Source organism: Zalophus californianus, chromosome 6 (genome assembly GCF_009762305.2).
Source record: "Zalophus californianus isolate mZalCal1 chromosome 6, mZalCal1.pri.v2, whole genome shotgun sequence".
In the NCBI taxonomy this organism is placed as follows: domain Eukaryota; kingdom Metazoa; phylum Chordata; class Mammalia; order Carnivora; family Otariidae; genus Zalophus; species Zalophus californianus.
The window spans coordinates 57,634,532-57,778,710 of NC_045600.1; the positions used below are offsets into that span (position 1 = coordinate 57,634,532).

Here is a 144,179-nt window from a genome sequence, read left to right on the forward strand (position 1 = left end):
ATAGCATACAAGTGAAGGTTAGTATAGTAAAGCACAAAACTGGGAGGCTCAGCATCTATTATACTGTAAGCTCTGATGTTAATGCTACATAAGCAGACTCTCCCTTGAGCTTCAGTTTCCTCATCGGGAAAATGAGGGATTGGACTTGGTTATCTAAAACTCTGATTCTTCCCTAAAAGTTTTAACTGTTGACCTAACAGCTCAGAGACATACACAAGATCCTCTTTGAACAAATGTATTAAATAAAATATTTTCAAAACATAGCTTACTAAACTATATGAGATTTACATAGCTAAAACTGTTTCCCCATTTCCCCCACTACCCTAGGAATAAAGATAGGGAGTCGGTGGGGTGGGTCTTGGGAAGGACAGTGTGCTTATGGCTAAACAAGGATTCAGAAACTAACTTGCCAGGGGCTATGGCATGCATCAGACGGGATCTTTTTGAAGCCAGTAACAAAATGGCGCAAATAGAATAACACACAAGCAGGGGTGAATAATAATATCCAACCATCAAAGTACTCTATACCAATGCTTCCTAACTTTTATCATGCCCTGACATCTACAGAAAATATTGTACAGCATACTGGCATAAACTGGAAAAAAACTGTACAGAGTGGAAAATCATTGTTTTGTTTATTATATAATTGATGAGACAAAATGCAGATTAGGGGAAATACTAAATTTGTATAGAACTTTCAAATAAAATCTTGTCGAATGTTTTAACTGATAACCTCTTCAAATTTTTAATATTTCCACCAATGAGAAACACCCCATAAATAGGTGATAATTTTTAAACTTTTTTTCACAACCATTCAAAAATTTATGCTGCTGAAATTATACTTAAGTCTAATAGCGGGGCACCTGGGTGGCTCCATCAGTTAAGCATCTGCCTTCAGCTCAGGTCATGGTCTCAGGGTCCTGGGATCCAGCCTCGTGTCCGGCTCCCCACTCAGGAGAGTGTGCTTCTCCCTCTCCCGCTGTCCCTCCCCTCACGTGTGCTCTCTCAAATAACTAAAATCTTAAAAAAAAAAAGTAACAGCTCTGAGCAAAATGGTAAATGTAATGTGATTTCTTATGTGAATTAATTTCAAATTCAAGTGATTTTTTTCATTAAGGTATTTCAAAATAATGACGAAGCTCTAATTTGCAGTCTCCCACAAGTAACCCTGCTGCTAGTACTAAGCCACCACTGAGGGCACTCATCAGCCGCCAACAGACAGAAATACCTGATTTATATGAAGGCAGTTAGAAGCCTGCAGGGAGCCCTCCTCCTGCCCCTCAGGTCCAAGCCCCTCACAGCCAACCAGCTACATCTGGGGTTTCACACCCGGCTTCCTACCTGCTCCTCGGACACCTGGGACACACTTCTCTCACAGCTTCACAGACACTCCTTGCCCGTGATGGACAATGGAGCCTGTGCATCTCACAGGCAAGTAGTGAGTGCCCACGGCTGTTCTGTGTGCAGGGCACACTGTCAGACCGGGCTCCACTCTAGCTGTGCTCCAAGAAGAAAATGAAAGCATCAGGAGGCACCCAGCCAGGGCTCCTAGCCACCCCAGAACTCAGCCTGGAAGGGCATCACTCTGGTACAATCTACAAGCTAACCTGGGCTGCTGGTTGTAAAAAGAAAATGGAAGGTACATGGTGAATAAATTTTCACTTGAGCCATCCTTCCTTTCTGAAAAATTAAAAAAATGAGGGCAATATAATTCCAAGTGTTGACAAGGAAGAGGGAAACACTGACAGTTGGAACTTGTTAAAGAGCAAATTTGCAACATCTTGTAAAGTTGAAGTTGCATCTGCCCTATAACCCAGCAATGTCACTTCTAGATGTATTCTCTAACACCGTATCTTTGATCTTTTTTGTTCTCACAGCCCTAAAAATCCTAAAGAAGTTTTGAAAAACTCCTTCGCACATTTTTAAGTTAAACATATAAAGCTGGTCATAATCATAGTATATATAAATGTTAGCTATAATTAAGATGAACTATAAACATCACTTTTAAAAATGTATATAACGGGATCTAAATACCCTAAGTCATTCAGTACCTACTTCCACCCATCCATTTAAAAACTGCAATAAGCTATTGATCATTTGAAAATTTTACATCATTCATATTCCTCCTTAAACTCACATATTGTGTCAGTTATCAATTTATTGCCTCAGCTCTCAATGCACTGTTCAATATATACTCTCCAATAACGGAACTCCTTTAAGTAGTGCACCTTTAAAGTCGCACACTGTTACCTTTTTTTAGTAAAGGCCATGGGGGGCATGTTAGCAAGTCTTTCACTGATTGCTTATTTTCTGTAACAAACATACACAATTTAAAATGTAAATTTTTTTTTTTTTTTACAGATTTTATTTATTTGTCAGAGAGAGAGAGAGCACAAGCAGGGGGAGTGGCAGGCAGAGAGGGAAGCAGGCTCTCCACTCACCAGGGAGCCAGATGGGGGACTCGATCCCAAGACCCTGGGATCATGACCCAAGCCAAAGGCAGACGCTTAACCAACTGAGCCACGCAGGTATCCCTGTTAATTTTTTATTTTAGAAAGCTGTGTTAAAATTTTTTCTCCTACATTTAGTTTTTATACATGATAATTGATAAATAATTGATCAAAAATATGTCATTTGTCATGACCCTGAATCAATAGGAAAATACATTACCTTCAGAACATCTGTACAATCTAATAGAACATTTAATACATTTTAGAAAGGTTTTCACAAAAGATGGTTAAAAGAAAAGTTTGTGTTGAAAAGAATGGACTTTAGGGGCACCTGGTTGGCCCAGTCAGTTGAGTGTCCAACCCTTGGTTTCAGCTCAGGTCATGATCTCAGGGTATAGAGATTGCGCCCTGCATCAGGCTCCACTCTCAGCACAGAGTCTGCCTGAGATTCGATATTCTCCCTCTGCCCCACCTACCATGCACTCTCAAATAAATTAAAAAAAAGAATGGGCTTTAATAAAAAATACCCACTTTAGTGAAATTTTCTGTGAAAACACTGAATTAGCTAGGAAATATAATGACTGACATATATTGAATGATTGTGTGCCAACCAGTATTTTAACCACTTCACTAGAAAGTACGCTATTTAATCCTCACAGCAACCGTGTAGTACCTATCACCCCCATTCCACATATGAGGAAATGGAGGCACAGAAAGGCTAAGAATCCTGTCCAACATCATAAAACTAGTCAGTGGTAGAGCAAAATTTAAACCCAGGTGACAAGACCCCAATATTATATGACTCCTACCACTCAAATACTACAACTATACTATTATTTGATGGATAATAAAGTTTTTCAACTTAGTTTTTCAAATACATTGACATTAAATTTTTAAGTCCATACTCTCCATATATCAGTATTCTTGCTATATTTCTTGAATTGTGTTAACTGCCCTTGGTATATTTCAGCAGGTGTGTGTGTATCACCAATTCTGTTGAATCACAAAGCAACAGAAAATTCATGCAGGAGGTATAGGAATTTATGTCTAGCATGTACAAAGTGTGTGTGTGTGTGTGTGTGTGTGAAAAGACACTGAAAATGTAAATGTAAACATATAGTCTGTGTGTAATTTTATTTCTCTCTTCTTTTTAAGAAGAAAAATTGTACAGTTAGTATATGGTTAGCCTTCCTACTAGCAAGAGACAGGCAGGATAAATATAAAATTAAAGTAGTCACTACCTTGTAATTATTTGTGGAAGCTAAGAACTTTACTTACCTGGGAATATGAATATATATATATTCATATTTATATATATACACACATTATCTTAGCTATCTATGTTAGTGGACCAAAAAATGTAGAAAATTTTTTAAAAGCTAATCAAGTTGTAGTTTTTTGTTAACACATTATTAGTTGACTGACTCGATCATGTTTTCTACTAAATTAGTAAAATCAACAGACTATTTTGACATCTTGCAGTCCAAGCGATCATCAAATTAACAGATCCAAATTTTTCAGACTAATTTCTTCAGATTAATGTTGTTAAAATGTCCATACTACCCAAAGTGATCTACGGACTCAGTGCAATTCCTAATCAAAATTCCAATGGCATTTTCCATAGAAATAGAAAAAAAATCCTAAAATTTCTATGGAACCACAAAAGACTCCAAACAGCCACAGGAATCTTGAGAAAGAACAAAGCTGGAAGCATCACACTTCCTAACTTCAAACTATATTACCAAGCTATAATAATCAAATTTGTATGGTATTGGCATACAAATAAACACATATTCCAATGGAATAGGATAAAGAACCCAGAAATAAACACATCCATATATGGTCTATTAATTTTCCTCAAAGGCACCAAGAATATTACAGTGGGGAAAGGACAGTCTCTTCAATAAATGGTGCTGGGAAAACTGGATATTCACATGCAAATGAGTAAAACTGGGCCTCTATCTTATACCATACATACAAATCAACTCAAAATGGACTAATGAACATAAACCTGAAATTATAAAACTCCTAGAAGAAAACAGTGGGGGTAAGTTCCTTCACACTGGTCCTGCAGTATTTTAGATCTGACACCAAAACAAAGGCAACAAAAGTAAAACTACATCAAAGAAGCTTGTGCACAGCAAAGGAAACCATCAACAAAATGAAAGGGCAACTTATGGAATGAGAGAAAATATCTGCAAACCAGCAATCTATTAAGAGGTTAATATCCACAATATACAAGGAACTCCTACAACTCACTAGCAAAAAAACAAATAACCCAATTAAAAAATGGGCAGAGGATCTGAATAGACATTTCTTCAAAGAAGACATCTAAGTAGCTAACAAACACATGAAAAGATGCTCAACATCACTAATCAGGGAAACGCAAATCAAAACCACAATGGGATACCACTTCATACCTGTTATCCATTATCAAAAAAGAGATTTGTTAAATGCTGGTGAAGATATAGGTAACAGGGAACTTTGTACACTGTTGGTGGGAATGTAAACTGGTATAGCCACTATGGAAAAATAACATGGAAGTTCCTCAAAATATTAAAAGCAGAACTACTATATGATCTAGCAACCCCACTTCATGGTATATACCCAAAGGAAATGAAATCAGTAGCTTGAAGAGATACTTGCACTCCAATGTTCATTGCAGCATTACTTACAACAGCCAAGACACTGTAACATGGAAACTAAGTGTCCATCAACAGATGAATAAATAAATAAATTGTGGTATATATACAATGGAATATTTTTCAGCCCTAAAAAATAAGGCAAGCTTCCCATTTGCAACAACTTGGATGGACCTGGAGGGCATTATGCCAATTGAAATAAGTGGAAAACAGAAACAGTAGAATGGTCATTGCCAAGGGCTAGGGGATGGAAAAATGGGAAGAGGCTGCTTATAAGGTATAAACTTTCAGGAGGAATAAGGTCTGAGGATCTAATATACAACATGGTGAGCAGAGTTCATATTGTATTGAAGGGGCGCCTGGGTGGCTGTCAGTTGAGCTAGACGTCTAACTCTTGATTTCCAATCAGATCATGCTCTCAGAGTCGGGAGATCTGAGTCCACCTCAGGCTCTGCTCTCAGCAGGGAGTCTACTTGAGGATTCTCACTCCCTTCTCCTTCTGCCCCTCGCCTGCACGCACTCTCTCTAATAAAATCTTTTTTAAAAATACTGTATTTGACCTTTTACGAAGATGGCGCCGAAGGCTAAGAAGGAAGCCCCTGCCCCTCCCAAAGCCGAAGCCAAAGCAAAGGCTTTGAAGGCCAAGAAAGCGGTGCTGAAAGGCGTCCAGTCACAAAAAAAAGAAAATCCGCACGTCACCTACGTTCCGACGACCCAAGACACTGCGTCTGCGGAGGCAGCCCAAATATCCTCGAAAGAGCGCCCCCAGGAGAAACAAGCTTGATCACTATGCCATCATCAAGTTCCCCCTGACCACTGAGTCAGCCATGAAAAAAATAGAAGACAACAACACACTTGTGTTCATTGTGGATGTCAAGGCCAATAAGCACCAGATCAAACAGGCTGTGAAGAAGCTCTACGACATTGACGTGGCCAAGGTCAACACCTTGATCAGGCCTGATGGAGAGAAGAAGGCATATGTTCGACTGGCTCCTGACTATGATGCTTTGGATGTTGCCAACAAAATTGGAATCATCTAAACTGAGTCCAGCTGGCTAAATCTAAATTAAATTTTTTTCACCAAAAAAAAATAAAATAAAATAAAATACTGTATTTGATAACTGAAATTTGCTAAAAAAGTAGAACTTAAAAGAGTTCTCAAACACAAAAAAGTAAATAGGTAAGGTGAAGGATGTGTTAATCAAGTTGATGGTGGGAATACTTTTCATGATGTATACATTTATCAAATTGTCACACTGTACACTTTCAATATATTACAAGTATTTGTCATTTATAACTCAACAAAGCTGAACAGCAACTAAAAATCTACTCCATACAATCTTGTCCATTATTGACAAGAAGGCTATTATCAGTCTATTATTTGCTTCTAGGTAATATGTCTTTCTCACTGGTTGCTTTTAGAATTGTACACATATTCCCAAGGATATGTCTAGATGTAGGAATACTTTTATTACTCTGCTTTGGACTTACTCTGTCTTTGATCAATTCAGGGAAATTCTCAGCTATTTCTTTGAATGTGGACCCTCATCCTGTCTCTTCCTCTGGGACTCAAACAAGGCTCCTACTAGACGTTTCATTCTGTCCTCCAAGTCCCTCAACCTCTCATATTTCCACCTCTATCACTGCACTACATTCTGGTAATTTCATCACTTTAGGTAGGCCCAATCTGCTGTTAATCATCCCTTGAGTTTGTTTTTCTAATGACTTTTTTCATTTCTAGGCATTTTATTTGATTCTCTACAATTACCTCTTGGCCCTTTTGATATGCTCCTGTTCTGTCTTTGAGGCTTTTATTCATTCTTTTCTCTCTTGTGTTATTTTGAAATATACTTTAAAATCACAAATTATTCTTTTGCTCATGTATTTGGCTTGCTAATTTTCCTGTCTGTTGTGTCTGCTGGTTTTCCCTCAGTGGCACACTTACTTTTTATTGTGAGCTCAATTTATTGTGAGCTCAAAAGCGTGGGCCTGCACAAGTCATGGCTAGTGTAAGTATCCCTACAGTGAAGCTTCTGTCAAGTCTTTTAAAGATTTTATATGCAGTTTGTAGTGCTCTTTTAAGAGTCCTAGCTTTGTGTAGGAGCCTCTATACCCATTTAGACATTGAAACATCAGTCCTTAGGATTTATATCTGATCCATGGCATCAGTGCAAGCCTTTCTCAAGTTTTAAAATCCCATCCCCCCTCCCCCCGGGATATTTCCTCTTTCTACGCTCTTAGATCTTTCTTAACTAAACACACCCTCAAATCATTTAATATTTACTAAACTGATAATGCCTACAGGCACATTTAGTGTATGACATCCACAATAGAACAAAGTTATCCAAAAACTGCTGCTTAGTCTAATTTGGATACTGAACATCTTTTATATAAATCCTCAATTTGTTCTAGCAACCACATCATATTATGCTGCATACATACGAGGCTCCATTCACTTAAAATCCATGGTTCCTTGACATAGGAACTAATGCCAAAACAATTTCTGACATCTAAAAATGCTTCACATTTATCCTGCATGAATTTTGTTTTTTACATTTTACACACAAAGGTGAAGTCAGTACTATACAGAAATTTGGAAACCTTAAAAACAAACAAACAAACACCTAGCTTTCTAAGAGGGGTAAGACTGTTCCTGTGTGTGATAGACCCTATTATTTCTGCCTGTCCAGCAATCCATACAGAACCCTTATTCTAAAAGAAAATTTAGCGACTGCCTTCGGCTCGGGTCATGTCCTGGAGTCCCGGGATCGAGTCCTATGTCGGACTCCCTGCTCAGCGGGGAGTCTGCTTCTCCCTCTGACCCTCTTCCCTCTCGTGCTCTCTATCTCTCTTTCTCTCTCTCAAATAAATAAATAAAATCTTTAAAAAAAAAAAAGAAAAAAGAAAATTTATTCCATTGGGGCGCCTGGGTGCTCAGTTGGTTAAGTGTCTGCCTTTGGCTCAGGTCATGATTCCAGGGTCCTGGGATTGAGCCCCATCGGGCTCTCCACTCAGCAGGGAGCCTGCTTCTCCTTCTCCCTCTGCCTACCTCTCTGCCTACTTGTGCTCTCTGTTGAATAAATAAATAAAATCTTTTAAAAAAATTTATTCCATGTAATTCAGATGGGGATTATCCTGCCCAACCACAGGCAAGAGCTCCTGATCCCATGCCCCAGCTACAAGGGACTGGTTTGGAAATGGGATTTACTCCAAGCCAGAAAAGTAAGAGCCGTCTCTAGGAATTTTGTTGGCAATTTCAAAATAAGGCCTCTTTCCCTTCCTGAGATTTTAAACACTAAATATGCCATCCATGTAAATCTAAGATGCTGCAACTATATGGACAGATAATGTATCTGGGAATGAAACTGAAAGAGAAAACTGGAGCTAAGAGATTAGAAGAAAAAGACCAAGTTTTGATGATATAATTTAAGCCACTGGATATAACTGTGAAATTCCTAGTTACACAAACGGTATTATTCCATTGATTTTCTCTAACTGGGTTCAGCTGCTTTTCTGTATTGCCAGCAAGGCACATAATACAATGTAGTAAGCTTAACTTACTACAGTTATCAAAGAGTTCCCATATTCCACCAAAAAACCCACCATCTCTTTTGTAGCGCTCATATCAAATTCTGTCACAGTAGCTGCTACTTGGGGGAAAAAATTGGTTATTTTGTAAAGGTTATAAGGCTAGATGCTTTTTTAAATAGATTCATGGTAAACCCTAAAACCATATCTGTAGAAGCAGAATAATCATCAACTACTTTCTTCTGTTTTAAGTCAAAAGAGGTCTCCTGCATCCTAGGGCAAACAAAAGTTTCACTTGACTGGAATGCTCTGCCATCACTATTCTGTTTCTCTTCTTCCTTTCACTTTCCAAATTTCCAACTTTAAAAAAGCAATCTATTTCCCCTAAAATCTGGCTTCTAAACACTAAGTGTAATGATGATTTTACAGTCCTCAATCTACATAATACCTGATCCAAGCAATTCACTTCATGAATCCCCTCTGTTTCACCTTCTCTCCTAAGGCAGAGGTAAGAATGGAGAGGGAGTAGGAATACCTCACAGGAAGTGTTCCAGAGAACATCTGCGGAATGCTGGCAGGAAGTGTTCCAATTACAAGTGCATGATTGCCTTGTTCAAGAATATTTAATCTTCTGTCCTTTGGCACGGAAGAAAAGTTCCAAGTAAACAACTAAAAACAACCAATTTCTCAACAGAAGTATTGTAAGACTCGGACGCCTGGGTGGCTCAGTCGTTAAGCGTCTGCCTTCGGCTCAGGTCATGATCCCAGGGTCCTGGGATCGAGCCCCGCATCGGGCTCCCTGCTCGGCGGGAAGCCTGCTTCTCCCTCTCCCACTTCCCCCTGCTTGTGTTCCCTCTCTCGCTGTCTCTCTCTCTGTCAAATAAATAAAATCTTAAAAAAAAAAAATTATAAGACTTATTAGCTATACTTAGCTTTCCTTTCATAATCCATATTAATGTGGGAGAAGACTAATAATAGAATACAAACCCGAGGAAACAGGTTAAGAAGGTTAAGGAAACATTCTAAAGATATTAAATTGAGTCTAAATACAATATTCCTAAATAAATTTCAACATTCCCCACTAAGAACAATAAATATCTTGCAAATTAAGAGAAAAGCAAGCCAGAAAGAAAACTGTACAAGATGCTAGTGAATGAACTAAGAAGATCCAAACTCTGAAAAATTACCATTTAGACAATATCCTGGTTTTCTTTAAAATATAAATCAATTAAAATATAATCAATGTTGACTTTCAAGAGTGTATTAATTTATTGCTTTTGGTCATTCATGTCTACTTGCAAGAAAGAGGGCACATTCTTAGTAAGATAATAGAATGGGAAAAATCCATATAAAGCATTAGTTTTGAGCCTCAAGGCTATTGAGAAAAGTAAAAAACTAACTAATGGAGTCATATTTATGGAAAACTAGCTGATTTTATTATTATTATCAATACCAAACAAGTCTTTAAAGTCAGTTAAAATTTATTTAATTAAGCATAAAGTAACTTTCACATTTGTCTACAACCATAGTAAATACAGTTCTGGGCAAAAAGACACAGCCTTTGGAGTTTAAAACATCCCCAACTGCAAGATTACATATAAAACTCCCATTATTGTTTATGTGATAGTGGATTTGTTAATCAAATTAAAATAATTATACTATCTAGAATAAAATAAAATGGAAATAATTTACTCATAAGTTTCATATTTAAATCATCTTTATTTACAAAATACTATCCTGAGAATTATAATTCCATTAAGCTTCAATTTGAGCAAAAGTGTAATTACTTAAGTAACAGCAGTTACTTAAACTGAAAATGAGACAGAAGTCAAAATTATTTTTGAAGAGAGATCAAAAATATTATCAAGTTTCTTGTTGTGGTTCTGGATGCTCAGTAGTAGGCTCATTTGAAGGTGGAATCAACCCTGATGGGAACTCACTTCTACCCTCAGGATGTGGGGGTGGGGGAAAAAATCCAGCTCTTGGGGGGAAGTAATGAGGAAAACCTCTCGGTGCATAGACATTTCTCACTGTTCAAAGAGATTGGTAAAAGACATTTTTTAACTTTAAGTACCTGTACTGCAATTCTAATAAATGATTAGCTTATAACTTACAATACCTATCTTTACATTCAAAAATTGACACTCAAATAATTATTTGATCTAACAAATGAATTTTTACAACATTGAGAAAAAACATACTCTCTTCAGCTGCACACAATTAAAGGGAACATCATTAATTTTAGGACACAATTTTCATCCTATGAAAACCTAACATCTGAACACTTTTTAAAAAGAATTATTTCAAAATACATAATAAAACTTTCTTAAAAGTTTTCATGTCATATAATTTTCACCAGACTTAAAATTCTGATCAGTAATTCCCAATTCTAATTTTATATTATCCTAAAACATTTAGTTATATTAAGGACTATCTTGAAATTCCCCAAAATTCATTTTATTTCACCTTAAATAGAGGAGAAATGAGGGAAGAAATACCACATCAGGCATATACTAGCCTTTCTCCTAGTGTTTGGTTAACTATGTATTTATTCTACAGAAACATACAGTTCTAAAGTTCTAAAGTTCTATCTATAGATATAAAAGCAGAAAACTCTTTTTTTCTTATGTGAGGCTATGAAAGAATTTCAATAAATTCAACAACTGGTCCAAACATGATAAAAATATTTTAGGTTCTAAATAAGTAGGACTGCATAGGAACTACTTACGAAAAAAAAACTTGTAAAAATACTTCAGCCAGTAATTTTAATGCTAAAATATAGGCAGTAATTATTTTTACTAACTGATGCAGTAACCAGTTTCTAATCAAATAAGATATAAATAATTTTGGTCTTAATGTAAGACTGCTGCAAAAAGCCAATGATTTTCCTGATTACCGAAATACAGAAATAATTCCGTATCATTGGGAAGAATCATGTGGAAGCCTCATTACAGTCTACTAATGGCTGGCTGCCTTCCCAATTTGGAAGAGTAATGGTATACTCACAAGTGAGAAAAACTTACTATATGAATAGGAAGTAGAATTATATCTTTGATTTACTCTACAGAACACATACTAAGTTTAAAAAAACAAAAACAAAAAACATACTTGCAAATGGAGGATGTGGTGGGCCAGGGAAATCCCTTGGTGGAAAATAATCTCGGGGAGCTCCATACATGCTTCCTGGAGGAGGTGGAGGAAAAGGAGGACCTCTTCTCATGAATGGGCCCCTTGTATCCATTGGAAACAATGGAGCCCTGATTGGAATAAGAGGTGGAGGAATGAAGCCAGGGCCCGTTGCTTCACTTTCGGCGGGGAAAGATGAATCAGGCACATTTAAATTCTGTAACAAATTGACATAAAGTGGTCACTAAAACAACAGCAAAATTTGCAATAATCTTCCTAAAAATCTTAGGTTTAGAAGAAAGCACCTAGGCAGAAAGCAGTCTATGATAGTCTTAATAGTCTCCTGAGAAAGATTCCGTTTTCTACATCAGACAGAGTTTTGCAATCACAAATATTAACTCAAAAGAAAACAGCTTTAACCAAAACAGAGTAATACTCTGGCTAAAGATAAAACACAAGAATAGTCCAAGAGTACCAAAACATACATATTTTTATCAAGCATGTACTGAAAACAATATGTTTATGTTTATATTTTCAACATACATAAAATAAAGTGACTAAAAGCAAAAACTGTAAACATAGTAACAAAAATATACTTTAAAACATTCAAATAAAAATTCAAGGGGGAAAATCCAAATTCTTGTTTAACTTTAGTAAACGAACTCAAGCCTCTAGTCTATAAGTTGTACTTTATCATAGTGTACAATCCAGAAAAGAAACAGCTATAAGGCATACAGGAAGTATATATCTTTGTCAAAATGGGAGGAGCAGCTTTATTTCAAGAACTACATTGCTAGCTAAATTTCTCTTCTAGTAAACCAAGAGAATGGAAAGTTCCTGAAGGCATGGATAAAATTCCACTTTCAATACTTACACCAAGGTCGTCTTTTTTATCATTTCTACTGGATTCCATTTCTGAAGACATTGGACCATCTAAACATAAAAGTTAAACCATGAAAAATACATGACTGATCACTCTATTCCTAGAATATCTCCCGATCACAAAGGATTGTTGTTATTTCCCCATTCCCCGTTAGCATATAAACCAGCCTGATACCAGCATCCTGCATTGTGGCCACAAGAAAGCTTTAGGTCACTGGAAATTCTGGCACACTCAAAGTTCTGCAAAGGCATGTGGCAATGATTTCCGTGGCTTGGTCCTAGGCAACCCTGCTAAAGAGCATCATTAGGAGACTTCTGGAAGGCGGCACCCCTCACCCTTTTCCTTCTTCCCTTCCTTTCTTTTCGCCCTCCCACCCTTCTTCCCTCCTCCTCCTTCCACCCTACTTTCCTAATTCCTCCATCAGGTAACATATACTAGCATTTGAATTTAGCTGTTGTTCAAAATAAATGTTCCTGGACTTTGTTACCACCAAGAACTGCTCAGTCCATGAGAAGGTAAATTCAAACAACCCTCTCTCTGACCACAACTACCTATCCTTGCCTAGCCTTCTCATTTAGTTATTCTCACTACACCTGTTCTTGTCACTGAAGCTTCCAGTCTCTCTCTTCATCTTCTTCAGTTTCCTCTTTTCTTCATGTCCTCCCCCAGTTAACTGACTTCAAAGTCCATCACTGCAACCAGTCATCGATGTCCTTACCCAACTGGCCATATTTCTACATGTGCTTGACAACATTCTAGCCCTATATTAATCCAACTCTCCACTTCCACTCTGCCTATTCCTGAACCACTCAGCACTTCTGCAGGTAAAATAAATCACAGATTTGTATAGACAGGGTCCACTCCAAGCTGATGGATTTCCAGCCATACTTGCAGCAGCTCAATGACTAACCGTTCTGCATCTTCCAAACCACATTTCTCCTCAGGAATTTTAAAGCTCCATTCTCTTCAAACCTACTACACCAGTCACTTAGAAACCTCCCTTAACTTTTTTGGGCGCCTGGGTGGCTCAGTTGGTTAAGCGACTGCCTTCGGCTCAGGTCATGATCCTGGAGTCCCTGGATCGAGTCCCGCATCGGGCTCCCTGCTCGGCAGGGAGTCTGCTTCTCCCTCTGACCCTCCCCCATCTCATGTGCTTTCTCTCTCTCTCATTCTCTCTCTCAAATAAAATAATCTTAAAAAAAAAAAGAAAAAGAAACCTCCCTTAACTTTTTGTAATCAAGCAAACAAATGTATCAACTATATTCCTCTGATCTTTCCTCCTATTATCATGGAAAAGGATCCTTCTAGACGATCTATGATCCTGGTTCTGTGCTCTGAATCCCTCCCCTGTAGCTTCCTAAGAAATCTTCCTCTTTCTGTTGCCTCCCTCCTCCCTTTCTGCTAGACCCATTCTATTAGCAAGTCTCTCCCAACTACTATTTAAAAATGATACAGAAAAAGAAAATTTCCCTACAGCTACCCCTCTCTTCTGTAACCAATAATTGTTCTCTATATACTGTTCGGAATTCCTCTCATTTTGTCCTCGTTTTACTGCAATTGATTTGCAACATCTACCACTCTATCAAAATTATTTTCCCCAACATCAAAAAAGTATCAGGAATGCTGAGCTCCTATTCACCACTGAAATACAGCAACTACCGTAATGCCTGTCATATGGTAAACACTATGAGTCCTTATTTTACATTATTTCTCACCGTTGTTGACCACTCTTTCCCTCTTTAAATCCTCTCAGCCTTCAATTCTTGTGATGGTACCCTTCTCTATCTTTCCTTATGCTAGCTGCTCCTTCTCAGTCTCTTTGGTGGGCTCCACTACCTCTGACCATCCTTAAATGATGGTCTCCACGGAGTTCCACCTTGGCCCTATTCTCCTTTCATTCTCTCTTTGAGAAATGCCATCCACTCCTACAGCTTTAATTTGGTGTATACTAACTAATGACTTCCAGATGTGTAATTCAGATCTAGTTATTTCCCTTACTAGGACTTCGAAGTCTGAACTGCCTCTCTGAATATTCATGCAGGTGTATCACAGGTGATGCTAATTTTGCAAGTTCACAACGTAACTTATAATCTTTCCTGTCAAATTTGCTGCTGCTCCTTGCTCTTTGTCTCAGAACGATGAATGGCCCAGATGCCACAGCCGGGAACCTAGGCATCAGCCAAGACTCCTTCCCCCACACTCCCACATGCTTTCAAATTCTAAATCCTCCCAATTCTCTTTTCTCTATGTTCGCTCACATCTCTGGATCATCCCCTCTGCTAAATCACCACCCTCACTCATGTAGATTCCTGATACAGACTCCTAAGAAGTTACCCTGCCTCCAATCTTAACTGCTCCCTACAATCTATTCACCATAATGCAACCACACTAATTCCTCTAAAATGCAGATCTGATTATATCATTTCTCTAATGTGTTCCCATTACCCTGTAAATAAGGTCCAAGTTTTGAACAGGTTTGCAAGGCCCTGAGAACTCTATGCACTGCTTAAACTCTTCACTACTTGTTTCAATATTCCCTGACTCACACTCATGTGGCAGCTATAATTTATTAGGACTTCTTACATCTTAATCTTTAAAGATGCTATTCTCTTCTCCTAGAACATTATTCCTCCCATCATTTTAGTCCAGCTAATTCTGGACCTTTAAATCTCAGCTTATACATGCTCTAGGAAAATTTTGACTACCCCACACTCAAAACCCCAATACCTCATCTTGGTAAGTGCCCCATATGGTTCCATAACATTTTGTACTCATTACTTTTGTCACTATGTAGTACAACTGCATATAGGTCTTTATTAGACCTCAAGTTATAAGGAATGCTGAGCTCCTATTCACCACTGAAATACAGCAACTACCATAATGCCTGTCATATGGTAAGCTTTCTATAGACATTTAGTGCATCAACTGATAGATCCACTACCCTCTCAATTTCAATAATGAATATTGATCAAGACCACAGCTCTGGAGTCAGACAAGCATGGGTTCAAGTCCTGCCTCTGATACTTCCTACCTGAGATACTGAGCACCTTTTTGAGCCTTGATTTCTTCATCTATAAAATGAGGATAATAGTGTCTATTTCATAAGTTCATTGTGAAGATTAAATAATTCACTTTCATTCAATAAATGTTTATAAGCACTAGAGCTAGTCAATGTGTTTTAACCAGATCTCTGACCATTCTCCTCCATGTAACACATACTGACAAACCAATAAAAATGTATTACATTTATACAGAACTTTTCTGTTTACAAAATACTTCAGCACACATTAATTAATTTAACCCTCGTAAGACTTTGTCAAGTGATTAATATCTCAGCTTTACAGCCATTATTCATCAATGACTTGTGTTGTCTCTTTTGTTTTTACTTAATGCTGTTCATCATCACTTGGCACAGACCCTCATCTCTCAACCAATTTTTCAAATTCCCTCAAAAGTAGCTCAAATGCCACTTCCTTCATGGAGTTTTCCCTGACCCTTCAACTAGATGACAGTTCGTTCTGTGAACACAGTATATTTTCTAATGGAACTTAACTATTCTGATCAGTATTAATTAAAAATATATATTTTTCTCCACATTTAATTATTAACTTCTTACAGGCAGAAACTATACCTTATGATAATTATATTCTCTGCCATGTCATGGAGGGCATCTTCTAAACAGCAGACACTTAAAAATTATCTAATTAATTGGAATTGTTCAATAACAACAAAAAAGGATATGTAAAAAATTTTAAATAGCATTAGTTTAAAAACAGATATTCAATCATATATATACTTTCACTACATTAAGCTTGAATTAATGGGGGGAAACAATTTCAAAATCCAAAGGTTAGAACTTAATTATAACTAATTATAATTAATCCAGGCCATAGATCTCCTTCTTTGATTATTCAAAAAAAATTGATTTTCTAAAATAATAAATATTTCAACCAGATAATGTCCACCCCCCCTGCAAATATATACCCTGTCCTGAAGAAACAGTTTACCAATAAATTTATTTTAAGTTTCTACTTACTTTTAATCTTTTTAATGTTATACACTTCTGAATGATACACTGGATATATATATTTTCCAACTTCAGTGGGTTGCTGTGAGGTGGTTTGAGGAAAAGAGTGCCTGATAGATAGTAGGTTGCTCAATAAATGTTAGTTAAATCTATCTGAGTATGTAATGTTTAAATAAGGTACTTGGTTAAAGCAGCAACAAAGCATGCACCCAAATTATTTTTCTGGTGGATTTTCATTATGTCCATTCACACTAGCTTAACTTCCTGATTACTAAATAGGATATATGTAAGTGGGCTGGAAAAATTTTAAAAAATTAATCATGGAACAGAGTAAAATCTGCCATCACAGCTAAATATAGTAAACCCATTACAATAATGCCCACATCAACCATTAACACGTATGAACATGCCACAGATACTTACAATATAACAAGAAACATAAAACTAGAAAGTTTTCAGGAAAGATTTTGGCATTAAGAGCTACCAGAGATATCAGCTATTAGTCCTTTTTTCAGCTTCCAGTTCTTTAGTGTGCCACCATTATTAAAAAACATATACATACACAAAGTATTTCTTACCCACTTTATCCAAAGACGGCATATTAAAATTTCTGAGTTCTGCTGGCCCGGATAGTCTGCCAGAATTAGAATAAAATCGGTCTTGCCTTTGTGGAGGAAAAGCTGGATCAGGATATGCTTGGCCTAGAAAACAAGTGTGTAAAATATTTTCATTAGTATAAAAATAAATCACCTTTGGGGCGCCTGGGTGGCTCAGTCGTTAGGCGTCTGCCTCCAGCTCAGGTCATGATCCCAGGGTCCTGGGATCAAGCCCCACATCAGGCTCCCTGCTCAGCGGGAGACCTGCTTCTCCCTCTCCCACTCCCCCTGCTTGTGTTCCCTCTCTCGCTGTGTCTCTCTCTGCCAGATAAATAAATAGAAGCTTTAAAAAATAAATAAATAAATAAATAAATCACGTTTATTTAAGTTTAATATATTGAACATAGACATTTCTCTTGCTTCCTAAAAAACTGACCCATATTCTTGGTAGACAATAGTAAATAATTTGAGGAAAACTATTTATTTACTAAAGACAATAACTTTTGTAGTAAACACAAGTATAACATGCTACTCTGGATTTGGAATTTTCCAATTCAATGAAGGAAGTAAATACATCAACCTATCAAAACCAATATTGAGAAAACAGCTCCTAGCAAAGAAAGAAAAAAAGGAGTACGCTGTAAGCGTATCAGGAAATATAGCAGACCAAACAAGGATAAAAGAAATAGTCACCAAAGCAGATACCATTCAGAGGTCATCAAGGATCAAATTTTCAGTAACGTCAATATTTTGGAATTTAGCACACCTCCAAAACTTAAGGGGAAGAACTCTCACTCAACAGATGAACAGAAGGGTCACAATGCACAGATTAACGACACCTGGACAGACACAAATCCGGGCACAGACTCTGACTCTGGTGCTTCCACAGCCACCCTTCGTTTTCCCCAGAGGTCACTTATGATGACAAAATTGTCATTCCTGGGTCCTTGTAGAACTCATCATTCTTGAAAAAATATAGGTGGTCTATCTCATCTTTGACAGGTGATGGCAGATTTTGACAGATTAGGTATGCATATGCCCAAATCCAAAAATAAGAGGAAAGTCAAAGGGGGTGAACTATGACTCTTTCTTACCCATACAGATATGGAAAAACAGCTGCAAACCACCTTCCATGACTGTCCTAAGCAGTGGTTCATAAGGTGAACTCCACACAATGTTGGATAGGTCATTCCTCATCTGACTCTGCCACATGGGACCGTACTGACACACCTCTCCCACACAAAGCCAAGGAAACCACTCAGCATCAACCAGAGTTAATGGAGAGAATTATATTTAATGAGCTCCCAAGGGCCAAGGGATGTGAATCGGGAGAGAAAAATCTGGATGGACAGTTTCAGGCTCATTTCCTCCCTCTTTCAGAATCTTAGCAAAAAGCTGTCTCAATGGGTCTGAATTATTAGCCCAATGAAAGAAAAGGCCAATACCAACCACTGAGATCTAAACTAAGTTTTCCCTTTCTACTTCAAACATGGGATTAATTAAATGGCAGAGCTGGGCAAGGGGATAAAATGGGGAAGCCTGAAAACTTCCAACTCTTCTTAATCAAGTCTCAAGATACCATACTATATCATTATTTTGCTTCTAAAATACATCCACACAGTATCAGCAACCTCAGAAATACAAAATTAAAAAAAAAATACAAAATTTTGCTACAAGCTTGCTATTTTATAAATCATATACCCATAGTGCTCTCCAATGGCCAAAATAATTTATTCTTCAAGTCTACCAGGGCCTGTTGTATACATGACACTACTGATATAAAGTTGGTTTTGATATAGTCCACACTTTTATAGTCTATGGTGACAGAATTAAATACAATGTGACCAATGCCTTAATAAAGACTTACACAAATTATGAGTGGTGGCCTACTGAATTCTAATTGGAGGAATCAGAAATGGTGGTGTTATGGAGGACGTAAAGCTTGCCCTGAGAGAAAAGGAAGGATGAACAAGTAAACAAGGGTATTCTGGTCAAACTCAGATACACATATACACGCAATGTAATAATATAAAGTGATGTGGAAGGCATATGACCAATGAGACTGAAATATAGAAAATAAAGAAAAATGGTTCCTTGCTTGCTTTAATACCTTTGTTTTCTACCACCCTTATAAGAGAAGAAATGATTAAAAAGAAAGAATGGGAGAAGGAAAAAGATCAGGAAAAAAATGAATAAAGGCTGCAAATAAGTATACACAACATTCTGAGGTAGTTTCATAAACTAAGAATTAGAATAAAATCCAAGATGCCTGGGTTAAACAAAAATGTTGTTTATCTATTTTCATTCCATAATAAAACTTGGACTGTAATAGCTCCCCGAGTACTTCTTTTAATATTGGATTCTATCACATAACAGAAACAAAGAGAATTATAAAGATGGATAAAGAAATAGAATTTTTTTAGGTTTAATACTGGCTAGTAATAAAGTACAATAAACATCTTCATTCACAACATTATGAAATAGTTTATTCTAATAATTAAGGAATTTAAATGAAATGAAAAAGCAAAACTTCTAGAAAGTAGATGAAAGCAGCATTGATATGGATAGGTTAGGAGTCTGGAATAAAGAGACCAATGGTATAGAGAGAATGTCTAAGAAACAGATGTATGTAAATATGGACACTTAATTTAAGATAAAGTGGTATTTCAAACTGATGAACCAATATATTGTATCAAAATAACTGTCTATTCAATGAAAAAAAAAAACTCCTCATACTAAACACTAAAACAGAAATAAAATATAGATCTAAAACTTAAAACAAAATTTTAAGTTTTTAGAAGAAAACAGAGTATCATTTTGATCTAGGAACAGGTCTTAAACAAAACAAAAATTCTATAAAAAAAAAACATAGATTAACTTACCTATAATAAAATTTGAAACTTATATATAACAATAACATACATAATAACAAACCGAGAAAATATCTGCAAAAGACAAGATTAACATCCAAAATATACTAAGAATTCCTACTGGGGCTCCTGGGTGGCACATTCAGTTGAGCATCTGACTCTTGGTTTTGGCTCAGGTCATGATCTCAGGGTTGTGAGATCAAGCCTCACACCGGGCTCCACATTCAGCGAGGAGTCTGCTTACCCCTCTCCCTCCCCCTCTGCCCCTCACGCCACATTCTCTCTCTCTCTCTCTCTTCCTCTAATAAATAAATAAATAAAATCTTAAGAAAAAAAGAATTCCTATTAAGCAAGAAATAAAATGGGTCAGGCAATTTACAGTAAATACAGATAATACAAATTACCAATAAACATGAAAAGATACTCAAGCTCACTAATCAAAGAACTATATATAAAAATAAGATTAAAATTTTAACTCTTATCACTGGAGATATTCAAAAAAGTTTTACATCAAGTACTGGAGAAATAACTACTCGCAAATATTTCATGCACAGCCACTCTCTTGAGGACAACGTGGCAGTATCTATTAAAGTAAAAAATATGCTTATCCTATTACTCAGCAATTTCATTTCTTGGACTCATCTCTAAAGAACATGTATGCAAGGGGTATTAACTACAGCACTGTTAGTAATAGTGAAACACTGGAAATACCCTAAATGCTCATCAAAGGACAGTGGATAAATATACTGTGGTATATTTATATACAGAATTACTATATAGCAATTAAGGTAATAAACTTTATATTAAAATGGAAAGAACTCAAGAACATATGCTGATTAAAAAACTTGATAAAAAAGAAAAATAATATATACAAATTTTTATTCATATATGGATCTAAGTTTACACACACTGAACTCATGAGTAGTCACCTTTGTGAAAGAAAGCTCCTAACAGCCCCAGGAAAGGAAATAGAATAAACTTCAACTAATACATATATAGTGTGCTATTTTTCCTTTCTTTTTTCATTTTAAGATTTTTATTTATTTGCCAGTGAGAGAGAGAGAGGGCGCTCACAAGCAGGGGGGAGCAGCAAGCAGAGGGAGAAGCAACTCCCTGCTGAGCAAGGAGTCTAATTCGAGACTAAATCCCAGGACCCTGAGATCATAACCTGAGCCAAAGACAGACACTTAACCAACTGAGCCACCCAGGCATCCCTTTTTTTTTTCTTTTTATGTTTTATTTACACATTCTCTCACACACATACACAAACACACACACACACGCGCGCGCAAGCACACCCAAAGCAAGTATTAACATGTAAATTCTGGGACGAAATAGATAAGATTTTACTACGTTATCTTTGTTTTTGTTTCTTCTTCTGTAAAATGGGAATAATATTCCTAAGAGTGTTAGAATGATTAATAAAAAGCACTTAACATAATAACTGGCACAATGTAAACACCCCAAAGTAACTGAAGAATAAATTAAACTTTTAGTTTATAAACCATAATAAAATATAATACTGACTGGTCTCATTCAAATTTATCTAGATCCTTGCTGAACCATCTGTCTAGTTGTTCTACCAACTGTTCAAAGAGGTGCCGAAGTCTTCAACTACAGCTGCATTTATGTTTCTCCTTTTAGTTCTATCACTTTCTGCTTCACATACTTTGTAGCTCTGTGGCTTGCTGTACACACATTTAGGTTTGCTATGTCTTCTTGATCTCTCTTATCATTATTTTCTTTGCTTTAAGTTTACTTTATCCCATAGTAATATCAGCCACTCCTGCTTTCTTTTGATTAATGTTTGCACAGTGTATCTTCTTCCATCCGTTCACTTTCAACCTATCTACCTACACTATGATATTTGAATGACTTCTGTAAAAATAGTAGAGTCAGGTTGGTTTTGTAATCCATTCTGCCAATCTGTTTTTTAACTATTGATATTAGACAATTTACATTTAATGTAATTAATAATTACTGATGTAATTATTAATAATGGAATTAATAAAAATATTAGGGTTCAAGTCCGCCATTTTTTTTGTTTTCTATTTGTTCCCTGTGTTTATTTTTCTTTTTTCTTTTTCCTGCTTTCCTATGGGTTACTTGGACAGTTTTCAGAATTCCATTTTGATTTATCTGATCTATAGTGTTTTTTTTTTTAATTTAAATATTTTTATTGGGGAGCTTAGGTGGCTTAGTAGGTTAAGCATCTGCCTTCGGCTCGGGTCATGGTCCCAGGGTCCTGGGATCGAGCCCCACATCGGGCTCCCTGCTCCACGGGAAGCCTGCTTCTCCCTCTCCCACTCCCCCTGCTTGTGTTCCCTCTCTCGCTGTGTCTCTCTCTGTCAAATAAATTAATAAAATCTTCTAAAAATAAATAAAAAATTTTATTTATTTATTTGAGAGAGACAGAAATAGCGAGAGAGAGCACAAGTGGGAAGGAGGGGGAGAAGCAGACTCCCCACCGAGCAGGGAGCCCGATGCAGGACTCGTTCCCAGGACCCTGGGATCATGACCTGAGCCAAAGGCAGACACTTAACCTACTGAGCCACCTAAGCGCCCTGATCTATAGTGTTTTTGAATATATCTCTTTAAATAGATTTTTTGGTGGCTGTTCTAAGCATTACATAATTTATCACAACTTACTGGTGCCAATATTCACCAATTCAAGTAAATTGTAGTTGACCTGAAACAAGAAATCTCCCAGTAAGTTCTTAAAAACAGAAAAAGGTGTGCTCATCAATTGAGTTTAGAAAAGACCGCTGTAAATAGTCTTTGGTTTTACTAACATTACATATTATGTTATTTGGTCTACCAACTAGATTGAAAATTATCTAGCAAATCTGAAACATTACTACCTGGCTACATTTTATATTATTTGGCTAAACAAATTACATAAATCACTTAGTTTGTCTCTCTCACTGTATAAAAGGACTGAGGTCCAAAGATGAAATAACTTTCAAAAATCACACAAAAAGATAAAAAAGTGAAGACTGGAAACCAGATTTTTTTTTTTTTTAAGTAATCTCTACAACCAACATGGGTCTTGAGCTCACAACCCCAAGATCAAGAGTCACACACACTACCACCTGAGCCAGCCAGGTGCTCCTTTTTTTTTTTAAGAAAAAATACAGATTTTTTCATTGCCAGTCTAAATGCTTTTTTACCTAAACCATTCCTGACCTACAATATGTAATCTAAGTTTTAAGTACATAGAAGAATGTTAGATGAACAGATGCATGGCACTGCACACTACTCAAATCAATTTTGTGTACAAACTGCACTGAAGCAGAATCAGTCTTATCCTAATGTGGTAGCCAAATCTGTATATTAACCTTTAATAATCACTAATACTTCACACAGAATTTTGAAAGAAAAGATAATTAAAACATGTATTGGGCTATAAGAAGACAAACTGCAGCTAAAAATAATGACAATAAAACATTAATTATAGTAATTGAAGAAAGTTTTTTTTTAACAAACCCTCAAAGCAATAAAAATGTCTGGAATAAAATACAAAGGAAAAAGACAAGGTATAGGATATTTTTTCTGACTATGTAAAGCAAGAAAGTTTTTCCCCCCTTCAAAGTATTTAACAGTGAAAAAACAAATGATTCCTTAGAATTACAGAATCATTTAAGATTACTTTTGCTTACTCATCTTAAGTCAATAAAAAATTTATGCCAAATATCTGAAATTTACAAAATATCCTTAACAGGACTAAGTTACAGAAAATCTCAGATAACTACAGAATCTATATTCCTCAGAAATGTAGTTATTTTAGTCGTCATCTTTTAACATGAGTGTTTTTTAATTAAAATATTTTAAAATTAAAGAAAAATCTTAAAGACACAGTTATTACTAGAAAGCAGGACACTTCATGAATCCTGATAATTCAACATAATAGAAAATGGGGGGTGTATCAATTTGGAGTATTGTAATCTGTTTTATGGAAATCCGTATTTTAGAGCTGAGAAACAGTGATGGGCGAAATGAAATGCTCAAGATTATATAAAAAGTTAATAGCAATAAGATAAAAACCTAGGTCTCCTCGTTCCTTATACCAATTAGCTAATTTTAACACAAAATAAAAGAACCAACCTGGAAACCTGTTCAGTGACTACTGAGAAAGGATAGCAATATACCAAGGGCAAATGTAGAATATTTTTGTAATTTTACTCTGGTGGGAACAGGGCTAATAACTAAGTGTATTTCTCAGCATTACTCCAATTCAAGCTAGAGTCTCCGGGGTCATTTAGCCCCACTCATCCAATAAAGTTTAGTAGTCCCTGAAATTCCTTGCTGTGCCTGTACAATTATCCTATTTCACTGAGATCAGAATTCACACAGGCAATCCCTGTGTTATCCTAAATAGATCAGGTACATTATTTGGAGACACTTTCTATAAAATGGATACATATCTCCCCTATGAAGACATTAATTAAGAAGCTCACAATTTTGAATTTTGAGTTAGACTTAGAAAATAACACAGATACCAGGTTCCATTTCCAGAATGGCAGAGTGAGCTCCTAATAGACTCATTCTCCCACATATAATAACTCCTAACAATTTACAAAAAAAAAAAGTACCTGAAGCATAGCTACTACAGAATAAAGTACAGAGATTCCTCAAAAAATTAAAAGTAGAACTGTCATATGATCTAGCAATTCCACTTCTGGGTATTTATCCAGAGGAAACAAAAACATGATCTCACAGAGATATCTGCACCTCCATGTTCACTACAGTGTTATTTACAATAGTCAAGATATGGAAACAATCTAAGAGCCATCAATAGATGAATGAATAAAGAAAATGTGCTATAGGGACACCTGGGTGGCTCAGTCATTAAGCGTCTGCCTTAAGCTCAGGTCATGATCCCAGGGTTCTGGGATCGAGTCCCGCATCGGGCTCCTTGCTCGGCGGGGAGCTTGCTTCTCCCTCTACTGTTCTGCCTGCCACTCCCCCTGCTTGTGCTCTCTCTCTCTCTCTCTCTCAATCTCTCTGTACAAATACTGTACAATCTCACTTATATATGGAATCTACAAAAACAAAAAACAAACTCTGGAAAAAAAAGAGATCAGATTTGTAGTGACCAGAGGTAGGGAGAGGGAGAACTAAATGAAGATGGTCAAAAGATACAAATTTCCAGTTATAAGATAAATAAGTACTAAGGATATAACGTATGACATGATGACTGTAGCTAACATTGCTGTATGACACAAAGGAAAGTTAAGAGAAATCTTAAGAATTCTCATGACAAGGAAAATATATATATATATATATATATTTTTTTTTTGGTACTTAGATGATGGATGTTAACTAAACTTACTGTGATAATCATTTCACAGTATATATATATGGCAAATCATTATGCTGTAGACCTTAAACTTATACAGTGATGTTTATAGATTATAGCCCAATAAAACTGGAAAAACATTAAAAATTTAAAAATAATAAAATAAAATAACTACCTGAAGGCTCTGAAGCATGAACAAAAATAGATTTGGTAAAAGGGTGAGAACTTGGAAGAAGGTACCACTATGGGGTGAGTTTTCCATTTTTTATAGTTTAGCCTGAAGGCAGACCATAGTCAAGCTACAGCACAGAGGAGTCCAAGCTCATAGAAATCGTGGCTTGAAAAACCAAAGGACAGAGCCCAGGAGAGCCAAAGAAGTGAGCCTAAGATTCTGAGATTTTTGCCCAACTCAATGGCTGACCCCTGAACCACAAATGTGTGAAGTAAGCTTAAAGCATTTTCAGCTAAGGCTAAAAACTGAATGATATTTGGACTGCTGTCTAGTGAGAAAAAAAATCTAACTTTGAGTTCCTCAGAGAAATACAGTAAAATCCAGAATCCCCATAATGTCTAGGATACAATCCAAATTACTCTGTATAACAAGGCGACCCAATTTGAAGGGAAAAGACAATCAACAAAGGCCATCCTCAAAATGACCCTAATGTTAGAATGATCATACAAGGTCTTAGAGCACCTGCGTGGCTCAGTCAGTTAAGCATCCGACTCTTGATTTCGGCTCAGATCATGACCTCAAGGTTGTGAGGCCAAGCCCTGTCAGACCCTGCACTCAGCCGAGACCGTGCTTGGGATTCTCTCTCTCTCTCATTCTCCCTCTGATCCCCCCCAACTCCATGCTCGTGGACTTTCTAATAAATAAATAAATCTTAAAAAAAAAAAAAAAAAAAGAGGGCACCTGGGTGGCACAGTTGGTTAAGCGACTGCCTTCGGCTCAGGTCATGATCCTGGAGTCCCGGGATCGAGTCCCACATCGGGCTCCCTGCTCGGCAGGGAGTCTGCTTCTCCCTCTGACCCTCTCCCCTCTCATGTGCGCTCTCTCTCTCATTCTCTCTCAAATAAATAAATCTTTAAAAAAAATAAAATTTAAAATTTAAAAATAAAAAAAAAAAGAATGATCAATCAAGGTCCTTAAAGCAACTATTAAAAAACTATACTCAGGGGCGCCTGGGTGGCTCACTCAGTTAAACGTCTGACTCTTGGTTTCCATTCAGGTTATGATCTTGGGGTCCTGGGATCGAGCCCTGAGTCAGGCTCCCCGCTCGGTGTGGAGATGGCTTGGGATTCTCTCTCTCTCCTTCTCCTCTGCCCCTCCCCCACTCACACATGGTCTCTCTCACTCTAAAAATAAATATTTAAAAAAAAAAACATACTCAATGAGATTTAGAAAATGCTTATAATGAATAAAAAGAAATCTCAGGAGAGAGCAAAAGTATAAAAAAATGAAAATTCTAGAACTGAAAAATATAGTATCCAAAATAAAACTTTTACTGAATGGGCTTAATATTAATAGCAGAATGGAGATGACAGAAGGAAGAGTCAGTAAATTTAAAGAAAGATGAATAGAAATTATTCAACCAAAAGAATAAAAAAAAATTGGAAACAAAATGAAAAGATTCAGCAATCTATGAAATAGTATCGAAAGGTCTAAAATTATAGGTTTCGGGCAATTTTTAAAGAACATGTAAAATATTTCCTAATTTTATGAATGAACAATAACAAAGTCATTACTGTCTGAGTTCTAGTCTCTCCTATTTGCCTAGCTGTTTTGTTTTGTTTTTTTAAAGATTTTATTTATTTATTTGACAGAGAGAGACATAGCAAGAGAGGGATCACAAGCAGGGGGAGTGGGAGAGGGAGAAGCAGGCTTCCTGCGGAGCAGGGAGCCCGATGCGGGGCTCAATCCCAGGACCCTGGGACCATGACCTGAGCCAAAGGCAGACACTTAACGACTGAGCCACGCAGGTGCCCTAGATTAATGGTTTTTAAATGTAGCTGCTGCTCAGAACCTCCAAGGGAGTTTTTTTAGAAATACAGGCTTTATTCCAATATTCACATTCAGAAGGCCTGATCTGTGGTGGGACCCAGATGTATCTGCATTTTCCTTTAAGTTTCCTAAGTTATTTCTGAAGATGAGCCAACTTTGAGCCACTACACTAGATTTTCCTGAAGAGCTATGCAGTGCATGTGACAGGGACTCTTGGTACTAATAGCTTGTAAATTCTCAAAGGAAAGTTCTGTATGTAGAGATATGATATCCACCAAAATCCTGTAACCAAGTCCTTTGAGAAAGGAGCTGTGGTTTATCATTTTTATCACAGCAAAACTTTTTAATGAATATTAAAGGATTGAAAAGAAGATGTTCTATGCTACCCCCTAAAAGATTCTTAAGTATGTACATCACAGCAAATAGATCTCCAAATATAAAAAAAATTCTCAGCTTTGTCAGAATTATTTGGGTAGTCATTCATTCAACAAATATTTGCTGAGGGGCGCCTGGATGGCTCAGTTGGTTAAGCGACTGCCTTCGGCTCAGGTCATGATCCTAGAGTCCAGGGATCGAGTCCCACATCGGGGTCCCTGCTCAGCAGGGAGTCTGCTTCTCCCTCTGACCCTCCCCCCTCTCATGCTATCTCATTCTCTCTCTCAAATAAATAAATAAAAAATCTTTAAAACAAAACAACAAATATTTGCTGAGCAAATACTACATGCCTAGCATTGTGTTAGGTGCTGAGGCTATAGCAGTGAACAAAGTGACACAACTCTCTGTCTTCATGAAGCTGATATTTAGTGATGGCAAATAAAGCAAAACCACAGTATAGGCAGCCACCATATCTTAGAACATACACACACAACTATAGCAAGGGCTGATTCTTGGAATTAAAGTTCTTTTACTATAATATTCTTACCCTCTCCAACTCCTCAGGAAGGAATCGGAAATAGTATTTTTTTTTAAATGTAACTAATGTAAACAAAGCAGGCGTAGCTCACTTCACATAACAGTGTCCCTGAAACACTATGCCTAAATAAAGTTTAGCAAACCAAATAATTTTATTTATTTTTTTAAAGGGAAAGCCTTCTTTTTTTTTTTTTAAGATTTTATTTATTCATTTCAGACACAGAGATACAGAGAGAGAGAGAGAGAGCATGGGCAGAGAAGCAGAGGGAGAGCGAGAAGTGGGCTCCACGCTGAGCCAGGAGCCTGATGTGGGGCTCGATCCCAGGACCCTGGGATCATGACCTGAGCCAAAGGCAGACGCTTAACCGTCTGAGCCACCCAGGCGCCCCGCAAACCAAATAATTTTAAATACATTCCTTGGGAAAGTAAGAGCTATTAGGAAAATAGCAGTTATCGCCTTCCTTTGGGATATTCTGCTATGACTCTTCTAGTAAATATATTTATTTTAGCAGTTAATCTAAGACATTTTGTTCAATGAGAAAAGACAATTTCAAGAAGGTGAACAGTATAATTGCAGAGAAGTGAAGGAATTTTTATATTTATGTTTATGAACATATGCCCAAAAAACAAAACAAAACAAAAAGTACAACATGCACCTTTTAAAAGATATAAAACTAAATTCTTAGAAAGGTATGCTAAGATGATGATGGAGATTTTTTTCACTTTCCTAATTACACATTTCTCCATTGTTTGGATTTTTTTTTTTTAAGATTTATTTATTTATTTGACAGAGAGAGTGGGTAGGAGGGGCAGACGGAAAGAGGGGGAGAATCTTAGACTTTGTGCTGAGCGCAGAGCCTGATACAGGGCTCAATCCCACAACCCTGAGATCACGACCTAAGCCCAAACCAAAAATCTGATGCTTAACTGACTGCACCACCCAGGTGCCCCACAATTGTTTGGATTTTCTAAAATAAACATGTATTACTTCTATGAGCAACAAAAATAATAAAGATATTCCATGGGAGGGTTTGAGGGGAGCAAAGCAGATTTCTGTAACATGAACAATTACCCCTAATTTTAATGTTTGGAGATTTATGTTACTGTTGTTTTCTAATATATATCATGGTTTTTCTTCAGACAGGACATACATGTGTTCCTCTTTTCTTCCATTCCTCTATGTTGCACAGACTGGTTGCCTTTCAAATATAAATAATTATATTCTTTCCATACCTGATGGAGGGATCATCATCCTACGATCCTGTTCCCATGGAGGTGAAAGGGACCCAGTGTCAGAAAGTGCTCTGTGAGCATCAGCTAACCTATCACAGCTTGATTCTCCTCTTTCATTGGTATTCTGATGGTCCAGAGGATTCCCTGGGCCTCTTGAGCCTAATTAAAGAAAAAAATACAATTCTGTTTTACCTAAAAAAGTATTATAAGACCTATCATCAAATGAAATCCAGGCAGCTTTTAAAAAGTGAGAACAATCAGATTCCAACAGTTTCCCTAAGACACATTAGACTACAATTCTATCCTACCAAAGCCTAGGACAAAGTCTAGGACAATGAAGAAATAATAGTTTGGCCATGTATATAAACAAACAACTGCCTATTAAACTCATTTATAAATGTTATCATCATCATTCATACATAAAATCAGTGGCTAAACTGTGAATTATAAACACTAAGTCTGAAAAACAGGAGTATAAAGTAAATTGCAAAGTAAAGATTTCTATACCAGATGGAATAAAATAATTCTAAAATGAGGTTTTTGTTGCTTACACTAATATGACAATAGTCAAAGAGTGCATGATTCTTTTAAAACAGCCATCTTAGGCGGTATATTTCAATAATTCTATAACTACTCACAGTATTTTTTAGAACTCTTTTAGAAATATACTCAGATTAACTTAAGAGCCACTCAAGAAATTACATCTCAATGTTGAAACAGGACTCTGACTTCTGTCCAAAAATAATTTTAACCAGTCTGATTACAAACTTTATACCCACCAGATAAATGTGGCTTTAAAGGGCTTTTAGCAATTTCTGAATATCAAATTCACCTTCAAAAAGAGCTCACAACTCTGAAGGCAAGTCTAAAACAAGAGTTTCAAAAACAACAGCACTGTTGGGATAAACACTTTGAACAAGGTAACACTCATATGGATAAGGAAATCAGCATGCTTACATTTATAAAAGAAGATCATCATTATAAAGTTCCCTTCTATGATCACAAAAAGGACAGTACCTCAATTAATAACATATTCAATTAAAATGGAAAAAGTAAATATAAAATTTTTTTAAAAATTAAATAACAAAATATGTTAATACTTCATTTATCTGTCACTGAGGGGAGAATAAGGTCTTCTCAAAATTATATTGCCCAGAAAACAAAAGCTTTTTCCTTTCAAGGAATAACTTTTATTAAAAAAAAAAACTTAATAGAAATCTTTCTAAAATGTCTCCCACATTTCAGTATACTTCTAACAGACTAAAACCAATATGATGTTTTCTTGGTAACCTGTTCAAATCAGTATAAGAATCCTTTTATATATATATAAATATACAGTAATCTTTAAAAAGTTTTTCTATCTACTCCCTTTGTAGAGTCAGGAGGTAAACTGACTTTTATATTCAGAAGGTCAACTATCTCTTTTCCTTATAGTTGTATAGTCTATTAATTTCTCCCAATCTTTCCTTCTAGCTTGTTCATCCTTCTAATAAGTTCATTAGAAGAAAAAGGCTGGGAAAGCAGAAAATTAAATTGGTAAAAAATGTGCCAAGAGTCAATTAGGCTGAGTTCATCTAGAGTGAAGCACAGATCTTTAAAGGAGATGAAGGCCTTCTCTTGATTGCTTCCTTTCAGAGAACCAAAGCACAGGCCAACTGACTACCAGGTGAAAAATTACAAACTTGAAAATGCTAAATGTTAAAATTTTCATTCAGACCAAAAGTTACATGAAATTTACTCTAAAAAGAAATTATTTTCCTTATACTCCATCTTACTTGAACATATATATCTCACCCAAACTTTCAAATTTAAAAAGATAATAAAAGGAAAGAAAAGGGCACTCATCATGCTTCTTTGGTGAGTCACAGGAACTTTTACTTGAAAGCAACTCTTTTAAGACCTACTGATAACTTACCTAAAACTTCTGTAGCTTTTCTAACAAACAGCAAAACGCCCTTGCAAATAATCTAAACATATCATTTCTTGAAAGTAATTAAAAAGGAGAGGAAAGTAATTTAAATAGGAGAGGAGAAATCAAAGGTAATTTTTACTCTTATTCCCAAATATTCAATTGACTACAAGCAATCCTTGACTTATGTTATTCAACTTCCAGTGATTCACATTTGCAGTTTAGCCAATTATACCCTTATTTCTAGGGCACTATTTTTCAGACTGCTGGCTGCAACCCATCGTGGTGCATGAAATTAATTTACTCTTAATCAGCAATTTTTTTAATGAAATGGAATAGAAATGAAGAGAAAATAGCAGAAAGCATCAAAAATAGTAAGGGTAGTACTATTTCATTAAATGGTTTCCATTACATTTATGTTGGTGTATAACAGGACATGATATAAAATATATTTCTTACTGTTCAGATCAAGGTGAAAAATCAGGGGAAAAGGAATTTCAGGGCACTCATAGCACACATGTGAATTTCAAAATTAGTCCCCTTCCTAAAGTGCTCAAGGCAAAGCTCTCCCAGGGCTCCAAGTGTCAGTCTGCAACTCACTCTTTCCCTAGCAGTTTTCAGTTCAAAGCCAACACAAGCAAAGATATCTGAAATGTCTCCAGGCTGTGGGCCCAATCAGCAGTGGGACTGGGAGGTAGGAGAGATCAGCGCTAAGTATATCAAACTGAGAATAAGGAAAGAATATGTAAATAGGAAATGGGCAAAGGGAGAATATCCCATAACCATAAAGTAGAAAATTCATTTTCTCATTCTTTGAAGGTAATACCAAAGAAAGAGCTACAAAAATATTTAAAATAATGGCACTGCAACAGGGAAGTACAGCCTCTGTGAGAGACTATTTTGATAAGTAGTATCCATTTCAATATATGAGCTTTGATAAGTTGGGTTTAGTTTGGTGTTTGGATTTAGTCTCATTACTTTCTCTTCCTACCTTAGATTTACTTTTGATAAATTGGGTTTAGTTTGGTATTTTGATTTAGTCTCATTACTTTCTCTTCCTACCTTAGATTCAATATGCTAAAATCACTAATAAAAGGGGGAGGAATGGGATCACAACATTGAAGGATACTATCAGCTCTTGGACTTAGGGCTAAAAACCTAAGACTTTTGATTTGGGAATAAACAGTGCTCTCTGTATCTCTGCATTTTGCCACAATTCAAGGGAAAATTTTAAAGCAACTTGACAAAGTGAACAAAGTATGGTAAAAGATCAAAAGAGGAAAACTCCAGGTACACAGGTAACACCATGGTTAGTGCTGATGAAGTAAATGCAAAAAGACCAAGAGCTACTGCACAGGCTTGAAATAGCTGCTGAAATTCTCAAAAACCCATTCAGGGTAACAAAGCAGACAATCTTGAGTCAATTTCTCAAAGTATTAACAAATCATTTAGGTCTCCTTTAAGGCTCTCATCAAAACTGCCTACAAGATAGTACTTCTGAATTACTCTACTCTAAAAAAAAGGTTCTTTCTTTTACTTTGATTTTCTACAATAAAAAAATCATGATGATGAAGTAAAAAAATTTTGTAAATTCTCCATTTTAATAATGTTTCATTAAAATACAATTTTTTAAATTTTTTTAAAGATTTTATTTATTTGAGAGAGAGAAAGGGAGAGAGAGAGAGAGCACATGAGAGGGGGTAGGGTCAGAGGGAGAAGCAGACTCCCTGCTGAGCAGGGAGCCCGATGTGGGACTCCATCCCGGGACTCCAGGATCATGACCTGAGCCGAAGGCAGTCGCTTAACCAACTGAGCCACCCAGGCGCCCTAAGATACAATTTTATTCTAGGTTAGATTGTATTTTATGCATTCTTTATATAGTGCTGTATTATATAGTATAATATATAGTTTTTAAGAAGTCAAAATGGTTTAAAGAGATATACATCAAGTGCTTGATCAAAATGTAACCTATTATAATCCTGTTTCTAAGAGAAAAGTACATTAAAATTAGATACCACAGAGCTCCTTTTCCAAACAAAAGCAACCCATAATAAGTGCAAGGAATGCCTGTATTTTCCAAAGGTTTATTTTAAAGATCATTTTAAAGATAAGTTGAGATGAAAATATAAAATAAGGAAGAAATCTAGAGTAATAAAGATGTTTAAACAATATACCTCTTCCTCCTCCCCCTGGAAGCAAAGGTGAGAGTCTGAGTGGACCCTCCAACAAAGTTGGAGGGGAGAGAAAAGCTCTCGTTTCAGATGAAGGTCGACCCAATGGTGAGGGACCATATGGGGAATGCTCTGGAATAATTAAAACAGCATGTTTAAATTCATAGTTTCAATTAGCTACACTATAGATTAGAATTCCATTTCAACAATTTCCATCAGGTCACCCTATTGCCAATTTAAGTTTAATCCACATCCTGAATACTAACTATGCCTTGGATTTTGCTAATATGGGATAGAATTAAATATGGAACCCTGTGTTTTTAAAGTCTGTCTACCAAATGGATACTGTAGTCAATAAAAACATTATCCTCTTGGTAACTAACACACTTAAATAACCATACAATATTAATAAGCAAAGAATAATGGTGATATTTTAGAGGTATAAAAGGATTTGGGGGCTATGAAGTTTGTTTGCTTTTGCTTTTAATGGCAGTATGCTTCCAGATAGTTCAGCTGGTGAGGGTTGTAATATAAAAGGGCTCAGTTTAAATAAGAGCCAGATAGTCTGTGTTGGGCCATGAATTATTTGAGGAAAGCTCAGATTTTGATAAGTAGAAATGCAAAATCCTCTAAAGCATCAGAAATTACTTTTGATTCATTGCCACTGAAAATTCAGATTACATTTATTCAGCAAATAAATCACTTTATAAACCATATAACCAAGAGCCCTATCATTTTACAAACCTCACCACTCCCAAGTAATGATTATACTTCCAAAGATCAAAAATCAACAACATCAAAAAACAAGCTTAAGTACCACCAAAATAACTTTTTAAACATGTTAAATTTTATTATGTAGCTTATATAATAGTCAAATGCAGTTACAAAAAAAGATCAAAGCATTATTTAGTCTTTCTGAAACTTCTGCATTAGGTTCAGAAGAGAATTCCTTCTGTATAATTCCCACCACTCCAAACTTTATTACTATTTGAAATTAATAATAATCTATTTTGTTAAATGTAAAAATACTTTCATTTTAATGAAATTAGACTCTCAAAAGTGATTTTTATACCTTCAAAAGTTATTAAAATGGGATTCCACCTATATAAAGATAGCTTTTGTTTCACTGCCTTAGATGCTTAATTCCAATTCAACCAAAAATTATTTTGAAAAATTTAAACTATTTGGAACAGTATGAGATCATTAAAAATGTTAACTCATTAATGAGTGGACAAGAATATTAAATACATCTTCCAAAGAACTGGTCCTCTCTTGGAGGTAATTAAAGCAATGAAAGCTCAGATTATTGTTTTCCCACCTTAAATTGATACTTTTAAATAATTAAAAACAACTGTTATAATTCTTGTTTTTATAACTCAAGCAAATTCCGAAGAATAGTGGATATGTAAACAGTCACAACATTATTCCATTTAAGCACTCCTTATTCATTCTCCCCCAAAATAATTATTGAGTACCTTACTACGTGCCAAGTACTTTGCTTTTCAAGGAGTTCAATGTACTAAATAGACATCATCTTACAAAGGCCCACTGAGAAATGGAGGCAGCAATTATTTATATTTTTGCTAGGGAAACAAAACTCAGAAACTTGGGAGATTGTGATAGAACTCAGATTAGAATCCTGGCTCCAAAATCTAAAATATTTATAAATAATGGTATTAATTTACACTAATATAAAAGGTATGTGCAATATATACATATATATATATGTATTTTAAAGGAGGGTTTAAAAAAAAAGACTACCTCTGCCAAATGCTGTATTTGGAACATCAAGTGCATAAGGATCTTTTTCTAAAAGTTCAAATTTAAACTCTGTTTCAGTTAATCTGCAAATAAAGAACAAACATCTCTAAGTTACTCATCCAAGAAAAGCACCCACATTTCAAGAAAAATGCCACTACCAAGTATAAGGTACTCTTCACTACCTCAATATCTACATAGAAGAAACAGATCTTTAAAATTATTCTTACGAGTAATATATGTAATTGTCAAATAACTATATTGTACTCCTGAAACTAATAGAACACTGTGTGTTAACTAGACTGGAATTAAAATTAAAAAAAGAAACCAAAATAAACAAACATTCTGACCAAAACACCTTTCTATTGTTCTGTTTTCAAAACTAAATTACAGTGAATACTATTATCACAGAACCCAAATTTTAGAAATAGCAGGGCCTTCCAAGGTCAATCAGTTCAAATCTATCACTTTACAACCAAGGAAACAGGGCTAAAAGTTTACATGATTTATTCAAAATGAAAGTGCAGGATTAAACACAGGGCTCCTAGCTCTGAGTCATGTCTGCTTTCCATTATAATGTTACCCACGATTCCAATCATAACATAAAATAAGAATCCAGTGAACTCATACTATTTTACTCCTAAACCTTTTATCTGAAAAATGTGACATTTTAAAAGAAATCTTATTTCTAGTTTTTGATCATCGGATCTGAAATAAAACATAATAAAACATTTAATCATGGAGTTTTAATTTCAGAGTAGAAAAGATCAGCAAAAAGACTAAACTAATATTGGACAATGTTAATAATACATTCTGGCAAGAAATTTTAACACCTGGGAAGACTATTATAATCCTCCTAGAAAAGTATTTACTCTTCCTTTTGATTATACATTGTAAACTTTTATTCTCCCTTTCATTTTATTATTGTAAGGCACTGTCGTCAAATACAAGAAAACCAGAGAATGAGAGAAACAATAAACATTTATTCTACCCATTCATCTACTAAAAGATGCCACTACTCTGAGAATTACTACATGAAAGATTTGTCCTTTCTCTTTCCATCCCTTGTAATCGCCTTCTTCCTACTCTGGTTTAAAAAAAAATTTTTTTAAGTTATGCTTTTTACAGAAGAACATATGAACAGTTTACTTCTGTTAAAATAACTTCTCTAAGACAAGTGTTTCAAACAAAAAAAATCTAGTAACTCATAGTAAAACTAATAAATATTTCACCACCAGATATGCTGGATCCATGCAAGTTTTATTTATCCCTATAAAAGTACTACATAATAAATAACAATTAAAAATAAAGTACTAACTAAAGCTTTAAAGTGTTCCCACAAAGATACTTACTTTTGTCTATTGTGAGCATTTTCTTTCCTCAAATCATTAAGATTTCTTTCAGCAGTCCGAGCTGCCAACTTAAAGAAAATAATACATTTTTTATCTTTTTTTGAAAATACATATTAAAAATAACACATACAAACGTAAAATGAGAGATAAGTATTCATAAATATCACAATCACTTAAGTATCCATTTCAGAAACTCATCGTAAAAATTTTTTAATTTAGGGTATTGTTTAAAAGGGTATGAGTTTCCTATAACCAGAAGACATGAGTCTCAAGGCTGGAGTCTGATCACGTACTTGCCAATGAATGCTGTTATCTAGATGTGAAGTTAAGGATTAGCACTATTTCCTGCTGTCAATATCCAAACAACATGACAAAAGCAATGTAAGAGGACCCGAGCTTAGGGTGATGGGAATGGAGACACAGAATCATTAGGCATGGATACACTGGCTATAATATCACAGATAGCCGTCTCTGGAGAGAAATCACTATCTGCAATGAAACCATAAAGGTCTGTAACAGTTTCACAGCACGCACAATAGGCCATTTTTTAAAATGGCTGAATATAATCAAAGCATGCAGCATGTCTGTTAAGTGCACAGCACTGTAAAAATCAATTCCTATAGTCTTTTACATTTGTTTAGTGAAATTTTTATTTAATAAAAGGTTAGAAAATCACAAAATAAACTTACACTTATAAAAAATACCAAGAACATGTAATATTCCTAAGTAGTTTGTGGGCAAAGGTTAAACGTGTATGGAATACCGTATGCATGTTTTCCCATTCTGTGAACTTTCCAGTTAAGAAGTAGCAGTGTCTGGAACATCAGACCTGGCCAAACTAATGCAATCCACTTGGGCAAATGTATTTATCATACAAAGGTAGGCAACTTCACTCAGTCTATAACCACAACTTTTTACAGGTAAAAAGAACTATCTATCAAATGTATTCACTTAAAATTATGAACTACACATTAAAACTGACATTAACTGGCCAAAGAATAAAGTATGTTAAATATTCACACACACATACACAAAAAAACATAGCTTAACCATATTTTAGCATTCATTATCAAAAAGATTCCATGTATAAATCATTTTCTAACATAACCATATAATCAATTTTATACTAACAAAAAAGAATATTACACATAACAATTTTAGTTAATAAAATACCAATTCATTTAATAACGCAGAACCAAAATTGCTTCTAAATGTTTTCTACACATTTAGTATAACCTATTTACTCTTAATTATAAAGCAAAAACAATGCAAAGTTAATAAGTCAAAAGTAAATTCTACTATGATTATAGTGCTATCAATATGAAAGACATATCTACAAAAAATATAAATATAAATGCACCCATGCTAAATGATTACAAGCTTTTGAAAAGCTTACACTTCAAAGATTAGGTAAAACTGTACTTTCAATGAATGACCACACTGTAGTCAGATATTAAATACTTACAATATGCAAAAAAGCATTCTATTAAGTACAGGTATTAAAGGAAAAGAAACAGTCCCTATCTTAAGCAGCTTAAATCTGTGGTAAGGACAACTATAAATGACCATAGTACTTGCCATAGAACACATAAAAACAAAGTATTATGTGAATTCAAAAGAAGAAAAGATTAAATCTAATGGGATGGAGCAAAGAAATGCTGAAAGGAAAAAGTAACATCTAAAGTTGTGAAATTATTTATAACAGTAAAAAAGTAGAAACAAAGGAAACATTTATCAAATGGGAAAGGTTTATATAAATTATAAAATATTCAGGGGCGCCTGCGTGGCTCAGTCGGTTAATCGTCTGCCTTCAGCTCAGGTCATGATCCCGGAGTCCTGGGATGGAGCCCCACATCGGGCTCCCTGTTCAGCAGGGAGTCTGCTTCTCCCTCTGCCCTTTACCCTGCCTGTGCTCTCTCTCACTCTCTCTCAAATAAATAAAAATCTTTAAAAAAAATTATAAAATATTCATAGAAAAATATCTACAATATATTAAATAAAGCAGGACATAAAAGTTATATATAGCATGTTTTCAGTTTTTAAAACATACATGTGATTTATGTCTAAATATATTTTTTTAGGTATAGAATAAATGAAAGTGATATGTTGATTACTTCTTTGTACATCTTTTCTATATAGTCTGAACTTTTTATTCACTAAGTATACATAATTTTTATAAAATCTAAAAAAAAATCATTTTGAGGGGTGTCTGGGTGGCTCCGTTGGTTAAACTTCTGCCTTTGGCTCAGGGCATGATCCCAGGGTCCTGGGACGGAGCCCTAGATCGGGCTCCCTGCTCAGTGGGGAGTCTGCTTCCTCCTCTCCCTCTTTCCCTCCCCTTGTTCATATGTGCACTCTCTCTCTCTCTCGCAAATAAATAAATAAAATATTTTTTAAAAATCTTCATTTTGAGACATAAAGGATATTTTTTCCATTTTTGCATTCCCCCGCAGAGGGAGTGGCAGGCAGAGGGAGACGGAGCAGACTCCCTGCTGAGCAGAGAGCCTGACGTGGGGCTCAATTCCAGGACCCTGGGATCATGACCTGAGCCAAAGGCAGACGCTTAACTGACTGAGCCACCCAGGTGCCCCCTTTTTGCATGTTTTAACATAAAGTCAATGTCATTATTTACTAAACAAGAAATGCAATGTACAGTAACAGAAAAAGCTCAGACTTGGAATCAAAAAGTCAGAATTTCAATCTCTACTCTTCACTCTTTGATTATGTGACCTTGGGCTGTTTCCTCATCTGTAATATTTGAATTATAATACCTATTTTATAGTTATTATGTGGATTGAATGAGCAAAATGCCTTTAAGTATAGTGTCTAGAATACAAGAGACTAACAAACATCAGTTCTTCTTATCTTTAAAAAATAATCTGTTCTTAGTATTCAGAAAGTAGTGGGGAGTGGTGGAAAAGATTAAATTCATCTCCAAGCCCAGCTTAATTCAATAACAAATCTTCACTTGAGCCCTCAACACAAAATCTGAGAAACGGGAAAAGCCCGGAAATTCAACATGTCTAATTCTCAACCTATGCTGGAATCTCCACTCCAAGAAATACCCACATCTAAGAACTATCTCCCAAGCTTCAGTACAACAGTGTAATAATAGTTAACATGTACTGAGTGCTTACTATGTGTCAGGCTCCTGGCTAAGAGCCTTACATGAGTTATCTTACTTACTCATCATAGTAACTCTATGAAATAGGTACTATTGATATATCTATCTTTCCTTACAGGTAAGGAAACAACAGATGTTGTTGTTACAGGTGATGGAACCAGGATACCAACCATGACAGGCTGACTCCAGACTCCATGTGTTCATCCACTGTGCAAACTGTCTCCCCTTGAAGACTCCTAGGGACAAGTCCTACAAACACCAGCTATATTACAACAGCTCTACATATTAGACAGACCATTCCTACAATTAGTAGAACCTATATCCTTATCATTTCCTTACACAGTCCTCCTCTGGAGCACTGACAAGCCGTTTCTCACAATGATCTTTTTCTTGATGTGTATCAAGTAATTCAACACTGAGAATCAGATACCCAAACTGTGTAACTTTTACAACCAGAAGAGGCTTTCAATATCACTTAGTTCAATCTGTTGTTTTTACAGATGAGCAAACAGGCCCAGTAATTTTAAGTAACTTGTCCACATAATCAGTGATAATCCAGGGTCCTCAAACAATTAATCCATGAACATTACATCACCTCCCCCAGAGAATATAAGCTCCTTGCAAAGTAAAAGCAAAGAGGAAAACACCAGATTTTGTGAATAACTGTGTTATAACAAAGTATTTAGTTCATAAAGAACTTAATTTCACCACTAGTAAAATGAAAAGAAAATGATTTTATTTAATACTAACCTAATTTGCAGTATGAAAGTATACCTTTTAAACTGCTCATTTAAATTAGGAAAAAGAACAACATGACAAAGAGAATTTAAAACTCACCCAATTATCATGTGCTTTTCTCTCATGGGAAATAATCTGAAAAAGAAATTCATTAAAATACTACTGGTTTTCTTGGGGTGCCTGGGTGGCTCAGTCGGTTAAGCGACTGCCTTAGGCTCAGGTCATGATCCTGGAGTCCCAGGATCGAATCCCGCATCGGGCTCCCTGTTCGGCAGGGAGTCTGCTTCTCCCTCTGACCCTCCCCCCTCTCATGTGCTCTCTCTCTCTCTCTCTCTCATTCTCTCTCTCTCAAATAAATAAAATCTTAAAAAATAAAATAAAATAAAATACTACTGGTTTTCTTAAATAAAAAATTTCACATCTACCACTATGATTTTAGTACACAACTCATAAACTCAAAAATAACTCAAGCATCTCTGAAAAGTAACATTTTTAAAGCAAATTTTCATATACACATGATTTATTATATTATTCTTATAACAAAAACTGAATGAAATTTGTCTAGTAAATTTCTGTTTTATGCAATAATCAACTACAATGAGTTATCAACTAAGAGATAATTAGCCCAAGTGAATATGAGACCCCCAATGCAGATATACATTTATTTATTTATTCAATCCACATTCCCAAAGAAGCAGGAGACATGGCAATTTTAAACAAGGTCTCTTATTCCAGAACTTTGGCTCCCTATAAATGTCCCATAGACATGTGCAAAACCTCAAGAGAAGTGTACAACTATCAAGTAACTATCTATACTCCTATATCAAAATAGAGATAAACAATTCAAACAAATCATAATTGTTTTAATTTACACACACACACACACACACACACACACACACACACACACACATACCTGCCCTTGATAAGAATGAATGGTTCTCGCCAATTCTTCTTCAAGATCTTTGGCTCGCTTTCTAAAAGGAACAATCATTCTACTATTAACATATACCAAGAAATGAGAGAATACACTGTATCTACTGAAAATAGAAATTAAAATACCTAGAGTGCTTTGTTTAATATAAAAAATAACTACAGAACTCTACACATTAATCAGCTTTAAGAGGTTCTAAAGCAGTATATTTTTCTTGATATAATTTTAACATTAATTGTTATTTAAGAGTACTATTACTTGGGTTTACCTAAACCAAAGGCCATGCAAGGATTTATATGATATATTGGTTTGTCTTTATTTTTAAGAAGCATGAACTTGGAAGACTTATTCAGATGCCTGTAATCCTAACAGAATTCTAGGAAATTAACCAACTGTGTGAAATAAAATGTTACTTACTACCTTTACACAACTAGTAAGATAATTTCTTCTTTTGGATAAAATCCAAGCTTACTCTTCCTAATACAAAATGAAATATCAGAACTGTTTGGGACACTGCTAAATCTTGCCCCTTATCTTCTCTAGGTTTTCTTTTATTTCCATGGAACTAATGACAAATGAACCAAGGAAAAAACTAGACATATAAACACTTCTTCAGACCTTTAGCTGTGGCTCACTCTTTTTGAGGCATACTTCTCAAATTCCTTAATATTGTATACATTCTTCCCCATTTGAACCAAAGAGGAAAGACCTTGAAATTAACAGCTATTCATAAATTTCTTCACATTAACATAAAATAGGATTTCCCATGTTCAAATACAACTAATGTGAGAGATTCAAAATCATACACACTGAAAGGAAAACATTTTTTCCTTCTTACATTTTCTGTGTAATTGCATAATAGCAAGATATCCAAATGAAAAATAATCAGAAAAATGTTGGGTTTATTTTTTTTGGTTGCTTTATTATTTTTTCTGATATTAGGTTTTTGGATACCCTTCCCACCTCAAAAAGAAAGGAGTAAAATATGTTCAGTACCTGTAGGTCTCCAGCTCTTCAGCTGCATGACTGATCTTTTCATCTGCTTTGGAAAGTTTCTCCTCTTTCTCTAATCGGTAATTTTCCTCTACTGTTAATTTCCTTAAAACAAAAAGTGTTGTTGTTTTTCTACAGTATGTCATAAGATAATCATATATATCTTTTTAATTATATGGCAACTGGTGTTTCCCATAAAACAATTTGCATAACACCACTAAAAACATCACATGCAAGAAAAAAAGTACCTGCGGTAAATATTCCTGGTGTGGAACTTAATATTATAAACTGAAATTATAAACCATCTTGTCTAATATAGTACTACTAATATAAAAGTTTTAAGAGTTTTCTATAAGACTTTATCATAAAAATAAGACCAAAGGTAAATATTAGTAGAAACTATGACTATATATTATTTATTAAGACTTCTCATATAAAGCAACGTTACATTTATTAGACAAGAAGTCATCAAGTAATGAACTGTATTTCAATCATTTTTAAATTGGTTGTTAAGTCATTAACATAGTAATTAAGCTTCCAGGACAGTTCACATACACCAAAAAAAACAAAAACAAAACAAAACCCAACTTATAAAGAACCCAAAGTAAATAAAAGTAGTAGTAACACTCCTTCTTACTACTTCTAGTTCTCTTAGTAACAATAGCTAACTTAGTGAGCCATTAGTATGTGCAAGAAATTGTTTTTAGACTTTTACATGTATTATTATCCTATTTAATTATCATAATAGCTCTACAAGAAGAGAAAGGAAGCACGGAGAAACTAAATAAGTGAACCTAGGCATAGAGCTAGCAAGTAGTGACTCCATTATACTATATTACTCATTGTTTCACATGGTATCATCAGTAACACTGGTCCTTCAAGAAATACTTATTGAACACCACAGGAAAAGACATTTGGAGTCCTAAATGTGAATGTCTCCCCTTCTTCATGAACTTGGGGGAGGCACATGACAAATTACTGAAGAAATTCTACAGGGCAGGACTAAATGTTTTATATTCCACAAACTACATTACCAGTTGCTAAGAAAGCACTTGCTAGGTCAATCGTTTCATAGGTGTTAGAAGAAAATAAAAATCATCTCTTCAGAAGAAGTATGAAAGTATAATGGGCTTGGAGATAGAAGGAGGTGTATTTTTACAGAATCTAGATTAAAAACGGCCAGAATTTCTTTGACACCTCTGCTGCTAAGAAGTAGTCTATGAACCTTCCCCTTGAAGGCTCATTAATGATGGAAATTGCACTATAAAAGAAGCCTGATGATTTGACCAAAAAACAATTACATCTTACTTCACATATTTAAAGCAACTTATCAGGGCATCTGTGCGGCTCAGCCGGTTAAGCATCAATTATGGCTCAGGTCATGATCTCAGGGTTGTGAAATCGAGCCCCACATCAGGCTCTGCGCTAGGCATGGAACCTGCTTAAGATTCTCTCCCTCTCCCTCTGCACCCTCCTGCATGCTCATGTGCTCTCTCTCTCTCTCTAAAAATAAGTAAAATAAAAATCTGAAAAAAAAATAGATTCTCTCTCTCCCTGCCCCTCAACCTCTAAAAAAATAAAAAATAAAATAATAAAATAATAATAATTATAAGGCAACATATCAAGCTTCTATGTTATACTATTTCACTTCTCTCCAATATTAAATCTGGAAAAGTGCTAGTAATGTAATATACCTCATGGACACCATCAAACTAGCATCTAGAAAATGAATGAATCTAAATCATACTGGTATGCAGGCAAAATTAATTTAACATTTTACTAACACTATCAACTCTCTATATTCTACTCTAAAGAACAACCAGTGGCACAATTCACTGAATTTGAGTAATGAATATTTTAATTTAAATGTAAGAATGGAATATACAGTATTTTGGGAATTGAAAATATTTCAGATTAATGAATGAAATCACAATGTCAACAACATACACAGAGCCAAGATTCTACTAAGCTTCCCACCCGTGCTCTGAATATCTACAGAGAACACCTTTTCTTTTTGAAATTTTAAACATTCCTCATCGAAATTCTATAATTAACCAATCAATCAAGTTCAAAAGATACACTCAAAAGTATTCCTTTTACCTCAACTAATCCCCTTTATGCCCAAATTTTACTCACAATATCTTTCATCCTAACCTAAAATGAAGGGTCGTCCATTCCTATGTTTACTGATGAAACCCATGAGCTGTCCACTCTGTAGCTCTTCCATTTAGTCAAGTGTATTTCTCTTTCATAACCTGAGCAGTCCCAAGTGGCCCAAAGGTCCATGATGAACAGCAAGTTTTTAATTTTTGAATGGACCCCAAAGAATGATTAAAGTATATAGCTTGGCAATGACAGAGCTTAACAAATCCCCCAGCATCCTGATGGTAATGTAATGTTGGTATTTTCTACCAGTTTCCAAATACATAAAAAAGAATCTCATTCCCATTAGTTATGTTTTCTAAAGTCACCACAAATCTTAAATTAGCAAATACTGAACCAGTGCTCTTAAGGGAAGCAGAATTAGGTTTCTGTATGCTCTGGTGACAGCATTTTCATCTACCAGTCAATACATAACCCTGTTTTATGTGTGTTGGTTTAAACACACCTTATTTAACATCTATTGTTGGTTTATTAATAATGAACTCATGGCCAACAGCATTATAACTCATGTCCGAACACAGGTTATCTTTTGAAAAAAGCACAAAAACATGGCAACTACATATAATGCAAAAAGGACACCTGTTTACAAAATAAGAGCTGAAATACAAAAGCATACTGGGAACGTGCACATTGGGCAATTCACATTTTTTGCCGTTCTGTGCATGTCTAAGAATGACCACTACAGCTCCGTGAGTACTGGTTTGGGGTTAAAAGTAAGTTTTCTCAAGTAGGTAAATTTGCAAATACAGACACTACGAATGACGAAGATCGGCTGTAATAACTTTCATTAAAGGGGCTTGAAATTACATTAATTAAATCAAGTTATATTTTATTTCCTTTTATGATGAAAAATATGTCCTACAGAGGTATTTGAAAATCTGGAATCTCCAGATAGGTATCTTAACAGTCTTCTGTGTTTCTATGCATTTAGGCATCAGTACACACACACACAGTACACACACATCAGTATACACAGAATCTTTCACTCTAATATATAAAGGTACTAACATACTTATTCATATATTCAACAAATGTTTATTGAATAACTACCATGTGCCAGACAGAATATTAGGAACCAGAAATACAGAAGAAAAGAGAATTCTCTCATGGAGTTTACATTTAATGTTGGGAAGATTAAAAAAAAAAGACATTCATCAGAGGACTATAAGGGCTATAAAGAAAAATAAAGCAACACAAGGGGATAGGGAATTGCAGGTATTATCTTAGTTAGGGTAACCAGAGTAAGATTCTTTGAAGCAACATTTGAACCTAGACCCAAATGAAATGAAGGATTTAACCTTATACAGGGGAATACCAGTCCAAGGCAGAAAGAGCAAGTGCAAAAGGCCCTGAGGTATAGATGTGCTCAGCATGCTACAGATCATCGAGAAAGGCCAGTGTGCTGGAGGGTAATGAAGGAAAAAGAAAATGAATAAGCTAAAATTAAAGGCATAACCAGGAAAAAGGAAAAAAAAAAAAAAAAAGAGGTAGCCAAAGGTCAGATCTTACAGAGTCTTGTAGGCCATATAAAAGCTGTGGACTAAATTCTAAGTGTTACATGAAGGCACTTGGAGTTTGCAAACAAGACAGCGACAATACCCATAATTTATGTTTTAGAAGGGTCATGCCACTGGAGACAACTGTGCAGGAAGTTAAGTGGAAAAAAACTACTCATAAGGCTACTGCAATAAACCAGGCACTAACTGATGATGGTTTAGATGAGACTCATAGTAGGGGAGGCATGAAAAATGGTCAGATTCAGAAGAAAAAGTGTTTCAAGATCAAATAACTTCCTTAAAAATGAACTGATGAAATATTACCCAATCATAAATTGAGTACTTTGAATATCACATAAGCTGAATATGCACTATTTTTAAGCTATTTTACTTGCCATACAGTGAAGTTATCAATGTAATTTTTATTACCTGTGAAGTGTCATTTCATTTTCTTGATACAATTCGGTCATTACTTTAAGTTTCTGCTGAAGCTTTTGATTCTCACTTTCAAATTGTATATTTTCTGACTGCAAAGATGCTTGTTCAGTCTGGAGATTTTTAATACACTCTATAGAAAATTTTTAAAAATCACAAAGGAGTAAACATTTTGAGATGCACATTAATATTTCATAAAGATTAAAATTACCAAAAATAATAAATTATTAATAAATGAAATTCTTTCCAACAGAAAATGTGTATTTTGTTCACCTAAATGCTCTTTAATATTTTAAGTAAAGAACTAGATAAACTGTTACAACTTTTTTATTACTCCAAGATTTCCCAAAACCTTCAATATTCTAATTCCAGCATCTACTTTTCAGTTAGGGTGCCAAAAACCAGTAGAATTCTTATGATGGTTATGGAGATGAGAGTTCTGAAGGGAAATATTTTAGTTCAACATTTCCTGTGGGCGCCTAAGTGGCTCGGTTGGTTAAGTGTCTGCCTTTGGCTGGGATCAAGTCCCCTATCAGGCTACTTGCTCAGTAGGGAGCCTGCTTCTCCCTCTGCCCTCCCGCCCCTGCTCAGGCTAGTGCCGCTACCAGCGCACTGTCACAAAAAAAAATAAAATCTTTAAAAAAAAAAAAATTCCCTGTGAAACTACTTCCACATGATGAACAATTCCTATTTTTATCTAGTAAAAAGTTTACAGGTTAATACTTAACTTCTAGCCAGCCCTCCTTTTAAAGCAAAATTGAGATATATGTTATAAGTCAGGCCAGAAATTTCGACCTTCTGGTAAGAAATGGTACAAAATCATCCTAGCTTAATCCAGATCAAGACTGGAGAGAAAAATATCAGTTTTAACTTGTTTCAAATGCTAACCCACCTAAAAGAATTATCTATAAAACAAAAATTAACAATTCTAAGTAATTATGAGTGCTAGATAATTAGTGCATTGTTATTAAAAACCATTTATCGTCCAACATCATAACTCCACCTTTGACCTCCTCTAAGACTGAGGTGCCATCTCCCAAAACATGTATATAAATCATAACCACAAATCTTTTTTATTAAGTAGGCTCCACACCCAATGGGGGGCTTGCACTCATGACCCTGAGATTAAGAGTCGCATGGTCTACCTCTACCGACTAAGCTAGCCAGGCGCCCCCACCACAAATCTTAATGAAAGGCAAAACTTATTCTGTGTAGAGGGCAGTTTCAAAAATCACAAAATCATACTAACAAGCATTAAAATTTTAGTAATCATATGTAATGGCATTCTAATTACTCTAAAGGTATATAATTATTCATCTATTAATTAATCATATATATCAAAAGGAAAGTTTAAAGTAAATATGCTAACATCAAATGATTTTAATGTGCATACCTGTCCTTCCACAAAAATTTTTAAATCTACATCAGAAGAAATCTGCTGACCTAGGCTTTAAGCCAATGCCAAGAACAGTCATTTAACAGACATTAATGCCAGATATCATCTCTGGTAAAACTGGATGATAGGGATGATCTTTTAAAAGTTAACAGTTTTAATTTGCTACTTTTTAACATCTAAAACCATATCACACATATAACACTGAAATTCAAAGATAAGTATGGTTTTACATGTTTTTCTTAAATAATTTCATTGTTTTTATTTCATATGAATATGGAGGAAACTGATAATAAGGCTTTACCAGCAACAAAAAACTCAGTACTAATTTTTCACAAATCAGAAACAAAAGTAAAAGTTAAAAAAACAATCGAATTGGGCCTTTGCATAATTGATTCAGTTAACAGTACCATTCCGGATAAGGAGATATAACCTACCTATAAGCTCTTCTTTTGTCTTATCTACTTCAGATAATTGAATGTAAATTTGGTTTCTTTCTCCTTCCAGGGTTTTTAAAGAAGCATTTAACTTCAGAGAATGGAAGAAGGAAAAAAGCAACATTAATCAGTTATACCAAAAAAGGAAAAACAAAAAATCTCAATATACTATCCCAACCTTTTGAAGTTCTTTTATCACTCTGCTGAAATTATCACCTAGAATGCATTAACCAACAATGCAGCTTCCATCTTGAAAAGTTATCAGTAGTTGTAAATATCAGAACAGAGAGAGATGACTGATCCCTAAAAAGTGGGTATTTTCATTCTATTTACTTTCAACACAGAAGTTTTAATTAAAGCAAGCTTCAAAGTACATTACCAAGACTTCACATAGTTCAGTAAAGATCAAGATAACCACTACTACAATGGAAAAGAAAAGGGATAAAGTAGAAGAAATTGAACCTAGCATTTACTTCTCAAATTAGGATATGGGGCAACAGGAATAGGAAAATACTGAGACCAGAGGAAGAAGAATGTTCAAAGTCAGAAATATGAGAGAAAATACACTAAATATTTTTAATATATTCTTTATCCAAAAACATTAGTCCAGACCTTAAAAATTTGTATTCTGATAAATTCTAAAAATTAACAATATGAATTTCTAAAGTTATTATAAAAAAGAAAAAAGCAATTGATAAAGAAAATGCTGATCACTTCTGAAAATGTGCATCGCTTCTATGGTGGTAACTATAAAATGGACTTTTAAAATAATTACTAAGGACCTATAGGTTTAATCCAAGTTCTATTTCCTTCTCTATAGTCTTTATATTTATGTAGTAATGCAAACCTTAGCAGCATGAATCAGCTTCTTCAAAGCTCCTTTTGGTTGATTATCTATAGTAAAAAAAAAGAAGAAGAGAAAAAACCAATAAATTGGGAAAACAGTGCCACGCCACAACAGACATCCAAATGATTTTTTTAGTTCATGCAACTAGAGCCTTATAATCCCTCTTCTTGCTTTAATAAAGAATTTGATATAAGGCAGGATGGCCTTGGACATGCTCCCAAGAAGCTAAACAATAAAGCACTGGAAGTAGCATAATTTCATTTAACGAGGTTCTTCAACACTCACTCCAAGAACAAATTTATAATAAGAATCTGGTATTCACCTAAATACAGTCCATGGTCTCGACTGTTCTTAGAATCTTTCAGCATACAAAATGTAACTGGAATTATACTCCAAACTGAAATAACATTAAACAAGCATGCATTTTCTCATTACAAAAGGAATTGCTTCTTGTAAGATAAAGCAGAAGTGAAAAAGTACAAACAGAACAAATGTGTTCACTTTAGGGATGTAGTTTTCTTCCAGTACACTAATGCTATCACCAAAGAAATTTACAAAAAAAATCATATCTTCTGCTCCTTAATAAATTTGCTCATTATGCAGGGGGTAGAAGGAGAAAAAAGAAACAAGATACAAAGTCAGAAGAGCTGCGGGGAAACTAATAAAAGATACACAAAACACTTCTGTACTCTCTTTGCAACTTCCAATGAATCTATAATTATGTCAACAAAAAATACCTTTTTCAAGTCAAAGGAACTGGTTTGAAAATACAGTGAGCGGCTATAGTGAACCTAACTCATGCCTGACTTTCCAGACTGCAACCAGCAGTGGTAATAACAATTTGGGATGGACAGGATTAAAGTACTGAGCCATCTAATTTAAACAAACAACAACTAAAACAGTATCCTAAGATATTCATCTATATAACACTCATTTTTTAAACTACCCACACATCCATCTGATTAACTGACATGACAGGGAAAAACAGGCATTGAAATTATTATGATGCAATGTGAAAATTGCTGTAACAAAGATGGACAATATAGAAAAAGAACAGGGAAGAAAGAAGCTGTAAATCTGTCTGAGGAGTTGGGAGAAAAATTTACTGAAAAGGCAGTATTCCAACTGAAGCTTAACAATAAGAGATGGCGAGAGAGGGACAAAGTATTAGAGACAGATGAAGAAGATGTGCCAAAGCAGAATTGCATAAAGAACATGGTGCACACAGGGGCGCCTCGGTGGCTCAGATGGTTAAGCATCTGCCTTCAGCTAGGGTCATGATCCCAGGGTCCTGGGATGGAGCCCCACATCGGGCTCCCTGCTCAACGGGGAGCCTGCTTCTCCCTCTCCCTCTGCTCTTCCCCCTGCTTGTGCTCTCTCGCTCTCCCTGTCAAATAAATAAATAAAATCTTAAAAAAAAAAAAAAGAAAAAAGAACATGGTGCACACAAAAAACAAATAATCCAATCAAGAAATAGGCAGAAGATATAAACAGGTATTTCTCCAAAGAAAACACACAAATGGCCAACAGACACATGAAAACATGCTCAACATCACTCAGCATCAGGGAAATACAAATCAAAACCATAATGAGATACCACCTCACACCAGACAGAATGGCTAAATTTAATAAGTCAGGAAACCAAGGAGGCGGAGAAAGGGGAACCCTCCTACACTGTTGGTGGGAATGCAAGCTGGTGTAGCCACTCTGGAAAATAGTACGGAGGTTCCTCAAAAAGTTGAAAACAGAGCTACCCTACGACCCAGCAATTGCACTACTAGGTATTTACCCCAAAGATACAAATGTAGTGATCTGAAGGGGCACCTGCACCCCAATGTTTATAGCAGCAATGTCCACAATACCCAAAATATGGAAAGAGCCCATATGTCCGTCAAAGATGAATGGATAAAGAAGATGTGCTGTCAGACATAAAAAAATGAAATCTTGCTATTTGCAACAACATGGATGAAACTAGAGGGTATTATGCTAAGCAAAACAAGTCAATCAGAGAAAGACAATTATATGATCTCATTGATATGTGGAATTTAAGAAACAAAACAGAGGATCATAGGGGAAGAGAGTATAAAATAAAATAAGACAAAACCAGAGAGGGAGACAAACTATAAGAGACTCTTAATCACAGGAAACAAACTGAGAGTTGGAGGGGAGGGAGGTGGGGAATGGTGTAACTGGGTGATGGACACTAAGGAGGGCATGTGAAGTGATGAGCACTAGGTAGTATATAAGACTGATGAATCACTGACCTCTACCTCTGCAACTAATAATACATTATATGTTAATTAACTGAATTTAAATTAAAAAAAAGAAAAGAAAACTTGAGAGCCAAAAAAAAAAAAAAAAAGACCATGGTGCACATAGGGAACTAAAAGAAAATACAACAGGCTCATCATTTTTAGCAAAAGAGGATGAATCATGACTTAATAATACCCAACTGCATACCATTTTCTGATTCACTCATTTCCAACTCCAAGTTATCATCGTTTGTTATGTCTTCTCCCAGCACAGCAGCCCAATCTTTCATCTTTATCAAGCGTTCAGTAAGAGACTTGACATTTAGCAAAAAAGGGAGAAAAGAGAAAGAGGGTAATGCCTTTTGCTAATTTACAACTTCTGAATGTGCAGTCACAGTTTAAAAATCAATCTACATAGATAACAGTACATGAGCTCTTATTCACCAGCTGATACTAAGATATGTAAATACTCTGAAAAGCTATAACATTTATTGACTATTAAACTCTACAAGTTAAAAACCAAAGGGGTTTTTATTCCTGTTTATTCCTAAATCAAATACAATACTTGATAATGGCCCATTTTTGCTAAATACATCACATGACTATAGAGTAACAAAACATTTTCTTATAGGACATTCTTCACATGCCACAAATAAGAGTGGCCATTAACATGAGAGTAAATTTTGTGTGAGGTCAAACAAATCTGCAAGTGAGACACATGATATATAAAAAGATCACAGACTTTACAGATCTGATTTTTTCAAATAAATGATTAGGTGAGGAGTTCAATTGAGATAAAGAAAAAAAATTATAGAACAGAATCTGAATTGGTACATTAGAGGTTTTCCAACAGTACTTTTTGAATTTTCTCAAATAAAGGAAGATTTTCTAGCACTATAGGTAGTAAAATGACTGTGCCATGCATTTCTGTGGAAGGACCCACCTAAAAACCCATTCTGCTCTATAATTTCTACCCTTCAATCTCTTCCCTCTTGAGAGTTCCAGGGATAAACAACATGGCTTACAGCTTTGACTGAGCTTGAGATTAGCATCTCATTCTTGTTCTGTTTAGGAAGAATCCCAAATTCTTTAGTAGGGTAAGATTAGGGAAAAAAATAAAGCAATATCCCAAATTATGAATACAACTCCTAAAGCTAGAATCTTAAAAACATTCTTAGTGGGGGTGGGGGAATACATAATAACATAACATAATAAAATAAAATTTAAAAAAAAATTCTTAGTAACAACATAAAGAGCATAAATATCTAGGTTTCAAGATGGCAACCTCCACTTCACTGCATAGATTACAGAATATTAGTTTTACATCTTATTACTTGATACTCACACCTGAGTATCTGTCTGCAGCTTGAAAGCATAAGATTTAAAAGAACAGGAAAGAAAAAGGGCTAGAATGAGGCAAATAAGGAGTAGGAAAAAATGGAACAAATCCTACAATAATATCAATTATTATATTCTTATTAGAGTCAAGTTTCAGTTAGACTTATTTTTTGAAAAGTATTCATCTACATGAAAGTACATACACCAACTAATCTAGGTATTACAGACATCCAGCCAATACATATAACTTCATCTGTCCAATTTCTAAAATTCTTTCCAACATCTTATCAATAGAAACAGATGGCAGTCTAAAGACAAAGGTAAAATCCACTATTCTTTTTCTTTCTTCGTTAAATACCTAGGGTAAAATACAGAGCAAAGAAGAAAAAGGACACACAGAATAATGATTTATATAGATCATATATATTAATAATATATATCAATAATACACATTAATATATTATATATTACATAATATATAATTAGTATACACTATTACATAATATATAATATATGTTACAAATCTGTGAGTGTTCAAGGAGCATTTGGGAGCAAGAATGACAATACTGGTACAAATTAAAATGAATGCCAAAGAAGTACACATGCTCAAATTTGACCAAATAATTATAAAAATAAAAGTCACTAAGACAAAAATTTTCAAATTTCAGAATTAGTACAAAATTCCAGCTGACTCAGTCACTAAAACCAGGGGGGCCACTTACCTTGATATGATTTTCTTTATCACACAGAACTTGTTCTGCATACACTTTGGAGTCTTCAAATGTTATTTTCTGTTTATTAAGTTGACTCACTTGTTCTTTCCATTCTTCAGCATCTTGTAAAAGCTAAAATTCAAACCCCACCAAAACAAAAAAGCAACTCATTATTTTTCATACTTATATGTAAAGAAATTTTTTTATATATTTAGATGTATCATTAATAGATATTATACAACACAATGTGTTGCTAAGAAGTAAAGTGGGGAGGGATGAAAGAAGGAAAGAAAGGAATGAAGGGCAGGCTCCTGTTTTCAAAGAATTTTCAAGAAGGATAATGCAAAATAAAAGACACTTAAAACTTAAACACTGTTCAACTGGTTTACATAATAAACTTAGAGCAAATAAAAGGCTTTTTGAGACATATATATATGTCAGATTTGGTCATTTCTTACCATCCCTTAAGTCCTGTTTTTTTTTTAAATCATGTGCTGTTTTGTAGTTAAGATAACTAAACTTCCAGAGATACCACTAAACTGGAATAGATCAAATTCTGCATAAAGTCTTTTACTGTATATACTTTTACAGGAAATACTTTTTGAACATGACGCAAAAGGTAAGGACTGTTATAAAACAGACTTGATTACATAACACTTAAAAGCTTCACAAATCAAAAAATAACACAAAATCCAAAAACAAACAAGTAACTAGAAAGGAATTCTTATACATATGTTACAAAAGATTAATAACCTTAACATGCAAAAATCTCTTAGAAGTCAGTAAGAAAAACAGGAAAAAAATGAATGAGCAACCAATTCACAAAAGAAATGGGCCATATAAATATGAAAGAAAAGTCCAAATTTATTAAATCTTTAAAACTCAATTCTATCAAACAGTAATTATTGGATTTCTCTGCAAAACTAAGGCTTCATAAGCATATTTCCTAGCACAAGAAAACTAAACTTTTTCTACGCGTATATAACAGAATTAAGAGGACACCAACAGATTAAAAACAAATGAGGACTGAAGACAAAAATCTGAATTTTGTGATTAGATGGACTCTAGAGAGTTACTAAAGAAACTGGATACCCAGGGGCAGCTGGGTGGCTCAGTAGGTTAGGCATCTGCCTTCAGCTAGGATCATAATCCCAGAGTCCTGGGATGGAGTCCCACATAGGGCTGCCTGCTCAGCAGGGAGTCTGCTTCTCCCTCTCCATCTACCCCCTCACCCCCGCTCGTGCTCACTTTCTCTCATTCATTCTCTCTCAAATAAATAAAAATCTAAAAAAAAAAAAAAAAAGAAGAAGAAGAAATTGCATACCCAGCAGTCTTTAAGAAGTCAGGGAAGGAGTGTATTAGAACATGGCATCAGTGAATATAGAATAGTTGATTTCAAGAACTTTAGTTATTAAAAAGGAGTTAGATGAAAGCAGGTGTAAAGAGTAAGACAATCTAGGGGTGCCTGGGCGGCAGAGCTGGATAAGCGTATGACTCTTGATTTTGGCTCAGGTCATGAACTCAGGGTTGCAGACCAAGGTCTGTGTCAGGTTCCATGCTCAGCATGGAGTCTGCTTAAGTTTCTCTCTCCCTGTCCCTCTGCCACTCCCCACCCCTCTCTCTCAAATAAATAATCTTAAAAAAAAAGAGGAAGACAATCTAGGTAAAATTTTTTCAAGATAGAAAAGGCCAGTTTTTATTTCAACAGAGCAATTTAACACAAGGTTTACCACCACTTTCTCCTGCAGTCTATTAAATGAGAGTAAATCTACTAAGAGACTTAGGAAAAGGAAAAAACGCAGCAGCATAAACCCACAAGAAAAAAGAAAATAGGCGATAAGGAAAAAGGTAATTCTAGATGTGGAAAGTAGAGGGGCACCTGGGTGGCTCAGTCAGTTGAGCATCTGACTCTTGATTTCGGCTCAGGTCCTGATCTCAGGGTCTTAGGACTGAGTCCCATGTCAGGCTCTGCACTGGGCGTCCTGCTTAAGATTCTCTCCCTCTCCCTTCTCACTCTCCCTCCTGCCAACTCACTCTCTCTGGGGGGAAAAAAAAGTAGAAAGAGAAAGAAGTATAGTAAAAGATTTAGCAGACCATCAAAGCTGAAATTTACTCAGAAGATGGGAAAGTCCAAATGCAGGTTGATTTCATACAACCCAAAATGCTCATAATTTGGAGGCACTAACACTAGGGGTATAAGTGGGATTGAAAAGAGGAGGACTACCTGAAAGTACGTATAAAAAAAATTAGAAAGTCCCTCATGTTCTCCCTGCACATACATATATATATACATTCTTACTCTCCATCCATCTCTCCCACCCACCCTCATCTTTCACATGCATGCACACACACATATTTACACACATATACACATCTGGCAAAAGCCCAGAAAGTTATTCTCTGGAGAAGTGGAAAATGAAACTCTGGGATACCTGGCCCACATGAAAGTGTGAGTAAAATATTGAAAACATAAAAGTATTAAGTGAAAGATGACTTACTGAATAGTGACAAACCAACAAGCCTTACCTCTCTGTTTATCTCACTGTTGGCAAATGGGCTTCTACCTCTCAAATAGAAACTGAGGAGGTATCATCCCTGTAGAAAATGATCTTCAGATACCAACAATTGGGGATCATCCAGTGAAACACCCTAGGCAAATTACCCTACAGAAGAACCTCCCAATAACACACACAGAGCTTCCACTTAGACATGGAGAGTTTCACTATTAAATGAACAGACTGTGGGCACCTGGGTGGTTCAGCTGGTTGAGCGTCTGCTCGGGTCATGATCCCAGGGTCCTGGGACTGAGTCAGCGTTGGGCTCCCTGCTCAGCAGGGACCTGCTTTTCCCTCTCCTCCCTGCTCGTGCTCTCTCTCGCTATCTCTCTCTCTCAAATAAATAAATAAAATCTTTTAAAAAAATAAATAAGCAGATTGCAGTGAATCACCTAATACCTGACTTTAAAAAGAAACTCTTCAATAAAAGACATAGACCAAAACAGAAAATAGAGGAAACAAGACAACTCAGGGAACTGAAACATAACACTTCAAAAAGAAAAAAGAAAAAATATCTTCAGCAAGATAAGAACATGGCATCCATATATAAAGAAGAGGAATAAGCAAAACAAAACAAAAAAATACTTAAAATTGAAAAATATAGAAGAATAAGTCAATAAAACTCCCATATAAACAAGGAAATCAAAGAGGACATCTTCAAATAATTACTGTATAATCATATAAAAATCCCCAGAAAAGCATGTAGCAATTTCCCAGAACTGAATCAAGAGCAAGAGTTTCCAGACTAAGAGTTCCAGACATTCCAACAAATGTATGAAAAAAGACCTTGCATCATCATGATACTTTGGAGAACTAGAAACAATGAAAGATATTAAAAGGTTCCAGGGAGGAAAAGAGCAGATCACAAAAACAGATCCAGTAATCCAAGTAGCATTTGACTTCTCAAAAGCAATACTGGAAAACAAACACCACGGATCAATAATGTCAAAATTTCAAGAAAAAAAAAATTTAAACCCAGAAGATATCCAAACAAAATGTCAGTAACTTTGAGAGAAGAAGACATTCTCAAGAAGATGCAAATTTTTTTAAAAGTTAGCTTCTATACCTTTTTCTCAAGAAGCTAATCAAGAGAACTAACCACAAAAGAGCAAGTCTTGGATACAGGAAATAGAAGATCCAACACAGGAGAAAGACAAGGGGAAAGATGGGAATGAAGTGAAATCTCAGGACAACAGAAGCATTAACAGACCCAGAGAATAACTTTCTATCACATCAGGAGGATGGAAGACCCCAGGAAGAATTGCTTTAAAAAAAAAAAAAAAAAAAAATCAGTTGATTAACAAAGCATTTGAATGCATAAACAAGATATTTAAATCTCCAGAAAACAGCATTTGAATGCATAAATAAGATACTGAGCATCTCCAGAAGAACATATAGACAGGTATCCAGGAAACAAAACAATTACTAACCCTAGAGCAAAGAAAATGTTGGGTAAAACAGAACATGTAGTCAGAGCGCATCGTGTGGATCAGCTGTAACACTTAAAGAACTGTAAATAATGTAATCAATAAAAAATTTTCCCATGGAAAAATTTTAACTATACTGGGAGAATAGTGGGACAGAAAACATATTTGCGTGTCTGAGACTGTCTAATATATATGAAGAAGGAAGAGGGTAAAAGCTAAATCTTCATTGATCTACCACCAGAACTATCTTTAGGTCCCAGACCCATAGCTTCAAGACAATTCTCATGCATATTCTCTGTCCTCCTTCAGTCTGGCTTTGAGGAGTTGGTACTAAACGCTATCTGCTGTGATTACTAAAATTTGCCCTGGATTACTCTAACTACTGAAGGAACAAGGTGCCAGGAGTATACACTTTGCACCCTATACAAAAGAGACACCAAAGGGTATATGGGATTGTCCTGCTCTCCTGTTTTCCAGGAAAAGCCTAACCTTGCCCCTAGCATGGGTCAGTCTTGAGTATGCCCAAACATTTATAATTACATATTCACAGTTTAAAAGTCCCTATAGAGTACAAACCTGTTTCTGGCTTTCCTGAAGTTGGGAATTTTCACTCAAAGCATCTTTTATAGCTATCTTAAGTCGCTCTTCATTCATTTGAAATATTTTAAAGGTTGTTTTGGCCTAAATAAAACACAACATATCAAGCTTATAAGAATTAATTTAATACAATAGCTCTTTTTTACACATACTCCCTAAAACATGGAATTAAAGTCAAAAACATGCCAATATTAATAGGAAAGGCAGTGTAGGGATAGAAAAAAGGCTAGTCTACAATCAGGGTCCAGTCATGGCTCTGCCATGAACTTGCCATGTGGCCTGGGATAAAGGATTTAACTACTTGTAATCTTTTACGTACTATGTAGCAAATTTTGTTAACTTTTTATTATCTGCCTCTCTCTTACTAGAATTTAAACTAGATGAGAGCTTTCCTATTTTTTCTACTAATGTTAAGTGCCAAGCACTTTCAACAATGACCAGTACATAGGAAGAACTCAATAAATACCTGTCCAACAAAAAAATGAACCTTCCTGAAGCACCTTCTACAAAGGAACTATATCTAAGACCCCAGTATCTCAAATTCTAGTATTATATCTTCTTCTTTAAACATAAAACAGTAAAATTAAAGTGATTTTCAAAAGCAACAGACCTTCTAGGCTAATTCAACTTACTTCAGCCACTTGTGATTTAAGAGATTTTGATTCATCTTCTAGGGACTGTATCCTTTTTGAAATATCCACCATCTGGAAAGACAGCATCAATCAATAAACGAGTATTTATTTACTAAATTTCTCCAGCTTCCAAGATACCCCATACCTTAGATATATCGTTAACCTAATACATCTACTCAAAAAAAATGAGGATTCTAAGAAAACTTGTCAGCCATAAAAGAGATTTTATATGAAAGTTAGGCAATAATATTTCATCTCATCTTTAATATTTCATAATATTTAAGTTATATAGGCTCAAGATAAGTCCACTGACATCATATCTTACTAAATAATCACACACATCTAGATCTTCCCTACAACAGATTTTAAAATAAATGCCAAAGCAAAGTTAAAATGTTCTCAAAATACCTTTTGAGTAATTAAAAAAAAATCCACCATGTATGTGATTATTCAACTTTATTTATGTGAGCCACTTTATAGTACATATAGAAAATATAAGAATGTGCAAGAAACTTAACATGGTAATGATAACCTCTAACATGTAAAAAAAAGCTAGTGGGGGCGCCTGGGTGGCTCAGTTGGTTAAGCAACTGCCTTCGGCTCAGGTCATGATCCTGGAGTCCCGGGATCGAGTCCCGCATCGGGCTCCCTGCTCAGCAGTGAGCCTGCTTCTCCCTCAGACCCTCCCCCCTCTCATGCTCTCCCTATCTCATTCTCTCTCTCAAATAAATAAATAAAATCCTAAAAAAAAAACTTAAAAAAAAAAAGCTAGTGGATCTCGAAAATTTTACTCTCTACTTAACAGCCTTCTGTATTTTGGGGATTTTTTTTAGAATGCATATAATACTTTAATTGATACCAATATATATATATATATATATATTTTTTTTTTTTTTTAAGTGGGCTCCATGCCCAGCACAAAGCCCAACACAGGGCTTGAACACATGACCGAGATTGAGATCTGAGATGAAGAGTTGGACACTTAACCAAATGAGCCACCAGGCACCCCAATACCTACTAATATTTTAAAAATCAGTAACTTTCTTTTCCTACAGTCTCCTCATTTATGTAAAAACCTTACCAATTCATCTTGTTCGGAATGTTTAGATTTCTCTTCTTCTAATTGGTTTTTCAGAAAAAGTATTTCATCCTCCAGTTCAGATTTAGACTTGTTCAGATTTTCATAGACTGCCTAAAAGAGGAAGCCAACATTATAAGACAGGCATAGAACTTTTTGGTTATGATAAATCAGACAAGTATAATCAAACACATATACTGTAAATCAAATAAATTTAGTTTACATATTTGTTCATTTTTATACCATTTAAATAATAGCAATGCTAGCAGGGGTCAGCAAACTTTTTCTATAAAAAGCCAGAGAGTAAATATTTTAGGCTTGCAGGCCATGCAGTCGCTGTCCCAACTACTCCTATGTAGTAAGAATGCAAAGACATGTAAATGAATGAGCATGGCTGTGTTCCAATAAAATTTTATTTACAAAAACAGGTGGAGAAACCAAACAATCTGATTAAAAATGGGCATGTATGTCTTCCAAAGAAGACATACAGATGGCCAACAGACACATGTAAAGACCCTCAACATCATTCATCATCAGGGAAATGCAAATCAAAACCACAATGAAGTGTCATCTCACACCTGTCAAAATGGCTAAAATAAAAAAGCCAATAAATAACAAGTGTTGGCAAGGATATGGAGAAAAAAGGAAACCTCGTGCACTGTTGCTGGGAATGTAAATTGGTACAGCCACTGTGGAAAACAGAATACTGTATGATCCAATGATTCCACTACTTTTCATTAAAAAAAAAAAACAAAACCTAATTCAAAAAGATATATATACACCTATGTTTACTGCAGCATTATTTACAATAACTAAATAAAATAGGGCAGCCACGTAACTGTCCATCGATAGATGAATGGATAAAGAAGATGAGGTATATACACACAATGGAATATTACGTAGCCATAAAAAAATGATGAGATCTTGCCATTTGTGACAATGTGGATGGACCTAAAGGGTATTATGCTAAGTGAAATAAGTCAGACTGAGAAAGACAAACACCAAATGATTTCACTCATAAAAAAACAAAACAAATAAACAAACAAAAAGCAGAATCAGACCTATAAATTCAGGGAATAAACTGATGGTTGCCACAGGAAAGATGGTGGGGGGATGGGCAAAATGAGTGAAGGTGAGTGGGAGATCAGGCTTCCAATGATGGAATAAGTCATGGAAATAAGAGGTCCAGCCTAGGAAATACAGTCAATGAGACTGTAATAGCATTGTATGATGAGACAGACTGTAGCTATACTTGTGGTGAGCACAGCATGGAGATGCTGAATCACTATGTCGTACACCTGAAACTAATCTAACATTTGTATCAACCATACTTAAATAAAAAAAATTAAAAAAAAAAACAACAGGTGGAGAGCCCAGAATATAGTTTGCCAACCTCTGCTTTAGAGCATTATAAAGGAAAAAATGAGAAATAAGTCTGATTTAATAAAATTAAAGACATAATAAAAACTAAATTCAAAAAATAATGAAGATTGCTTCAGAATAATGTTCTGCATTGAATTATTTTCTGGGACCTTTTTAATTTTAAATGATTAGTTATTGAATTATTCCAATTGGATTTTAAATACTGTAATAAACATACCTCTGATATTTGTGATCCTTCAACAAACTTGTTAAAAAAAAAATAAACCAAAAAATTCAAAGAATTTAATGGAAACCAAAATAAAAAAAGAACAAGTACATACTATATTATAGTGGCTAAAAACTTGTTTATATGTATTTCTCCAACCTTGGTGATTTCATTATATGAACTCCCTGACGTGAATCAAAATTACTGTACTGTTTTGATTTTATCTACTGATTCAACAATCAAATTTTTTTAATTCTATCATATATAGTTTATATTATGTTTACCAAGCTTAAAAATAAACACTACATGTTTTCTAAAATTATAAAAATCAGAGGGAAAACTTCCAAACTGTTCATTTAAATTTTACTGCTAGATCATATAAATTCAATTCCTTAAGAATAAATTGGTGTGTTTTATTTTATCCACAATATTACCAAACTTGAATAAATGCTTTTTCTGTCCAGTTTAGGCTCTTCTATTAGCAAGCTAAATGCCTTCTACAATTCTTTCTTGTTTAATCAAACTAATAAGTTACTACTGGAACAGGAGATAAAAAAGAAGGTCAGTAAATAAAACAATTTCAACAAATTCTTGAGGATATTAATAGGTAACAAATAAAAAAAGAAAAGATTAAGAAATTTGCTCCATTTGGAATTCAATTTATAACTTCCTTTGGACTCTACTAGGAAATTTTGAAACATAATCTATAGATTTTTTTTAAATTTCTATTTTAATTCCAGTTAGTTAACATCCAGTGTTATATACATAGACTTTCTGATGGTTACAGACATCAGTGATTGATAACAGCCGAGCTGGACTGTCTGAACCCATACACCAAAAAAAAGTACAAAGTCCATTGTTTTCTACTTTAGTACTACTATGCTTCTGACAACACTTCCATCTCTAAAGAGTAACAAATAGCATTTACCCTAATCTATTGTAGCTTAGCTAATGACAAATTTTTATTATTTCCCTTACTACTAGCCAAATCATACATGGCTCAGGAGAACTGACTAGACATATCTCTTCCAAACCCTGCATTCAGTGACATCATGTTGGTACCTTGAAATTGAGAGTATTTACCCAACAGAACCAAGCAAATGCTACAAATAAGGACTCCTGCTTTTCAGAGAGCCAGCTGTTAAACCTTTACCAGCACACTGCTGCTTACAATATGAATCTTTGGTCTAATTCTAGTCAGCTCCTAATAACAATGGGGATGAAGTAAAGGCACGTACTGCCACAATTTACATAATTTATTCCTGCCAACTATTCCTAAATTTATGAAAATGAATCCTATTCTTCCTTTCTAGAGCAAACGGAATCAAGAAAAGGAATGGTTACTTAATACATTTAATTCCTAAGAATGAAAAATAAAGAGCTTCTATATGGCCCTAGGTTCCAGTAAACTGAATATGTTAGCAAGGAGATCTCAAATTTTTAAGATATTTTATGCTACCTAATGTTCCATTTCCTATAATTAACTTTTTCTTTAAGTTTTAACATCTAGCAGTGCTCTTTCACATTTCCTTTAAAATAGTTTTCAGGAGATACATTTTTCTTAAAGTTTATGTTATTTAGTAAGAAACTTACCCCCAACTTTTATAATTATATTATTTGTTTTTACCTCCAAACTTTGTGTTTCTGTTGACTTCTCAAAACTGGCATCCTTTAAAGATGATTCTAAGCCTTCACACTGAAAGAAAGCAACACTGTAAGGAAAAACTCTACAAATTTTATTCTAAATTTATCTGGAGAGGTGTCTAAGACACAAACAAAATCCACTTCCACATGTATGCTTAATTTACTTCAATATACTTAGCTTTAAGTTCTTCAAATATGAACACTGTAATAGAGCCAGGGCAGCTAACATACCACAACCCCCATCTTGAGTAACAAATGGCAGAACTTCACCCTTAAGACTAAGAGAACTGTCCTAAGTCAGCCTATTCATTAAAGAGAAATTAATACAAACTGGCCATCAGAAATTTTCACTTGTAATTCAAATCATATAACAAAGCAAGCAGGCAATATAATATCTTTAAACGTGCAAAACAAAGAATATGAAACATACAATGCTGTAAGATTTGGCAAAATAAACTTATTTCAATGCTTTAAAAAAAAGTGATTAAATGGAAGACTAGGCTATTTGGACAAACCTTCTCACCAGAACAAGAAGAGATGGACAAAAACATACAGAAAAATAGGGTACACATTTGAAGGCTTCAGAGCTATCCATAGAGAATTTGTGATAGAAGAGGGAATCCTCAGAGAAGCAAGACCAGCATTTGACATTTCCTTCTTCCTGTCCAAAAGCAGAGGATGATAGGCCAAAAACTGAGCAGAAACTAATACCAACCCACAGTAGCTACCTTATAAGAAAGTCTAAACCAGAAACAGACCAATCCCTTGAAATAAAGCCAAACTTCCAAACATTTTAATCTGTAATTAAAGTAATCTACGATTTCTGATGTCTCAGCCTAGCTGCCTATGAGAAGCAACAGTAAATCCTCACTGGAGAAAGATAAAATCACTCACAGCTTCAAATTTTTCTCTTATATAACCTGGCATTGATGAACACAAGATCTAAGAACCAAGAAAAAAAAATAAGCAAGAGAAACAGACTCTTGAAGGACACAAATAATAGATTTTCAGTCAGAGGGCGCCTGGGTGGCACAGGTGGTTAAGCCCCCAACTCTTAGATTTGGCTCAGGTCATGATCTCAGAGTTGTGAGATCGAGCTCCGCATCAGGTTCTGCACTCAGCATGAAATCGGCTTAAGATTCTCTCTCCCTTTCCCTCTGTCCCTCCCCACTGTGCTCACTCTCTCTCTCCCCCTCAAACTTACACCCAGAGAGAGACTGAGCAAGCAAGGGGAGCGGCAGGCAGAGGGAGGAGCAGGCTCCCCACTGAGCAGGGAGCCCAACGTGGGGCTCGATCCCAGGGCCCCTGGGATCATGACCTGAGCTGAAGGCAGATGCTTAACCAACTGAGCCACCGAGGCATCCCTGATTTAAAATTTACATGGAATAGCAAAGTCCCAAGATCACCAAGACAATCTTTAAGAACAAACATGGAGTTTTACACTGTAGCTATGAAGAATTGTTATAAAAATACAATAGATTAAAATAGCATGAAATTGGCACAAGAATTTCAAGAAAAAGACCAACAGAACAGAAGATATCATAGAAAGACTCAGATATATATGGCCACTTGATTTAAGATGACACTACAAAACAAAGGAAAAGATGGGTCTTTTCAATAAATGGTACTGGCTAATTCAATATTCATATGAAAAACATTGAAACTTAACTTCCAAATCATACCATCACAGATTCAATTCCAGATGAATTAAAGACTAATTACATTTGGGCTAAACTGTTTTCCCCAAAATTTATATGTTAAAGGCCCAGTACCTCACAATGTGACTGTATTTGAAGAGAGGCCCTTTAAAGAGATGATTAAGATGAGGCCTTTAGGGTGAGCCCTAATCTATCTAATCAGACTGGTGTCCCTATAAGAACAGGAAACACTGGGCACCTGCGTGGCTCAGTCAGTTAAGCCTCTGCCTTTGGCTCAGGTCATGATCCCAGGGTGCTGGGATCCAGCCCCGCATCAGGCTCCCTGCTCAGCGGGGAGCCTGCTTCTCCCTCTCCCTCTGCTGCTCCCCCTGCTTGTTTTCTGTCTCTCTCTCTCAAATAAATAAATAAAATTTTAAAAAAAGTCGGGGGAGGAAATATAGACAGACAAAGACACCAGAAATGAACACCTGCACAGAGGTAAGACCATGTGAGGTACGGGCAAGAAGGCGATTACGTGCAGGCTAAGGAGAGGAGCCTCATAAGAAACCAAACCTGCCAACACTTTGATCCAGAACTGTGAAAAAAATTAATTTCTGTTGGATAAGCCAGCTGGCCTGTGGTATTTTGTTATGGCAGTCCTAGCAAACTTATACAAAGACTAAATGAGAAAAGTAAAACAAAGTTTCTAAAAAGTAGCACAACGGAGTATTTCCATATCCATGAGTAGTCAAAAATTTTTAAATAAGAAACAAAAAGCAGTCATCAAAAGACAAGATTGACAAATCAGACTGTGTTAAAATTAAGAACTTCTGCTTACTGTTTGAAATAAAAAGGCAAACCACACAGTGGAGGAAAATATTTGCAGGACATATATCTGACAAAGGACTCATATTCAAATACAGAAAATATTCTACATATCAAAAAGGAAAAAGAGAGATAGCCACACCTTTTCAAATATGAAAAAAACAACAAACAAACCTCGAGCAGGGAACTTCACAAAAAGGATATCCAACATGACCAATAAATACTTGAAAAAGTGCTCAACCTCATTATCAGTGAAATACAGATTGAAACCACTGAGACACCACTAAATACATGTACCACAATGGTTAAAATTAGTAAGATTGGTAATATAAAGAGCAACTGAACGCTCACACTTTACAAAGCATTAATAATCTCAAACTTACACTGAAGTATCTGCATTGAAAAGTATTAAGTCCTCTGACTCTAACATGAATGTTAACATTTTCAAAAGTATCTTACCTCTTTTTGAACAATGCTAAATTTTTCAAGTAGTTTACATTTTTCATCAATTAGTGTAGAAAGTTCTACAGCAAGCTTGTTCTCTCTCCCTGAAAAGAAAGTTCATATCATCATCATATGTAAATTGTTTTAAGTTTCAAAATTATAAACAATAATGATGAGATCTAGAATAGAAAAAAGAGCTTACCCACATAAAGCCGGCTTCTAACCTGAAACAAATTTTTAACAAAAATTACATTAAAACAAATATATGTTCAAGTAAATCTAATTTATTTAACTTCTACCAACTGAAAAAATAACTGGTTTCTTATTGCCTTAGTATGAATATATATTAACTGAAAGTGTTCTTTTTTCAAAAGGAAAGAAATGCTACATATTAAAGTCTCTCTACTGAAGAGTCACATTATGTATTAGCATATTAAAGGCTCTTAAATAACTCTACCTTAAAGACAACTGTTTCATTTCATTTATCCCACTGTTCTTCAAATATACTTGACCCTAAAACTATTTCAGGAAGCCCTTAGTATCCTCTCCCCCAGTGATAACATCCAAAATAACACGGTTTGAGAAAATGTTACCATAGGGCCATGGATTGAACTGACTACAAAATCTTTTTCTTCTTTAATCTCTTTCTCTCTCAAAAAATGAAGGAAAAATCCCATTTGTAAAGGTGAACAGGCTTAGAAGACTTAAATCATCTACGGAAGATATATAGGGATAAAATGTTAAAAATTTTTTTTTAAAGTTTTAAAGTCAAAGTACAGTAGAATCGGTACTGATGAGGACTAACTTAGTGAAGTGAATCATCACATTGACGACCTATCTCAAAAGGTAATAACCTATAAAAAATTGAAAAACAAAAGTTAAGAAATATGGAAGGCAGAGGTAGAAGGGGCAGGATCTAAAAACACAGTCCCAAAAAGAGAAAAACAAAATGTAATATGCAGAAGGTATCTCCTGGGATTAAAAAAAGATGAAAGATCTCATATTAAAAGATTCCAAGGAATTCTAAAAAGAATTCTAAAAAGACAAGTAAGGGTTTAAAGTATTAAAAGGAAGTAAGGGTTTAAAGTATTAAAAGGACAGAACTTGAACTTAGGACCTAGAATGTTTGTATCAAACAAATTACGATTCCAATGTGGGAGCTTAATTCAAATATCCTCAAGCACTCAAAATAAAGTCTCAAAAAGTTTGCCATACAAAGATCTACACTAAAAACAATTTCGAAAGAAGCATTCAAATAACGGGAAGAAGTAAATCCAGGAGACCCTTCAAGAGATGTGTCAATTAAGAGTAACCAAATATCAGGGCGCCTGGGTGGCTGTCGTTAAGGGCCTGCCTTCGGCTCAGGTCAGGATCCCAGGGTCCTGGGATCGAGTCCCACATCGGGCTCCCTGCTCAGCGGTGAGCCTGCTTCTCCCTCTCCCACTCCCCCTGCTTGTGTTCCCTCTCTCGCTGTCTCTCTCTGTCAAATAAATAAAATCTTAAAAAAAAAAAAAAAAAAAAGAGTAACCAAATATCTTAGTAATATTTTTTGTGGTCCAAAGGGATAGGGACAGGGTAGAGGAGAAAGCTAAAAACAAAGAAAAGAAAAGGAGAAAGGGGAGCCTGGGTGGCTCAGTTGATTAAACATCCGACTCTTGATTTTAACCCAGGTCATGATCTCAGGGTCATGGGATGGAGCCCCACGGTCAGGCTCCTTGCTCAGTGTGAAGTCTGCTTCTCCCTCTCCCTCTGCCCTTCCCCCTGCTCATGCATGCTCTCTCTCTCTAATAAATAAATATCATCTTTTTTTTAAAGATTTTATTAATTTATCTGAGAGAGCAGAAGCAGAGGGAATGCAGGCAGAAGGAGAAGAAGAAGCAGGCTCCCCACTTAGCAGAGAGCCCGCTGTGGGGGTCAACTCCAGGACCCTGGGATCATGACCTGAGCCAAAGGCAGACACTTAACCAACTGAGCCACCAGGTGCCCCAATAAATAAAATCTTAAAAAAATAAAAAAAGAAGAAATATGTCTGGGTTGGAAAGTGAAAGAAATCAAGGGATGTGAGAGTATGCTAAGGTTCTTGTCTTCATTGCAGGAAGATTTACTTACCAATGCAAAAAGAATTTAAAAGAAACATAAAGTGGAATAAATAAACTAAGCGAAAGAAACTGGTCCAAATACATCAATAAACATAATATATATAGATAGACTAAACTCAATAGGGAAAAAAAACAGAGATTTTCAGATTAGATATAAAAGAAATTTACATAGGATGCACATTAAATAGAAGACCATAGAAAGGCTGAAAAGCAGAAGATGGAAAAAGGCCCATCAAACATCACCCAAAAGAAAGTTGATATGGCTATAACAAGAGATAAAAGAAACCATAAGATAGAAGTATCACAAACGTTAAAGAGGATCACCAGATATTGATAAAAAGTTCAATCCACCAAGAAGAGATATAGCAATTCTAAACATATATACACCTAATAAAATATGCTCAAAATATGTAAAGCAAGAATTGATGGAACTACAAAAAGAAACTGATAAATCTATCATGAGAGTGAAATTCAGGCAAATTCTCTTCCTTTTTGATAGAGGAGAGAAATAAACAAAAAAGAGCAAGAACATAACACATGAACACCAATTAGATCAGCAAGCTTGATCTAGTTGATGGATACAGAATGATATACATACATCTGCTTTCAACAATAAACAATGGAATAGAATAAAGAAAAGATCTACATGCATGTATAACTCTAATATGTGGCATGGCAGATGGGTAGGAAAATGATTATATTCAAGATGGATCAAGAACTGAAGTGTTGAAAACAGTATTTTGAAATAATTTCTGTTCATCAGAAAACATCTTAAAGAACATGAAAAGATGTTTCATACTGGTACATTGATTTGGGACATTTGGGTTATTTCCAGGTTTTTTTTCTATTACAAATAGTGCTGCTGTGTATAATCTTATCTATCCTGAATACAACTTTTTTGCCTGGCATGAGGTAGGGATTCAGTGTATTTTTAACCCCAAGGTATAAACTGTAGTATATTCTTACAATGTAATATTCTAAAGCAATCAAAATGGAAAAAAAACATACCCTCATCTAAAAACATGGATGAGGGCGCCTGGGTGGCTCAGTTGGTTAAGCGACTGCCTTCGGCCCAGGTCATGATCCCGGAGTCCCGGGATCGAGTCCCACATCGGGCTCCCTGCTCAGTAAGGGAGCCTGCTTCTCCCTCTGACCCTCCCCCCTCTCATGTACTCTCTCTCTCTCATTCTCTCTCTCTCAAATAAACTTTAAAAAAATAAATAAATAAATAAATAAAATAAAAAAATAAAAACATGGATGAATCTTAGTAATAGAGGATAAACTAAAAAAATTCAAAAATATGACTTATGGCATGATACCAAACAAAATTAAATACTATACTTCTGAGGAATATATGTAGATATGACAAAAAAAATTTTTCAAGGCATATGAATAATCAACACAGAATCCAGAACAGGGTTACCTCTAGTACAAGGAAGAAAGGGGAAAAGGGGATGCAGTTAGGGAATATCACCTAAATATAAGTGACAGTCAATGGTTTGGCTTGCAGAGTGAGTAGTACATTCAGAGATGTTTAGTATACCGTTTACACAGATCACGGGGCACCTGGGTGGCTTAGTCGGTTAAGCGGCTGCCTTCAGCACAGGTCATGATACCAGAGTCCTAGGATCCAGCCCTGCATCAGGCCCCCTCTCCTTCTGCCCCTCCCCCCTCATAATCTCTCTCTCTCTCTCTCTCTCTCTCTCTTGCTCTCGATCTCAAATAGATAAATAAAATCTTTTTAAAAATAAACAGATCAAAATAAATAAGATATAAATGTAGGGTTTTAATATTAGTGTAGAATACTTCTACAAAGAAAGTCTTTAAAATTTTTCCACTTAAAAAAATTCCTCTGAATCCATAGTCAGCTTCTAGTAGCCACATATTAACGTGAGAAACGCACTTAACAATAAGCTAACTTGGGGTGCCTGGGTGGCTCAGTCGTTAAGCGTCTGCCTTCAGCTCAGGTCACGATCTCATGGGATCGAGCCCCACATCGGGCTCCCAGCCTGCTTCTCCCTCTCCCGCTCCCCCTGCTTGTGTTCCCCCTCACTGTGTCTCTCTCTGTCAAATAAATAAAATCTTAAAACAAACAAACAAACAATAAGCTAAGTTGTTTCCTTAAAATAAAAGATCTGGTTCTCATATTAGCTGTTCAACCTTAAGACACATGAATATTCTCTTAGTATTGGTTACTTACCGATTGAAAACTTCTCCACAAAAACAAGAGAACAACAAAAAATCCAATAACACCTGCACATATCACCAATTCCCATGGGAAACCATAGGGATTAGGACCTCTCATATCTTCAGGCAAGGCTGCCACAACCTTCAAGACAAAGAAAATTAACTTTTCAAAAATGCACGTTTGATAAAAAGTGATTACAAACTGATATACATGGAATGTTTGTGTCCCCCCCAAAATTCATATGTAGCAACCTAATCACCAGAGTGATGGTATCTGGAAGTAGGGCTTTGGGGAGGTGATCATGAACTCAGAGCCTTTGTGCATGGAATCAGTGCCCTCAGAAGAGGCCACAGAGACTTCCCTGGACCTTTCCACCATGTGAGGTAATAAGGCGAAGAATGAACCAGTGTGCCTTCACAGACACAGGATCTGCAGCCCCTTGATCTTGGCCTTCTCAGCCTCCAGAACTGAGAACAATGTTACCTGTTTAATCCACCCAGTCTGTGGTGTTTTTATTATAGCAGCCCTCAGAAACTAAGACACAAACATAAGTACAAGTTTATGTGTAAACACTATTAACACCCTTTCCATGAAATGGGCTACCAGACTACCAAACAGAAGGTATCACAGTATATTTTTCTGGCAAGTGATGAAAAATAACATTATGGTATAATGCAGTGACTTGCAAACTGGAGACCTACAGAGACACCTCAGAGCTTCTGAGAGTAAGCAGAGAGAAGGCCAAAGAAAGAATCTGAGCTCAGGTCCTCTAACACTGAGATCAACCAGTTTAGGTTTTATGTGTAGAGTATACTGGATTCCATTTATGATTTCCCCACAGTGGGGGAAAAAATAGATCTGCAGCTTAAAAAAAAAAAAAAAGTTTGAAAACCACCGATGAAGCTTTGGATTTGGACTCTGAATGCCTCTACCCTACTTCTGTGGCTCCGTTCTCTTATCTGTCTTGGGAATAATGCTGTTTCAACATGCAGGGCAGGTACTTGGTAAAGGTAACTATTTCTATTAATCCTTCGAAGACCATGATCCTGTAACCATGGCCTTTCCACACTACTCCTCTCCCTAACAGGTCTTTGGCACAAAACAGCTTAAGGCTTTTACAGTCCCCCCTGTATTTCATCTTTCCCTGGGTCAGTTCATTATTCATCCTCACCCAATGGGGTTATTCTTTTGTTACCAGGCCCCAGATACTACTCAATCACAGAAAGAAGAATGGTAGGGGAAAAAAGAAAAATGCCCTTTTAAGAAAAACCTTAAGTCTAATCAGGTTTGATTCTTTCCAGGGTTCAACCCAAAACCTGTATGACCAATCTTCCCTTTTTAGGCCCTTTCTATCTAGAAAAACACCCTTTAATGTCTATTCTCCTCTCCAAAGTCTGTTTCATTACTCTGATCCATATAAGTACTCCTTCCAAATTGCTTTCTATACTTCATTAACCTGTATTAAATAAATCTGATTATACCTATTCTAAAAAAAAAAAAAAAAATACCCCTTTACTCTGATCTCTGCCTCTCCCTACATTACCCCAGTTACCAATTCACAAGAAATGTGTATTTAAAAAAAAAAAACTTCCAACCCAGAAGTTTACAGAAGAATTAATGCCAATCATTCTCAAACTCTGCCAAAAAAAAAAGGAGGGAACTCTTCCTAATTCATTCTATGAGGCCAGTATTACCTTGATATGACAGCCAAACAAATATATCACACAAGAAAAGAAAACATGTCAATATATGATATAAATGCAAAAGTCCTCAACCAAATACTGGCAAACCAAATATAGCAGCATATAAAAAGAATTATATACCATGACCAAGTGGAATTTATCCCAGGAATACAAGGTTGGTTCAACATACAAAAATAAATCAATGTTATATACCATATTAGTAGGAAAAGAAACATCACATGATCATCTCAATAAACACAGAAAAGACATTTAACAAGATCAAAACCCTTTATGATCAAAACATTCAATAAACTAGGACTGAAGGGAACTTTCTCAACCTGTTAAGGGGCACCTACGAAAAACCAACAGCTAACATCACACTTAGTGGTGAAAGATTGAAAGCTTTCACCTTAAAATCAGGAACAAGATAAGGATATCCACTCTCTCCATATTCATTCAACATTGTACTGGAGGTTCTGGCCAGGGCAGTTAGACAAGAAAAAATAAAAGGCACCTATACTGGAAAGGAAAAAATAAAACTATCTCCATTTGAAGATGACATAATTTTACATACAGAAAAGCCTAAATAGGCCTAAAATTCTAAAATAAGAATTCTAAATAAGAAATTATTAGCGCTAATAAACAAGCTCAGCAAAGCTGCAGAATACAAAATCAATACAGAAAAAATCAGTTCTATTTCTATACAATAACAATGAGCAATGTGAAAATGAAATTAAGAAAACATTTCCATCGGGGTGCCTGGGTGGCTCAGTCAGTTAAGCATCCAACTCTTGATTTTGGCTCGGATCATGATCTCATCAGGGCCCTGAGATCAAGCCCCACATGGGGCTTTCCACACCGGGTGTGGGGCGCCTGCTTAAGATTCTCTCTCTCCTTCTCCCTCTGCCACCCCTCCTCCCTCTCTCTCTGAAAAAAGAAAGAAAGAAGAAAGAAAGAAGAAAGAAAGAAAGAAAGAAAGAAAGAAAGAAAGAAAGAAAGAAAGAAAGAAAGAAAGAAAGAAAGAAAGAAAGAAAGAAAGAAAGAAAAAGAAAGAAAGAAAACATTTCCATTTACAAGGCATCAAAAAGAATAAAAGACTTAGGAATAAGTTTAACAAAATAAGTGCAAACCTTACACTCGGAAAACTACAAAACATTGTTGAAATAAATTTAAGTTCTAAACAAATGGAAAGATGTCCCATGTTTATAGATTGGAAGACTTAATATTGTCAAGATGGCAATACTCCCCCAAAGTGATCTACAGAATCAATGCACTCCCTATCAATATTCCAACTGCCTCTTTTGCAAAAATGAACAGGCTGATCCCAAAATTCATGGAAAAATGCAAGGTATAGCATTTCCTTCTCTATAGCTATATAGCCATAGAGAGACAGACAGACAGACAAGGAAGGAAGCAAGCAAGCAAGCAAGCTTGGACTACTCATACTTTCCTATCTCAAAGCTTACAGCAAAGCTATCATAATCAATACAGTTTAGTAATGGCCTAAGGATAGGCAAATGAACAACGGAATAGAAATGAGTATCCAGAAAGGAACTTAAATTTATAGTAAATTGATTTTGAACAGCAGTACCAAAACAAATCAATGGAGAAAGAATAATCTTTTCAACAAATGTTACTGGGACAAGTGGATCCCCACATGAAAAGGAATGAATCTGAACTCATACCATACTCATACCATATATAAAAATTAATTAAAAAATGGATTACAGACCCTAAGGTAAGAGCTAAAACTCTTAAAAGAAATCATAGTTGTAAAACTTTGTGACCTTATTTTTAGCAATGGTTTCTTAGATATGACACCAAAAGCACAAACGACCAAAGAAAAAAATAGTTTTCATCAAAACTGAAAATCTTCATACTTCAAAGGTCACCATCAAGACAGTGAAAAGACAACCCACAGAATGAGAGAAAATATTTGCAAACCATATATCTGGTAAGGGTCTAATATCCTGAATATATAAAAGAACTCTTATGACTTCAACAATAAAAAGACAAATAATCCAATTTTTTAAATGAGCAAAACAAATGAATAGATATTTCTCCAAGGAAGATACACAAATGGTGAATAAGCAAGCATATTGTACAGATGCTCAACATCATTAAAATTACAGGAATGGAAATCAAAACCACAATGGGATACCACTTTGCATTCACTAAGGTGGCTAATAAAAAAAAAAAAAGTGTTGGAGAGGATATGGAAAATTTAACCCTCTTGAATTGCCGGTGGGGATGTAAAATGCTGCAACCTCTGTGGAAAACAATTTGGCAACTCCTCAAAAAGTTAAACATATGGTAAATATGACCCAGTAATTCCACTCCTAGGAATATATCCAAGAGAACTGAAAACATTCACAAAAAACTTACACACGAATGTCCATAGCAGTATTACTCATAACAGCCAAAAGAGTGAAAACAATGCAAATGTCCATTAACTATGAATGGATATTCAAAATGTGGTATATCCATACAACGGAATATTTTTCAGACATAAAAAGGAATGAAGTACTATTACTTGGGGTGAATCATGAAAGCATACTAAGTAAAAGAAGCCTTAGACAAACAGCCACATATCACATGATTCCATTTACATGAAATATCTGGAATTGAAAAATTCATAGAGACAGAAAGTAGACTACTAGTTGTCAAGGGATGGAGAGACGGGAAAATTGGGAATAACTGCTAATAAGTACAGAGTTTCTTTTTGGGGTGACGGAAATGTTCTGGACTTGCAATGGCTGCACAACATAGTGAATATCCAAAGAAAAATAACTGAATTGGAGACTAAAAAGGGATGAATCTTATGTGAATTATGGTTTAATAAAAAATAAATTAATCTTTCAAACTAAAAAAAAAAATTTAAAGCAGAACAGTCTTGTGCCATCCTAGCCCCCAGACCCATTTGGTGAGCACTGTGGTTTTTAGCAAAGAAATCATCCAGGTAAAGATACATTTATAGGACTAGAAACAGTTCTGCAAAATCTGGCTACCCCTCTCCATGTGTCTCTTCATTCACAGTCCTATAAAAACTAAGTTTTGATTATTGCAGTTTTTAGCGAAGGAAAGTAAATATGTACAATCTAAAATCCTCTCTTGTTCCACAATATGCTTCTCTTCCTATAAACCCTATCTCTGTGAATGAATAGGTTGCCATAGCCAGAAACCTGGCAGTCATTCTGGATTCCTTCACATCCAATCAGTGAAATCCTACCCATTTTAGCTCTTAGCTACTAAATATCTTCCCCATCCAGCACCCTCTTCTTTACCCCTAACTTGACTACTCTGTCATCCCTCCCCTACACCATTTCTAGTTTTGTTTTCCTTACATCTAACCTACATGCTACCATCAGGAAGCTATTTAAACCAAAAGTCTAACTACTGAAATTCTTCAAATGCTCTCCAGCACCTACATCGACTGGAATCTACTTATGTCTCCAACAAGTATCATTGTGCACGTCATTCCTCCAACAAGTATCATTGTGCACGTCATTCCCCGAGCCTACTTTGTATTCTAGTAAAACAGTTCCGAGTTCCCTTCACACACAGTGCTGTTTCATGTCCCCTCTGCTTAAACTATTCCATTAGCTTGAAAAGGCTTTCCTAAACACTCAAGAAAATATAATCTCTCCCACCCTTCAATTTCCCTAGCACTTTTTGTGTATGCTTTGGTAAGCAGTTCATCAGTTTCTACTTTGTACTATTTTTTTGTCTTCTCTCCCTTAACAGACAGCATGATACCAGTGGCCCAAACTCAGTCCATTTAAATTCTCACAGAATTGTCATACACACACACACAATCACTAGATGCACTTGGTTGAATGATTGAATACCATGACAACAGTACTTTTTAATTTAGGTAACAAGAAAACAATCCTCATAACTGACCCAATATTTTAAAAGACTTTTTGATTTTTAATGCACACATTTTAAAGCACGGGGATATAAATACCCCTAAACGTGTCAACAAAGACACATAAATACTTAAGAGAAAAAAATCTATGCAACCTGTTATAAACTGACCTTAAAAAAAAACTAGACATCTTGAGCGCTGGGAGTTCAGTATCTCCAGATTTTACACCAGCACGATCTTTTTACATTAACACACAGAAAGAAGAGAAGAAAAATCTCACTTATGATAAAGTATCTCCAAAGAGCATTCTTTATTACAAGAAAATGCAGAATTACAATCCCAACTCCCCGTCCAGGCTTAGGTGTCCTTTCAAGACAACGAGAAGTTTCATCACTAAAAAGAATTCATTTCCGAGGATCAGTCCTCAAGTTTCTCAACAGTCGGGAGAACCACGTGTCATTGACCCCTGTTCAAAACGAATAACATGACGGAAAAGCTAATTCGTTTCAGGAATCCGAAACATTTAACACACCTTTGCAAAATCCCGCTAGGCAAACGCTCTCTTCACCTTCCGGATCTCTAGGTCCCCTTCCACCACACACAAACACACACACACACACACACACAAACCACCCAAGCAGCCTACGAACGTGGCTACTGCCTCGGACAGAGGCCGGAGCCCGACAGCAGATGAGGACTGGCTTCAGGACCTCTAACCACGGCCGCTCAGACCGCAAAGCCAAAGTCTGCTGCTTCCTTCCCCAGGAGGCTCCTGCGACCCCTGGGCCAACTAACCCTGATCGCGCCTGAACTCACCCTGCGTAGCTTTTCCAGAACCAGCCCCAAGTACGACTGAGGGGCCGTCCTGGGCCCCTCCATGGCGCCAAGGCTGCCTCAACTGAAGTGGCCGAAGCCAGGGCCTGGCGGAGCCACAACAATCAGTAGAGAACACACCGCGTTCGGTCCGGAACCCAAACCTGCACCCGGCAACCGGAGCAGACCACTGCGGAGCCGGCTGCGGGGGGTTGCTGGAGGGAACGGCACCGACAGGCCTCACCGACAGGCCTCAAGGGTCCAATGATGCCCACCCGGAGAGCCTCGCCCCTAGTTATGCTCTACGTCCTGAAGATCCGAAGGTCCAAGCCCGTCCCGCACGAACCTGCGACCTGCCCTCTCCTCACCGCCCACCCCCCGATTTGGTTTCGGCCAGGCCTCGGCTGGGAGGCGGGGACGCGGGGACGCGGTAACTTTCCCCTCCTTCTTCGCGCGACGTGTCCTTGCCTCGCGTTCTTAAAGGGGCCGGCGCTCTACTTGGGGAAGCCAACCACCCTTGGAAGTCGACGGGCTCGAGGCAGAGACAGTGGAATTGGGCCTCAGGCTCTGCGCTGTGGTGTGGGCCGCACAGCCCAGAAGACTAGGGCAGTGGCTCAGGGCCCCCTCACTTCGGGTGGCCGCGGTAGCGGCGAGGCTCGTCTTGGAGGCCCCCTGGGCGTGGAGCCCCGCGGGGTGAGTGCGGCACGGCCCCTCGACCCACGGGTGGACACCAGCTCACGCACCGGCCCCCAGCGCTTTTCTCTCGCAGTCAAGAGTTTATCTGCACCCCACTGAAGCCCAGCGTACCCCGGGGGACGCTGCCAGCTCAAGGAAACCGGCCGCCGCCTTCATTCCAGTCAGAAAATGGCCTGCAGGGCCTGTGCGTCCTGCCAACCGCGTCCGGACTTTGGACTCTGGACAGGAAGGGGTCGCGGGTCAGCCGTGGTTTGGGCAAAGCTTAACCTCTCCCAAGCAAGAGAACATCGATCGGGTCTCCTCCGCCCAGAGGAGGCTTGCAGGGATTTACTCGCTTCTACCTGTTACCTGGACACTTGCTAGGCAGAGCTGCCTTAAATTCCACGAGTTCCTAGTTAGCCAAACGCTAAAGCAAACCCCGGTGGACCTTGGCTTGAGCGACTGGTGTTCTCCCCTGAGAAGGGGAGCTAAAACTAGCACCTTGCTGTCTAAATTTAGGACCCTATTTTTAGGTCTGCTGAATAAAGTATGGAGTGCTGGATTTGTTCCTGGGAGACTTTTAGCTGACATAGGTGTAAAGGATAACCCGGAAGGCTTCCTTGCCAGTAGTAATAATCCGCAACAAACTCGGCCTGCTACAAGTCCTCAGTGAAGCAACACAAAAAGGAGCAAATACTTCTTCCTAAACAAATCACCCAAGAGAACTCAATAGTTGAACAAAATCTTAAATCCTTAGGAAATTTCCCTAATGTAAGCTGGCAGCAACAGAACAACTGTGCCAAAAAGAATCAAAAAATGGCCCAAGTTCACAACAGTTGATTTTTAGGACCAAAATGGGGCCTAGTTGTTTAAAACTCTAAAGTGCTCTCTTTTGCCACATCAGCCTGCAGTTTCCAGGACCTATCAGTATCAAAACGTAGCAGAAATTGCTTAATATTTCTTCAATTTTAAGGTATTACACAACATTCCTATATGTTGGACAGTGTGTATTGAAATTATATTATGTGAATACCTTATTAAAGTCAAAACAGAAGCATAACCAAAATTTTATATTTAAAATTTCAGAGAATCATAGAACAGTATATATCAATTAGAGGATTGTATTGGTAAAAAATTCTTCAATGTCTGAACATTTTCAGAAAACGCTAGAATCATTTTCAGCTTTCAGGACTTATTTATAACCTAAAACATTTTTTTTAATCCTTTTGCCTAAGGCAGTCTGTGCCCTTTTCCAATTTTTCAATAATTACCATTCCAAATATTAAAAACATAGATTAAATACAAAATAATAAATGAAAATTTTTAAAAATCTAAAAGATTCCCCCATAAAAACACAGTAAAACTTCAACTCAGTGCCAAATTCAAACCTAATTTCTCTTCTGTACACTTACTAGTCATATAGAAACTTACCTCTTCCTCTAGATCGTTCAGTTCCATTTTTTTAAAAAGTTCATGTTAAAATATCTTAACATGTAAATAAAGTTCTACTAAGCACCTCATATCCTTGAGAAAGATTTCAGATTCTCATACATCTGATACACTCCTGTTTCCACACAGATTGTGATCCTGTTTTGACACTTGTGCAGTAAAGGGGTGCTGTAGGTGGAGTTGTGACTACCAACACAGAATCCAATTTCATGGCCGTCACTCCTGATTAAATATGTTTTTTTTCTAAAATATCATATATATTACTACCCTCATAAAAATCTACAATTGAAAAGAGACATCCTGAATTTGATAACTGATAAAAATTGAATGTTATATTCTATAGTCAATTCATATATCTTTTACCATGTAAAAGATATTCAAAGATTGTTCTCAAGTAGATATGGGATTTTGCTGTCTTATATAGACCTGCTTTAAGGGAAATGGAGAACAAATGCTCTTAGTGACAGCTACTAGGAGGCATCAAAGAACACTGGAAACATGCTAACCAGTAAACCTTGTCCACAACCTAGAAACTGATTTCCCTTATGAAGGGCCCTGTTGCAAAGCTGTAGGTACTAGTTACGCCCATTTAATTAAACAATGTCATGGGCTATAGGATCTAGTCCTTTGGAAGAAAACCAAACATGCTGAGCCACACTTTCATTCTCTGTACTAGTGATGTAAGAGTTGTTCTCAGAACATATTGAATCAGGAGTTACCTGTTGAACAAGAGCTGGTAATTTCCTTTGTTAATTCCATATATAAATGAAGCATTCTAATTAAGAATAGATAAATGTTAGAACTCAAAGAGCTTCTTCAATTATAAAGTAGATAAAAAGTAGTATTAATTCCTATTTCTTAAACAATTCAAAGAAAGTATGTTGTATAAAAATCTAACTGAAATTACTAGCAAATAGAAAAAATTACCTGAAACATTTAGGCAGAAGAAAAGGAAACCTTTTCACCTAAATTTAACTGGAAAATTGCTCAGATTTTCCATTTACTGCAGCTATTCAAAGCTATATTATGGGAGCTTAGTAGATGCACTAAGATTTTAAAATTCTAGGTCTGACAGGAATTCTTCAGAACATTTAGTCCAAACATTATGAACTTAAAGCCCTATAGAGGCCATACAGATGAACTAAATGCAGGGAGATGAAGAATTCATGTCTATTCAATACAAGTACTATTCCTTGAGCTTCTTGGTTGCCATATGAAAATGGGAGACTATATATTACAGTCTTCTACTTTTTCGAGAGAACCCAGAAATTCAGATCTTTGTTATGAACTCACCTTTTAAATGTTGGTAACCGGTTCTTAATTTTTTAAACAATGCACAAGTCAATTTTGACCAGCAGCCTGTCATCTAGTCTCAGCTTTTGATATTAGAGTTTTAAACCTGAAACTGCCCTCCAGAATAAGTAACTTTCCAAGGTCACAAGATAATTACCATAAATTTAAATTCAATATTCCCATGTCTAAAAAATTTCAACCAAAATGGTTAAAGTAAAATGTGTTTGACCGTATTTACTGAGTCCACAAAAATAAACATACTTCATAGCCTTTATTAAATAAGCACTTTATATGAGAGGTGAATGTGGCATACTGATTAATAAATTATTATTTTTTTTAAATTTAGTAACTTCACTAGTATAATTTGTGGGGGAAGGGTTGACAGGGGAGGGATGTGTCAGTAGGACATACCAGTATACAACTAATTCCATGGGGAGTTGAAAGTTTTATTATGACTTTATAATCATCATTCTTACTGGTTTTTATTTTCTCCTATGATGGAGCAGATTTCTAAGTAAAGTTTTTTTGGGTTTTTTTTTTGTCTTAAGGCTTTTATTTTTTTTTAATTTTTATTGTTATGTTAATCACCATACATTACATCATTAGTTTTTGATATAGTGTTTTAATCAGTGTCTTTAAGAACAAATCATACAGGGTAAGTTAATCACTTCTCTGGGCTTATTTGCCAGGTAATATCAACTCTCTAGAACCTTAGCAAAGAAATAAAGTGAAGAGGAAGTCTCTGAAAGCAAAATGATATATATTATGAAGCCCAGTTTTCACAGACTCTTATCACAGTCACCACCATCTACCTGGTCACCCAAGCTAGAAACCTGGTAAGTTATCCACACTCTTCTATCTTCCTCTCTATGCTACATTCAATCAATCATTAAATCCAATGAATTCTATCTGCAAAAGATCTGTCTAGTTTGTCCTTCCAATCATTTTAACAACCACCATCAGCTATTAGACCAAAGGTTAAAAAAGGTGGCTAGGGGGCCAAACTTGATCCACAGAACATTTTGTCTGACCTGTATGGTATTTCTTTTTAATCTGAATATTTGCCGGCATTCAAAATCAAGAGATTTCACACAAAATATCCAGATTTCCAACTTTTCTTGAAATATCAAAAGATCTGGCAAAACCAGGCTAAAGGTAAATAGTAGCTACATCCTTTGGAGAAAGCATACACACTCTGTTGGTTACAATTCTCATCTTTACCTATGCTTCATTCATTTCATTTGAGTTTATATACCCTGATTTAGACCTTCACCATTTATTTCCTAAACTAATGCAATAACTTCTTGACCAGACCTGCCTTTGGTCTTTACCTGTTAAATCCTTATTTGATAATATTGACAGACAGACTTTATAAATGAAACTTTTTCATTTTACTCCCTGCTTAAAATTCTTCACTAGCACCCCATTATCTACAAGATAGAGTTCAACTTCCTATTATAACATTCGAAGCTATTCTTGATTCAATCCCTGTATAATCTTCATTATCATCCTATATTCAGTCAAACTGAATTGGTTATAGTTCACCAAAAATGCCTTGATCTCTCCCACTTCTTTACTTTTAAAAATGGTCTCTCCTCCACCTAGAATTCCGATCCTTTCTTTGTCTGGCCAACTCCTCCTCTTCCTTCAAGGTAAGTATGATCTCCTCTGAGACACTTTCCCAGGCCCCTCTTCCCCACCATCTCTACCTACCACTTCCAGTCAGTCTTCTAGGGCATCAGTAAGCTGATCAGTCTATTAGTAGCATCCTATGGCTATTACAGCACTGTATTATAACTACTGCTTTTTTTTTACCTGTGTCCTCCAACTAGAGTAAGCTCCTTAAAGCAGCCACTGGTAAATTTCATCTTAAAATGTAAGAAGATAAAAGTGCTTCTTCAATTATTTATATGTTAGCAGTAGATGAGAAAAGGAAATAACATTTGTAAAAGGCCTTCTATGTAAAGCACTATAGCTAAGTCCTTGGCAATATCTCATTTACAATAAATGAGATAGGATTTAATAGGATTTACAATAAAAAGTGGACAGATTTTGGAATTTTAGCTATGACTTGGTTAAATTTTGAGATATTAGTTGCTTTTGTAGGATTCTCACAATACACCATTTTGAGATCACAGCTGTCATTCAGATACTAATAAGATGTGCTTAAGATTCATTTTGGCTCATATCATTTCAAAGTTAACTCATTTAGCCTACTTTTCCCTGATATGAAAAAAAGGGAAGAAAACAGGAAAAAAAAAATGCTGAAGATCAACAAAACTTAAGGAAAGGTTAAAAAAAAAAAATCCTTCAGCGGCACCTGGATGGCTCAGATGGTTAAGTGTCTGCCTTCAGTTCAGGTCACGATCCCAGGATCCTGGGATCAAGCCCCACATCAGGCTCCTGACTCAGCAGGGAGTCTGCTTCTCCCCCTCCCTCTGCCTCTCCCCCTGCTCATGCTCTTGCTCTCTCTAAAGCTGTGTCTCGAATGAATAAATAAAATCTTTTTAAAAAAATCCTTAACAATATCCATGCAACAAAATGTTCATGTAAGAGAAATCGTACAGGCAAGATTTTATGGAAAGAGAAACATTATGTAACATTTGCATAGGGAGGATTCACTCAAACATCATTTTCAACTATTCCTATATTTAGAAAAGTAGGTAAAATTATTGCAAAAGATTTAAAAGGTCAACTTACCCTTTCTGTAAGAACTATAATTGATGAACATGCAGAATTCAAGAAATCACAAATGTCAATTTGAAATAAATATTTCAGAATCTGATACTCAGAAGCATCTTCTGTCAATGTATAAATAAAAATAAGTTAACAGTGTGATGTAACTTTTGAATCTAATTTCTTCCTTAATTGCTGCATTAGAAAACAAATAACTTTTTTTTTTACCTTCTTGAGAAGACAAAAAGTAATCAGTTGAAACTGTTTGACTATTTGGCAGGGTATTTTCCACAGATCTGTCTATTTCCGCCTGAGTAGATCCTTCAGTACCTAGTGATGTTTTTGATTTTTCATCATTATTTTTAGAAGATGGAGTTTTGAAATGTACTTCTTTATGAATTCTCCTGGGTGACTCTATTTTAGAAGCCATATCTGCAAATAAAATTAGAAATGTTCGGGTTTTTTTTTAAAGATTTATTTATTTATTTTAAAGAGAGAGAGAAAGAGCACATGTGTGCACTGGGGGAAAGGCAGAGGGAGGGAATCTTCAAGCAGACTCCCTCCTGAGCGGGGAGCCCCACACAGGGCTCCACATGGGGCACCATGTAGGGCTCAATCCCACAATCCATGAGATCATGACCTGAGCAGAAACCAAGAGTTGGACACAACCAAATGAACCACCCAGGCACCCCTGGAGTTCATTTAATACTTGCTTTGTTGTGGGCTTCCCTTTTGTTTTCTAGGCAGGCCATTCTTTGAATTTTTGTGGTTATTGTGATACTTTTTTATGGAAAGAATCCACTAAAAAATAAATTGCAGCCTGCATTAGTTCCTACTGCTAATGTAATAAATTACCACACATTTAGTGACTTAAACAATACAGATATATTCTCTTAGAGTTCTGGAGATCAAAAGTCCCAAAACCAAGGTGTTGGCAAGGCTGTGTTCCTTCTGTAGACTCTAGAGGAGAATCTATTTCCTTGCCTTTTCTGCCTTCTGGAGGCCACCTACATCCCTTAGCTCATGGCCCCTTCTTTCATTTTCAAAGATAACACTGCAGCATCTTTTAACCTCTCCCTTACTCTGACCCTCCTTCCTTCCACCTTTAACAAAATGGGCCCACAAGGATACTCTCTCCATCTCAGGATGTTTAATTTAATCATATCTGCAGGTCCTTTTTGCCATGTCAAGTAACATAGTCACAGGGTCTGGGAATTAAGACATGAACATCTTTGAATGGCCATTATTCAGTCTACACAATGCCTTTTCTTTATTCTTTTACCAAGGAAGAATTTTTAAAACTGTATACAATTCTATTCTCTACATTGCCTTTTTGTCCTAAAAACTATTTTAAAAAAACTAACATAGGGCGCCTGGGTGGCTCAGTCGGTTAAGCGACTGCCTTTGGCTCAGGTCATGATCCTGGAGTCCCAGGATGGAGTCCCACATTGGGCTCCCTGCTCAGCGGGGAGTCTGCTTCTCCCTCTGACCTTCTTCCCTCTCATGCTCTCTCTCTACCATTCTCTCTCTCTCTCTTTCTCTCTCAATAAATAAAAATCTTTGTAAAAAAAACTAACATAGGGGCGCCTGGGTGGCTCAGTTGGTTAAGCGACTGCCTTCGGCTCAGGTCATGATCCTGGAGTCCCGGGATCGAGTCCCGCATCAGGCTCCCTGCTCAGTGGGGAGTCTGCTTCTCCCTCTGACCCTCTCCCCTCTCGTGCTCTCTCTCTCAAATAAATAAATAAATTAAATTAAAAAAAAAAACTAACATAACTGTCAACAACTCTGTTGTGCTATATAAGCCTATGACTAAGAGCAAGACATTAAATAGCTCTCTACAGGATTTCATTCCTCTTAGAAACATTTATTACCCAAGAAAGTGTAATATTTAAATGCCATTGCAAAAATATATATCCCTGCCATTCAAGAAAATTGGTAAGACAGATTATTCCTACTTTATCTGTTAGAGAACCAGAAAGAGTCAAATGACCAATATTATTTACAGTATCTACAGCCTACCCTTTTTTTATACAAAAGGATTTATTAAAAAACCAGTAAGACACTACAACATCATGACACTATAACACAGGGCTTTTAACACAAGACTTGCTTTACAATACTGAAGGGACAAAAAACACAAATCGATTCAGAGGCATAGCAATTAAGAAATAAAACAATGAAAGCAAATCTCTTTTGAGAACTCAGAATCAAACTTTAGAGGGACTCAACATGATACTTCCATTCGGGGACTTGATACAAAAAATTATTTGAACTACTATGAGCAGGTGGCAAAAGCCACCTTCAAATGAATCTTCAGATTGGAAAATACTGTTTCACCACCTGTTGGGGATAAGTTGCAAATGGAAAAATTTAGGATGATCAGTAGCTATTTCAATGATCACCTCGCCTGGATACTTTCCCATAACAACTCTGCTGGTTGCTGTAATCACCAATATCCACAGTAGTTGTTGTAAGCGATGTAATCATATCCTACATAACCACCTATTCTATTTAATAGGTAGAACAAACTGAGCCAGTTACACAAAGAAAGGCAATATTAAAACTTACAGCAATCAATTTCCAAGTTCTGCAATCTAGTCCACTGGATCGTGCATATCTACAACACATATTTGCCAGTATGTACTATTAAATAGAAAAGCCATTATGACTCAAACTTTTTTTTTTTAATTTTATCTATTTATTTTAAGAGAGAGAGCATGCAAGCATGAGAGGGGTAGGGGCAGAGAAAGAGGGAGCAGACTCCCTGTTGAGTGCAAAGCCTGACATGGGGCTCAAACTCAGGACCCTGAGATCATGACCCAAGCTGAAGTCAGACCTTAACCCACTGAGCCACCCACGCACTGCCTCTCTCAAACTTTAAATGAGATTGCTCCAAAGATGGAAGAACCACTCACTTCCAAAGAAACTGTATTAGCCATTTGCACAGAAAGATACCCATAGGCTTAGGGTATTTGAAACAAATTTGAAACTGACAAGGTACCAATCAAATGTCAGGTATTGTACTTTTCCCACTCTCTTGCAGCTTTGTTAATTTCAAAGTCAATCTTTGTTTCCCCCTTCATCCCATCTCCAGTATATTATTATATAGCATATTATCCAGTAGGTATATTAGAAGAAACAATGAATAAATAGAAGCTTCTTAAATCCTAAAATCAGATACATCTTTTATATCAAGTGAAAATTTTGAATGATTGAGAGCAATCTTTAATTGGCTAGTAATTACAAGATGTTTTATATTATAAAGTACATTATTTACTAATTTATTAAAGTGTGTTGTGTAAAACAAATATAGATAATGTAAGTTCACACTATATTCTTTTTTTCTTTTAAAGATTTTATTTATTTATTTGACAGAGAGTTAGAGAGCACAAGTAGGCAGAGCAGCAGGCAGAGGGAGAGGGAGAAGCAGTCTCTCCACTAAGCAGGGAGCCAGACGTGGGGCTCGATCCCAGGACCCCAGGACCATGACCTGAGCTGAAGGCAGCCGCTTAACTGACTAAGCCACCCAGGCGCCCCTCAAACTATATTCTTAACATCATTATTTAAGTTATTTTAGCAATTAAGCAAAGATTGACAGCATTAAAATAACATTTTGTATGTTTATGTTGGCTCAGTACGTATTGTAAGTAGAATATAAAAGTAAAAAACTTCAAGATATTCTCATTCAACTGTTAGTAAAATACATGCTTCCATGAGTATACACAGGTATATGCTTATTTCCTCTTTCAGACCCAATAACAGCATAAAGTTGTGCTGAGAAATCAAATTAAAATCAATAGTAAATTATAGTTTTGGATTTCATTCCTATGCTATGAACATGTCTGGCAAAAGCAAAATTATACATGTTTCCTTAATTTGATGCTCTCATGAAATTCACGTAATTCTTCAGTGAGTGCCATAAATTTCTGAGAAGGAACTCAAGAAATTATAAATCTTATCACTGCTTTTTTTACAGAAGTCATAAATTTATAGTAGCAGAGAAAAACTTTATATTATCCAACTGATAATATGATCATTAGGGAAAATATAAGGTTTATTTTGCATTTCAGTGTAATAAGGCTGATAGAGATTTAAATAAAATATTCCTGATTTTTCTGATTTTTTGCTACATATTAAATATTTAAATGATTTATACCTTTAAATGATAATATACCTGAGTTCAAATTTAGAATGAAAATATATATGCACATCTTTTGAGAACCTTCATTTAAAAAGGATTATCCAGGGCGCCTGGGTGGCTCAGTTGGTTAAGCAACTGCCTTCGGCTCAGGTCATGATCCTGGAGTCCCGGGATCGAGTCCCGCATCGGGCTCCCTGCTCAGCGGGGAGTCTGCTTCTCCCTCTGACCCTCTTCCCTCTCGTGCTCCTATCTTTCATTCTCTCTCTCTCAAATAAATAAATAAAATCTTTAAAAAAAATCCTAAAATAAAGAAATAAATAAAATAAAAAGGATTATCCATGGCGCGCCTGGGTGGCTCAGTAGTTAAGTATCTGCCTTTGGCTCAGGTCATGATCCCACGGTCCTGGGTTCAAGTCCCGCATAGGGCTCCCTGCTCAGCGGGAAGTCTGCTTCTCCCTCTCCCACTCCTCCCTGCTTGTGCTGCATCTCTCGCTGTGTCTCTCTCTGTCAAATAAATAAATAAAATCTTTTAAAAAATAAATAAATAAAATAAAAAGGATTATCCGGGGCACCTGGGTGCCTCAGCATCTGATTTGGGCTCAGATCATGATCTGGGGATCCTGGGATCCAGCCCCGAGGTGGACTCTCTGCTCAGTGGGTTGTTTGCTCTTCCCTCTCTCTCTCTGCCCCTCTTCCCCGCTTGTGCTCTCTCTCTCTCTCAGATAAATAAAATCCTAAAAAATAATAAAATAATAAAATAAAAAACAAAAATAAAAAGGATTATCCTTCCCCAAAATTAATTGAAAAAAAATTTAATTTGAACCATGTCAAAATTTCCCACATTTGTATTATTGCATCATATATTCATGTGCATACCATATCAAATAGCCATTATTTTAAGACAATTCAATTTTCAAACGTAGTTTAAACTGATCATTTGATTGAATTAACTAATCAGAGTTAAAGGGGAAAAAAAAGTTTTAACCAACCTAGCCTGAAGTATAGTATTCAGGTAAAGTGGGATTTACTTCTCAGTTATATTTTAAGATAAGGATAGGAAAGTATCAGTGCAGTTCTGAACAGCAGTATTAATGATTAGTAAGAGAATTATTCAGTGTCTAATTTTGCACTTTCAATTACAAATTTAACATAGCACTTTGATGCTGTCATTTATTTGGCATTGCTCAAAAGATGAAAGTCCCAAGTAAGCAAACACGTATCAGTAATTTAATAATGCCCTCTGTGGACATCAAAGTTAAAAATGAGCAATCAGGGGGCCTGGGTGGCTCAGTTGGTTAAGCGTCTGCCTTCAGCTCAGGTCATGATCTCAGGGTCCTGGGAGCAAGCCCCATGTTGGGCTCCCTGCTCAGCAGGGAGCTTGCGTCTTCCTCCCCCTCTGTCCCTTCTTCCCAACTTGTGCTCTCCCTCTCTCTTTCTCAAATAAATAAATAAAATCCTTGATAAAATATCGTTTTAACTGCATTTAAAATAAATACATATGTTAAGAAAAATTAATACTTCCTATAGCATTTTTATACTTAATTAATTAAATTAATTTCAGGGTATTATTTTCACATGACTTAAACCTAAGCTTTAAGATTTACCTTAGATACAGATATGCCTTTCTTTTTTTCTTTTTTTAAGATTTGATTTATTTATATGAGAGAGAGAATGAGAGAGAGAGAGAGCATGAGAGGGGAGAGGATCAGAGGGAGAAGCAGACTCCCTGCTGAGCAGGGAGCCTGATGCGAAACTCCATCCCAGGACTCCAGGATCATGACCTGAGCTGAATGCAGTCGTTTAACCAACTGAGCTACCCAGGCACCTCAGATATGACTTTCTTACAATTGTTTATAAACAGAATTTTAGGTCAAATAAAATAATGAAGAACTTTTCATATTTTTTTATTAAATTTTTTTTTAAAGATTTATTTGACAGAGAGAGACACAGCGAGAGAGGGAACACAGCAGGGGGAGTGGAGAGGGAGAAGCAGGCTTCCCGCGGAGCAGGGAGCCCGATGTGGGGCTCGATCCCAGGACCCTGGGATCATGACCCGAGCAGAAGGCAGACGCTTAAAAACTGAGCCACCCAGGTGCCCCAAGAACTTTTCATATTTAACTGTACTTGGGAAACTCATTATTTAAATAAGTTCAATTGGAGTCCTTTTGTAAAATAGTTACTAATATTGTAATAAAAATAATTGTTCCCTAATTTATCTGTTTTGTAAATATCTATATCAGTATATTAGTTTTTCTGTAAATCTGGTTATCTTGGGTCTCAGCCCTTCATAAATATTGATTTAAGATCAGTAATTCATTTTTTTATTAAGGCAAATTTTCATTTGCTATTTCATAAAAGAGTTGTTGAAATTATCTGAAAATTTTGGTTGTTGTAGCTACTTCCCCAATAGCCAAAAAATGGGGCCTGTGGCTTTGTCTGAATTTCTTTTAGTATTCCTTTTTAAAAACAAATTTTACATGACCCCAGGTCATTTTCCATTTAATTAATATCATAATATTTTGGAATAATATACTTTGTATAGAATGACATATCTTTTTTAGAAACAGAGTAATTTCTGAATATTTTCCTGAAAGTCCCTCAAAACTAGTTATAATTGCATAAATGCCTTATTCTCATTTGGTTGTTCTCGAAATTTTCATATTTAGAAATTCTCTTAGCATCACTATATGAAATAATAAATACATTCTACTTAAGTGATATTCAGGCTGTCCTTGAGTTTCTATACATGCTCTAAATATTTTCATATGTCTATATTTTGAATCTTCTCTATTTCTGGACCTGATACTGTTTTGCTTTATTTTAGTCTCACTTATTCTTCCCAATTACTCTTATCTGCTTTTTCATAAATATTCCCTTAGGATCTAACAAGTGTAGAACAAAATAATTTCCTCTTTGCCTTTGGCAATCTAGGTCTTTAATATTTTTAGTCTTTGGGGCGCCTGGGTGGCTCAGTCGTTAAGCATCTGCCTTCGGCTCGGGTCATGGTCCCAGGGTCCTGGGATGGAGCCCCATGTAGGCTCCCTGCTCCGCGGGAAGCCTGCTTCTCCTCCCTCTCCCACTCCCCCTGCTTGTGTTCCTGCTCTCACTATTTCTCTCTCTGTAAAATAAATAAATAAAAATCTTTAAAAAAATATTTTTAGTCATTAAAAAGCATCACACCTACACCTTTCTCATTTAGAAAAGGGGAAGAATCTAAGTATACATTCTGGTTAAGGGTATTAATTAAGTAAAGAGTTCACATTTTGGAGAATATTAAGAAATGACATATAGTTCTTCTGGAAATTCAAGAAAATCAACCATTTCTGATGGAAATAAATGTGTTTTCTTCTGAGTCTGCAACACTGTTGATCTCTTCTTGTGAAAGGCTATCTGTCATTCTAGAGTTCAATCATTCCTGTATTATTGGCCAATATTTGGGGAGTTCCTAATCTGTCCATCAGAGAGACATCAGAATGGAGATGTGGGAAAGTCATGTTATATAATTCTTTACTTAAAATAGAATCAACAGGTTTTTAATCATAGGAATTACTAGATACCTATACATCTGGATCTAGAAGTATCCTCTGATACTCTGCCCTCTTCCATTGCCTACTCTTGAGCTCCCAGAATTGAGAGAAAACCATTCAAACATAGTTATACTGGGAAGGTGTTAATGAGCTAAAAAGTTAATGTAAATGAGCAGAAAGAAATCCTCATTTACCAAAATAGAAAGTCAATGGACATCATCTAATATAACTCAAAGCAGAACAATATAAATGTTTTATAAATAGAGATAAATACTAAAAGAAATTTGCTTCAAAAAAAAAAAAGAAAAAGAAAGAAAGAAATTACTGTCCCTGGAACAGAGGTTAGAGTAGAGATGGACACAGGGAACAGAAATTGCTTTTGTTTAAAAAGAAAAATAGCCTTGGGGCACCTGGGTGGCTCAATTGGTTGAGCATCTGCCTTTGGCTCAGGTCCTGATGGTCCTGGGATTGAGCCCCACATCAGGCTCCCTGCTCAGTGGGAAACCTGCTTCTCCCTCTCCCACTGCCCCCTGCTTGTGTTCCCTCTCTCGCTGTGTCTCTCTGTGTCAAATAAATAAATAAAATCTTAAAAAAAAATAGCCTTAGTACTATTTATATTTTTAAACCTGTTAACATACACTACTTCAATACAAATAAAAATATATTGTAAGCTATCTTAAGATCTTCTTGGAACACCTATGTATCTCCAATCATTCTTTCTTCCTTAGTATTTTATTTTATAATATTAAGATCTAAGTCCCAGAGTAAATCAGAAATTAATAAAAGGGTAGTTGATAAGGTTGTTGTTAATTATTGAGTATATTGAGAAACATGGATTTCTGGACTTTTTCATCCGATTTGTACTGATAAAAATAAATTATGTTTAAAAAAGTAAATTATATTAGGGGCACTTAGGTGGCTCAGTCAGTTAAGTGTCTGCCTTCCACTCAGGTCATGACCCCAGGGTCCTGAGCTCCCTGCTCAGCAGAGAGCCTGCTTCTCCCTCTCCCTCTGCTGCTCCCCTGCTTGTGCACTCTCTCTCGCTGTCAAATAAATAAATAAAATCTTTTATAAATAAATAAATAAATAGATAAGTAAATAAATAAATAAAATTACAGATATTTTATACAAACCTGACGGACTGGATCTGCTTTTCAGCATCATAACTTCCATATTATCTGTGTGATAATTTTCAGCTGAAAATTCTTCTGTTTCATCATTTTCAATTACATTATTTTCATCCTGTATCTGTTTGGAAAATTGCAATTCTGTTTCCTTTGGAATGTCCTGGAAGTTCCAATTATATAAAAACTTTTTAAAATATAGTAAGGTATCAGAATCATCTGTTTTCTCTAGGACTCTTTCCTTTCCTACTTGCTCTTCAGTTTCCATAATTTCTATTGTTTTTATTTCTTGTTCCTTATCAGGGTCAAATTTACTTGTTGGAAGATGTTCATGTTTATCTCCTCCACCTCCTTCTTCACTTTTTCCATCATCTGATATAATTTTATCTTCATTGGTATATACAAAGCCTAGCATACCAAAACCAAAATCAAACCAACTTGGCTTGAGAATTGAGGTATCATTGGCGATTGTGTCTTCTTTTTCTGTTAATATTTCTGTGCATGGAACTGTGGGTTCTTCCTCAGATGATAAGGAATTAGGAACATCTTGTAGTGGTGGATTGCTTTCTTTGGACAATAATTCAAGCCCTGTATGCTCACCTCCAAAACCTAAATAACTTTTAAAACCACCCCCAAACCAACTAGTGGCTTCAGGACTGATAATGGTCTCTGACTCAGAACCTAGTTCAGACTGTTTCTTTGGCACTGAATTGAATTCCAATTCAGGTTCTTGCTTTTGTTCTGTTTGGGGTTCATCATTATTTAATTCCTGTAGGTCATTCTCATCTTCTCCTGCTATTTTTCTACTTTGAAATGAACTTTCTTGTAGAGGTTCAATAACTGATTCAAAAGCCTTTCCTTCAGCTAGTTCCCTTCCAAATCCAAACCATCCTTTCACTTCAGGCGAGGATGGTGGGATGTGATCCACTTCTGGAACATAATCCTCTTCCATACTTCCAGCTTCCACTCCTTCCCACTCTTTTGATTCACTAGTACTTCTGATATCTTCAGGAGCTTCCGATACTGGAAACTGATCTTCAAACAAAGTACTTTCAGAAGTTGAATAAAATCCAGATTCTGTCTGAAAATCACTTTCATATACACTAGATTTTTGGTCTTTATCTTCTTCATATGGACATATATTTTTGCCATCATCACTGTTTAATTCACTGTCTTCATTTTCAAATGTGTAACTTACTCCAAGAAGACAAAGAAAATCAGATTCCTACAAGAGAAAAATTGATTGACATAAATATACTAAAATTCCTTGTTTCTCCCTAAATCACTTAAAATAGATGACTATGATTTTCCCAAGACCATACAACTAGCTCAACAGCACAACAAACACTAAAATCAGATCTCCTAATCTCAAGCATTTATATCACAACTGACTCAGGGTCAATGATATAAATCTAAATGAAAAATCAAGGCTTTGAGTATATTCTGGAAATAAACGCTTGATGAAAAGGCATACAGGTCCACAAAATCTTGCTTCTTTTAAGAGTACATTAACCAGACACATGCAGCTGTGTGGTGATTTGAGAGAGGGGAGTTTCACAGCACATGGTGACAGCTCAGACAGCCCAGAGATTCTAAAGCATGAAGGCCTTGTTAAAAGTTGCACTACAGGGGTGCCTGGGTGGCTCAGTTGTTGGGCGGCTGCCTTCGGCTCAGGTCATGATCTCGGGGTCCTGGGATTGAGCCCTGCATCGGCCCCGCATCTGGCTCCCTGCTCATCAGGAAGCCTGCTTCTCCCTCTCCCACTCCCCCTGCTTGTGTTCCCTCTCTTGCTGTGCCTATCTCTGTCAAATAAATAAAATCTTTAAAAAAAAAAAGTTACACTACAACATTTAGACTTCTTTTATTGAACACTGTATATAGCCAATTGTGGTGGGGAATCCTCTTGTTCATCTCACAGAACAACCAGATCATCAAGAAGAAAAATGATGAAGTTAATTTTTTTTTTAATTTTATTTTAAGTAGGCTTCACACCCAATATAGGGCTTGAACTCACGACCTGGAGATCAAGAGTTGCATGCTCTACCGACTGAGCCAGCCAGGTGCCCCAAACTTATTATTTTTTAATCTGAAGGTATGAAACAGTGAGATGTGCTGCTCTTTGGATATGATCATTATGAAATGAGAATAAAGTTCAGAATTTTTAAAAAGTAAACTTCAAAATTGAAATTTTACAGTGTTTTAGGCACTGCAGTATAGTATGTAATTTGGAACAGACTCTGGAGCCAACTGTCTGGGTTTAAATCCTGACCCTGCCATTTACTAGCTCTGTGAACTTGGGTGAATTATATGACCTTTCTATGCCTCAATCTCCTCATCTGTAAAATGAGGATAATGACAGTATCTACCTTACAGGGGTGTTGTGTTGTGAGGATTAAATGAATGAAGTGCTTAGAATAGTAACTGTCTGTAGTAAACACTAGCCTAACCTGGCCCAAGTTACACTACCCTAGATGAGCCAGTAATGTAAAAGTAAAAAGGCCCAACACCTTGTCTCTATTCAAGGCAACTCTGAAAGGCCATCCCAGGTTCAGAGTTCCTTATGGAATCAACTGAGACCTTTGTTGCAACTGCATCACAGTTCAACTTCTCTGCCTAATCCTGCTTTTTCTTTTGGTCCCTCACAAGTGTTATTCCTAAAAGTATGATACCCCAGTAAACTTCTTGGGTGTAAAGGTCTTCCTTAGAGTCTATTTCCCAGGGAACTTGACCTAAGAATGTAGGGCTTCTGTATGCTTACTATATGCTATACACTGTGCTAGGTGCTTCTACAGTCAACAAAAGGAAAAAAGTAATTATGAATTGTGGTAAGTGCTATGGAGGAAATAAAGAGGAATCTGTGATTAAGATGCAGTAATTCCACAAAGATCATCATGGAAGGCTTCTCTGAGGCACTGATGTTTACATGGTGATGTAAAGAATAAGAAGGAACTAGCTAAGTGAAGAACCTGGGGAAAGCATTTGAACCAGAAGGAGCAGCCTACTTAGGTCTCTGGGCTGGGAAAGTGTTTGGCATGTTCTAAGAACAGTCAATAGGCGAGTGTGGCCAGGAGCATAGTGAGTGAGGGGAGAGAAGTGTCAGGGTCATTGGGATGGGGGTGGAGGACAGGAGCAGATCATGTAGAGCCAGAGTAGGTTGATTCTAGGTTCAGTGGAAAGCCATTAAGGGGCTTTAAACCAAAGGAATGACCTCTGATGTTTTTTTGTTTTTTGTTTTTTGTTTTGGTTTTGTTCTTATGAGATCCATTGCTGTTTGGAGAATGAATTGGAAGAGGACAACAGTAGAGGCAAGGAGACAAATACTGCAGTATTCTTATCAAGAGATTATGAGGCCTTGGATTAGGGCTATGGGGAGAGTGAAAATGACAAGAAGACAATATATTCCATATATATTTTGGAGATAAAACTGACAGGACCAGTAAGTATACATTAAATTGACTGTTAATCCCAGAATTTATGCTGGGAAAGAGCCAGATAATAGACAGTTTTCTTGACTAGGCTAACTCACTTCACATTGACCTTATTTAAGGTAAGTTGCCTTAACTTGGAATCTGAATTAAATGGGCTAATCAAACTTACATATTGAAAAGTCACTTTCTGATTCCTCTTCTCATTGTCAAGCCCAACATTATCAAACCCAACATTATCAAGCTTCATTTAAAACTCAACAGAAAAAAGAAATTGTACAGATATGAGACCTAGAGAGAGTGATGGGAAATAAATTTTGTCCTAGTGGGATAATAACATTAGTAACAATATCTAATACTTATATAGCACTTACTAAGTGCTGGTCTATATACTTTATATATGTTCATCTTTCCCCAATAAGTTTATAAAGTAGCACTATATTATAATCATCATCCTCATTTTACAGATTAGAAAATTAAGGCATACAAGGCCACAGTCAGGCTTTGAACTCAGTCCAGAATCCATGATGCTCTTAACCACTTCACTCTAGTACCTGTCTGTAAATTTTTCAGAAAGCAGTATGCCTGTCATCAATTCTGTCTTACCTAATTTTATTCACATACTCAAACTATTCCTAGAGTGAGTTCTCAGACCAACTATTTTACATATTCACTCTACAAGATACTTAATCAATGGACACTTATACTACAGAAAACTGCTTTAGCCAAAAAATTTTAAATTTAAACAACTGAAATGTTATTAATACTTACTTTAGTTGATATCTGAACTTCATCAGATATGAACACCTCTTCAATCTGGACTGCATCTCTGGGAAAATATCCAAAGTCCTTTCCTTTCTACCAAAATGAAGAATAAAGATTAGCAAGGAAGAGTGATCAAAGCTATAATAACCATTGAGCCTAATTTTGCCCCAGGTCCTTGGCTTTCATCTATCTCAATCACAAACATTAATTGGCTTTCATTTGCCATCTAAAAGAAAGTAAGTGAAATCATATTCCTTTTTTTAAGATCTTATTTTTAAGTAATCTCTACACCCAATGTGGGGCTCAAACTTAGAACCCCCAAGATCAAGAGTCACATATTCTACCAACTAAGCCAGCAAGATACCCCTATTATTCAAAAGAATAGTATTAATTTGAGGGAACAAAGAACCAAGTTGTAAAAGGTCACTTTTTCAATCTTCTGAGGGGAAACCACCCCACACACCGGTTTTCTTCCTTTTTATGTTTGTCAATGACCTTCCTTACCCAGGTGGACCCCAGATTTATACTGTCAACCTGGAATATCAAAAGGCAAAGGAATGGTGACAGTAGCCAAGCTAGATGGAGCTGTGACATATTCAACATTTTCAGGATGTCAAAATCAAGTAAGAGATTTAAACTCTGAAGGGCCAAGATGGATTCATCAGAACAGCAAAGATCTATGAGTCCTCCTGGGAGGATTTGGTTCCCTTCAACTTTTCTGGGGAATAGCTATCTTCTAAATCCAGTTTAAGTACATAGAAGATGTCCCCTAAGAGTAAAGGTTTCACCACTGTCAGCCCATTTCCTATCCCTTGCAAAGTTTAAAGACCATGTTTTGGTCCTTTGATCCAGCACCATTACACCTCAACTGTGATTCTTCCAGCTCTGTAGTTGCTGCAGCTACTTGGAAACTGATAGTCTGTGGGTGAACTCTGCAGTGTGGTTTCTTAAACAGCTGCCTGCCTGACTAAAACACCTAATGCAAGGAACTCAGTATGCTTGAAACTTCACCCTGGCTCCACACATTACATGCTGCTTTTGTGTGGAACTATCATTTTCACACATAGAAAACAAGAAAGAATGCTTTCCTTTCCTCTTACGATCCCTACCGTGTCATTTTTCTTACAGCTGCATTGGTTGCCTCTAATTTGTTCAAAGACATCCACTGGCATGTGTAAGAGACCATAAGCAGTAAGGAATCTTGGGAACTGCAAAAGCCAAATAATTCTGGCCATTGACAGTCAGGGGTTCGGTCATACAGCCCCTAATGCTAAAAAGCAGGATCAATCCAAACAGAACCTGTTCCTTCGAATAGTGATCACAGGGGTTACACAACAGAAAAATCTGTTGCATGTTCAATATGGAAATGATGTATGCATCAGGTTGGTCATGCTTGTTCAGCTTGGAAGTAAAATTGCTTATAGCATCTTTTCATTATAAAGCATAATGATACCATCAAAGATACAAATGTGTTTCCAATTGAAAAGATTAATCATTAATTTTCCTGTTACATATTTAGAGAGATTATTCAGGCTTCTAGGAATTTCAGTGTAATAGGACTTTGGCCAAATAAAAGGCTCTCCCAATTGTTGTCATTGTTGTTTTTCATGAAAAATTCATATACCTTGATTCTCTAGGCTACTCATCTCTCTGGATCTCTTCAATAAGAACTCCATCCTTGGGGCGCCTGGTGGCTCAGTCAGTTAAACATCTGCCTTTGGATCAGGTCATGATCTCGGGGTCCTGGGATCAAACCCCATATCAGGCTCCCTGCTCCGCGGAGAGTCTCTCTCTCTCCCTCTGCACTCTCCCCCCAACCCCGCCCGTGCTTTCTCTCTCTTTCAAATAAGTAAATAAAATCTTTAAAAAAAAAAAAACAAGCCATCCTTTATTTGCTCAGAAAGACATGTCTTTTAATCCAATTAACTAAAACTTCCCAGTCTCTTTTAAACTAAGCCATTGGCAGCATCATGGGATCACTGGTGTTGCCTAGACATCCCATAATCTCCACCAGCACCTCTAAATTTTATTCTCCAAGTAAATATAAAACTTAACTTCAAAAACTATGCATGCTATGTAAAAATAATTTCAAGGCACTCTTAGTTCTCTATTCCAACCAGAATGCCTTCCGAAAATATTACTTTTATAGAAATTCTGGAACTGGGGTGCCTGGGTGGCTCAGTCCTTAAGTATCTGCCTTCGGCTCATGTCATGATCCCAGGCTCCTGGGATCGAGCCCCGCATCGGGCTCCTTGCTCAGCAGGAGGCCTTCTTCTCCCTCTCCCATTCCCTCTGCTTGTATTCCCTGAACCAAGACTGAACATGACCATTTTTTATTTGTTTAAATATGTTAAGGGTGGGGTGCATGGGTGGCTCAGTTGGTTAAGCATCTGACTCTTGATTTTGGCTCAGGTCCTGACCTCAGGGTCATGAGATCAAACCCCATGTGGGGCTCCACGCTCAGCGGGGAATCTACTTGAGGTTCTTTCCCTCTGCCCCTCCCCCAACTCATGCACATGCTCTCTCTCTCTGTTTCTCTCAAATAAATAAATATTTTTTAAAAAATATGTTAAGGGTTTTAAATATATATTACATATATACTATGTATGTAAAGTGCTTTAAAATTATTAAAGTTCCGGGCGCCTGGGTGGCTCAGTTGGTTAAGCGACTGCCTTCAGCTCAGGTCATGATCCTGGAGTCCCGGGATCGAGTCCCACATCGGGCTCCCTGCTCAGCAGGGAGTCTGCTTCTCCCTCTGACCCTCCCCCCCTCATGTGCTCTCTCTCTCTCATTCTCGCTCTCTCAAATAAATAAATAAAATCTTTAAAAAAGAATAAAATAAAATTATTAAAGTTCCTTTAGAAACGAAAAGCAGGTATTCTATACAAGCTAGTCATTTATTCTACATTGTTTTTTTGTTTACATTCAGTTTTTAAAACTAGATACTTACACTTCCTGCCCACAAATCTTCCCCTTCTCCTGCAAGTTTAACATAAACAGATATCTCTTCTCCCTTAGTGAAGTTCAGGTATCGGCAGTCAGGTCCTCTGTAATCTCTCGTGGCTAAGACTCTGCTTATTAAAGCTATGTAAACATGTGAGAAAAACACACAATTTAAATTAAAATGTTATTTCTCCCCCTCCCATCTTGCCCTCCTCCAGTCTACCCTGTGTATTTCCAAATGCTAATTTCTTCATATCATTTATCACCTCAAAAACCTACATAGACTTCCCACTGCACACAGAATCAATTCTAAGCTCTTTGGCTTGGTATCCAAGGCTATTCATAACCTGATCCTCTTCCTTATTTAAAATGATTTCCTCTTATTCCTTTACAGTCAAGTTCATCTATCCATTGTCCCTGGAATATGTCATTATCATTCTTGTCAGGAAGGAAAGGTGAAGATAATTTGTTTTCTTCCTAGCACCTACTATAGTAGTCCCCCTTATCTGTGGGGGATATGATCCAGGACCCCTAGTGGGTGTCTGAAACCACAGATAGTACTGAACCCTATATACACTATGTTTTCTCCTATGTATACATACATATAATAAAGTTTAATTTATAAATTAGGCACAACAAGAGATCAACAATAATAGTAAAATTGAACAATTATAACAATATATTGTAATAAAAGTTATGTGACCAATCTCTCTTTCTCGAAATATCTTACTATACTGTACTTATTCTTCTTACAATGATGTAAGATGATAAAATGCCTCCCTAATGAGATGAAGTGAGGTACACGAGGTAAGCACTGTGACATAGAGTTGGGCTACTATTGACCTTCTGTCTGCATGTCAGAGGGATCATCTGCTTTTGGACCATGGTTGACCCCAGGTAACTAGAACCATGGAAAGTGACCCATGGGTAAAAGGGACTTTTGTATATTCCAGGCATTATGATAACTCTTTCATACCTTTATTTTATTAAATCCCCCAAACAGACCTATAAGGTCAATAATCTTATATCAGTCTAACAAATGAGCCTTTAAGTAAGTCTTAGAGAGTTGGTCACACACCTGATAAATGGTGGAGCCAGATTTGCACTGAGATTATTTTTACTGCAATATCTGCCTTCCATATTCTGAGATTTTTCTTTCTGTTCTTTCCTAAGCCTAGAAACCCTTCAGTCTCTCTTTGTGATGAGCTCATATCCTACTTCTTCTATGAGACATCCCAAATTGGTCCAGCCTGTTCTGCCCCTTGTCTGAACTTCAATATTATCTCTTATCCTTATGTTGTATTGCTATTTACTTTTTCATGTTGACCTAATTCCTGGAGGTCAAGAAACTTATCTGACATTTCATTTTCCTCCTCTTAAATCACACTCATACCCCTCCAGACTCAGCACATAATAGGCCCTCAATAACTATGATCATAACTACATACACTAGATTTAGCCCTTCAGTACATAAAGTAATATACATACCATATTACCTATCATAATTATACTAACATGTAAAACATTTTGATTAAGTCATATGATTAAAGTTAAAATAACATCATAAATTACTATAAATTTGAATGTTCCCTTTCCATGTTTCATGTCTGGCCCTAAGGAAACTAAAATTAGGTTGTAAAAAGGGAAAGAAAGATTATTGCTATTATAAAACATCATCTAGTAAGTCTCTATATATCAAATTACATATCCAAATGATTAAGGAAAATGTTTACTCAAAAAAATTTACTTATAAATTATTACTTTCCCACTAATAATATTTTGCATTTTTAATTTACATGTTGCAAATCGGAAATAATTCTCACACACTGAAGAGATAGAACATATTTAAAACAATTGTAATATATTGTGATACTATTTATCTTGCACTATAATGCTAATAACAGAAAATAACTTCTTAAGCAATAAAATGAAAATTAGTTTTTCTTTGTAGAAGATAGGAGAAAGTTAATATTCAAGTATATAAATAAAATTATGTACTCCTAACACTGATTTCATTATTTTTACATGATAAATGAACACGGAAATGATTAATGTTTGATAAAGCTTAGACAATAAATCATGGCGATATGAAATAAACGCATTTTTAGAAAACTCATGAGAATCAGAAAGTTCTGATTGAGAAATAGAAACTAAAAAATAGGGGTGCCTGGGTGGCTGAGTCATTAAGCGTCTGCCTTCGGCTCAGGTCATGATCCCAGGATCCTGGAATCTAGTCCCGTATCGGGGTCCCTGCCCCGCTGGAAGCCTGCTTCTCCCTCTCCCACTCCCCCTGCTTGTGTTCCTGCTCTCGCTGTGTCTCTCTCTCTGTCAAAGAAATAAATAAAATCTTAAAAAAAAGAAACTAAAAAATATAAGAGCTTCATAAATAAAGAACTATCAAATGGTTTGAAATCTTTTTAATACAAATCAATACAAATCAATTTAGCTACCTTAAAAAACAGTAAAAGCGCTGATTTGTTTTTGAGGCCTGAATTAATACCTTCATCATTTCTGATATATTTATATATCAGGCTGATCTTTGCCCCTTGATACACTTACATTAAAATTTATTACAAAATGCTTTGCTTCTAGCACTTTCTTTTTATAGATGTGTATTTTATAATGGCAAATATTTCTCAATGACATTACTGCTCACTTCTATCCTACATGTCCACAATAACATATGTCATTTCAGAACCTTAGTTTAAGAGGAAAAGAAGGAAAAAAAGAAAAGCAAACTTACTTTCACACTCCAAGTCACCACATTTTTTAAAATCTGCCAGCAGTTTTGTGCCCTCCAGACACTTTATCAGAGAAATTACCAAAAGGAGGGTTCTGTGAACTCCAAGCTCCGCCATGCTAAAACAAGCAGGAATCCCAAACAAGGTTTAAGCCAATTGTTTAGGCCGTAGATATGCCAGCCAAAACAAGAGCTATCCCACTCTCTCCACTAAATTTAAGAGAAAAGGTTTGTTTTTCTGAATCCCTTGACAATTACATTTTTCAACTGGTGTTTAGGCTTAACTTGAGGGAAAAAAGCTTTCTGTTCGCAATCTGCAGTGTCAGGTATCCAGATAATACATAAGGGTTTAATAATTAACAGAGATTTTTAGTTGGACTCATGGCTTACAAAGTTGACCCATGTAAAACCGTCTCACTTAAAGGTACCTTGCACTCAACAGAACAGTTCTTAAACAGGCCTCTACAAAAAGGTAGCTCATCTCTTTATGTTAAAGTCTTTTTTTTTTTAAAGATTTTATTTATTTATTTGAGAGAGAGAATGAGATAGAGAGAGAGCATGAGAGGGGAGAGGGTCAGAGAGAGAAGCAGGCTCCCTGCTGAGCAGGGAGCCCGATGTGGGACTTGATCCTGGGACTCCAGGATCATGACCTGAGCCGAAGGCAGTCGCCTAACCAACTGAGCCACCCAGGCACCCTATGTTAAAGTCTTTAAATCAGTCAATAAATACAGAGTATTTGCTGTATGCAAATAACAGTATCAATGGAGAAAGTATATAGTTATATGTAGAAGCAGTAATAATTTATATTAAAACCATGGCTTTGAAATATGATGAAAGTTATTTTTTAAAAAATCCCACTTTTGGGCACCTGGGTGGCTCAGTTGGTTAAGCGACTGCTTTCGGCTCAGGTCATGATCCTGGAGTCTCAGGATCGAGTCCCGCATCGGGCTCCCTGCTCAGCAGGGAGTCTGCTTCTCCCTCTGACCCTTCCCCTTCTCATGTGTTCTCTCTCTCTCTCTCTCATTCTCTCTCTCTCAAATAAATAAATAAAATCTTTAAAAAAATAAAAAATCCCACTTTCATATTTCATTTTTTTTTAGATTTTATTTATTTATTTGAGAGAGACAATGAAAGAGAGAGAGCACAAGAGGGGGAAGGGTCAGATGGAGAAGCAGCCTCCCCGCCGAGCAGGGAGCCCGATGTGGGACCTGATCCTGGGACTCCAGGATCATGACCTGAGCCGAAGGCAGTCGTTCAACCAACTGAGCCACCCAGGCGCCCCCCACTTTCATATTTCAAAAACCTTCAGTGTTACTATGAAACTGAAACTTGTATTTAGTTAAGAATAATAGTTCAAAGTGGTAAGTACTTCTTATGTCCCAGGTATTGTCTTAAACAATTATGTGATTTGATTTAACTCTCACATCAACTGTCTAAGGTAGGTAATATTTTGCTTATGAGGAAACTGAGGTACTATTAAGATAGCTAGATATTATCTAATGTTATTGCTGCTTAAAAGGGATCAAAGCCCTATATTGGGACTTTCTATGTAAAACACTAGATCTCGGTAGATTTGGGGAAACCAGAGTTGTCCTATTTCTACCTTGAGAAAGTAGTTTTCTAACTCCTTTGCTGTACCCCTTCCCTATATTTGGGCATGCCACCGAGTTCCTGGCTTGCAGAATACAGCCGTTGTATGACACCACACTTCCCTCTAGTGCCTGACACAAAGCAAATATCCAGCCCCTGAGCAAGCTAAAGTGAAGGACTTTTGCTTTCAGGATCCTAAAAGCAACAACAGAAAAAACGGTGTGTTTATTTGTTTGTTTGTTTTCCAAAAACAATAGTAAGAAGCCCCCCTCTCTCAGATCAAAGATTTTTACATCTTTAGAAAGAATCTGATAGAACATGAATTTGAGGATCATTTGCCTGGCAATCAGATCACTGTACAGTTGTTCACATGCACACTCAAAAAGCTTTAGATTAGTTTCTTGGTGCACCTAGGTGGCTCAGTTGGTTAAGCGTCTGCCTTCGGCTTGGGTCATGATCCCAGGGTCCTGGGATCGAGCCCCATGTGGGGCTCCCTGCTCAGCTGGGAGCCTGCTTCTCCCTCTCCTTCTGCCTCTCCCCACTGCTTGTGCTCTCTCTCTCTCAAATAAATGAAATCTTAAAAAAAAAAAGAGTTGTTTCTTGAACACTTTTACAGGTCTATAAACTATGTTGTCAAAGACATTTAAAGGATTAACTCTTCAGCTTCAAAATTTGGTGCACAATTATTTGCATAATTTATAATATCAAATCAAGAATATTTAATAATTAATGTTCTTTTTCCTTTTTTGTATTCAATATTAAAGACATTACAGTTAAATTCTGAACTAATTATTTTATTTTTGTTTTTTTTTTTAAGATTTCTTTTTTTAAGCAATCTCTACACCCAACATGGGACTCAAACTCACAACCCCAACATCAAGACTCGCATGCTCTACCAACTGAGCCAGCTAGGTGCCCCAATTTTGTTTTAAGCTAAGAACACAGCTAAATTTAAATTTGTCTATTGATTGGACTTAAGGAAATTTGAGTCAAGAAAAATAGGAGAGGGCCCTTGGTGGCTCAGTCGGTTAAGCGTTTGTCTGCCTTCGACCCAGGTCATGATCCCAGGGTCCTGGAATCAAGTCCAGCATCAGGCTCCCTGTTCAGTGGGGAAGTCTGCTTCTCCCTCTGTCCCCACCCCCACTTGTGTGATCGCTCTCTGTCTCACAAAAATAAATAAATAAAACCTAAATTAAAAAAAAGAAAAACAGGAGAAAAATTTTTGCCTAAGATACCAGCCTGGAAATTTTCTTCTACTAGATTTTCTTCTACTAGAAATGTTCCCACTTTCTTGTTACTTAATGCACTCAGTTTATTTCACTTTATTTTCAGATCATCACTTAAATATAATTTAACAAGAAATCTGAAATGTGATAGTATAACATTAACCTTCTCTAATAGACCCAGGTGAAGAGGTGGTATGTGAAAGGGGTAAGAGCATTTGGTTTAAAGAAACCAAAGCATCAATTTCACTATAAAGACAGTCCTATTAAGCTAATTAGATATTATCTAATTGCTGATGCATTTTGCAGGTCAACTGTTGTGTCAATATTAAAATATACTGCTGCTGAGGAAGATTTCATAGTAACAGTCAGGAATACTGATTTGGAAGAACTATGGCATTCTTCAGAAACCTTATATACAAGAAATAAGAGTACATACTGCATAAAGCTAAAGAATGAATCATCAAAGCCACACATGTTCAGTATCTTAGAGATAATGTCACAGAGCAACCCTTTCCATGACAATATGAAGACATAACCATGAATGCTGTACTTCTACTGCTTGATGGTGTTATTTCTGATACTATATAGTACTGTCTTGTCTCTTAGTACATCAGGTTTCCTAAAGTAGGAACATATTTCTTTCACCTAGCTACCTGTTACTCTGGAAATATATTAGATAGAGAAATTTGATCAGAAGTACATGGGAGAAGCTGAACTAATTAAGCTGGGGTGGTTTTTACTAGGAAGGGGAACTAGAACAAAGCCTTTGAAAACAGTTCCCATGGTAGACAGTGAGAGATAAGGCTCAAGAACGATTAAGATTCAAACTGGTGTGGAAGACATAGAGATGGCCCCCCATATTCCCTCTTTAAGGTAAGACCTTCTGTTCAGCTGCAGGGAGTACAAGTGGCAGGTTAGCCTCTGGCAGACACCCCTTCCTGTGTGATCTAGTGGATCAATGACAAGGGAGTACAAAGGTGGGGTCATTTGAGCCTTCTGTGGGACAGACAGGCATTCCTCACTCCAGAGCTCCCTACTGGGTTTACTGAAGCTTTGTAGAGACTGCACTGTGGTTTGACTTTGCTCTTTGCCTAATCCTGCTTTCTCCCTCTTCCTTTCACAAGTGGTGATCCCTTGAACCCCAAAATCTTATCATCTACTTCTAGAGGACCCAACCTCAGACACTAGTGATCCAAAGACACAAAACAGGGAGATGGCAGAACACACACATTGTTTTGTGTGTGTCACTCCATGGCTCCTTTTACCTTTGTTGCTTTTGTGTTGCTGAAGGCCATGTTTTAATTCTGTCTGCTTTTTCTTATTCTGTCTGTATTAGAGTTCTAACAGGAAACAGATGAGTGTTCCATTTTGAGGGATGACACTACTCTGTGATTGAGGAAATTTTCAGGAGGGACTATTTGCAACAGTGTAGAGAGAGTTCAGGGAAACCAAGAAGGGATGTAATGTCCCCAGGCATGAAGGTACAATGAGCACTACCTGGAGAGGACTATAGAAGAGGCCTGCCCAACCGGAACTCAGTCAGGAAAACCTCACTCTTCTACTTCCTGAACTCCCAGTGGTAACTTCTATTGACCAAACCCAGCCAGATGCCAGAGAATAAGGGAACCCCTTTGGAGCAGTGGACTGAGGAGTGGATTGGGAGAAGCAAAAAGAGAATATCCCATACATGGTCATTATTCCTTTACTATGTGTTTTTGAATAATAGTACACAACATCCTCGACATCCAAGATGATACATGTGAGATATTTGCTGAGTAGGGGACTGAATTGATTAGTGTCATCTATGCATAGGAAAGGAATTTAATGTTTGTTGAGCACCAATTTTGTACCAGTGAGCTTAATATTTCATACAAATCTCATCCCTCAGGGTAGATAGATATTATTTATTGAATGCCCAGAATGTGTCAGACACTCTTCTAGAGATTGGAGATATAGGAGTGAACAGGACAAAGTCCTTGCTCTCATGAACCTTGCATGCTAATGAAGGAAGACAGACAAGAACAAGCAAACAAATAAATGAACAAGATAACTGCAGGTAGTGATAAGTTATTATGGAGAAAAGTGTCTACTTAGATAAAGTTGTCAGGGAAGTCATCTCTGGTGAGTGACATTTGACTTAAGATAGGGGAATAGGAAAGCAGAACATTCTGTGCAGAGGGAAGAATTAAGAAGGAGGTCATACTTCATTGTCTGAAGCTTGATTACCAAAGACTTAAAGAAAAAAATGAAGGAGGCAAAGGCAGATGCATTCCAGTATGTAAGGGAGACAAGGCTTTAAGGTGGAAAATAAGTTGGCATATACAATCAAGAAACAGAAAGGTAGGTGGAGAGTGGTAGGAGATGAGGTAGGAGACAGAGGTCCAACCATGCAGGGACTTTGGGCTGTGGAAATAAGTGTAAGTTTTATCCTAAGTGCAATGGGAAGCCATAGGAGGTTTTAAGGAAGAGAATAACATTATTTGTGTTTTTATCATATAACTTCGCTTTTTTTTTTTGCTAACTTCTACTTATTCTTCTCATATCTTAGGTTAAATCACTTGATAGATGACTCACTTTTTATTGAATGAACAAAAAATACATGCATGAATGAATACATGAATTGATTTACTTTCAAGAGCAAGATTCTTTATGCCTTGTGACTAAATGAAATTTTATCTTCAGCTGTGCTGCTCAATTGCTCTCTTTCTCTCATTTCAAAAAGGAAGTCAGGTAATCCTTTTGATTAAATTTTCTTTTAAAAATTTGACAAAAGGAATTGGATCTCATATATATCTTGGTCATTGCATTGGTATTAGTAGCAGCAGTGTTAACCTCCAGCAAGCAGTTTTGGAAAACCTTTGGATTCCCAAACACTGTAGGTAATGCTTGACAGGTTGCTATGTGAATAAGTTAATGAGCAATAGTACAGACATATTTAGTATTCCGATTAATTCCTAGTCATCAATAGCTTAATGTCTTTTAAGAACCAATATGGGTTAATTTTATGTACTCTTATGCCATCCCTTCCAAAACCATCCTCCTTCACTGTCTGCTGCCATCTTGTCCCCATTTATATACCTTTCCTTCTTGCTTCGTTTGGTGTCCATGTCCCTAAGTACCTCATGCCCTCAAGCTTCTTTAAGAAAAGAATTAACTCAAAAAATATCAGTAACTCAATTTTTATACCTCCCCAAATAAGTAAATTTTTAAAAGAGTATATAGAATAAAATTTCTGCATAGAAATGAATAGGTAAATTATTTTTGCTTATTTATTTTATCTACTTCTTTCAAAGATGTATAGAATAATGGATCTACTACTATCATTCTCATTTTGTTTCATTCTCCCCTCTTTCTTCCAGGTTTCCTGGGACAAAGGAAAAAATGCCATCTGTCAATGGACTCATGCTAGGATATGGCAAAATACTTAGCGCCTTGGAGCTGCAAAGTCTTTGCTCATAGAACGAGAGACTTGTGCTAAAGGACCTCCACAAGTCCTTCCAGCTCAGCTATCACATGATTCTCTGAAATATCACTGACTACTGCAACCAGAACATCAAATTGGACTTGGTGAAACTTCTGTTAATGAGACCACACTTGATTTCTAAAACTTGATGACCACAGATTAAAAACAAATAAATAAAGGAGATATATGGATGCATCCCACTATCTTGGATAGAAGGGATTGGAATGTGAAAATACCATTAAATAGTAACATACAATAAAATGTGCATCCATTCTTTTCTTTAACAATAGCTTTTGAGTGTTTGCTATGTACCAGATACTGTGTGAGGCATGTGGAACACATGGGGGAATAAAGCAGACAGACAACGTCCTTGCCCCCATGGAGGTTAAAATCTACAGGAGAAGACAAACAAGACAACTCATTTCTAGAATATAAAGGAGATATTCAGGATTTGTGATTAGGGATTGGTGATTAATTTGTTGTGAAGCAAGGGAGAAGGAAATGTCAAGGATGATTCTGTTTCCTAGTTGGACAACTGAGAGAGAATGTGGTGGCTCCATTTACTGACACAGGAGCACAGGAGAGGAACAGGTTTGGAAGAGAGGTGGAGGAAGATCTTGAGCTTGGTTTAGGACATGTTAAGTAAATGAAAGTAAAGCAATGCAACTTATTTCCAGAAAAAATTAAAATTTGATGGTTTTGAGAAATTACTCATAAGCCTGTTTTCAAAAGGCTTACTTAGGGGTGCCTAGGTGGCTCAGTCAGTTAAGTGTCTACCTTCAGCTCAGGTCATGATCCCAGGGTCCTCGGATCGAGTCCCACATAGGGTTCCCTGCTCTGCAAGGAGTCTGCTTTTCTGTCTCCCTCTGCCCCTCTGGCTGCTTGTGCTGTTCTCTCTCTCAAATAAATAAATAAAATCTTTAAAAAAAAGGCTTACTTAGCCATCCCATCCCTCATGGAACACTTCATCAAAAACTAATGATGTAATGTATGGTGATTAACATGATAATAAAAAAAAGGCTTACTTATTTTGAAACAATTTTAGATCTTCAGAAAAGTTGTAAATATAGAGTTCCTGTATACCCTTGACCCAGGCTCCCCCCATGTTAACACCTTATATAGCCTTATATAAGCATAGTACAATGATCAAACATAATAAATTAACATTACTACATTAACTAAACTACAGACTTTATTATGGTTCTCCAACTAATGTCCTTTTTCTGTTTCTAGATCAAATCTAGGATACTACATTGTATTTAGTTGTCATTTCCCCTCAATCTTCTAGGACAATCTTCTGTGACAGTCTCTTATTCTTTCCTTGCTTTTCATATATTGACACTTTTTAATGTCCCTCAATTTGGATTTATCTGATGCTTCCTCATGATTAGACTGAAGCTATAGAGTTTATGGGAAGAATATCAGAGTGGTGTACCCTTCTCATCACAGCCTGTCAGTGGGTATACATGATATCAATATATCTAATTACTGGTACTATTAATCTTGAGTACTTGGTTAAGATTCGCCAAGTGTCTCCAATGTAAAGTAACTGTTTTTCCTCTTTCGTATTCTGTTCATTTGATGGGAGTTACTAAGTACAGCCCACTTTCAAGAGAGGGGAATCTAACTCCATCTCCTGGAGGGAGGACTATCAAAGAACTCAACAGTAAGTTGTCCAACAGTAAGAAAACTGGCTCATTATCTATATTTATTTATTTGTTCAACCCTAGCATACATGTAAAATAGTTTTAAAATTGATAACACAGACCCTCTGGCAAACAAATTTACCAATCAGACTTAAATGTTTATGAATAACACTTTTTGTCTTTAGCCTTACAATAGCTAATCAAAACACTTTTTTACAAAGCTATTTAGGTCAGCTCCTTTCCTCCCCATCCCCTTCAGTGTGGTTATGTCATTCATTTGTAATACAGCTAGATTTATTTGCCATAGCCTACATTCCATCTTGGGTTCCCTTGCCATTCAAGTTGATTTTTTTTTTAAGGATTTTATTTATCTGTGAGAGAGAGGGGGAGAATGAGGGGGAGAGAGGCAGAGGGAGAGGGAGAAGCAGACTCCCCACTGAGTGGGGAGCCCGATGTGGGACTTGATACCAGGTCCCTGGGATCATGACCTGAGCCAAAGACAGACATTTAACCAACTGAGCCCCCCAGGTGCCCTCAGGTTGATTTTTTAAAATTTGCATACAGTAAAATTAACTCTTTGTAGCATAGAGTTCTATGGGTTTGACAAATGCATAATCATGTATCCATTACCACTGTACCATACAGAACAGTTCAAAGTCATTTTAAAGTTAACATTTAAGCCAAAACTTATTTTATCTGAATTATGTGGAGAATTCTTAATTTTGCCAATTCTCTTCATGAGGTTTATTAATTCTTTAGCAGAATAGAAAGATACTTAATATATAAGATTACTGAAAGCAAAATAAATATATCTTTTGATTGTTGGAAGATAAAATTCCAATAAAGATTACCTTTGAGCCTTTCTACCAGTTCAAAGTTGAAGGTGTTTAAACAAATAAATGGATCTTTTGTGACTTTTTTCATTAGATAAATCACAAGGATTAGATAAATCACACAAATATGACACTGAGTGCAAAAAGAAATGCAAAATAAAAATTACAACACTCATCAAATTTAATTAAAATACACTTGGAAACATAATAACTAGTTTTTAAAATGTTGTTTCTCAAATAATTTCCATGACCCATTCTTGTACCAATATACTGCCAGGCAATTTTGTCTCCTTTTACATAACTCTCCTCCAAATAAGCTTTACTCCTAATGAAGTGGTGGCAGAAGGTGGCAGTGAGAAAGGGAGAGAAAAATAACTGGAAGGTTAGGAAGGGAAAAAAGCAGAGACCTGAGTCTCTGCAGGTTTAATAAGGGCTGAATAAGGTGAGGTAGGTGCTCTGGGCTGTGAATACTGGCCTCTCCTCCATAGACAGCCTCAGGGAGCAGAAGGGATTAGAGATGGAATGGATCCAGTAGGATCCATAGTTCAAGCAGACATGTTTTTTCTTCTCCTAAGCCTGTATCTACAGGATAACATTCAATGACTCACCACACACAAGCCTACTATTTAGTTTAAAAAACAACAAAAGTATACAATCTGACTAACCTCAGGAAAATGCATACCATTTTAATTCAGCAAATTCTATTAACAATGCACTGTTAAAGATGAAGACATTAAGGAACCATTTGAGAAGGTCTTTTCCAAGGCTTTGTCCACAAACCAGAATTAATCCACTAAATTCACTCTAATTATACTACTAAATATACCCAGCCTTTTAGCCTCAGGCGTAAATATGACTTGAGCTCACCATAGCTTCATAGAAGGCAATCATATAACAAAGGTCCCAAACATTTTGTATTATTATCACCTCAGGAGTTTATTTTACATTTCCTCAGGACACAATATTTTTAAACACTCCCATTTATGATGTATATAAGTATACATTTTTCATTACAGTAAGATTTCACACAACAACCATCTTAAGTATATGTTTTCTCAACGAAAAAATATTTTACTTGACATCAAATCAATAAGATTTTTATTGACTTACAAAGTTTTTGTGGGGCAAGGTTGCTAGTTGAGACCCCAGAAAATGTATAATGATGTCATCCCAGCCAGTGAGTCTAAGCTGACAACTTATGATTTTTTTCCTGGGTCATGTGGGATTATGTTTTATTTCTTTGTCTCCCACAATGTGATGAAAAAGATGTTGGGAATTTATCTTTACAAGCCACACTATTTTGAAAGTTTCTGGAACTATCTGAATATTGTTAGTATTATGGTCAGTTTAGGAATGACAAATTCCCTTTCTAGTTATAAATTTTTCTCAAAGATTTATTTATTTTAGAGAGAGAGAGAGAGAGTGAGAGAGAGTGCATGGTGGGGGAAGGGCAGAGGGAGAGAAAGAGAAACCATGCAGACTGCTCGGAGATCATGACCTGAGCCAAAATCAAGAGTCCAACACTTGACCTAACCTACTGAGCCACTCAGGTGCCCCTCTAGTTATAAATTTTAAAGCATGTTAACCAGGTCCTTGCTCACTTCAACACTGTCGATCTTGCTATCACTTAAGGAAATTCCAAAAAACTCTCCACTATTATATTAACTTTACTGTTATCAGTAATTTTTTTTCTTTCTTTCTTTTCTTTTCTTTTTTCTTTCTTTTTTTTTTTTTTTTACACAAGTTACCCTCTGGACTAAGCAGTATTCTCTAACTGAAGGGACATCGGATACCAACTTAGTTAACCTCATTAACGATGAGAATAAGTGAGTAATTGGTATTTGGATTTGGAACATATTATAAGATTCCAGAAAATACCTGCCAATACTTTTCAAGTAGCATGTTTCTTGGGGCACCTGGGTGGCTCAGTCAGTTAAGCAGGGTCATGGGATCCAGACCTACCTCATACTGGGTGCTCAGCGGGGAGTCTGCTTGAAGATTCTCTCTCTCTGCCCCTCCCCATTCATGCGCGCGCTCTCTCACTCTCTCTCTCTCAAAAATAAATCTTTTTAAAAAGTAGCGTGTTTCTTAAACTTATATTAAAATGAATTTATATTTCTCGGCACATATGTAAACTGATGGCAAAAAGAACCATCTTGGAAGTAATCTTAGGGGCAAGAGAAATTTGGTTGGGATTTAAGTTTCCTGCAAATAACCACAGAAGTAAAAATTCACATTATAACCATTGTATACTATGACTAAGCCTGACTGTTATAACAAACTTTTTTTTAAAGATTTTTATTTATTTATTTGAGAGAGACAGCGTGCACAGAGGGAGAAAGGGAGAATCAGACTCCCTGCTGAGCAGAGAGCACGACAAGGGGCTCAATCCCAGATTCCAGGACCCGGGATCATGACCTGAGCTGAAGTTAGACACTAACAGACAGCCACCCAGGCACCCTTGACTCTGTTATAACTTCTAATATTTTCAAGATATCATACCTATGCCATCTTAAATATCTCATTCCCAAAGGCCTCAGTGCAGACGTTTTGCATCTTTCAGCATTAAAGTCCCTTGTGATTAGTCCTCTTGAACTTTAAAGCATGTGCATTACTAGAAACAACACTACAGGAGACAATGACGTCACTAGCATAGCATGAGGTGTATGATTCTGTGACTCAGCTGGACAGGACAAAGTACAGAGATATCCTTCTAAATTCTTGGAAAAGTAATCACTCTACAAATGTCTTCTGTTTATCATTCTTCATGGTCTTTTCTTCCTCCTCTGATCCTCACCCCATGTCCCCCCTCAAAAAAGTACAACTTTGGCTTTGTCAAGTGCTGCTATCCTTGACATCAATCTAGGATTCTAAATCAAATGTCACTTCCCACTATAGTTGGGTGATAAAAATATAGAAAAGGGTTTTTGTGGGGCACTGGAGTGGCTCAGTCAGTTAAGCATCCGACTCTTGGTTTCAGCTTAGGTCAAGATCTCATGGGTCCTGGGATAGAGCCCCAGGTCTGGCCCCCAGCTCAGCGGGAGTCCTCTTGAAGATTCTCTCACTCTGCCCTTCCCCCCACTTGTGCATGCACGCTCTCTTTCAAATACACAAATCTTTAAAAAAAAAAGGAGGGGTTTCATGTGTTTAAAAGTAAAAGAATAGTTTCATTGGCTTGTTACAAATATAAATACTATATAAACTTTAAAATCTTCAGTAATAATGTTGGTTTTGATCTATACTTAAAATTCCTATTCCCTTTTCCAAGAGCTGACAAGATGGCAGAAGTGGAGCAGAAGAAGCGCACCTTCTCCAAGTTCAGCTACTGCGGCGCTGACCTCGACCAGCTGCTGGACAGTCCAGGAGCCCCTGATGCAGCGGTACAGCGCCCAGCAGCAGCGGAAGCTGAACGACGGTTTGCGGAGGAAGCCACACTCACTGGTGGAGCGCCTGCGGAAGGCCAAGAAGGAAGCTCCCCCCATGGCCTAGCGCGAGGTGGTTAAGGAGCACCTGCGGGACATGATTATCATGCCCAAGAGGGTGGGCAGCCTGGTGGGTGTCTACAAGGGCAAGACCTTCAACCAGATGGAAATCAAGCCCGAGATGATTGGACACACCTGGGCCAGTTCTTCACCACCTACAGGCTTGTGAAGCACTGCAGGCTGAGCATCCCGGCCACCCACTCGGCTTCATTCTCATGTAGCCTGTTCAGCCAATAAAGGCACAGACTTCTCTTAAAAAAAATAATGAAATAAAATAAAATTCCTATTGATTACAAAATAAATATGTAAAACAATAACATCAAATAAATCAAAACGGTAGAGGTGCTTTGCCTTTATTCTTTGAGCTGCCAAAATATCCAGAAATACTTAAATAATGCAGCTACCCAGAAGAATCTAGGAACAGAAGTACTTTTTATTTGGAAATAAAAAAATTTTATTTAGAAATAAAACCCTGAAATCATGAATAGAAACAAGAGAAGTGCCACCTGTACTGTCTTTGTTTGAAATTTATAAGTACCCATCTTCCAATAGATCACTAAACTATAACTTCACAGAATTACAACAAAATTTATCATCCTCTTCTGATATGACTTTATGAATTGTCACATCAGCCTCCAAGGACACATGGAGCATTTCCACATTTTTGCATGAGTTATAGTTCAAGAGCTGTTCACCTGCTGGTTGATGGGCATATGTACTTTGCAAATTATGTGTAATTGGAAATCAACTTACCCATGTGATTTCCAATATTAACTCCTAAAAAGTCAATATTAAATAGAACTATATTAGTTAGGGTAAGCTAAGATATGCTGTGGTAACAAATAAACCGCAAAAATCTCTTTGACTTAAAAAAGCAATGGCTTCTTTCTTACTCACAAAGTCAGTCATGCAACTTCACATGGTGGCTTTCTTCCAGGTGGTGCAAGGATCCAGAATCCTTCTATTTCATGATTTTGCTATCTTGAACCTGTGGCCTCTGAGGTTAATATAGAAGGGATAGAGAATGTGTGAATAATAATGCATGGGCTTTTATGGCCAGGCCTGGAAGTATATCTCCTTTGCTCACTACCACTGGAAAGTACCTAATCACATGGCTACACGCTAACTCCAAGGAAAGCTAAGATATATGCATCCAGGAGGAAGAAATACTTGATGTCTAGATAGTGTCTGGCTAGCTAGTTTCTACCACAAGAAACCCTGTAGTATGGTTTTGTGCAAACATTTATTGTTAGTCCTGAACTAGGCCTATACAAAGATGTGTAACGTTTATCTTTGCTTCTGTAATTTCAGCAATAACATGACTTCTTTAAACAAGCACTAAAATGTGATTTTGTTCAAATAGGTAAGTACTGAACAACTGTATGAGGTCATGTTCCCTGACAATATATAGAATGTGACTGTTCTATCTTGCCTGATGATGCTTAATCATACGCTTTAACTCAGCAGAGATGAGCCTGATATTGTTTTATGAAAGCTAAGGAGTTCAAGAGGTCTAACAACTAAATAGAAAGTCACCTCCCAGCCCCACCTTGAAAGTAATCCAAAGGAGGGCTTGAGGGCAGCCCAAGACTTCTCAAAAATTAATTTTGCATGGGTCCAACACACAGAATGATCCAGACATAACGTTCTAAATCAGCATTGTCCTATAGAAATAAACAGTGAGCCACATTTGTAATGTTCTAGTGACAACATTAAAGATAAAAAGAAAGGTGAGGGGCCTCTGAGTGGCTCAGTTTGTTAAGCATCTGCCTTCAGCTCAGGTGATGATCTCGGACTCCTCTGCCTGCTGCTTGCCCTGCTTGTGTGCTCTCTCTCTTCTTCTGTCAAATAAATAAATAAGAATCTTTTAAATATATAAATAAATAAAAATAAAGATTTTATTTATTTATTTGACAGAGAGAGAAAGAAAGAGAGAGAGCACAAGCAGGGGGAGCAGCAGAGGGAGAGGGAGAAGCAGGCTTCCCGCTGAACAGGGAGCCCGATGCGGGGCTCCATCCCAGGACCCTGGGATCATGACCTGAGCTGACGGCAGACGCTTAACTGACTGAGCCATGCACGTGCTCAGGTGAGCATCTTTTTTTAAAGATTTTATTTTTAAGTATGTGGAGCTCAAACTCACAACCCCAAGACCAAGAGTCTCATGCTCTACCAGAGCCAGCCAGTCACCCCTCAAGGGAGCATTTTTTACTGTCCTGGCCTCTACTCTCATTTGCCTATTTTTTTAATGTGTACTAATTTTTAATTTTAATTTTCAATTGAAAATATGAGTCAGAAGTTAAAATTCAAGCCTGCAGAAACAAGAAAAATACTGAGGAAAACAACCTGAAATCATAAAGAAATTTGTGATGGATATGGTGGTGTTCCCTAAGCTCCCCAGTGCAGCAAGCAAAGGGATATCAACAGAGTGGTTAATCATCATTAGGGTTTTCCATAGAAATAGAACCAATGGAATGGATATATATATATATATATATATATATATACACACTGTTCTTTGTTTTTTGACACACACACACACACACACACACACACACACACAGATAAAGAATTGGATGAAAAGTCCCAAGATGGGCAGATGGCAAGCTGAAGATCCAAAAAAGCCAATGGTGTAGTTCCAGTCCAAGTTTGTAGGTTTGAGATCCAGGAGACCCAATAGGGTAAGTTTCAGTCCCCAAACCAGCAAGCTCAGAACTAAGAGCCAATATTTCAGTTCAAGTCCAAAAGCTGAAAAAAACTCTCCGTACCAATTCAGAGCACTCAGGCAGGAGGCGCAGCCTTTATGTTCTATTCAGGCCATCAACTGATTGGATGAGGGCCACTCACATTAGGGAGGGCAATCTGCTCTACTCAGTCCACCAACTCAAATGTTAAATCTCATCCAAAAACACCCTCACAGACATACCCAGAATAATATCTGAACAAATATCTGGGCATTTGTGGTTCAGTCAAGTTGACATATAAAATTAACCATCACATAATCCAAAAAGCAGAGGATGAACTTGAGTGCTTATTTAATATTGAGATTTTTATTATTATGCAAATGAAAATCATTTCACTCATCACCCATCCTAGTGTTTTTTGTGGTCCAAAACCCCACTAAAAACAAAAAACAAAACCTTTGTTAAGTGTAAGTAAAAAGCCTATAAAACCATCATTTGTACAGTGTCGCTTAAAAACAAATTTTTCAGAGAAAAAAAAAGCATGTAAGTGAACTCCTGTAAAGCACACTTCTTTCTTGATAGACATCCCAATGAGTAAAGAGGAAAGTGTCATTTATTTTGATATTTTTTTAAAAGCCCATCTCATATTACAAGCTCCAAGTAATATTAGATCCATAAAAGATGTTTTACATCAAAATTTTAAAAGGATATCAGGAGCTAACAATAAATCCCTATTTTATTGGCCCAGTTAACTATTTCAGGTAACAAGTGAAAGAAATTAAGAAAGATCCTATTAATGTCCCTCCAGCTGGAAGGGATGTGTGCTGGAGGTATAAGCAGATGACAGGAAGGACAAGAAACTCTTTCAGAACATATTTGATAAGGGCAGCTCTAGAAATTTCATACAGGAAATGGCACTCTGGTTGGAAGAAGAAGATGGGGGATTTGTGTTGAAATCACATTTGTAGAAGCAGCACACTGTTTTTATTTAGGTCACACATTTATTAGGGTGGCTAGAGAGTTTATAAGGAGAATAAAGTCTCCTGAGACACCTCTGCTGGCATCTGTTAATAGAGCTCAGAGAAGGCAGCTCAGAAAGATGAGCCATTTGGCTGAGCAAGGACTTCTCTCCTAAATTTTTATTATGAAAATTTTGAAACAAACACAAAAGCATATGAACTCATGTATAGATGCTTTCTGTAGTCATCATTTAGCTTCAACCATGACCAGCTTTTTGCAATCTTGCATCACCTCTTTCCCCCACTCACACTGTGTTTTGGGAGGGCTAGATATTAAAGTAAATCCCAGATGTCATGTAATCTCACCCATAAATAACTCCAGTAACAGTAACAGATAAAAACATAACTACTGTAGCACCATCACATTTAACAAATTTAACCCTTTAACACACATTCCCTAACATTTTCTAACACCTAGTCTATGTATGATTTTTCCCAGTTGTTGCAATTAAAAAAAACAAAAAACAAAACAAAAAGCTTTTATAGTTGGTTTGTTTGAACAAGATTCAAAAAGATCCACATTAGGTTGATATTTATCTCGGTAAGTTCTTTTGAGTGTATAATAATTTCCTCTTCCTCCTCCTCTTTTAGAAATGGCAGGGCAAATAATTCTTTTCCTTTATTCATCAATTCTCAGAATGAGTTGTTCCAGAAACCTCTAAAAGTGCCTCTTAGCATCCCTGCTTTCTGTCATGACAAGATGTCTCAACTCAGCTTGTACATTTCCTGCCCCAGATTTATAATCAGCCATTTCTTCAAGGATCCTTGCTTCTTTTTGTTGGAAAATAGCATTTAGAGACTGCAATTGGCTCTGGGATGCTCACCATTATTGGACTGTCCTTATTTCTATGCCCTCTCAGTAGACATAGCTAGGAAATATGTGAATTTTAGAAAGAAAACTAAATCACGAATTCATACGGTTGTTTCCAAGTCAAATGAAATATTGTAGAGTTTTTCCTTAAATTCTCTGATTTTTAAATTCTTTGATTTTATATTTTTATTTTATATTTTTGTATTTCTTTTTTATTACACTGAAAATCTTTATTTTAATGACATAACATAATTACTTCTTTGTTTATGCATATTATACATATATATAGTTCATAAAGTAGTTTCAAAGCAACAATACTAATATTACTACTAACAATTAGAACTACCAATTACAGCTGAATATTTCATTGTGGTTCTTTGTACTTCTTAAGATATATCCCGCCAGGAAGGAACATCAACTGATTGAGTTTTAAAGTCATTTGAAATATTTTTTCTGCGGTTATACCATCAATCTGATATACTCCAAGGCTCATTTGTATTTATTTGTTTCAGATTTTTAGGGATTTTTTTTTCCTTTTTAAGATTTTTAATAATATGAACTGTTCACATGGTTCCAAAGTCAAAACTATAAAAAAAATGCAGTCAGAGAAGTCTTTTCAACCCTTTTTGTCCCTCAATTTTACAACAAAGGCTTTTTTTAAAGGTACAGAATTGGACCAAATTGTTAAGAAAGCCTGATACCAGTGGCAGGTTCAACAGAGCATTGTTGGTAACAGGCATAGGGAGAAAATTAGGTATTAATTAATGAAGACTTATTATTCACATCAGTTAAACATGTTATAGGTCCAACATATAACAAAAAGAAATTTTCTTGGGGCACTTAGCTGGCTCAGTTGGAGCATGAGACTCTTGATCTTGGGGTAGTGAGTTCAAGCCCCACGTTAGGTGTAGAGATTATTTAATTAAATAAAACTTAAAAAAAAGAAAAATTAAAAATAAATAAAAATTAAAATTAAAAAAATTTTTTCTTGTCTTCCCGATGAAGTGCCTTACTTGGTCTCTTTAACTATGATTCAGTCAACCACTGGATGGCGGGAAAATAGAGTTACAGAAGTCTCCACTGTAAACAAGAGGAAAGCAAAGGAGCTTCCTGCAAACTGGAAAAACTTCTCCAAATTTCCTATATACAAACAACAACTAATTGAAAATATAATGCAAAGAAAAGTCCTATTCAAAATAGGAACTCATTCACACACACGAACCCTGGGCCTAAACTTAATAAAAACCTGCAGAACCTATATGAAAAAAACTATAGAATTTTACTAATATACATGATAGAATAAATGGAGAGACACTAGTTTCTGCTTAGACAGAGTCCATATTCTAAAGATGTTGATTATTCCTAAATTATAAAGTCAATTTAATCACAATCAAAATTACTTGAAAAGTAATTTTTCATTAAAGTTTTCATTAAAATAAATACATAAGTATTATTTGGGGAAATTTGGAAAAGTATAATTGGGGGCATCCCCACAGATGTGCCTGTAATCCCAGCTAGTCTGCCTAAGACCTGCTGAGTAACAACCCTAGTTCCCTGCACAGCTCCATTTCCACCCCAACAAGGAGAAAGGAAGGATCATGAGCCAGGAGAAACTTGCCACACTGCAGGTACAACTGTGCACTGGGAGAAAAGGAACTGTTTGCAGAAAGAAGGTGGTTCACAGAACAGCTACAGCAGATGACAGAAAAGAAACTTTAATTCTCCTTAAAGGACTTTAGGGGTAAACACTATCTCTCATATTGAAGAGGTGACTATGTTTACAAACCAAAGAACAGTGATGCATTTTCGTGACCCTAAAGTTCAGGCATCTCTGGCAGCCAATACTTTGACCATTACAGGCCATGCTGAGACAAAACTGCTGACAGAAAGGCTACCGAGCATCTTAACCCAGCTTGGTGCAGACAATCTGACTAGTGCAAGGAGACTGTGGAAGTTCGGCCTAAACTATCTGTGGGTGGAAAAGCACCACTTGCTACTGAAGAGACTGATAATGATGAAGTTCCAGATCTTGTGGATAATTTTCATGGGCTTCCAAGAATGCAAAAAGTGAATTGAGTCAGTTTCTGAAGAGGACAAAACTCAAAGAAGTTACTGAGAGTTGCTACTTTATAACTGCTTTTTAAAATTTTGTTCATGGATCTGATAAAACCTACATCTGATATTTTTTAAGCCCAAGTGCCCTAGACACTGCAGCTCTTTTCAGTTTTCGCTTATACACAATTCATTCTTTGCAGCTAACTAAGCTGAAGAAGTCTCGGAATAAATTTTGAAATAAAGGTTAATGAAGTTCTGTGCCTAGTTAAAAAAAAAAAAACAACAACAAAACACTGCATAATTGGGGGAGAATTTAGCACACTAGATACTAAAACCTACTATAGCTCAACAACACTCATCATCAGGGAACTACAAATCAAAATCACGATGAGATACCACCTGTCAGAATGGCTAAAATTAACAACACAGGAAACAACAGTGTTGGCAAAGATGCAGGGGAAAGGGGAACTCCTTGCACTGTTGGTGGGAATGCAAACTGGTGCAGCCACTCTGGAAAACAGTATGGAGATTCCTCAAAAAGTTAAAAATAGAACTACTCTACAACCCAGCAATTGCACTACTATGTATTTATCCAAAGGATACAAAAATACAGATTCGAAGGGGTACATTGCACCCCAATGTTTATAGCAGCATTATCAACAATAGCCAAACTATGGAAAGAGCTCAAATGTCCATAAACTGATGAATGGATAAAGAAGAGGTGGGAGATTAAATAGACAGACAGATAGATAGATAGATATAACGGAATATTACTCAGCCATCAAAAAGAATGAAATCTTGCCTTTTGCAATGCTGTGGATGGAGCCAGAGTGTATTATGTTAAATGAAATACATCAGTCAGAGAAAGACAAAGATGATTTGTCTCATATGTAGAATTTAAGAAACAAAACAGATGAACATGTCAGGAAAGGAAAAATAAAATAAGATGAAAATAGGGAGGCAAACCATAAGAGATGCTGAACTCTAGGAAACAAATTGAGGGTTGCTGGAGTGGAGGTGGGTCAGGGAAAGGGATAACTGGATGAGCATTAAGGGGGGCACTTGATGTAATGAACCTCTCTCTCTCTCTCTCTCTCTATATATATATATATATATACACCACCTCTTCCTTATCCATTCATCTGTCGATAGACATATGGACTCTTTCCATATTTTGGATATTGTGGACATTGCTGCCATAAACATTGGGGTACAGGTGCCCCTTCAGATCACTATGTGTGTATCATTTGGATAAATACCTAGTAGTGCAATTGCTGGGTTGCAGGATAGCTCATTTTTAACTTTTTGAGGAACCTCCATACTATTCTCGAGTGGTTGCACCAGCTTGCGTTCCCACCAACAGTGTAAAAGGGTTCCCCTTTCTCCACATCCTCATCAACACCTGTTGTGTCCTGAGTTGTTAATTTAGCCATTCTGGCAGGTGTGAAGTGGTATTTCATTGCGGTTTTGCTTTGCATATCCCTGATTAGTGATGTCTTGAGCATCTTTTCACGTGTCTCTTGGCAATCTGTATGTCTTTTTGGAAAGATGTCTATTCAGGTCCTCTACCCATTTTAAAATTAGATTGGGTTTTTTTTGGTGTTGAGTTGCATAAGTTCTTATATACTTGGATATAATCCTTTATTGGATATATCATTTGCACATATTCTCTCCCATTCCGTAGTTTGCCTTTTAGTTTTGACTGTTTCCTTTGCTGTGCAAAAGCTTTTAATTTAAAAAATTTTTAAAGATTTTATTTATTTGAGAGAGAGAGAGCACAAGCAGGGGGAGCAGCAGAGGGAAAGGGAGAAGCAGGCCTCCTGCTGAGCAGGGAGCCCGATGCAGGGCTCAATCCCAGGACCCTAGGATCATGACCTGAGCGGAAGGCAGACACTTAACCGACTGAGCCACCTAGGTGCCCCAAAGCTTTTTATCTTGATGAAGTCCCAATAGTTCATTTTTAACAGCAACTTTTTTTTAAACCTTTTTTTAACAACTTAAGATAAATTAAAAATTAAATGTAGGGCGCCTGGGTGGCTCAGTCGTTAAGCATCTGCCTTCAGCTCAGGTCATGATCCCAGGGTCCTGCGATCGAGTCCCACATCGGGCTTCCTGCTCTGCGGGGAGCTTGCTTCTCCCTCTCCCACTCCCCCTGCTTGTGTTCCCTCTCTCACTGTGTCTCTGTCAAATAAATAAAGTCTTAAAAAAAAAATAAATGTAAAGAAACCCCAAAGTATACATGTACTAGAATGTTTGATTCTTTATTAAAGAAATATAAATCAGTACAAAATTTTAGTTTAAGATTGAAAAAAAAAAGAATACAGTTCATAAAACTCAGCATTGGTAAGGATGTGGAGAGAAAAGTAATCTTATCTATAGTTGGTAGAAGTATAAATTTGTGTATTTTCCAGTATGTCTCAAATGTCTCATTGACCCATCAATTTTATATATGTGAATTTACTTAAGGCCAGTTTCAAAAATGCCTCAGAATTAAAGCGAAGCTCACATTAAATTTTGGAGAAAATTTGGCTAAGCATTAAGATGGATTAATTTTTATCACAAAATGACAGGCAAGCTAGAAAAGTGCCCTTGTTAAAAGACATTATAAAGTGATGGACCTTAATATGCTCAAAGACATGAGAAAACTTAATTAAAAACTTAAATGTTGATGCTGGGTGGTGGAGGAAGGGGAATGAGGAACATACAGGGCTGTCATTGTATTTGTCACATTTTATTTCTTAAATTGGGTGATAAATTCACAGGCATTTGCTATAATTTTGCCTATGCTTTAAAAAAAATTTTTTTTTTTTAAGTAAACTCTATCCCCAACGTGGGGCTCAATCTCATGACCCCAAGATCATAGTCATACCTACTAAGCCAGCCAGGCACCCCTTGGCTATTTTTTTAAATATCAGCAATGTCATTACAAAGTAAAAAATATTTTAGCTGGATGAGAGACAGTGATTAAGTGAAAAAGTTACGTACAGTACTGATTTATTCGATTTATTGAATAAATTTATAATTTATTCAATTATTTATTCGTTTGCCATGTTTAAATAGATGATACCTAAGAAGACATGTTTATTTTTAAACTGAAGACATTTTTAACTATATATGAAATGTTTGGTACCTTGGAGTCAAACAGAAAAAAATATATAGTTGTAGCCAAACCTACTACAATAAAAACTTCAGGAGTAGTAGCTGTAAATGAGGGTGCTATGCATTTGTTACACAAGTATATGCAGCTTGTATGACATTCTCCAGGAATACCTCTCACCATAAGTAAGAATACACATGTATCATTTGAGTATCTTTAATTGGACTTTAATTTTTTTAATTAAAAATTTGAGAGCGCGTGCACTTGCACACAGGTGGGGAGAGGAAGAGGGAGAGGGAGAGAGAGTTTCAGGCAAACTTCCCACTGAGTACGGAGCCCAACATAGGGCTCAATCCCATGACCCCGAGATAATGACCTGAGGCAAAACCAAGAGTTGGATGCTCAACGGACAGAGCCACCCAGGCGCCTCTAACTGGATTTTTTTTTTAAAGATTTTATTTATTTATTTGACAGAGAGAGACACAGCGAGAGAGGGAACACAAGCAGGGACAGTGGGAGAGGGAGAAGCAGGCTTCCCGCTGAGCAGGGAGCCTGATCTGGGGCTCAATTCCAGGACCTTGGGATCATGACCTGAGCCGAAGGCAGACACTTAACCAACTGAGCCACCCAGGCGCCCCTCTAACTGGATTTTTAAATGACAAGATTATGTGTGTTTGCACATGTGCACCCATATATATGCATATGAATGTGTATATAAACAAAATAAAATAACAGTGGTTTGAATACCTGCCTTGAAGACCTGAAACACTAAGTTGTTTCACTAAGGGGTAAAACATAGGATTCCATGACATGAATTAATAAAATAGTGTATTTATCTGAAGAAATCATCCAGAATTGAGATACATAAAGATGCAAAAAACAGATTCAAAGATACTGAGGAAAGACTGACATCTAATGTAAGTTTAAGCTGAAAACAAGGAGAAAAGACAGAATCAGATAGGATTATTTAAAGAGATATTGGTTAAGAATGTAATTCCATCAGGGCAGAGATTTTGTCTTTTTTTTTTTCAAATACTGCATCTCTAAACCTAGAAGTTAGCCTGATATATAGTAAATGGTTTATAAATATTTGTTGAAAAAAATATTTGTTAAATTATATTGATTTCTACTCCCAGTAATATGAAAAGATAGTCACCTAGCCTAACCATCCCACTGAAAACATTCAAAATGCCTGGGTAAAATGTAAAAAGAAAATCTTTAGAACATTTATGAGAGCACAGGGAACTATTGTCAAATGAGAGGTAAAAGATGAATGAGTTTTCCCAGGGACAGATACCAAAGAACTCAAATATATCTGAGAAATGAACCAAAGGAAAATAAATGAGAAATGAGGAGAAATAAGCATTTTATGCATGATAAAGTTGATGGTGTGGATTGTTGGATCAGAAGAGTAAGAAATCACCGGCACAGCACTTTCCATTTTAACTTAAAAATCAGGTGGCTTATATATATACCATAAGAAATGTATGCGTATGTTCATCAAAACATGTGAAACAAGTATACTGGTAGTAGCACTGTTCATACTGGGGCTTCAAACTGTGTAGAAACCACACAAATGCCCATCAACAACAGAATGGATATATAGATTGTGGGATATGCACAGTGGGGTAATACACAGCAAAAAAACATAGTTACAAACTGCAAAATTAATGAACCTCAAAACCTAATGTCGAACAAATATAAAAGAATCCATTTATATAAAACACAAAAATAGGCAATAACAATTAACCTGATTCCTAACAAAATGCCGTGTTCATAGACTGGAAGACTCAATGGGGTCAATTCCCAAATTAATCTGCAGATTCAAAGCAATTCAAATAAAAATCCCAACAATTTTTTAGTGTGTGTGGATATTCAAAGGCTCTTTGAAATTTATATGAAAATGCAGATAGGCAAGAAAAGTCAGGAGAGTCAAGTAAATCAAGGTGGGAGAATCTGTTCCACCCGATATTGAGACTTAATATGAAGCTAAGGTATTAAGACAGTAGTATCAACTCAGGCATTGAACAGACCAGTGGAACAGAAGAGAGAGCTTAGAAAGAGAATCATGAATATATGGATACTACATACAAGAGAATGATGGTACTGAAGAATAATGTGGAACAAATGTTTCTATAATTGAAGTTGGGCAATCCGACATTCATCTGGAAAAAGGGAATGAGACTTAACCCCCAATTCACACCATAACACAAAAACCAATTCCAGGAAAATAATCGAGTTATTTGTGAAAAGTAAGATAATAAAGCTTCTCAAAGATAAAATAGGAGACTATCTTCTTGACCTTGAAATGGGGAGAGACATTTCAAGTAAGATGCATAAAGTATTAACCATAAAAATATGGATAAAATGAACATTATAATCAAGAAATCTCCCTAATCAAAAAATACCATTTAAAAAGTGAAAAAACCAAGGTACAAAAAGATATTTGCAGTGCATATATTCAATAGACTCATTTCCAGAATAAAGACAGAACTCTTAAAATCAAGACGACAGTCTCCAGAGGATATCTAGAGGGTTTTTTTTTAAAAAATAGAAAACATTAGTCATCTAGAAAATGCATACAAAAATATAACTTATGACCTAGCGATTACACTCTTAATTATATTGTATATCCATGCATATGTTTACCGAAAAACATGACTGTTCTTTAACCGAATTATTTGTAAGACCTTAAAATTGAAAACAATCTCGATATCCACATACTGGTGATAGATATCTACAGTGACATACAAAAATGAGTCATAGAAACATGTGGGCAAAAGAAGTTAAAATACAAAATACAGGGGTGCCTGGGTGGCTCGGATGGCTGGGTGTCTGCCTTCGGCCCAGGTCATGATCCCATGGTCCTGGGATCAAGCCCAGCATCAGGCTCCCTGCTCAGTGGGGAGCCTGCTTCTCCCCCTCGCTCTGCTTCTCCCCCTACTCATGCTCTCTCTCGGTATCTCTGTGTCTAGAATGAATAAAAAAAATAAAATACAAAATACATTATGATTTCATTTACGTAGAGTAAAAAATAGATGAAAAAATAAACCATGGTGTTTAGGATGCATGAATCACTTTCAAAACCATGAAGGAAATCAAGTAAGTGACTACCATAAAGTCAGGTTAGTGTTGTTAAAAGATAAACTGAGATACGTTAAAATTTTGAAATTTGAGCAGACATTGATTTGGATCTGGGCAGCACTAAACCCGCCATAAGCTAGGGGAAAGGCTCTTGTATTCAAAGATACTGTGCTTTGACAGGAAGCACAGCAAGGAAATTATTTGGTTGGCTATAGCTGAAGCAATTGCCTTATCTGTGAAAGCCAAGTTGGCAATCTGATTGGTTGTCCTCAAGTTTTTCAATTTTCTAACCTTGAGGCACTTAGAGGAATTTACTCTGGTTTAGGTTTTGGTTTGCTTAAGTAGGCTGCCATCAATTAAACCTTCCTTGTTTTATTTAAAAATGGTTACCTCTGAGGGAGGAAAAGGGAGGGTGAAATCATTGGAAGGGGTACTTGGGTCCTGGCAGTGTTCTAGTTCTTCACCTGGGTGATTCCATAGGTGTTAGCATTCTGACAATTCATGGAGCTGTATGTGGTGTTTTGTATACTAGTCTGTTTTCCAAAATAAAAGAGCAATCTATTTGTCCATGTGAGTCAGTTACCTAGTAATACATTTAACAAATGATGTATATGTAAGACTTTTATGGGAAAGGCATTAAAGGAAACCTGAATAATGGAGATATTCATGTTCATAGTTTGGGTCACTCCTGATCCACTCCTCTACTATCCCCAAATCTGTTCCTTCTCATCTCAGCTAATGGCAATTCATTTCTAGTTGTCCAGGTAAAATCTTTGCTCATTCTGACTTCTCACACCACGTCCACTAGCATATCCTTTGGGAGCGATCTTCAAAATATACCCAAAACCTGATCACCACTTCTACTTAACCATCTTGGCTTAAGTCACTCTATTTTGCCTAATTATTGCAGATAGTTGCTTCTCTTTGTTCCTGCTCTTGGCCTCATTTCCTGTATTCTCAGCACAGTAGCCAGAGCAACTGTTAACATAAATTTTATTATCCCTTAACCTATCTGCCCAAAACCTCTAATGACTCCCCATAGATAAAAGCTAAGAGACTTAAAATGACCTGTAATGCCCTATACAAGCTGGGCCCCCCAATTACCTCTCTGAAATACTTCACTGCTTTTCTCCCTGGTTACTCCGCTTCAGCCACAATGGCTCCTAGCTGCATCTCAGCTGTTTCAAACAAGCATACCTGGATGTGCTGCAAGAGAGGAAACTGAAGTTGGAAAGACAAGAGATTGAATCACAAAAGCCAGGTTAAGGACCTGTCATAGTTTACTGGTAACATTGCCTATAACGCACAAGGCCCTATTCTAGGTATTTGAAATAAGAGTAATGGGTTAAAAATAATTTTTAAAAATCTTGCTCTCATGGAGCCTGCATTCAAATGGGAAGTAGACAGTAAACCAGAGTGGGGTAACTATACATCATGGTAAATGTTATGAAAATAAACCAAGTGGACAGTGAGGGCAAGTGGTGGTTATTAGAAAATCAAATAGAATACTCAAATGGCAATAGGAAGCAGTTGTAGGCACTGGAGTATCATTTTTGGGAAAAGATCATGCTAGGGGACATAAAAGTCTAAGAAACTTTCAGATTCCTCACGTTTATTCTTATCAAGTTTCAGTTTCAGTCTTCCCCATTGACTTACTAGCAGGAAGATCCAAGCACGTAAATAGCACCCAGAACATGTTTTCTGGGCTAGGTGCTTTAATGGCATTACCTCAAGAAGGGAAACTGGGTGCCTTTTATGCAAGGATTTCAAGTTTTTTAATTCATGTTAAGTAATTGAACCCTGAAACTTAATGACTTCTTTTGACAGCATCAGCTCCTATTACCACACCCCGTAATCATTAGTAGCTTTACTTTTAAATTTGTCAATTTATAAACAATTTATTACTTTGGTGGGTTTTGCTTAGCCTAATTACTGGAGTATACATGTGTACAGTCACCAGAGTTCTAGACCCAGTGCACAGATGAGCCCTAGGATGGAGGTACAGCTCACTGAAGATCAAACTATCTTCCCATTTCTGTGGTTGTGCAAACCTTGGAATTTTAGAATAAGCAAGTGTTTCCTTAACAGCTCCTTAGATGTCTCCAAACTAATTTGTCCTTAGTCTCTAGCCCTGTCCACCTCCAACTTGTACATTTTCCACAAACACTAATCTGAAACATCTAATAAGAAGACCCCTGTTATCCTTTTCCCCTAGGAAACTGTCATTACTTCTACATTCTAACATTTCTTGTATCTTGGTAAGGAACCAATTACATGGTTCTCTGAAAATAAATTCCACATAATTTCACTTTTAAGGGCAAAGCATTAGTTGGAAACATAAAAAAAAAAGCCAACCTTGTTTTAAAAAAATGGAAGTCTTCCAATTTATAAGTTCATACCACTGTTAGAAAATTTAAATAGAATTCTACATAGAATTTAACATTTTCTTCCTATTCCAAAGATCTTTTTTTCTCCTCATGCTTTTATAGTCCCATTACCTCTCTCCACAATTGAGCTTAAAGCCAAAATTATTTCTAAAAGCACCAAATTGTTCGAATTTTTCAGGTAAAAATGAACAAAACTTAATCTGTTCAAAGAATCTTAATACAATTATTTTAGATTCATTGAACAAGGATTTTAGGAACTAAATTATGTTTATGGTCGTCCCTATTTTTACCAACCTTTCCACCATCGTTTCACAGTATAAAATTTATACTGCATGCTAGAAATTTTTAAACCCCTGGAGGAAGTGACTCTTGGTGGAAACTGGCCCAGGACTGCAGGTAGCTAGCTCTGCACTTTGAAAAGTTCTACTCATTTACTGTTTAAAGGACTTTTTAAGGAATACTTTAACATGTTCTCTTATATTTTTACAGTGCTGGAAATGCTTACTGACATTTTCACTGTCACCAGGTACTTGTCAAGGGAAGAAATAATAAACACTCAGTCAAGCCTAAGGCTAGTCAATGTTAAATTATGAACTCAAAGCCATTTGCAATTAAAGTGCTCTCTTGTGTAAAAGCATCAAAAAGTTAATACAAGTACTAGTCTTAAGCAGTCACACAAGTCTAAGCCACATTTATTTGCACATGTATAGTAATGGCAACAGATACTCCAAATTCATACAAATTTATAAAACAACAAAGTTAATAATCAGTTGGTACACTTGTGTGTTATCTTGCTTACAGATTCAAGTGTAGATGAACTTCCTTCATTCTGTAAACTTTCATACAATACTTAACAAAAACTCTTGAGAACACATATTGGCATGTTTCAGTTAGAGCCAACACAAAAGTTAAGACAAGACCACAAACTCAAAAACCAAGTTTGGAATATACTTTTCTACCTCCCTCCCCTAGAATGTGATTATTTTCTTCAACAGATGTATATGCTTTATCACACAAGTAGCCATGGAGACAAAAGAATGATGCTCCCATAATCATGAAGAAAATGCCAACCAAATCATACTGTTTTATCTACCAATAATGATTTATATAGGAGAAATGGGGGAAATGCTTAGATTAAAACAACGGAGATTAGAAAAAAATAGTAAATGATTTTGAGAACTATGTTCCTCTTGAAAGCTGCAAAGATCTGACTATGACAACTCAAAATCATCGCCTAAGGCAAATAAAAGTGAAGAAACCTTCAAAGACATTCTAATCACGTTCAGTATCTAGTGATAAAAGCTGAAAATGGTATCAAGAGGGTATTTATAATACAAGCGTCAACGAGGACATTCCAAAACTAATGAAAGAAATGCACATTTATTTCTACAAAAGCAATGTATGATACAGAATTAGAAGGGAACAGACTTAAAGATTTACCTATTAAAATATACAGATTCTTACTGAAGAGTATAGGATATTTAAAAAAGATGACAAGGGATGTTAATCTTTTTTTATTATTATTATTTTTACATATTTTGGAACCTCACATAATTTTGATAAATAACTCTTACAAAATTATGCAAAAAGTACAAGAATGTCTGGTAAACAAACAGTCTGTATTTTCCAAAAAGATTTTTTACAACATGCAATTCTTAAGGCAGCATCCTCCTTACAAGGAAAGGTAATCCTTTTACTCATCAAGAAATCTTCTGCTGCAAAGAATAGGCTAAGAAAGCCTGGCTTCTTCCATTAACGCCTTTTGTCTTTCCTGTCTGATTTTCGGTCTCTTTCACTTCTTGAAGATCTTTTGCCTGATCGACTACTCTCTGACATAGACCTCTTTCTGTCGGACCGGGAATTCTTATCCTTTGATCCTTTTGTATCTCTACTACTACCACCTTTTGAAGATTTGTGACTTCTCTCTAGTCCTGACGTATCCCTTCGCTTCCGATCCACGCTCCTTCTGTGCTTTCTATCTCTATTATGTCCCCGGCCCCTACTCCGACTTCTACTCTCACTACTACTAGTGCTGCTGCTGCTACTGTCTCTGCTGCTGCTGCCACTGGTGCTGGAGCTGCTACTGGAACTACTTCGACTACTACTGCTGCCACTGCTGGAGCTGCTGCCACTGCTGCTACTGGTGGAACTGCTGCTAGAACTACTACTGCTACTGCTGCGGCTTCTGCTCTTGCTGGTTTTATTTCTAGCTCGACCTCTACTTCTGCTCCTAGTTTTGGTTTTGGTTTTGCTCTCTGAATGTACTGTCAAGACTGGCTCTACTGCCACCTCAGTGAGTTTTACAGATTCCATAGGAAATTCCTTCCTCTCAGGTAGTAAATGCCCTTGCTCCTGAAAAACCTGAATTGGTGGCTGTAAAACAGCTAATGGCAAAGTCTCAGGCTGAGAGAGAGGCTGGGGTTGGAGTATTGCTTGGGGGTGGGGGAGGGGGTGGGGGTGGGGCTGGGGCTGGGGCTGGGGCTGGGGCTGGGGCTGGGGCTGGGGCTGGGGCTGGGACTGCAGCTGTGGCTGGGGCTCAGGCTGCAGCTGCGGCTGCAGCTCAGGCTGAAGCTGAGGCTCAGGCTGAGGCTGAGGCAGGGCCTGGAGGTGAGCCACAGGCTCAGGCTGGGGCTCAGACTCTTTCTCTTCTTTTTCCTCAGGCTCATTTTCCATTTCTAGAGCACTGGCATTCTCTTTCACGGGAGAAAGAGATTTACATTCTTTATCTGGCTCAACTTCAAATTCCATCTCTGGCTCCAGTTCTTTGCTAGTTTCGTTTTCTGAAGGTTCTACACTTTCCACTTGATTGGTTTCCATTACCTCCTGCTCAGCAATTACATTTTTGACACTCTCGACCATCTCTAGCACATCCATAACTTCTTCCGGTTGACTATCCTGCTGCTTCTCACTTTCCCTTACCTCAGTTTCCTCCTCCATCTTGACCTCCATTTCCTGTTTTTGTTCCTCCTCCTCCTGTTCTTTCTCTGCATCACTATGAACTATACCTATTTCCTTTTCCTCTTCCTCGCCTGCTTCCTCTATTTCTACATCATTGTGCTGATTACCTGTCTCCTCCAACTCTTCCTCTCGCTGAGCCACCTTACCCTCTTCTTGTTCCGCCTTCTGTTCTTCATTACGCACCACCTGATGCTCTTTTTCCTTCATTGATTGTCTTCTAGGCCTAGCCTCCATTTTATTTATTTGTTCTGCAAATTCGATGCGTCTACCTTCAAATAAAGCTAAAGGATACAAATTTATGTGTAAATAATTAAGAACATTCAAACTCACAATTTGACACTTAGGCACAAACTGTCATCAACCTTTATCTAATTTTTTTTTGTAAAGAGATGACACAAGACTGATTATGGCAAGTGATTACAAACTGAAATAAAATGACACAAGCAAAGACCCACAGAAACCTATATACTAAGATATTAGGAGCAGGTAACTACACCACATTAACTGACGGAAAAACAGGACAATTTTTTGCTACTTTACTTCACGCTAGATGAGAAAGAATAAAAGCTCTTTGAAATAAAACCATTCTTATGCTATCATGTCATGTATTAATTCTTCCTGATCCCAGAAAGACTAATTATCTAATCCCATTTCAGTAGTGTCTATCCTTCCATGTATGCTCTTTCTCTGAATTACATCAGTGTTCACTTTTTTCTTGCCTCATTAGCATTTACATCTGGCTAAAAAGAAGTCATCTTATTCAAACACTTCTTAAGAAATACACATGCATCAAGCACTACCTACAACATGGTAAATTTCAGGTTAAATTCTATCATAAGTCAAATGCTGAATCACAATTACAGGAAACAAACATGTATGTGTAAGTATATTACCTTACCCATTTAGAAAATTTCACTGGACCTCTTCACGTACACTTACCATTCATTTTTCTCTGTGACTCTTCTATTAATTTTTGGGTAGCTGGACACATTCTTCCAGGAATATAGAACAAATGGGGCTTTGTCTTAGTTCTTATATATTTAATTATCTTGGCATTATGTTCATTCCATTCTTCTTGCTAAAGAAGAGGTAAAAGGTCACGTTTTGTAAACATGAAGGATTACCAATCTTAAAATTCCAATTCCAAACTATTACTCACCAGCTGCGCAAGCTCAACCTTCTGTTCTAAAAGGCGCAGTTCTGTCTGTTTAGCACGCCTCTCTTCAAACAGTTCTCTCCTCTCATTTTCAACCTGCTTTCTTTCTTCTTCTGCCTGCACTTCAAGTTTTTGTTCAATTTCCTGGCGCCTCTTTTGCTGAAGATAAATAATTGTCTTTGAAAACTTATTACACCTCCCGATTATGTAAAACATTACAACTTTACTAAGTTATCTTTATAGGTTTCATATTTGCAACTCAGAATACCAGTTAATTCAAACTTAGTACTTAGCATTTGAGGCTAATTGCAGTTTCTTTCAGGAAACGGAGACTAAAGCCTTTCCATGTAAAAATCTAAATATCAAGGACATTAGACATATTATCAATAACCGTTCCACTTATTAAATATAACTGTTAGCAAGCTTCTTTCACAAAACCTAAAAAAGAAGAGCACTAAGTTATCTTCACAGTTACTCTTCCTTCCAAATCAAAGAATGTGACAGAAGTGACATCCTGTCTTCAAACACTATGCTTTGAAGCCTATTATGCTCCCTAGGACAGTTAACATACAAAAACTGTAATAAAACTTTATTAATCTATAACTGAATTGTTATCTCCCTTTCCACCACAGTTCTCCTTTGAGAAGCAGTTAACTTGATACTTAACACCAAGGACCCAATTTCGTAGCTTTAATAGAAAACCTCTAGAAAGACTAAAGTTAAGTAAACTGTGGAAGGCAGGTAATGTTTAGGCTTTTGCTTCCAGCTTGCCAACTCTTGTCTGAGTGTATAAATAACTTAAAAGTTATAATCACTGATCTAGTTACAATGCTGAGTTCAACTCCCTTGTCTGAAAGAAAGCACTCTGGGGCGTAAAGAAATGAAGTTTTGTCCAAAACCACAAAATGAGATGGTTGTAGAGCTGAGATCAGAACCCAGGTTCTCCTGAGTCACAGATCAGGGCTCTTTGCACTGAAAGAGGACCCAGGGCCCTGGGATCATGACCTGAGCCAAAGGCAGACACTTAACTGACTGAGCCATCCAGGCATCCCTGTAATAAACTACTTTTGAATAAAGAATCAAAGGAAAACTGTATAAATACCCTTTCAGTAGCAACAGTGGATTCTTGTTTAAATTTCTGAAGAGTGCCCATCAATAAGCCAAATATTCGTCGGTTCCTAAAGAAGAGAAAGAGAAAATTCAATTTCAGTAGGTTCCACTTCATCTAAGCCTGCCATTTCCTAAAAGAAACATACTACAGACACTTGAACAATTCTTAAATATAAATTTTCTTAAAATTGCATTATTCAACAGGAATTTTTCCCCATAAAAAAACCTAAAGATACCTTTGCTTTCCCTTTTCATCCATATTTTGATCCTGGATAAGGTCTCTACGTGTGCGCTCTTTGGAGGTAGCTACAACTGAAGACTGCAAAGCTGGCTGCAGGAGAAAATAGATCTCAGTAATTTAACAAGCACATGAAAAGGTAGCACTCTTAAATGTAGCAAAGATGGAAAAACCGTTCATCCCATAAGTAGTTGCTTTCATCTCAATTACCTTTTTGACATCATCATCCTCTGGGTCGCTTTCTTGGCGTGATTCTCTCCTTGTCCGACGCTCCCCGCCCAGCCTGACATAGGAAAAACAATTTAAAAGACCACTGTAAAATGTGACTTAATACCAAGGACAAATGATTATTTCTACTATGACTTATTTTGAGAAGTCTCATTTTATCAATCTCCATCCCATTTTACTCTTTCCTGTAGCAGTAAAAGGATAAAATGTGTCACCAATGCCCAATCCAAATACTGATCTATATTTCTCGAGAGGATTAAGTTTTTACAGTACAAGACAGAAAAGTAGCACAAACTATTTTCTCAATCTTATTCTCGTGATCTTTATTTTGGTAAAGTTTCTGTTACTGTTAGTGAAAAACTGAGTTCTGAGGAATCCAGACTTAGTTTAGTCAAATACCAAGGGAACAGACTCAGGTGAAGTGGTATACTACTTAATTATAACACAACTCAACAATATTTATTGAATAATTCTATGTGTGGCTACCTGCGAAAATAGAGGGTACAAGTACGTCTTCAGAACCTTTTTCCTCCTACGTACCTACTGACTGCCCCTTCAAGGTCTCTCTGTTTGGCTGGGGGTCCTCCTCCACTATCTGAGAATCCACGCCTGCAATTAAAAATGTGCAATATAAAATAAATGAAATTTAAGACAAATGATATTTACCTTTAGCAAGATCATTTAGTTGAATTTAAAAAAAAAACCCTTTCAATTATAACAACCTTAAATGGGCAACCACTCCAAGATGCTTTTTAGCACTTTAAAAAAATATAAAAATTAAGTGTACACAAAATGGGTAGTTAATGTATTCTTTAGTCTCTAGTTTTGCATATAAATGAAGTTCCAAGATAACTATATAGAAAACTATAGCTGATCACAACTTTAAACAAAACACAAACATATCTAACGTGGGCTCTACCACCAATTTTGTTTAAACCAATACTTAATTTAATAAAAGTATCTATGGTCTTAGCATATAAATTAAGTCCTAAGAGAATCTTACCTCAGCAATAAACTACCACGTCCTCTACCTCCACCAGGACCAGAAAGGGCCAGCAATCTGGCTTGGATGGGCCTAAAAGATATTTACAAATCAGTATGAAAATCACGTATTTAATGTCACCAAATACTTTCACGGATGCGGTTCATCATAAAGAGAAAAATAACCAGGAAAGTTCTAAAAATACGGTTTCAAATCCACGTGCTTGAAACAAGACAGGAAGTCCTATTTTAACTTCCTTGTTTTTTCAAGACCAGTATCACAGAAATTACATTTACTTCGTTGCCACTACACATCAATAAACTTGGGTCAGGCCCTAATTTCGTCAACTCCGAGGAAGCTGCACGTGGGCAAGAGGGCAAAAGCGCGGGGGAGAGGCGGCGGACCGCGTCCCAGGAGGGTCTCTGGGCCAGCACCCGGCCAGGTAGCCGCCGGATAGGGAAGGGGCTTTGTGCTGCAGTCCCGGGCCCGCAGGGCCGAGGGCGGGAATCGGCAGTCCGGGCCTTCCTACAGACCACGGAGGCATCCCGGCATAGGTAGAACCCACTCTCTTTCCTGGCGCACCTGAGCTCCGAGTCCGACGTCGGGGTTGTGGGAGACTCCCTGCCTCATCCAGGACCGGATTCTACCGCCACCCCGGGGACAGGCCCAGATGTTCCAGCCTTCTCAAGGCTAGCCACCCTTCCCGCCCCCAATTCACCCCGGCATGATGGCTGTCTCTCAGCCGGCCTTTCTTATCCGCCTCTTACCTCACGTCATTCGGATCCCGTCCGGTGAGCTTGCGAATATTCTCATCTACGTTCTTTAGGCTCTCTTTGGCCTTTTCTAGCTGCTCCTGCAAAGTTCTTACCGCGACCGCCATCTTCTCTCTGCAGCAGGCTTCGAGACTGCTCTACAGGCCGCGCCTGGCTCTGTCGCGCCGCGAGACGCGAGAGGACTGACAGCAGGGTCCAGCCAATGACCATAAGCGTTGTTTTACGGCCTCAACCACTCAGCGTCCGGAAGAGGGAGAAGCTGCCGGCCTCTGTGACTCTGGGCCAATGAAAAGTCTTCTGGGCGGTTGGCTCCCTCCCTGAATTAGCTGCGGTGGCCGGGCGCCGCTTCTAGCGCAGAGCCTGGGTGCGTGTGAGAGTCTCAGGGTCCTCGGAGAGGCCGGCGCACGGCCGTGCTCCTGTGGCGCGGAGCGCGGAGTTTTCCAGCCCTTTTAACCTGGGATATGACGTGCCTTGTATCTTTTTAACCACCTAATTACATCAGAGTGGGATGAAGGCGAGTCTTTTCCCCTCTTCCCGAGTAAATGATCAGATTAGGAAAGGGTGCGGCCATTCTGTCGGTGCGCATGCCTAGAGAGGGGTTGGAGGGGGTGGTGCAGGCGTCTCTCCATTGGGCTAAACCAAAATGAGCAGAGGGAAGCAAAAAATGAACATGAAAAGTCATTAATCGTAATAGATAACAATTTTTTTTCGGTACGGTATGAAACGTTTTATATACCTTGTCTATCAGCTCAAAGCTTGAATAAAATGCTTGTTATTACTGATAAGGAATTTGAATCTGGAGATAACTGTAACTCCCTAGGTCACGGCAACTGAGAATCACTATTTGATCAGACCCTGTCCAAGGGTGTACTAGATTAAAAAAAGCGACGAGACCTGAGGCTGGCATTGTCTACACCTGGCCTATACGGCTGGTTAGTTTAAGATGGGGTCTGGAGTAGCGGCTCTATTGTTACTTGTGTGTGTACGACAGAGTGTCCTCTAGCTTGTGGTTCTGTTCTATGTACACAGCCAACATAACCGCTTTGTTCCAGAAATGCATTTGCAAGTTACTGCTCACAAAGCATTTCCCCACAGAAACAATGTTATGAATAATCTTGGTTCTCATCATCTTTTACCCCAGCGTCAACCTTGCACCAAGCGTTAGTAGGACAATAGTGTTTAACTCGAGTTACCATCTTAATTAGTCTATCTTTAAAAGTTCCTTTGTGCATAAGCAGTAATCTAGGCTCTGAGGATAAAACCTAGAACAAGATCGCTGTGGTTCCTGTTTTTGTGGAGTTTGTAGGCTCCTCGGGGAGCAAAAATCATTCATGTACTCATTCATTCATTCAGTCAGTAGTAGTTGCTGAGCCCTTACCATGTGCCAGGCACTTTTCTAGGTACTTGGATAGGGCAATAAAGATCTCTTCCTTCAAGGAGCTTGGAGGCAGGAAAAGTATGGAGACAGAGGATAAATATAAGTAAATTACATGGCATGTTAGAAATGGAGAAGTTCTTTTGGAAAAATAAAACTGGGTAAAAGGGATAAGGGTTGATAAATTAATTCTGATTATAAGCATGAGAATGTGATAATACTAGATACCACCAAATGTAACAATGTTTCCATGGCAAATGCTTTTATTTTATTATTATTTTTTAAGATTTTGTTTATTTGACAGAGACACAATGAGAGAGGGAACATAAGCAGGGGCAGGGGGAGAGGGAGAAGCTGGCTTCCTGCTGAGCAGGGAGCCCGATGCAGGGCTCAATCCCAGGACCATGGGATCATGACCTGAGCCAAAGGCGGATGCTTAATGACTGAGCCACCCAGGCGCCCCAGGAAGAGGCAACCAAAAACACAGGATCTTTTCCTGCTTCCATAGGACCTATTACTAGGATCCTGGGCAATTTAACAGTCAGCTTTATGGGAGAGAATTAGGGGGCTGTTGTGTTCAACATTTAGTAATAAATACTAGTTTCCCATCAATTCCCAAATATTCTAAGAACCCCATGTTACTATTTGAGAAATCAACCTTAGTAAGTTGGTCAGTGGGTTACTCTTTGACCTCAGTGGTGGGCTTGGACTCCTTTTCCTTGATGGTAATGACGAAGGGAGTATGCAGTCAGGACATAAGGGATATGATTCCACATATGGGAAATTTGGGTGCTAGGAAAATTAAGATTATGGCTGCAGAATAATCTCTGAAATTACACTAGTATTATTAAATAACAAAAATTAAACAGTAAATTTTAAAGATACAATTAGCTTTATTAATTGATTCATGAATTGGGCAGCATTCCAACTAGCATGCAGAGGAGAGTTCCAAAAGGCTACAGAAAGGGAAAGATTTTTACAGGTAGGACAAGGAAGTCATAAACAGAAAAAAGGATTATTTCAGGTGAGGTCACCCTCCCTTGGGAACAAGAGGGTCTAATTAGGTGTATTACTACCTCATCTACCTTTGGGGGTTGGAGAAAGCCTCTCTGACAGATTACCTTATTGGTATTGACCAGAAAAGTTCGTTACTTACCAGTTGAGACTACGTTTCTGGTGGAGGAATCTGCAATTAGGTTAAGTATTAAGCTCTAATTTGATGACATGGCCTAGCAAAAATGACTCCCATTTTGGGCCTGTGGTTTTCTTTTTAACAGTGTTTTCAGAGGGTTAGGTGGAATGCTTATGTGATCAAAAAAACATGCAAACATTAGAAGGGACATATTTTAAAAAAAAGAAAAGAAAAAAGCTGCCATAATTCCAATTATGGAACATCATCTTAATTTTTTTTAAAGATTTTATTTATTTATTTGAGAGAATGAGCAGGAGCAGAGGGAGAGGGCGAAACCGACTCCTCGCTGAGCAGGGATCCTGACCTGAGCCAAAGGCAGACACTTAACTGACTGAGCCACCCAGGCAACTCTGGAACATGATCTTAAATTCCTGTGAAAGAATATGAAGAGTTGAGTGGTTATTGTAAACAACTAGAGAAAATTCAATATGTAAATTTTGGGGAAGCATTAAATTAAATTAATTATATTAATTGGGAAAGAATCTTCCTCTTGAACTACTAAGAAAAGAATCAATTACAGGCTAAGCAGCAAGTTTAAACCAGAACTTGCCAAATTTAAAAGGTGCATATATATGTGTTTGCATCTCTGTAGGAATTAAATCCCACATCTGCCATAGATAATAGGTTTCTTTTATAAAGAGTTTTTTCATTTGTCAGAGCACAAGCAGGGGGAGCTGCAGGCAGAAGGAGAAGCAGGCTCCCTGCTGAGCAAGGAGCCCTATGTGGGACTCATCCGATCCCAGAACCCTGGGATCATGACCTGAGCAGAAGGGAGACACAACCGACTGAGCCATCCAGGTGTCCCTGCCATAGATTCTTATGAGCTACTTCCCACAGTGAGATTGCTTTTCTGGTCTTCGCACTTTTCCATGCACCTAATCGTCAGGTTCTGTATTTTGTTTAAAGTGTACCTTCTTTGGGGTGCCTGGGTGGCTCAGTCCGTTAGGCGTCTGCCTTCGGCTCAGGTCATGATCTCAGGGTCCTGGGATCGAGCCCCGCATTGGGCTTCCTGCTCGGCAGGAAGCCTGCTTCTCCCTCTCCCACTCCCCCTGCTTGTGTTTCCTCTCTCGCTGTGTCTGTCTCTGTCAAATAAATATATTTTTTAAAAAAAGTGTACCTTGTTTGCTTATTTCATCCCCCTTAACTCTTATACCTGACTCCCAGTAAACTTCTGGTGGCCAAAATGACAATCTTTTTGCATACTAGGTTTAATCCACAGTGGATTGGGATAATTTCTCAATATCTAAACTTTATAGCCTGAAAAAATGATTTATACATTCACTCTCTTTACTCCTCATATTGAGGAACATATGGCAGAAATGAAAACTTTTGATGAAGCTAATTCTTTTTTTTTAAAGATTTTATTTATTTATTTGAGAGAGAGAATACATGAGAGGGGGAAAGGTCAGAGGGAGAGGCCGACTCCCCGCCGAGCAGGGAGCCCGATGCGGGACTCGATCCTGGGAGTCTAGGATCATGACCTGAGTCGAAGGCAGTCGCGCAACCAACTGAGCCACCCAGGCGCCCTATGAAGCTAATTCTTGTCAGTTCTAACACATAGCTGGTTAACACATTTCAGCAGGCGCTCCTTTGAACCCCCCTCGCAGCCCCGCCCTCGCTTCCCGCCCTGCGTCTGAAGTCGTTTGTGAGAGGAAGCTTCCCCCTATCTGGGTACTAGCCGTTCGTCCCAGGGAAGTAATTCTGTGATCATAGAGCTGGCGAATGCCGGGATAGAGGGGACCGGAAGTTGTTTTTTTTGCCCCCCCGCCCAGGGGCCGGATAGGGTCTCCGCTGGCTCTGTTTCCGGCTGCTGTCAGACTGTTAGGCCTGAGGGCTTGGTGGCCCTGGGTTGGGCTCGCCCCAGTACCGGGCTCACACTTCTACCAACCTTGGGGAAGCGGAGTGAATTCCTCGGTCTCCTAGCAAGCAGGAACTGGCTGTGGACTGAAGGAGTCGCGGTGCCGCCGTCCAAATCGCTCAGGCGCTAGCCGGAATCTTTGAGCCCGGCCCAAACGGGAGCCGAAACCCGGCGTTTGGAAGACTTAAGCAGGAAATGGCGGACGAGGCGTTGTTTTTGCTTCTCCATAACGAGATGGTGTCTGGAGTGTACAAGTCCGCGGAGCAGGGGGAGGTGGTGAGTGCTGCCAAAGCCCTTGAGGTCATTTTGCGATGATACTCTTTGTTTCCTCTCAGTTCTTTCCTTCAACCCTTGTCCAATGGCCACCGAACGCCTTCCGAAGAGTAGACAAACTGGTCCACGTATTCTAAGCCTAGAACCTTGTCATGACGCTCTCTTCAGTCTTTCATCCTTTTCTCTTTCGCATCTTCTGTTTGATCTTTCTTTTGTGCATTCCCATATCTGATTCTGCAGGTCACAGATTTTCTTTTAGCGTTGTCGCTACCATGATTTATGGCAGGGTTAATTGCACAGCTGGTTTTGGCACCCCTACGTAATTCTGTCATTTCCAGCACCCTGGAGCCGTCCACTGGACAGACTTGAGAAACTCCCCACACCTCCTATCTATAACCATCAGTATTACTGCACGCACCTTGAAGACAGAAGGCTAATGCGATTTGAGATTAAAGGGAAGTTTGCAGGCATTACTATAATTAGGAAACACATTTAATTCAAAAAATAGTTATTATTTAGTGCCCATTATGTCAGAGGTAGTTCTGCGTGTGTGTGGGGGGGGAATAGTAATGAAACAATGACTCCATTCTCCAGGGGGTTCCTTCTAATTTGTGGGAATCTTCATTCATTCATTGATTCATTCAGAAAATATTTATTAAGTGTGTATTGTGAGCCTGACACTGTGCTAAATGAGATCAACCCCCCACCTCACAGTCACTGGGGAATAGGGGTTCAATGAATAATTAACGTATTGGGTAGTAATTAGATATAGAATCATGGAGTTCTAATGAATACTATAAATGAAATATTCCAAAGTCATGCTCAAGTCAGAAGCCCTTTCTATAATGCTGTTGATAAAGAGGGGTGGAAAGTGGGGGTAGGGAAAGCATCTTAGGAAAAAGTAAAGGCATAGGGGTATGAAAGAGTGTAGTGCATTTAAATATGCTTAAGCATTTCACTGTGACTAGATTGAATGGGTGGAGAGTGAGAAATGTTAAGAACTGAAGCTGGAAAGAGCCCTGTATGCTGTATGATTAAAGAATTTGACATTCGCAGTGGAGATTTTTATTTTTAAAGATTTTATTTATATGTTTGACAGAAAGAGATATAGTGAGAGAGGGAACACAAGCAGGGAGCCCTCTGCGGGACTCAGTCCCAGGACTCTGGGATCATGACCTGAACTGAAGGCAGACGCTTAAGGACTGAGCCACCCAGGCACCCCATTTTTTTTTTTTTTTTAAGAGAGAGCGAGAGAGCACGAGCTGGGGAGGAGCAAGAGGAGAGAGAAAGAGAGAGAGTGATGGAAGGGGTAGAGAGAGAGGGAGAGAGAATCTTAAGCAGGCCCCACGCTCAGTGCAGAGCCCTATGTGGGGCTCAGTCTCACAATCCCGAGATCTTGACCTGAGCCGAAATCGAGAGTTGGACACTTAACCCAACTGAGCCCACCCATGTGCCCCAGTGGAGAATTTTAAAGAGCGGAATGATGTGGTCCATTTGCATTTTAGAAAGATAATCCAGTGTTTCGGTTGGAGAGAGAAGATCCTTATAGTGAGAAGATTCATTATTTCAGGAGTCAGCAGGAGATGATGAAGATCTGAATTAAGACAGAAAAGGAGAGAATGATTTGAAAGTTAGGAGGTAGAATCTCTAAGACTTGGTTAGGTATAGGAGTGAGAGTTGAAAATTATCCCCAGGTTTTTAACTTGAGCAGCTGTCCTGGATGGAGAGGAAATAAAAGAAAGAGATAAAGAATGAATTATTTGGGGGCACCTGGGTGGAGGGAGCAGGGGTTTAATGATAAAAGAGTAAAAGAGGTGTGTTGCTCATTATTCTTTGGGAAAAGGGTAAAAGGAAGGCTAACTTTGGTTAAAGCTGGTTAAGCATCTGCCTTCGGCTCAGGTCATGATCCCAGGGTCGAGTCCTGAATTGGGCTCCCTGCTCAGTGGGGAGTCTGCTTCTCTCTGTCTCCCTCTGGCCCTCCCCTGCTTGTGCGTGTATGCGCGCATTCTCTCAAATAAAAATCTTTAAAAAGTTTAAAGAATGAATTATTTTGAACAGGTTGAATTTCTGAGGTGTCTAGGAACCTGGGAAAGGTACTGCTCATGTGTAAACCACAAGAAGGATAGTGTATTAGTCTATTCAGGCTGCTATAACAAAACTTCACAATTGTGAAGGCTGAAGAGTCCAAGATCAAGGCACCAGCAGATTCTGGTCTGATGAAGGCCTTTGCCTGGTTCATAGATGGATGTCTTTTGGCTGTGTGTTCACATGGTGGAAGGGGGCTAGCTAGCTCTCTGGGGTCTCTTTTATACTGGCATTAATTCTGTTCTTAACAGCTCTATCCTCATGACAGAATCACCTCCCAAGGCCCCTATTTAATACTATCACACTGGGGGTTAGGATTTCAAAATAAGAATTTTAGGGGGGGATGCATTCACTCTATGGCAGAAAAGCATGATGCATTTGGAGATATTAGAAAGATACTGGGAAGAGTATTGGAAATGAAGCAGATCTATTTTCAGAGCCATCTGTAATAGAGATTTTTTTTTTTAATATTTTATTTATTTATTCATGAGAGACAGAGAGAGAGAGGCAGAGGGAGAAGCAGGCTCCCAAGGAGCAGGGAGCCCAATGTGGGACTCGATCCCAGGACCCTGGGATCATGACCTGAGCCGAAGGCAGACGCTTAACCATCTGAGCCACCCAGGCGCCCTGTAATAGAGATTTTTTCCAAGTTACACACTTTTGACTTCATTATCATCAGCAACCAATAGTTATTAACGTTTATAGCATCTATGCTAAGTGATGAGTAGCAGACGTTTACTGTTTAAGCAAAGTTAGCCTTCCTTTTACCCTTTTCCCAAAGAATAATGAGCAACACACACCTCTTTTACTCTTTATCATTAAACCCCTGCTCCCTCAGTGTGTGCAATCACTTCTTTTTATTCCTCTCTCTAGTTTCCCTCTTTCAACTTTTAGCCTGGAAAATCTTTTTTTTTTAATCCCTCTTTTTTCCAGTGGATTAACCAAAATAAAACAGAGCTATTGTAATCGTGACTGATAATATTAAGAGATGTGCTCGTCATATAAGGGAAAGGAAAGCTGTAAGTTTTGAATCATTTAATCTAAAAATAACTTTTGGGGGGCACCTGGGTGGCTCAGTCGGTGGGGAGCTGCTTCTCCTTCTCCCTCTGCTGCTCCCCCTG

The 144,179-nt window shown here is 37.0% G+C and overlaps 3 protein-coding genes and 3 pseudogenes across 20 annotated transcripts in view; 4 read left to right on the forward strand and 2 right to left on the reverse strand.

Annotated features, from left to right (window-relative positions):
- The first annotated feature begins 5,663 nt into the window (after positions 1 to 5,663).
- On the forward strand, positions 5,664 to 6,176 carry LOC113909987 (annotated as a pseudogene). The gene has a single exon (XR_004820143.1). The product of XR_004820143.1 is annotated as a 60S ribosomal protein L23a-like (transcript).
- Positions 6,177 to 10,083: 3,907 nt separating this feature from the next.
- MIA2 (MIA SH3 domain ER export factor 2) lies at positions 10,084 to 101,765 on the reverse strand. 14 transcript variants are annotated; one of them, XM_035727944.1, is made up of 31 exons: positions 101,460 to 101,765; positions 98,724 to 98,857; positions 95,780 to 95,866; positions 91,593 to 92,808; positions 83,020 to 83,223; positions 82,816 to 82,916; positions 70,348 to 70,476; positions 66,251 to 66,272; positions 66,064 to 66,152; positions 63,126 to 63,194; positions 61,511 to 61,537; positions 59,914 to 60,024; positions 58,833 to 58,904; positions 58,180 to 58,284; positions 53,631 to 53,753; positions 51,779 to 51,884; positions 49,641 to 49,715; positions 49,319 to 49,365; positions 48,472 to 48,562; positions 46,636 to 46,774; positions 42,551 to 42,652; positions 41,537 to 41,597; positions 40,720 to 40,755; positions 36,759 to 36,826; positions 35,410 to 35,492; positions 33,652 to 33,780; positions 29,569 to 29,727; positions 17,235 to 17,357; positions 12,621 to 12,679; positions 11,729 to 11,963; positions 10,084 to 10,650 (listed from the first exon to the last, which is right to left on the reverse strand). In XM_035727944.1, the coding sequence occupies exons 1-31, from the start codon at positions 101,572 to 101,574 to the stop codon at positions 10,484 to 10,486; spliced, it is 4,284 nt and encodes a 1,427-aa protein (XP_035583837.1). In that variant the 5' UTR covers positions 101,575 to 101,765; the 3' UTR covers positions 10,084 to 10,483. The 14 variants fall into 14 exon arrangements, with proteins under 14 accessions (XP_035583837.1, XP_027425835.1, XP_027425842.2 ...); XM_027570034.1 differs by lacking the exon at positions 61,511 to 61,537; XM_027570041.2 differs by lacking the exon at positions 49,641 to 49,715.
- Positions 101,766 to 113,492: 11,727 nt separating this feature from the next.
- Positions 113,493 to 113,933, forward strand: LOC113909296 (annotated as a pseudogene).
- A 5,872-nt stretch (positions 113,934 to 119,805) lies between these two features.
- On the forward strand, positions 119,806 to 120,283 carry LOC113909294 (annotated as a pseudogene).
- Positions 120,284 to 129,478: 9,195 nt separating this feature from the next.
- PNN (pinin, desmosome associated protein) lies at positions 129,479 to 136,443 on the reverse strand. The gene is made up of 9 exons (XM_027569840.2): positions 136,270 to 136,443; positions 135,524 to 135,595; positions 135,061 to 135,129; positions 134,503 to 134,575; positions 134,291 to 134,385; positions 134,047 to 134,122; positions 132,948 to 133,103; positions 132,728 to 132,866; positions 129,479 to 132,069 (listed from the first exon to the last, which is right to left on the reverse strand). The coding sequence occupies exons 1-9, from the start codon at positions 136,380 to 136,382 to the stop codon at positions 130,583 to 130,585; spliced, it is 2,280 nt and encodes a 759-aa protein (XP_027425641.2). The 5' UTR covers positions 136,383 to 136,443; the 3' UTR covers positions 129,479 to 130,582.
- A 3,870-nt stretch (positions 136,444 to 140,313) lies between these two features.
- The window catches only part of TRAPPC6B (trafficking protein particle complex 6B), a 14,379-nt gene continuing 10,513 nt past the window's right edge, over positions 140,314 to 144,179 (forward strand). The window contains exon 1 of one of the 4 annotated variants that reach the window (XM_027569844.2): positions 140,314 to 141,000. In XM_027569844.2, the coding sequence (XP_027425645.1) occupies positions 140,896 to 141,000 (105 nt within the window). In that variant the 5' untranslated portion in view covers positions 140,314 to 140,895. The remainder of the gene's footprint in view (positions 141,001 to 144,179) is intronic. The other 3 variants (XM_027569845.2, XM_027569842.2, XM_027569843.2) reach the window with 3 other exon arrangements.

What these genes read in the sequence shown, in the direction of transcription:
- MIA2 (XM_035727944.1), bottom strand. Translation starts at nt 101,574, where the DNA reads ATGGCGGAGCTTGGAGTTCACAGAACCCTCCTTTTGGTAATTTCTCTG. An exon ending in AAGCAGATCCAGTCCGTCAG is followed by an intron (nt 83,224 to 91,592) that starts GTTTGTATAAAA and finishes TTTTATTTGCAG; the next exon opens with ATATGGCTTCTAAAATAGAG. An exon ending in TTATAGTTCTTACAGAAAGG is followed by an intron (nt 70,477 to 82,815) that starts GTAAGTTGACCT and finishes TTTGTCTTGAAG; the next exon opens with GTTGTGGCAGCCTTGCCTGA.
- PNN (XM_027569840.2), bottom strand. Translation starts at nt 136,382, where the DNA reads ATGGCGGTCGCGGTAAGAACTTTGCAGGAGCAGCTAGAAAAGGCCAAA. An exon ending in CTTGAAGGGGCAGTCAGTAG is followed by an intron (nt 134,576 to 135,060) that starts GTACGTAGGAGG and finishes TTCCTATGTCAG; the next exon opens with GCTGGGCGGGGAGCGTCGGA. An exon ending in AGGTTGAGCTTGCGCAGCTG is followed by an intron (nt 132,867 to 132,947) that starts GTGAGTAATAGT and finishes CCTCTTCTTTAG; the next exon opens with CAAGAAGAATGGAATGAACA.